The following is a 136521-nucleotide window of genomic DNA, read 5'->3' as shown; positions in this document are numbered from 1 at the left end:
TCTCTCTCTCTATTGTTAATTGCTACGCATCTCTTTCTACAAATTCCTAATATACTCTCTCTCTCTATAGTCACCATCTTCCTTAACTCTATCTACTATACTTCTCCAAATTTTCAATATAATAAATCACCATCTTCCTCAATCTCTCTACTGTACTTCTCCAATTTCCAAATATCCCAAAATCACCATCTTCCTCAATCTCCTCTTCACGACCGACAATTCTCCATGGCGCCAACACCGCCGCCTTCCCTCTCCCTTCTCCCTCGTCTCCCTCTCTCTGAATCGCTCTCTCTCTCTCTCCCAATATCCCTCTTTTTTCCGGCGATCTGCGCCGCTGCTGGAACACATCGCCGTAACACCTCGGTTCGCGCCGCTTACCATCTCGCTCAGAACCCATCGCCTCTGGCCATCGTCTCCGTCACAGTGCGGTCCCGTTGCTTCGCCGCACGCGTCGGAAGTCCGTCTCTCTCTATTTTGGCATCGATCTACTTCTCCCCCAATTCCAAAGTTTAGATTTTTAATCCTGCTCAGATAAATCTTGAAGAATAATTGCAAAAAATTTAACCTTTTGATTTAGAAAGAGTCGCCGGAAAAGATATATGAACGGAATCGTCGAATTTCGTTCAGATTGGAAGATTGAGAGAATGAAAGAAGAGAATAGAAATTTTGAGAAGAGGAAAAATATGGAGGCACGTTTATATTTTTTTAAGGTTAGAAAAATTGATGGGTAAAAATGTATTTTACTAAAATTAACTAGGCATCCTGGCATGTAACACAGCAAAGTTGTGGTTTACATATATGGTTGAAACATGTGGGCTTTGTGCGGTCCGGATACAAGACACGGGCTATTTAGATAGGTAACATAATTACCAAACGCACAAATAAACTCAGATTACTGTCTTATCTTGTCGAAACATAGCTACTAAACGGCTCCTAATTGGTAAGAGGAGGTATAGCATACTTTATATTGATCTCCTTTTATTTCACATTTTCGATGTAGGATAATTCAGGTGTGAATATTTCATTGAATATATCTCGTGTAGTAAAACGAACATTTCTACTATCCATTTATGACTTTTCCTTTTCCTTTCTCGAGAAATATTTTTCAAATCTCTTTTTCTCTAACCCAAGAATATAAACATAGATATAGCTAGTCCTTCAATCAGATTTTTCAAATCAAGAAGTAAAAGAATACAAAAGTCAATAATGTGTGTTTTAGACTATGCTGACATAATTAATTTATAAAAGTAAAAATATTAAAGTCACAGCTAAAAGAGCATCTCAAACGGCGGATATCGTGGTAGGACGTCGCGGAAGTCCGCCATTGTGGAGCAAAAGGTCGGACACACCCGTCCCATTAGCCCATCGGATGTCCTCGGATATCCTCGCGACGTCCTACCTGACGTCCGCCATTGTGGAGGAGGTCGGAGGATTTTAATTTTTTTTTTTTTAAATACTCTATAAATACGGCTCTATATATACGGCTCGTTAAATTTCGTAAATTTGAAACGTATAAATTGAATAATTGTGATTTTATTTTCTTGCGGGAAGTCCTACATTGTGCAGTGGGATGGGAAGTACTAGTGACGTGGCAGGAGGTTTTTGTGAGAAGTCCTAATGGAAATTCGAGTGGGAAGGGCGCCACCGGATATGATCTGACAATAATATTTTAGTAGAGACTTAAAAATAATAATTATAATGTTAATGTTCGTGCCAAAGCAATTAAGGCAAAGTCCCTACTGCTCAACTAGCTTCGAGAAGGACTTGAATGAAAGCTTTCAATCCCGCGTTTAAACGTCAGCTTCCAAGAAATTATCGCAATTAAGAGTTAGCTCATCCAACTTTCTTCTCTCTTAAGTAATCCTTTGAAATTTCCATCTACTTTCGGTTTTGATCCCACTCTTCACAGTTCCACTGCAAACTGAATTTGTTGTTGTTATTCCGATTAGATTTTGGTATTCATCTTACCTTTTAACTGACTATATATGGGGCAGAGGCAATCAAAAGATGAATTACTATACCAGCAAGCAAATTCTGGAAATATTGAAGGCGTCAAAGCGCTCCACAGAGATGGTGCCGGCCTTGAGGTGATTTATCAGTGATTTCCCCCAATTTTCTGGATGTTATATTAGGAGAATTAGGTTTTTTGTTGTTAAAGTTTCAATTTTAGGTCATTATCATCTGTTACGCTGTAGGCTTGTGTGAAAAATGTTATTTTGTTTTATGATTTTTCTTTGGTAAATAAAATTGCGTTCTTCACTGAGTGGATGATATTTTGTACTCCCTCCGTTTCGCCATAGTTGAGGCGAAACTTTTCGGCATGGAGTTTTAGAAATGAATATTGAGTGTGTTAAATAAATAGATAAAAAAGTAAGAGAGGGGAAAAGGTAGAGAGAATAAAGTATAAAGTGAATAAAGTAGAGAGAATAAAGTAAGAGAGAGTAAAGTAAGAAAGAGAAAAAAGTTACCATATATAGAAATGACTCAACTATGAAGAAACTTCACGAAATGGAAAAATGACTCAACTATGACGAAACAGAGGGAGTAAATTACAGAGGTTTTCATTTTTGTACTGTTTTATTCTATCATTTGTACCAGAAACATTTATGCTGAGAATGTATTTGTTTGTAGATATGATGGTAGTTACTAGTATTTATCTCGGAGTATACTGTAATATGTTTATCGATGCGAGCATTCGTTCTATAAGAGGAGCACTAGATTTCTTTATAACCGTGTGTTTGATATTGTAAGGCATGGTATTGTGGAAAACATGTAAAATGGCTTGGGCTGGTTTGTCCATTGATTAAATGGTGATTGTGGTGGCAGTGGGTTGATAAAGAGGGGAAGACTCCACTCATTGCAGCTTGTATGAATCCACAGCTTTTTAATGTAGCCAAAACATTAATTGAGTTGGGTGCTAATGTGAATGCCTACCATCCAGGTATATTCCATAGTCCACACACCTGCAAATATCTATCACTTCATCTCCAATGCTTAATGTTTGTCTTGATTTTCAGTCTCTGTGTTTTCTCATACTTCTCCAAATGTACTACTCCTAGTTCATTTTTCAGGGGCAAGGATCTAGGATTAAGTTGTAAATAAATGGCAGGGTAAAGAGAGAATAAAATATTTGGGGTTCAGTTTTGAGATTAAGTGATATACACTCTTCACAGCTAGTAACCTATGAGTAATGGTTATCTTATGCATGGTTTTGAATGAGAGAAGGAAGCAAAAATTTTGTGTTCGACTCTAACTCTCCCACCATGTAATCTGTGCTGATTAACTCAAGGGGAATGACTTTACATTTCACCCGCTGCATTTACCTTTTATTAGGATAATGGAAACTTTTTGATATTATGCTCATTTACCTAGTTCCCCCTCAAACATCTTGTAATCCCTGCTCTTCTCTCTGATCCAATGATGTGCATGTCTTGAGTGTATTTATTAGCGCTGCTTCATTTTCCTTTATTTATATGTATGTATGTATGTATGTATGTATGTATTTGTTTTTTCGTATCTGGCTGTATTGCTCTTCCTAAGTTGTTTTTCCACTCTTAAGGTCCACATAATGGAACACCCCTGCATCATGCTGCAAAAAGAGGCCTCGAGCAGACTGTGAAGTTACTTCTTTCACATGGAGGTGTGTACATTTTGTTGTCTTCAATATTATTTGAGTTGCTAAAATTCTTTTCTTTCTTCCTGTGTCCTTTTCTTTAATCAATCCATACTATTATTGCTAATTTCAGCTAATGCACTGCAAATGAATGATTATGGCCAAACCCCTCTTGATCTTGCTAGAGCCAAGGGGCATGCTAGTGTTGTCAGAGCAATAGAGGTACCTTCTACCTGCTTAATACCATTTCTGCAGAGCTATTCACTCAAACACACACTGATATCGCCTTCTTAAGCAGGATTCAAATAATCTTAATCTTCTTATAATGTACAGGGGCATGTGTGCTTATTCTCTGGTTTTCTGCGGGAACTTTATGGACCTGGCTTTCTGGAACATCTGGCTCCACAGTTGCTTTCAAGAAAAATGTAGGTGCATGCTCATATTACAATCTAATGTGATTCTTTTCAATGAAATCTACTGAAAGAAACTAGTTTGCGGATGGTCCTTTTTGCAGAATGTTGCCCAGTTTTATTCTAGCCATGCAGATCAGTTACTTATTATGGCAATCTCATTGTTTTTACATTGATATATATTATACATGCAGATGGGTGGTTATTTTGCCTATTGGTTCCCGCAAACTGTACAAACCTTTCAAGTTGGAGCTCGTGATATACTCTGGTGTACAGGTTTCACATTTACTAAAATTTACTGATGCTGTAATCTTTTTAACGTCCATTAAAATTCTCAAAAAACGTCCCTGATGCATTCATTCATCTGCTTTAGATACTTGTAAACTTGTAATTTCCTCTTGCACACACCCAATCCAGCGAAATAGACACATGTAAAGTACACTAATCTGTTGAAGCTAATAATGAAGAAGGGTTTCCGTACTTCATGTTGAGCAAGATTTTTTTATATTATGTCAATCACAAAATATCTACAAATCTTCTGTTCCTCACTTTCTTCTACCTGTTTCATCAGGAAGGCCAACCACGTACAATTATTCCACTCTGGAAGGCCAATTTAGAGGAACCTAATTTTAACCAGCCTGATCCTGTGGCTGTATTATCTAATATTTCAAGAAGTAAGTTTGTGACTATATTAAATGTCTTACTATCAATTGAGCTATACTAGACACGTAATCAGCTTTAATCTTAATACGTAGTCCGGAAACACTGGAGGAGAAAGCGATCTATTAAGGCCTGCCAAATGCCGATATGTAAGCACACTGAATTTTAATCATTGTAACTACTCTCTTGGATGGGTCTCAGTCTTGCTTCCTGGCTTTGCAGATTCTCGTTTCAAACTTGCACCTTTACATGATAGTGAGAAACAGCAGCTGCAGCGCTTTTGTAATGCTTGCAAAGGAATTCCTCAGGTATTATTTTTTTATGCATTTTTACTTGGATAGGGGTTGTATTTGAATTTTGAGAAAGTAGACCAACTGCTGCTATTTCAAATTCCTCTCTTAATAATTCAATTTATTGGGTTTCAAAGAAACAGGTGAGGCATCCGTTTGTTCCTTTCAACAACCAAGTCCCTTCTGCTCCTACTGTTTCGATACCAACTTTTGAAGACGAAGAATTAGCTAGGGCAATAAATGCCTCCCTTGAGTCTTCCCCACATAAAATCCCACCAAACATGGATATGTATGTTGGATCTGTTACACACCCGTCCGCAAGTCCAGCCAACATTGTAAACAATTCCAATCACGCAAAGAGTTATGCTAGTGAGGCTTCTGCTAGCCACACGGCATATAGAAACAAATTTGGAGTTCAGGAAGCTGATCCATCTGGCAATCCTGCAACTCTGAATACTTATCCTGTCACTAGTCCAACAGCTCCCGTTGCACATCCAGCAGCTACAGATGATGGTCCAATATGGTATCCATCAAATGACATGAGCCCTGTCCACGCATCTTCTCCCTCTGAGGCATCCACCTCCCCAAGCAGTCAAGAAAATGGCGAAGATGCTTCACATTCATCTTGTACAATATGCCTGGATGCTCCGGTAGAGGGAGCTTGCATTCCATGTGGACACATGGCAGGATGCATGATGTGTTTGAATGAGATTAAGGGCAAGAACTGGGGTTGCCCTGTTTGCCGCACCAATATTGAGCAGGTGGTACGAATATACGCTGTCTAGTGCTACTACTAAAGAAGCCCGTGCTGGTAAGTTTCACATCATTCTGTACTTAAATGTTCTGTGATTTTGCTTCTTTATAGTTTCAAGTTTCATTTCTATTGTTTGCTTGCTGTAATGTTCGATTCTTATTTTCTGTATTTTTTTTTTGCAGAAAATGTGGTTCCCTTTTCCTGCATAAAGAGATGGTTTTTCCATGAGGTGGATATTCAACCTCTTCATAAGCATATGGTTTGTAAAATATTCCTTTTCAAAGCTGTTTAATATTCATGTGATGATACTCACTTTAACCTTAAGTATGTATAATATTTTAATATTTTTGCCTACATTACCATCTCTCTTCATTTTTCTAGACTTCAGCTATACTTTTTCTAGATTTTGAGAATGGAGACAAGTAATGCTTGGTGCAGTAAACTAATTTATTGGCAACTCAAATGATGAGATTACAAAGTCAAATGATGAGATTACAAAGTCATGAAGCAAAAAAATAGAAAGATACATTTATGCTGATATTTCCCCATAGGAAAAGTGCTCAATTTACATTGTGAAATATGATTTGAACAGATGTGGATTCCTTCATTCACAATCTCTTTAATCCATGAATCTTTTCAGTAGCTGCTTTAACATCTCTTTCCCTCAAACATATATACTTTTCTTCAACTTCACCCATCAGAATCCATCCCAGAGAATGGCAGAGGAACTGTCTTCACTGCTCTATACTTCCCAACATTGTTCAGATGCTCATTTTCCAATCTATGTAAATCAATCACACAAACCAAGTCAATATTTACAACAACATCATTAATTTCATCAAACAAAAGTGCTTCAATATTCACCTGTAGTAGTTCCAGTGGCCGCGCCGGATGACCTCCAGCGAAGCAAGCAGAAAGGCGATGAGACGCGACTCCAACACCCCGGGATTGTATTTCATCACAGCCTCCACCCATGCCACTCTCAAGACACAGTTCAATCCCTTCAAAAGAAAGAAACAAACACATTTTTCATATGCTTAGCAAAAAACTATATCATCATCATATGATGAAATCAGGTTCAAAGAACTCACAATGGATGCATAGTAAATGCTTCTATTCTTGAGCAATAGGTCATCTCTGAGCCATGGGTTCTTGGATTTGGCATTGAGAAGCCCCCAATCCTTGACAAAGTCCCAATAGAGTTGGTACAACGTAGCCACGACAGACGTCACCAAAACCACCAGCATCCACGCCTGCGTGGGCTGCCTGGCGTAGGTCAACCTTGCTCCGGCCGCCACCATCGCCGAGACATACTTGCCAAGGTTAGCAAGCTGCTCCACGTTATTCTCATCGAACCATCTCCTCGCGCACTGCATAATATCATAGTTAATAATAGTCCTGTTTTTCACTCTCCTATTTATTCATCTTCAACTAATAATACTCTAATATCGATCGATATATAGATACCTGCATAGCTCTCCAGTAGTAGGGAGCGAAGGAGATGACATAGGCGAGTTCTCTATACATCTTCCCGGACTTGCAAGTCTCGTAGCGATGAGTCTTGAAGCTTCCGGCTAGAAAATAGCATGCTGCTGATTCCATATGCCTCAACAACGGAATCTGTTTCCAAGAATGCATACATGCGCCATATTATAGACCGAACAAGAGAACTCATTCCAAAATACCAGTCTAATTTATAAAACCGGCATGGAACACTAGAGTTCGTAAATGTACCTGACTAGTGAGTTGATCAGCCATGAAAAAATCTACCATCAAAACCTACAAATATACATTTCAAAGAAAATTGAGAAGGAAATTCCATGGTAGTATAAAATGAAATGAAACTATTTTTCGTAGGAAGCAACCTTGTAAAAGGGGGAGCAGACTATGTTGCGGATGACTCGGATGAAGCAGAATCTGGTTGGGCGATAGAAGATATTCAATGGGCAGATCAGAAGCAAAACACAACTCTGAAATCATAAATACTTCAAGGTGTTAGTATTTTTGTCAAATATATGTGCACTCGCGAAGCCAGACATTTTATATTGAGTTCAAATTTCATATGTTGATATCTAAGTTTTCATGTTTCGATGTGAAATTTGAATGTACTATTGAAATGCTCTCGATAGTACCTTTATAATGGTATGTTGTATAGGAATATAAACTTCGACTGAAAAAAGGGAAAAAAAAAAAAAAAAAAAAAAAAAAAAAAAAAAAAAAAAAAAAAAAAAAAAAAAGAGTTTCGTGGCAACAATTTTCAAGCCATAATAGGTAACCAAAACCCAACGGTACGCCAACTACCATCAAGAGCTTTTCAACGATACCTTTGGATTTACATCGAACTCCAAAGAACGAGTTGTTAGCCAGTGAAATTTGGACTATGCCAATTTATAAAGAAAAATATATATTTTTATTACACTTATTTTTATACAACTAGTTCATTACTAATATTTTTAAAATTTTGTAATTAAAATGTTAATTTATGAAAATACCCCTGATAATTTTTCAAATTTGTTGGGAGGCCCGTGGGCCTCCAGACCTTAATATGACTTCGCTCGTGTATATATGTGATGCATGATTAGGGAGATAGAGAGATATATACCAGCAAGAGGATGCCGGGGATGATATCAACTTGTTGGGGTGAGAAGCCGGCCGCGAGCAGGATGAGGTGGACGACCATGGCGCCGACAACGGCGGTCATGAGAGAGGTGCATATGAGGAATGCATCTCTATATTTGAGGGCAGTGGAAGGCAGGAATTCAAATATGAAGTTGTAGTTTATTCTTGTTTTCTTCCACATCAACAAGTTGCATCCATACATGAACAAATGCAGGCTCACCAATGCAAACATGCTGCATTTCCAAATATATTTAATATCATTATTTCATCACGAATTTTATTAAAAAGTAATCATAGGAAAAAGATATGACCTGACCTAAAAATAGGGTAGACAGTCTCGATATAAGTCGCTTCTGTTCCAGCCGAGTACATACCGCTCAAATGAACCAGTATCGCGTAAACACTAAATAATGTCACAAATGTGCCCGTGAACAACCCTACACACATAAAAATCAATTGAAAAATTAGTGATATTAATAAAAGCAAGTTGAGAATAATTAAATTAGTGATTGATTGATATTTAATTAATTAATCTCACCAACAAAAAAGGTAACCATGTGTGAATCTTTCTGCTGTTGGGGTCTCAAAAATTTCATTGCTTTTTTTCTGTCACTGTTGGCAAAGTGCTGCGTGAATAAGGACTCCACTTCATCCATATTTCTCACCACCTTTGCTTTCCACAATGTAACATTCCATTAATCACTATTTTAATTTATTTCTTACTCACCTCTCACTTATCCCACTAACATAAATTAATTTACATATTTATATAAGTTAGTGGGATTTAATTATTGACTCAATTATGTGACATTATAATGGTTATTGGTCAAAATTAGAATAATTTAACCTAATTTAGTGATCATACGTACCTTATCAGAGCTAATGAAATGAGATCTTTTTACTACTTTGAGGTAGCTGGCTGAAGCTTGCTGATTGGTCACCTGATCAATATATATAAACAAATTAGAATAAAGAGAATTGTGGTAATTTAATTAATTTAATTTAATTTAGGTAGATTTCGAATGTCTTAATTTGTGTCCCACAATTATCATAATAATTAACAATACAGTTAGCACTAATCACTGGGATCAAAAAAACTTCTACTTCACAGCTTCTTTAGCAATGCTTATTTTGAAATCAAATAAAAGTCAAACTCAATTAGCAGAAATTTAACAAATTTTCAGAAATCGTAATTTTAGTAGTATAAAACTTAATATTAATCTTAAAATAAAGAGTAGAGGGATAACAAAGATAGAGAAATGAATTAGTCATAGGAATAAAAATCACTAATTTCTCAAATTTAACTAATGAAATAATACTCCTAATAATCTTAACAAAATTATAATTTTTACTTTGAATTACTAAAATGTTGATAGAAAACATAAAAAGTTTGGTGCCCAAATTAATGCTGAAAAATAGTTATAATCAATCCTGATTAATTAACAATCACAAAGTTAAACGGTTAACTAACAAGATCTAGAAATTAAAATTGAAGAAGAAGAAAAATGAATACCTTATCAAATTTCTTGAGGATCTTTGTGAAGGCGACCATATTCAGCGAACTGCATGCCACAGAATACTGAATTCGTTACAATAATTTCATGTGGAAAAAATGAAAAAATTAATTAAGAGGGTATTCTAATTTATATGGGTGTCTACATATAATAATGACACACTAATTCTTGAAATCTTCACATCTATATATAGTGACATTAATTTTCACACTCAATCCTACTTACTTTTCTTCAAACATTTATTACACGACTTCATGTTTTCTTCGTTTTGTTGGCATGAAACAAAGCATGAAAAAGCACACATTTCTTTCATTTTGAAGATGCAGTTATATTGGGGTGTGAAATATCATGTGTTTCTATCAAACAAAATTGGTTATTCATTTGTGCAAATAAAGTAGGAGGAGTATGTTAGGTCATGTTGCATACACACCTAGGCACACAAATGTACTATATAAGTAATATACTACTCCTATAATATGATATTCCAAACCCTGTGAAGTAAATTCTCGAACTCCAATGCGAATCTGAACTGCTACATTCAAACCCGAGCACAACCCGCATACAACACAAATATATTAGCAACACAATATAATATGAATTGACACAACACGATAACAACATTATAACAGCCCAAACATGATTCACATGATTCACATGATTAAAACTTGATATTACATGATAAAATCTAATTTTTCTGATAAAAATCTAATTCATTCAATCATGAAATTACACAAATAAATTGAATTTTTAAACCTAAATTACACAAATAAAACCAGATATCGTACGATTAAACAAATTTTTAAACCTGATTTACACGATTTAAACCTGATTTACATGAACCTAGAGAATAAAACTAAAAAATATTTTTTGAAAAGAAAAATTAAAAAATAATGTTATTTTCGAATGGGTAACCCTAACTCAAACAAACCCAATCCAAAATTTATGGGGTTCTTAACGGGTCAACACGATAAGACACCAATTTAATAAGACTTGACATGAACTCATTAATTCCATACACATGTATATTGGGTTTTCTATAGTATCAAAAACTAAGCCATATATAGTATAACCTAATTTGACCTTAATTAATAACCCATCCATTGTGCATGCTTTTATACATATATTAAGTGTGTTATTAATGCTCCCAATTTTTCAATATGGGGAATTAGTTTAATGTCAAAAAATAAAAATAAAAATGTACATTATAAAATTTGACACCATAATTAATGACTCCTTCATTGTGCATGCTTTTATATATTGCGTGTGCTATTGATACTCCCGATTTATAAAGAGTAATCTAATAATTCTTGAATTAATGATTTATCAACTACCAATATAAATTAGCACAAATTAACATTTATAACCAACTATTTACTGTCTCAACCTTTTAGCGTTCACAGGACTATAACTTAATGGACGCAACGCAACCATCATTATTTTTCTATAAAAAATTTAATACTTTACAATCTACTACAATATTAGATATATATGCTCCACATATTTCATTTTACAAGTTTTTAAACATTTCATCCCTAGACTTCTCTATTACAAAACAGTCGATTGCACCATTTAGTGTCCCCTTAGTCGTTAAAAACGCTTTATATTATTATATTTGATCGAAATAAATATACTACGCGATCTTTATATTTAAATTCATTTATCCATTCAGAAAAAGAGAAAGACCAAACTCACCTGATGAGTCCGAGTTTCGGCCCAAGGATGAGCCGGACCGGGAGAGAAGCCCCGATCCACCGCCGTTTTGGCCGCCAAAATTTTTGCGACGGCGGTCGGCGACGAGCCGCTTGAGGTCAAGCAAAATCTGGAGCTGTTTATTCAATATTCCCCCTCTTTCAAGAAACTCAGTCTCTTTGCTTTTGTAGAAATGATTCACCTTGTTAAGTTCTTCATCTAACATTTCGAAAAACACTTTAACCTGAAATTAATTACACGAAAAATTAGTTTTATTATTAGTACTATACATTAGTCAAAACTATATAATACATATATACATTTACCTTTACAGAATACTACCCAAATTGATCGATACCTTTTTCATACAATTTTCTGTCTTCCACTTTGACCAGCTATTAAGTTTACAATTTTATACTAATATTTTTTATAAAATAAAAATATATATTACGTCATGAACCTTAATTGACAGTATACAAATATCATATATATTTTAAATAATTATTTTGTGATTATAGTACTCCATAATGAAACACCTAGTAAGATACCAAAATGGATAGAGAATCGAAGTGAAAATGAGTTTAGCTAACAAATTAAATAATAATATTGACTAAATATATATAATTATAAATACATACCTCATGTTCTTCGGAAAATAGTTGATCAAGCTCAGTTTCATAAACCTCGTCTTCTTCTTCTCCGTCTCCGGTCGCAACTCTACTTTTGACCTAATATTACCGATTTCCAATTAGTCCAAAATCGAGTGGATTGATCCGATCGACATCCCTAATATATTAATTTCGGCGGCTTGAATCCTTTTATGTGGTTGTTATAATTGTTTCACTTTTTTAACGTTTTCTATCAATACGCATAGCGACAATAATAAACAGGTTTCCTGCTTTAACGCACAAGCAAAACAAAAACCGAAATTCAAAAGGCAACATTTTGTGATATCATATTTAGAAATGTATATCTCTTCAACCTTTTTCAACACAAACATCAGAACGAAAAACATGCATCCCACTTAGTTAAAATTCAATGGAAATTTACTAAATTAATAAAGAAACTTTTTTGTGAAAAGCAAAAGGTTGAATTATATACCAAAGGATGCCTTGATTTTTACGCATTATCTATTTTAAATATGGCAATAAAGAAAATTTATATCTCCACGCAAATATATATAACGAACTCTCATTTTCTGCATTTTTGTCGAGAAGATAGCTTCAAACCGCTAAAAAAGTAAGATTTCAATAATGTGTACATAAACACGGTGGCGGAGGCAGAAAATAAAATTGGTAGGTGCTCGACTGCTTTAATAATTTCCACGTATTTTTAAATAGGTTAATAGTTATTTAAATCATGAAGTTTCGTCATGGTCAATCCCATAACTTTTGAAATCAGAATATTAAATCACGAAGTTCAATTCTCATACAATTGCTCCATCCATGCACAAAGCGAAGTCTTTTGATGATTTTCAAAATGACGGGTTTCACTAAAACAAATTTCTTTTTCTTTTCTTATCCTAATGAAACAATGTTGTTTTCACCAAAAGACGTTGATTTGTATACAAACGGAATAAATGAGAAAAATTAAAACTTCGTGATTTAATATGACTGACGAGAATTTGACCTGACTTCATGATTTAAATGGCTATTAACCATATTTTTATACAAAAAAAGTTAGGGGGGCTTAAGCCCCTCCTTCCTCTTTACTGCGTCCGTCAGTGCGTGTGTGTGCATATATATATACCTGAATAATTTCACGGGCTTCGCCATGGGCGGTGTCGCCAGCCAGTTTTCGGGCCAGGGCTCGAACGGGGTCGAAAATGGAGCAGCCGAAGTCGTAGTTAGTGGCAGTGTTGGGGAGATGCTTTGGTTTTCTTGATAGTTTGATCTTCTTGACATGCTTTTTGAGCTGCCAGTAGTTGACGAACGCATCCTTCCATTCGGGAATGAGCTGAGCCTCGAGCTCCTTCGAGAACTTCACCATGTCGTCGACACGGCCGGGAAGGAGAGGGGGAGAGATGAAGGGAGAGTGGCAAGCTTGAGAATTGAGTTGAGGAATTGTATAAATAGGAAAAAGGGGGTGGTGTGTGGAGTGTTCTATGCTCTAAATTCTAAGTGTAGTAATTTATTTGAGATATATGCAAAGTGTTAAGATTTTTTTACAGTTTGTGAAGAGAAGAGAAGGAATTATAGTAGTTAAAGAAAAGGGTGGTTTGAGATTATTGAGATTATACACTTTAAAGTTTAATGGCCATATCTCCGTTTTCTTTGAGTGTGGGGAAGTAGTTCTATGTAGCATTCCACGTAACTTTCTTTGTCGCATTCTTGTTTTGTGGGATTCTGTTACGGGAAAGTAATCTGATTTCTAGGTTTTAAATTTAGAATATTTTATATGTTTGTCGCACTGTCTTGCTTGATTTTGTAGTTGTTTTCCTACGTTATGCTTATTCTATTTGTTACTTGTTGGATGTGGTTTTAGATAAGTACGAGCTAGAATGCTGGTTTGTTATTGGGGTTGTGTGTTACTCTCTTCGTCCGCGAATAAGAGTCTCATTTTTCCATTTTAGTCCGTCTGTGAATAAGAGTCTCGGTTCACTTTTACCATATATGGCAATAGAGTCTCACATTCCACTAACTCATTCCACTCACATTTCATTTAAAACTAATACTCCATCCGTTCCATATTAGTAGAGTCATTTTGCCATTTTGGTACATTCCATAGTAGTAGAGTCATTTCTTTTTTTGGTAAAAGTCAACACATTTCTTCCCACCTACTTTACTCTCTCTTACTTTATTCTCTCTACATTTCTCTATCTTTTTCATTTCCTACTTTATCTTCATTTATTTAACTCACCTAACACAACTTTTTCTTAATCTCCATGTCAAAAAGAAATGCCTCCACTACTATGGAACGGAGGGAGTATATACAAGTGGGACCCGTATTCCACTAATTTTTTTCCACCCACTTTTCTTAATATTTCTTAAAATCCGTGCCGCCCATGAATGAGACTCCTAATGGCGGACGGAGGGAGTATCTTTTATTCTCGTTGGTTTGGACTTGTTCGCCGCTTTTTGTCAGCTTTGATTCATAGAAAAAAACTAACACGAAAAATAGTGCATTCTTAAAAACAAAGTACTCCCTTCGTCCTGGATAATTCAACTCACTTTGACCGGGCACGGGTTTTAAGAAATGTAATAAAAAGTAAGTTGAAAAAGTTAATGGAATGTGAGACCTGCTTTTATATATTAGTTTTATAATAAAATGTTACTAGGAATGTGTTAGTGGAATATGGGGTCTACTACCAAAAATGGTAAAAGTGAAATGGGTCAAATTATGTGGGTTGAATTATCTGGGACGAAGGGAATAATATAAATTATAATTAATATCATTGTTATGAAAATTTTAATGTGATTTTAAAATTATGAATTATATTTATAATTGTACTATTAGTAGTATTATTTTCTCAAAGTAACATGGAAATTCTCATGTGCTAATGTTTGAAATTATACTCCATAAATCATACTTTACGTTGCATTGTCTCATTGTTATTCTTATGAATCGAATTAAATTCTCTACTGGTCGTTTTATTTTGTCTCTATAAAGCTATAAAGTACTCCATAAAATAAGGTTAATTGGTTGTTAATCCAAAAATCGTACGCAAATTCCATTTTTCGCTAATTTATAAAGTTTGTATAAATATGCATTCCAAAAGAGAGTTTGTTATATGTTAAAGTATTATTATTAGGAATGTTTATTTTCGTGGTAAATTGTAGGAATGAAAATTTAATGCCTAACAAAGTAAATAATGGATTAGCTAGATTTTTTTATCGGTTCTTCTTACCGTTGAAGTAAACGCTTCTTTCGAAAGTTACTATTAACTTAGATTTTTTATCAATTCATCCTATCACTTAATTAACTTAGTAAATTAGCTTTGAATTATTTTATCACTTGTTCCTGTCACTTATAGTAAACGCTTCCATTAGAAAATTAAAGTTAAGTGACGTTGATATTAGGGAAGATATACGAATGAGCCAAAATCATACGAACATGTTCAAGAGGATTATAAAGTGAATGTGCAATTGTGCATAATCTAAATCTATATTTTTTTATGCAAAATAAAGCAACAAAGCACTATAAATCTATCTTTTCCATCACTTCAATTATTCTTTACAAATATAAATTTTTATTCCTTATATATGCTTATATTTATCTTATAATCACATTTCTATTTCTCTAATAGGCTAAAGTTACTCCTTCGTACCCCATAATATTGTCCATTTTAGCAAATTGTTATAATATAATCTATTCCATTTTTCAATCACTTAAAACATTATCTATTCCATTTTCAGTGACTACCTAACCTTATCTATCGTAACTATTTTTTATATTTCCTCCTCACTCTATCAACTTAAAATTTAAGTATGACTTACCACTCACTTAATATTTAGCTAGCATTTAATAAAATTTGTACAAAAAATAAATAAGCTCGTCTTAAGGGAATAATAAAATACTATACGATTTTATATGGGGAGTAGTTGTAGATCTTATATATAGTTGGAAATTTTGCCCGGAGGGGCTTAACGCAGTTGGTTCCGGGGGAGCAGATATTGCTACAAGGAAATTTCAATAATTCTACAATATTAATTGTTATTGTCGAACACATTGGTTCAGTGGTTCTCCACTGAAATTCATCGTAGCTAGCAAGTTATACTAGATTCTCGAATTAAGGAGTGAGCTACATAAATTAATTTGAAAGTGAAAAATGGATAACTAATTATGTTAATCAAGATTAATATAATTATATAAAGATAATGTATAATTGTGGGGATTCCGGTTGGCCATGCCATATCCACTGAAGTATCACAAATGGAATCATTCTATGGTTTTAAAGCTGTCTACAAAGGGAATATTCTTATTTAAAATATTGTGCACCTTTAAAATCTCGAGTGCATTTTAACCACTTTAGTGTAACTTAATTGGTTGTTTCTTTTTCAAAATGTATCACCGATTATTTTGTAACTATATTATTGGAAGCCACCGTGTACCTATGTTTCTTTTTTAATTCCCTTCCAATTGGATTGAGTTATATTGAGGTATACTATTGATTAATCATCCATCTATTTTTCTAGGATGTGAAGGATATAAGGCATCTATAATGCAAACACTATTTTTGTCTCATCATTTCATTTGTATTATTTAATTATGGAAGACATATCTTACTTTTCAAATTTGTTATAATATTTATTCAATACAATTTGTGTATAATTAGTTGTTCTTCGTCGAACTGGTTAGAGAAAACATTGCCTCATCGATGTGGAAATTACAAACATTATATTGTAGAAATTCTTACAAACATGACGCATTTAAAAGAAAGAATGATTTAAATATAGTTCTCAATTGGAAAAAATAATTATAAAATTAAAATTATGGTGTGAAAACGAGTTGAAATGAAGAAATTAGGAGTATATATGAAAATGAAAATGAAAAAAAAAATTAGAAAAGGGCTTTGGCTATGGCTAATTAAAAAATGGTAAAAATAAAATCAAAATCGGAAAATTTGAGCGTGTCCACCACATGCGCCACGTGATTGACTGCGAGGTGCTCGACTGCTTTTTTAGTTCATTAATTATTTATTTTAATTTGTATATAATTATTCCATTCTTAATCAGATTGATCAGCGATAATACCCGGTCATTGCAGAATTACTGGTGTCATATACATTCATATAAACGAGAATTTAAAAGAGAAAATAATATAAAAGGATGGAATATTAGAAATGGCAAGTTAAAAATGGTAAAAGTAAATCAATTCAAAATAAAATTCAAGATGTGATTTTGACGGCGTTTATGAATGCTCTAACATTATTTTTTCAAAATAGAGTAGTAATTATTTTCTTCTCGACATTTTAAGAGCTGTACTTAATAGTTAGTACAACTAGTTGAATGGGAAGCCAACTATATTGATGAAAGTTTACTTTCTGGTATTAATAAGATATTTTTTTGAATAACCGTGATTGGTCATTACCTAAATATTATATTCCATTCGTCTGTTAATAGAAGGCATACTTGGGAAATGACACGAGCTTTTAGTAGATTTTGTTTTATATGTTAGATAGAGAGAGAAAATAGTATATTTATATTACTGTGAGAGAGGGCTTTTTCCATAAAAAGAAATATGACATCTTTTATGAGACAAACTAAACAGAAAAGTGTGACATCTATTATGGGACAGATGGAGTATATCATATCGCTAATGATATTTTTTACTACTCCTTCTGTCCCAGTTAAGATGACACCTTTTTTTCGCACTTGTTTTGGAAAAATAACAATAAATAGTTAAAGTGGAGAGAAATTAAAATAAGAGGGAGAATAGAAGAGACTCTTCTCTATAATTTTCACTCTCTTACTTTGATTTCTCTCCACTTTAATTATTTATTATAATTTTTCAAAACACGTGAAAAAAAGAAAGGGTCATGTTAAGGGACGGAGGGAGTATTGTAATATTATTTATTTGAAATAAAACATACTACTCCCTCCGTCCCATAGTAGATGTCACACTTTCCTTTTTAGTTTGTCCCATAAAAGATGTCAGATTTCTTCTTTTAGAAAAAGTTCTCTCTCACATCAATTATAAAATTATATTTTTCACCACTTAACATACAAAATAACATCTCCTAAAAATTATGGGACGGAGGAGTATCATTTTGTAAAATTCAAAGTATCAACTCAAACTTTCTAAAAATTATTTTTTTTATAAATAAAACAACGCAGTAGTTTGATTATTTTTGTATAAGTAGTTGAATTGAATTTTTTAAAATTAATTCATGCTAGATATTTTTATCTATATCATGTAAAACGGTCCTATTGAACTAGATCTCCCACTGATTCACAGTCATCATTAAAATCACTAATCTTTCTTATGTGATTAATTGATCATTGATTAATGTTATTATCGCAATCAATTGATATATATGTGTGTGCGTTTGTGCATGTGATATCATGAAATTAGGCCGTGAGAGTGAACCACTTTTTGTGATAAAAGTATATATACACAATTATTGGTCAACTTAGCAATATGTATATCACCTATTTTTTTGGGAATAGACTAGTTCGACGATATTGAATTTTAACCTCTTTCATAAAGTTTAATTTAATTAAATACTGTATAAATTACACTTGCAAGTTAAACAAGGTTGTGACTGTGGCTCATACACAAAAAAAAAAGTAGTTGTCGATTTTCAGACATTTGATCTCAAGAACATATATTTTCTGAGCTCAACCATTTCTCCGAAAAATTTGACGTCTTATATTGCAATAAAAGTTTATCCAATCATATCATCTCATAATTTTCCAATCATTTACTCCCTTCCGTCCCCAAATTAAAGTTTAATTTATCTCATTTTATTATTTTCTTCGGTCTAACAAAGTTTGTCTCACTTAAAATTTATCTAAAAATAGATATTAAATACATCCTCAATTCCACTACACACCTCCATTTCATACAAAGTCAAACAATTTTTAAAAATTTGCGGTCAAACTGGGACAAACCTTGTGGGACAAACAACTGAATAAATATAATTTTTTCAGTAATATTTCGGGAACATTGAATTTTAACTCCTTATATTATTGAAAAATATCATACAATTAAAATAAATTATAGTATTTAAATGGATTATTGTGCTTTAAATCGAAGTCCCAATAACGTACGTTTATAGATCTCTTGGAAACTTTATTTTGTTACAAAAAATTCTTAGGGGTGTGAAAGTTAGTGGAAGACTACAATTTGATGTTTTCAGTCATATCATATCTTACTCCTAATTGGGAATATCATCTTTGAATATGGAGTATTTAATTTGGGTGTTGGCGATGATGAACATTTGACGTTTTTACCTTCTATATTAGTTAAAGGATATTGCTTAAATTTTGTATCCTAAATTTTAGATTTGCTTACAAAATACTAACAAAATATCTTAACTAGCTTTTGCGAATCGAATTACCAATCTAGTTTTTGTCGTTTTCAGAAAAAAAGAAAAAAACAATACTCTCAAACATATTATTCCTCGTCGATAATATGACTTGACTAGACAATTACATAAAAAAAAAGTGTCCTCATTAGTGATTTATCCTAAATTTTTATACTCTTTCAAAAAGTGTAATGAACTACAAAATATTGATTAAGTCCGAATTTTATCTTATATGATTTTAATCCATAACATTTATCTTTTATAGCTTCTAATCCTAAAATATTTATAATTTCATACTTGATGTGCTAACTACCAACAAGCCGCCCACATGCAAATTGAATTTCTTAATCAGATATTTAGATATGGTGGTGCACTATTTTTAATGTGTTGTATATAGTATACATGCACATTAATGAGTATTTACCAAATTTACGCTTGTGCAAAGATTCTTTCAAAAAATTATACTCCACTGACAAAATAATACTTCATTCGTAGTATAAAAATAGACACTTTTCTTTTCCGTTTGTTGATAAAAATAGTTCAATTTTATATATAGAAAGTTCTCCCCAACTCATTACGCATATAAATTAATTTGTTTACAACTTATAACATAATGTGGGTCTCACTATCCATTAACACTATTTTAATTACTCTTCCCCTCGTCTCTCTTACTTTACTAGTTATGCAATAATTCTCGTGCCGTCTCAAATGTCCTTATTTTTATATGAAGGATGAATAAATTAAGTATTCTCTCAGTCCAATAATATGAGTCTTATGTTGCCGTCTTGGTATGTCTATCAATAAAAATCTCATTTCACTTTTAATATAAATGATAAGTATGTACATCCAATATTTCATTAACTTATTTCGTTTATATTATATTATAAAAATAGAGTATATTAAAATGATATTTACATTCAATTAATTTTTTCAATTCAAATTTTTAGAAAAATAGGACTCTCTTATTGATGGAAGATAGAACCATTTGAATAAAGAACTAGGTCATTTTCTCTGAAATGAAAAGGAAAGACCAACACAGTGAAATACTACTATAATAGTAAAAGATTTTAGTATTAGTTTTGCACGCGATGAATGACAGATGAGTTACTTAAACGTTTCTCCTCAAGTATATAAGTCGGTATTCAAGTTACGACTTATAGTAAAAGATTGTAGTATTTGTTTTGCAGGCGATGAATGACAGATCAGTTACTTAGACGTTTCTCCTCAAGTATATAAGTCGGTATTCAAGTTACGACGAGAAGAGGAAATTGTCACAAACACATTAAATATGAAGAGAAGAATCATAATTTTAAAAAATCGAAAATATATGACAATTTAATTATTTATATGTGAAATTTCGACTATATGTGAGTGGCTTGGTCACGATACCCTTAATTTGTTTCGTGCCCTTTAAGAATCACAAGGGCCTAATTTTATTAAATTGACTTGTAATAGAGCCACCCAACATATTGGGTTATTTCAAATATTAGTAGATTAATTGGATTGGGACTCTCGTCATCCATTAATCTTTCTTATAATTGGTTTGTAATATCAAAATATTTGATATTAGTAAAAAGTCGCATTAGAATGTTATCTCAAAATAAAGAGAGTTGGCAATACATTAGTGGGACAAATGACAAATCTATGGTGCGATGTAAAACGTGTATGCATTCATTGCCACAAACATGTCATTTAAAACTAGGGGTAATTGTCCCCATAATATAAGAATTTAAAGCATTTTGATTTTGAACACGAACTTTCATGTTTGATTCAATTTAATATTGTTCCATATGAGGGGTAATGTCCCCTAATAATGCTAAGATTATGTTGTTTTGATGAAGTGGTGTCAATCAACTTTTAAATTTAGTTTTGACCAATATTAATTTGTGAAATTTCTATAGTACTAATGTTTAAGTTTGTATATTCATTCATAATTTTCAAAGTTCATGTACAAAACAAAAATCATAATTCATGCATTTAAAAATCGATACGATAGTACCCTTTAAAGCTAATACTGTAATTGTATAACTGAAATATAAAGTAAAATCGTAAATAGTTGAGTTACAAAAAGTCCTCTTCCCACAAGATGGGATATGCCTTAATAGTGTTCTCGGATTACCGTGTCGTCCTCAAAGGTAAACTGGCTTTGTCTCGAAGGTAACAACACCGCAAATTAAACCAAACGAGCTTTGACGAAATAGGTAAGGTGAGGACAAGGCTTCAATTGAGTGCAAAATCTTGTCTTTTCTAGTGTTTGTAAGAATGTTTTCAAGAGTGAAAACCTCATTCTTATTGAGTATGATGCAAGAATGTTTGTAAAAACTTGATCATTAGAGAGTCAAGTAGTAGTATACAAGGAATATCATTGAATTTAAATGTGCAGTACAACATCGTTGCTAATTGGTTTTTACTTTTTACTAAAGCTCAAGGCAAATCTCAAATGAAGACTTTTTAATATATTAATGTATGATATTGCTGAAATTGAAAAATATGTAACATAAACTACAAAAAGGAGACATACTTTTTCACATATTCAAGACACTGAAATTAAAAATTGACACTTATAAAATCATTAATTTAGAATAGGGGTGACGTAATTTGGTAACGTGACAGACGACGCTGTTGAAGGGTTGTTAGGCGCAGTGCTGAGTGGCAAAGTGATCGATAATGGTGGGAGTCTATTTTATAAGTATAAGTTATGTAATTGGCTACTTGGGAAATAGTTTGATTAATTTTTATTTATTTATTTTGGTTTTAACTACAGTTATATCGAACGAATCCGACTAATCCTGTTCGACCGGGCTTGCAGATTAAGGCCGAAAGTCTCCCAGCAGGTGGCGGAGTTTGAACCCGTGACCTCATGATCACTACAGCTCCGCGCTGTCAACTGCGCTGCGACCCAAAATGGGTTACGTTAGAATAATGTTCCCACTCACATTTCCTATGAAAAATAGTAACCATTCTGCCTCTTGGATTTGGATAATATGATATTGATTATACTCACTTCGTCTGCTATAAAAAAAAAATTGAATAGATAAAAGTAGTGAAATAGAGAAAATTTTTACACCAAACAAAATTCCCTAATAATCATTCATTAAATAGCTTTACAGCCATTAATTAGAATTCACTTGTAATGGAGTGAATTAACAAAATAAAAAATTTGATTGGCATCTTATAATATGTTGTTTTATTTGTGCTCAGTAGGTTATAAAATAAAAGTTCAAATAGAAATAACAATAATAAAACAATAAAATCGACGTATAGACAAAAGTAAACGCTATATCCAAAATCACTACGAGAAACAAACGGTTAAACACAATAACACAAACAAATGGATAGCATAGTGTCATACCTTATCCATTAGAAAGATCAAAAACCAAAAATGAAACACTTGAATCAAAACGATGAATAATTTTTTTTTATTAAGATAATAATACAAGAAGATAAAATCTTATTCAAGAGACTAAAATAGAAAACTACAACTATTGATTGGCAGCAAATAAGGCTTAGTTATTACAGACCTAGGACCTCTTTTGTTTTGTATAGTAGTTTTTTGTTTTTTTGGATTTTTATTTGAAAACCTCTTTTCCTTTTTAGGGGAAAAAGACCTTACTCTTATTTAAACCCATATTAAGCTTTGGTAGGTGAGATTCAAATAAAGAAATAAATATTCAAATAAATGTAGGGTAGGGAGGTCTAACATAGTCAATAAGCAATACTATTTGAAATATTGAGCTCTAATTAACGATTGTATTTTCATAGTCACAGATTCTAGACTTTTGCAATAACTTATATTTGACCTACCATATAAATCCGAAGGACAATATCAAGTGGGCATCACTATAATTTGTAGTATTAATATCCTAAAGTATGACGTCATATATATTGATCTTCATTAAATATATATAATTATCATTCTGGAACATTTTATAATTAGAAAAAAAAAATAGATGGAAAAAAGAAGAAAAAAGTTTTGGAAACAAAATATTAGATGTGGACCCTCAACTTTCAAGTGGGAAGCATTAATTGATTTTAACAGTTAAGGCTACCAATAACTAAGCAAATCATATTTAAAAGTTACATTCCTCTCTATTATTGTTCTAAAAATTAAAGTTTTAGTAGTGGACCTTTTTATTAAAATACTGATAGACAGACACAGGATTATAAATGGTGACATATTCAAAAGATAATAAAATAAATCTTTTTATGGGATTTTTTAATTTTTATATATTAAATCTAGTACTATATACATAAATCATTTTAAATATTCGAAATCCAAAACTTTGATATCATGAGTGTAGTACTCTCTTCGTCCCACCATAAATGTTTTGTATTCCTCCAATTTAAACTAGGTTATTTTCTTTTTTAGCAAAATATAACACAATTACACTTTACTTTATTCTCTTTTATTTTATACTCTTTTCACTTGTATCTAAATGTCATTTTCTTAAAGTGTCCAAAAGAGAAACTTCACTTATGACCGAACGGAGGGAGTATATCACAAGATACATAGAAGGTTGTGAATTTGTTTTTGCATTTATTGTTGCGTTCGTCTCCTTTTATTTTTTCTATAATTGTTTTAAATAGAACTTTCATTTTTTGTCTAGATTTCGTTATTTCTTATTATTATTTCGATTATAAATTGTTTATGTAATGCTAGATCGCCATATTTTTTAGGACATGTACTGCCCTTTTGTTTTTGTTTTTGTTTCTTGTGTATTCCATGTGATTTTGAATGTATAAAGTTGTTTATACATTGATTATATTACTTTGTGTGTGTTTCTATATTATTTTTTTTTGTTTGAATGTTGCATAACACATGAAAAAACAAGTTGAAACCTAACAACCCACAAATTATCAGATGTTGGACTACTTATTTATTTATATTTATATAGCTAAAGATTTTGAGTAGAATAAAATAAGATTACACTATGCAATGATTACCTAATTTGGCCAATTGCATTAGTAGATCGAATTTACTTGAACCATATATATACCAAAGCCACCCCCACAAAGTCATTATCATACAATATTATTCTCCAACACCACACCACCACGTAAATTTAGTGTGTAACAACATAGATTCAACCACTAAAAAGGAAAAATTAAATAAAGCAGTGTCACAGTGCAAAGCACTTAAATTAGTTGGATGATGCAAAAACAATGGAGATTGAAATTATTTATGGCCCAATCAAGTTATCAAGTGTCAAGTTATTTTCATTGAACAACTGTTTCAAGAACAAAGAGTCACCAAAACACTCTCAACTAATAGTACCCACATTTAATTTCTACAGTAATAGTCCTATTAAATTTTTGTTGGAACATAATGAAATATGTCATGACTCATGCATGTGTGATAAATTTCCTATTTTGTGAAGACCATGTGGATTGAAAGGATAATTTATATCTTAATTGCGTAGTATAGGCTTATAGTGTTTTTGTTTATATTTTCAATTAAATTTTCAAAAAATAGTTAATTAACAATAGGGTGGTATTCAAATATTCAAATGTATATATATAGGAGAAAGTAGCATAGAGAACTCAGAATCATTTTCACCAATGTAATACCCAAAATAACATTTGCATCACCAATATCTTTCATAGTACTATAAAAATTGGAACACACAACAATTTTTTTTTACCATAAGTCATAGTAACCTATCTACACACTTTTTTCTCATGCCATTTATAGGCCACCAACAAAAAACAATTTTATCTAGTCTGAAACAACTAGGAAGCCACCTATACAATGAGAGATTCTTCATTTACATAGAACTTTTGATGCAAAATTGCATGCCATCCTCAGTTGTGGGGCTTTTTGCTCTTTTTTGGTGCAGTTTTAGCTACGCTCTCGGGTATATCTCGCTTTCGTTTGTTATTGCAGTTCTGATTGTTGTCACCGTTGTTGTTCCCTCCAGTGCTCGTTGAACTCTTCATCTGCAACTGCAACGTGTCTTTGACGAAAAATCTCAATCTCCACAAGGTGGATTCACTCTGCAAAGAGCACATCCAAAGTCGGAAGTAGTCAGAGTTAGTTATGGGATTTTTTAAGTAAGGGTGTAAAGAAGAGGACTGTGACATGATCGGACAATGTTGAGAGACCTGTGCGTCAATGTCAACTTCCACAGTATCTCCTGATGCTTGAAACGTGGGGTCGTTCTGGGAAATTATTTCTAAAGCCTTATTGATGTCCTCGGGAGATAGACGAGTGATAGCAGTCCCAAGTCGTTTCTTCTCTTCAGTTGTCATCTTTCTGAAACAAAACATAAATTTAAGCATCACATATATGTTCAGACCATGACAATCGATGTATATTCAATAATAATATGATCTCAAATGATACAATTTTAATGATTTACAAATGATACTACCATATATCTGATTCCAAACTCATCCCAGCTGCCTAAAAATGGTGCAACCCGATATGATACTCATTATCTGAGTGTCACTACCCATACTATTAATGCAAAGTCTCTTTTCGTGCCTTTTTCTTCTTCATCCCTACCATCTGTTCATCTTGTCGATGGAACCTATTGTCCATCAACAGGGACTAGTGTTGTCAAACATACTACTCATATCACTCTTGATAATGCCCTATTTGCTCCTAAACTCCCTATAAGTTTTGTTATCTATTACTATTAGTCATCTCACCAAAACGTACAACTGTTGTAGCTTCTTATCCTTCCTATTGTGTCTTTCAGGATCTATGGACAAAGAGGACAATAGGTGGAGGACATGGACATGGCAGTTTGTACTACATGGCACCTGAAAAATGCATATGAGGCAGCACCTCACTTGCTGCGAACAAGGCATAGATGGATCATGGGTTTAGGGTCACCAAAACGAGTCTTCTCTGGGGAAATGGATTTCCATTCCAAAACTGGGAAAAGAAAATACTTACTAGACAATGCTATCCTGCCCTTTAGTTTATAATATGGGTAGTTTTCATATCTATTTGTTTTAGGATGAAAGTCACTGGGGCATTAATTCATAACTGCAACCATAATTGCTAGAAATTACAAAGAGTCAACAATTAATAGTGAAAGTGGCCCTAGGATAAGAGTATCATAAAATGATAAACCGCATTTAAAATTACTAAGTAAAAAAGCAAAAGATACCATAACAAATAAGGAAACTAAATAACCCAAATAAATGTCACTTTGGGGAAACATGCGCTTTGGGTTCAACCCCATTGCTTTCCTCTCCCATAACACCCAAAAAAAAAAATGAAATTCTTATTTTCATCGTCAAATTAGAATGTCATAACCACACCTTGCAGTGGATATATCACAAATTAATTATACACCAAAAATAGTCAAGATATCACTAAAATGTACACACTTTATGTAAGATGTCTCATGGACCACATTGTTATAATAGAAGATCCAAGAAATCTATAAAAAGTCATGGAAGGCAAATACGAAAGCGTAATCAAGATATTATCAAACAGAGCAAATACGTACTAAGTAAATCAATAAGTTATGTTGAGAGAGAACAAACCTGCATTTCTGAAGTACCAAATCTTTGAGTTCCTCAATATGTGTGTCAACCTCATCTAGCTGGAATGGTTAATAAATGCTTTCAGATCATTTCCATGAGGATATCTTAGGTAGAAAGAAAGATAAAGGTGGAGAACAAACTAACTAATAATTTCCCTTTCCTTTATGTTATCTATCAAAGTGCAAGAGTCTTTTTTCACTTACTTCAAAACATAATTCTCTAGCCATTTTGGCATGAGCAGCCTCTTGTGCAAGATGCACGTCTAGTTGCATCTCAGCTTCTTCTTCTTTCCGCCTTTCTTCCTGTAAACAAATCTAGATGTCAAACAGTGAATTTGAAGGGAAAAAAAAAAAAGAACTACTGAAATTGTTCTTTATTGTAAGCATAGAGGAAGTTATAAAGAAAGAAGTCAACATTGCAACTACAATGGTCTTTTCAAGGAACAGACAAAATAACCTCTTCATCAACTTTTGGCAGAAGTTGCAACCATTTTGTCTCAAACTTGTCCAACAAAGTTTTGGCCATAACATGAACATCATCTCTTTCTTCGTTATATTTCATTGCATTCTTGAATATCAGCCTCACGTCAGCGCATATTTCTCGGACATTTTTATATCCAGTACCATCTTTGGCCTCCATTCTGCATTTGATAGTGCTGAAATCCATGGGTTTCTCTATAACCTAGATTCATTTATAAGCAGTTATAGAAACATAGGAGGAAACCAGAAGATTGAACTCTGGTGACTTAAAGAGGCCGAAACAAGCGATGAGATGGAAATATACTGAAAAAATTCTCCCATGTGTTATTATTCAAAATTCTTACCAATTTATTCATGAACATATTGGTAAACAGATCTTCAAATTTCTCCATAAGCATTTCGTATTTTCAGCATGCATGAATTAAAGCATGACAAGTAGTAAGTAGTTTTTTGTTTGTTTGCATGTAATTTATTTATTTTTTTTGGCTTTTTATCATTATTAGTATTATCTTGTGTAGTTTACGTTTTAATTTTTATTAGAGGGGAGGGGGAGTTGTTATGAAAATAAAGAAAATCAGCTTAACCTCATAGTAGTCATGCAAACCAAGACCTACTACATCCACAGGCTGCAAAAATGGTCCCGCCCACTGGTGTTGAGTTAACTGAAATTGCAAAAACCAGCAACAATAATTAAGCAGCAAACTAAAATTAAGAACTACAATCTCATCACACTTGGAAGTTAGAATATAATACAGGGCTAACATTGCGATTCAGCTTGTACTATATACAACAGCACTCTTACAAAATTCATCAAAGACCAGCAAACCACAACCAAAAGATTTCATTCACCAACAACGTATTTTAATTTAATCCTACAGGGAAGTTCTTTCGTCAACATTATTTTCTGAGTTCATAAGCACATTCCCAAAACTTGTAGATCGTCAAGAGGAGGAAACGAGAGTCAAACATTAAATTTACAAAACCAACCAAGTCCGATGTCACGTCAATCTAAAGCTAGTGCGAATGAAAATTGTGGAGCGACAAATAAAGTATTCCCCTCGCTCCTTATTAATTGAGTCGTTTTCCATTTTTGGACATTCCAAGATAATTGAGTCATTTTTATTTTTGGCAAAAAGTAATACATCTTCTCTTTCCTACTTTATTATCTCTCTTAATCTCTCTAATTTTTTTCTCTTTCCTACTTTACTCTCCCTCCACTTAACGCACTAACCATCTCTTTCCTAATCTTCATGCCGAAAAGAAACAACTCAATTAATAAGGATCGGAAGGAGTAATAAATAGATTCACAAACTGGGCATCACATTTACCACAAAAGAAGATTAAGCTGGAAGAACCAATAGGGTTTACCTGACGCAACATCGTCCCAAACTGGCGCATAAGCTCCTGCATTCTCTGAGCAGCAGCTGCTTCCCTACTTGCTATATCTTGCTGCTTCTTCTTAAAACTGCCCGCAGAGAATTTCTCCCTTTCTTTGTCCTTCACTGAAGAACCACCTCTCGGAGTGTTCGGGAGCTTCGTATTTGAACTCGAGTAGAATCGCTCAATCTCATTGAGTTTATGGTCAAGCTGCAATTGCATAGATACAAACTTCATCACATATACAGTTGCCAAAACCTTCTTTTGTCTCATAATTCACTCCCTAATTCACTCCCATAGTAGAATGCTTCCTTCCACCACCCATTTTTGACACATTTCCTAAACCATTTTTTCTTCCCAATTAAACCTATTACTGATTCAGAAGTGTAAAATTCACTAGAAATTCCAACAAAACACAATGAAATATACTACTACAATTCAACCAAAATTGTTAAAAAAAAGCTCAGAAAAAATGCACCTGGTCAACTTTTATGAACAATTCATCCACGCCTTGGTTCAAGGTCTCCGCTTGAGACACATCCATCGCCGCCGTTTCTGGCGGCGCTTCAAGAACTGAATCAGTGTTTGCCTCCATCGCCTTTGAAGCCATAAGAAAAGGTCGTGAATCAGATTCTTAAAAAATCCTCCCTAGAAATAAAAAGAGAATGCAAAACATTAAAGAAATTTGAAGGATTAGCCCCAAAACTTACAATCAAAGGACCAAATTTTTCCAGGAAATTGCCTACACTTGACTAAATTGAAAGATGCAATATTCTATTTATTAGAATTATTCAATCGCAAAAAAACAAAACAACTTTTTTCCCAATTCACTGAATACGGATTTCTGTTTGCCTGGGTTTTAGGCTTTTAGCAGATTTAGAAACTAAAGCAATTAAAATTAATTGCTCTTTTCTTTCTTATGGCTTCAACTACCTAAATTATGTACACTCTCCGTTTTGCGAAATATTGTTCAAGTTTAACTCAGACAAGAATTTTAAGAAATGGCAGGAAGAAAATAAAGTTGAAAAAATTAATGGAATGATGCTCTACATTTATATATTCTAAGTGGACTTTTTTTCTTTTAGAAATGTTCTCATTCTAATTGACACATTTTTTAAAATAGATACATCATTTTCATTACTTTTCTCCTCTCTTACTTTATTTTCTCTATATTTTACTCATAAACCAACACTACACAAAATCTCGTATCGAAATATAAATACTCTACTTAGAGTGGGACGGAGGAATATTAGTTTTATAGTAATTGAATATGAGTATAAAGTTTTAGTGGAAAGTGAGATCTATTTAAAAAAATAGGGAAAAAAAAAAGTTGACAATTTTTCACGGACGGACAAAATGGCAAAATTGGACAACATTTCACCTACGGACCAAATTGGCAAAATTAGACAAAGTAAATAATTAATTTTGTCTCACTATTTTTGGACGAAATTATCCCCATAGTTACGTCACGATAGAAGAAATATGAATAAACTAAAAAAAAAGTGTCATGTTTTTATGGATCGGAGGAAGTATTAATTTTTTCTAATAATTTTATTTTTTAGGACTCGATAATTATTTTCTAATTTTATATTTTAGGACACGAAAAATATGAATCTGGTCGATCATAAAAAAGTTTCGACCATCTCCAATGATACAATAAAACCTAAAATGGAATAAAGATTTAGCTCTAACAGTACTCTAAAATCAATCTCATTTTTAGTTTTAGAGTAAAAAGATAGTACTACCTATTTTTAGGTTCACAATAAACTGAAACCAAATTTTTTTAATTTTGTGAGTAAAAAGACATAATATAGAGAATATTCTTTTAAGTTTGAATTTAATGTAAATGATTGGAGTAAAATTGTATTTGAAGTAATATTTACAGTAAAATAAATTTAAATTTAGCGTAAATAGTTAGAGACGTCGTAAATCAAAGAATGAAGATAAACAAATCTATTGAAAACAAACGGTTTTATTAACCTAGTGTTAAAATGTCTTACTACAATTTTTTTAGTAATATTTCAAAAATACCTAACTATAGGCAAAATTATTCAAAACAAACCGTTTTATTACCTTATCGTTAAAATATCTCATACTTTTAGTAATATTTTAAAATTACCAAAATTTAAAACTTTTTAACCAACATCAATCGACGTGGATAATAAACCGAAGCGGAGACCCGACATGGATCCGAGACCAAGATCCGCCATCGAGGATCGGGTGGCCCGACCCGGTTGTGCCACATGCTATCTTACGTGTCAAGTCAAAGGCTCGCGCGAGAAGTCACGTGCCGCCACCGCTGTGCATGCCCGCCACGCAGTCTCCTTCATTCTCTATATCTGACTCACTCTCTCTCCTTTCTCTCTCTCCATTCATACAGAAAATCAAAAGATTTAGCTCTGAATCAGCGTTTGCGATGGCAAAATCCTACGCTTTAGCCGCCGGTAGTACGGACAGAAATGCTGCATTGTCGCCGGAGGCTCCGCTCGCTCCGGTCACTCTGCAGCGCCCGGTGCGGTCCGACTTGGAAACCTCCATCCCGAAGCCATGTCAGTTGCTTATCTCTTCCGTTTTATCTAATTTTCTTTGTGAATTTAGAATATAATTTGTTCTTTTTGTCCGTCGTTAATTGTCACATGTTGATTCGGCTTGAATTTTAAGAAATGAGTGGAAAAATTAGTAGAATGCGGATCTTACCTTTATATAGTTACTCCTTCCGTCTCTTATAATTTGTCACCTTTTGACCCTGTACGGGTTTGAAGAAATGTAAATCGAAAGTAGGTTGAAAAAATTAGTGGCATATGGGTCCTATTTTTATATATATTATAAAATGTGAGTGAAAATGAGTCAGTAAAGTATGGGGTCGATTACCAAAAATAGTGAAAAGTGAAAGGTGATAAATTTTTAGGACGAACGAAAAAAGAAATAAGTGATAAATTTTCAGAGACGGATGGAGTAATAAAATGTGAGTTGAATGAATTAGTGAAATGTGCATTTCATTGTTAATTAGTGGTACCAATAAAAAGTTTAGTGTGACAAATGTGACAAATATTGGCAAATGAATCAAAATGAAACTAGTGACTCCGGATGGATGGAGTAATAATGTTCTTATTATTAAATTCTATAAGTTGTTAGAATTTGATTTCATTAGTTTATTTCGCTTTGATTTATTTCCCTTGTGGCGATAATTATTAATCCCTACTTATCAGTTACATAATACTTCAATTTGATAAGTAAAAACTTATTTGGAAATTTTTACTTTATTAGTGTGGATTTGGCCTGGGGAATTCTTTTAGGAAACTAAAACATGGAACATATGCAGATATGCTTATTTTGAGGTTTTACAATTGAAAATGTGAAAATCTATTTAGAAACTTAGTGAGTCGCTCTTTCAGATATGGCTAGGGGATTGGTAGCTCCGGATATGGACCACCCGAACGGGACGCCGGGTCTGGCACACCACAACTTGAGTGTGCTGCAGCAGCATTGCGCTTTCTTTGATCAAGATGATGATGGCATCATTTATCCATGGGAGACCTATTCCGGCTTTCGCCAGCTCGGCTTCAACATGATCGCCTCATTCGTAATGGCGATCTTCATCAATCTTTCAATGAGTTACGCAACACTTCCGGTAAGTTCTCGATCAACCCACTTATGCTATACATGCATGCATATATAGTACTCCCTCCATCTACCATTAGGAGTCCCATTTCTTGGCGGCACGGGTTTTAAGAAATGTTAAGAAAAGTAGGTGGACAAAAATTAGTGGAATAGAGGTTTCACTTGTATATAATAGTTTTAAATGAAATGTGAGTGGGATAAGTTAGTGGAAGGTGGGATCATATTACCTTTTATGGTAAAAGTGAACCGGGACTAAATGGTTTTGGATTTTGTCAGGGGTGGATTCCGTCTCCTTTCTTCCCGATTTACCTTTACAACATACACAAGGCCAAGCACGGGAGCAGTTCGCGAACATACGATAGAGAAGGAAGGTAGGTATCGATTTGATATTAAGAAACATAATTACCTGATTAATGAACTCTAATTGGAGATCAATAATCAGGTACTGCCCTTCGGAATTTGAGAACATGTTTAGCAAGCACGCCGAAACATTCCCGGATAAACTTTCGTATGGTGAGATGTGGAGCATGACCGAAGCAAACCGAGAAGCATTCGACCTTTTTGGGTGGTACGAATCATCATCTTCATCTAATCTTTACTTGAATTACTCATGTGACGATCCTCTTCCTCCCTAATTAAGTCTTATCATCCCCTTGCTTGAGCTCCGATCCAATGATTTTGAAATTTTTCTCAAAATATTATAGTAAATTTTTTAAATTATATTTTATAAATATGTTTCTCTTTGTTGAATGATATATTTTCTTTTTTGGGATGTCTACTCTGAGTAGCACATTTAACACATTTTGAAAATCGAATATCATTTAAATTTATATTTTATATTGATAGTTTTTGTAGTACTATAATTAATGTATTTCCTTTTTTTGTTATTCTTCTTTGTTGCAAGATTAATATAAAAATTGTAAGAATTTAATTTTTCGTAAGCTTAATTTAACTTGTTTTAAATTTTAATAAAATACATTGAATGTGCAGGGTGGGTAGCAAGGTGGAGTGGACAAGTCTGTATATTCTAGCGAGGGACGAGGAAGGCTACCTCTCGAAAGAGGCGATACGACGTTGTTTCGACGGGAGTCTGTTCGATTACTGCGCCAAAATGCAGATGGGTGCTGAGGGCAAGATCAAGTAAATTTGATAAGCTTATTTCAAGATGTTGTTGTAGTAGTAAAATATAAACATCTATCTTTGACTATTCGTGAATTAGCAATAAATTAAATCAAATATGGCTGAAGGTTGAACGTTTTTTATCTTTATTTTTTTCAAAAAAATTAACTAGGGCATCAATTTTTTTTTTCTTTTTGAAATAGGGCATTATTTTTTTCAAGGTGGTAGCATAGCTAGTTTTTAAGAAGGTATTAATTACTTCATCCATCATTTTTTTTTTCTTTTTAGTCTTTCTCCACAAAATATAAAGTTTTCTATTTAGAAAATTTTTATTCTCTATTGAGTTGTGGATAATAACTTGAAATTTACTGTGATTTATCTCTCACTTTCTATTGGACTTAGGGGGTAGGAAATTGTCTTTCTGAATTTGTATAAGAGAAGATTTGGAGTTTAGGAAAATCTTTTTTCAGTATAAGAATAGGTTTGGGTTTTAGGGAAAGAAAACATGAGAATTTTTATACCGTATAACTATGAGGTATTTTGTTTTTATGAAAGATAAATAAAATCATATTATAAAAATATATTATACAAACTATTGGACACTAATTTAATCTATATAGAATAATTTAATGAAACGGTCAAATGTAATTGACCTTTTGCTACATATTTTTACATTAAATATCACTTACTAACGTGTAATTTTACTAATAATTAATTACGTGTATATATATGCTACTATACAAGTACATTGCTAATATAACAACTTCATGGTGGTTGTTAAATATAAAGATAAAATAGGTCTTTAGATTTATCCAAATCATCACATATGCCAAATTAATTGCTCAAATTAATCAACTCCCTACTTAGATCCAAGATTGAATCGGATAGTTACACTTAAAAGAATTTACTCCACTTATATGTGCCAAAATATCCGAGGAGTCATCTTCTTCTTTCACAACCTAAAACACCACACATATACAAAATTAAATGCACATTATAAAAAAATAATAATAAAGTTTGGTCAAATTCAGATTCATTTGATAATTTCCAAAATTATCTGGAAAATCCATGAAGTTCGAAATTATTCTCAATGATTTCACCATAAATTTTTTAGTGAAATAGTATCTAATACTCCATGTCAACAAGAAAAATCAAACGCCGACATCATGCCTGTAGGTTAAATTAAATGATGTCGTCTATTTTTATAGAAACAATGTTGTTTTATTGAAAAATAGCAGCAACACCATCCAAAAAAATTCGGCCTACTATTCTCGGGATGTTTTTATAGAAATATCGTTTTTGTTGAAAGTTACAGGACAGACTCGAATTTGACCAAATCTGACGGTTTTTCAGGCAATTTGCCTAGAATAAAATATCGAAAACAAGACGTACCTTTCTTTGATGATCCGGTATGGAAGTCGAATATAGACCAACATCTTCATCCACGTCATCTTCATGGTTGTTTCCCATATGCCTCCCAACTTCTCCCAATTCATCATTCTTAGCAAACCTTCCTCTCACTCTAGGCCTGCTATCTGCTAGGGTTTTCCGACAAGCATACTGCATCCATGCATGCATTCATATACATATATGCACGTGATTATATATATTGCAGAAAATTTTATTAAATTTGGAAATATAAATATATACACGAAAATGATGACCTTGATTTTCTTGCTGAAGTTTCTTTCGTTCCTCTTCTTCAAATATCTGTGAATCTTTCTTTTCCTTTCTTCAACTGAGATCTTGCCCACTTTGTACGTGGGATCTTCCAAGCTTGAAATCTCTGATGCTAGAGATGAAGTGGTGGTTGTGGTTGCTCCTCCATATAGATGTTGGCTTTCATTACTTAGTGTCTTAGTTAAAGAGTCCCACAAAAATAAGTGATTAAATAAGAAATAATAGAAAATTATAGTTAAATAAACAAAAATGTGAAAATAGTAGCTGATGAAATAGAGAAATGTGAATATTACTAGTAGTCAAAATGAGTTTATTATTATTTCCCCATTTTTACCTACATCGATATAATTTGTTTTTGCTATATGGAAAATGTTAGCATGACTCTTTCGTTCGATTTCACAAGGGCTAGGCTCGATCCCATATATTGAAGCGTATTTGATATATGAAGGGGAGATAAATCAATCTAATGAGAGTAATATCAAATAGGCTGATCTTTAAATATCATATTCACTGTGAGACAATTCATATATGAATATTTAAGCACGCTTATGGAGAATTAAGCTAGAGGGGCAAATGTATCTCAAATCCTCCTATATACATAATTTATTTGTTTTAATCTTTCATTAAATGCCCCCTTTAAATTCTTAACATTTCTTGTATATTTTTGTCTTCCTCGGTATAAATTTCTAATTTCGTCTCTTTTTGTTAGATTCTGGGCCTGTTAGCTTCGATGACACGTTTGGTTCAAACATCGAGCCTGCTCTAATACTATATTAGTTTTGATATGTGAAGTTATCTTAATGAGATTCTATCTTAAATTCAATTAATTATAGATAAAGTGATGATCATTATGTATAACTAAGATTCTATCTTTAATTTTTTATTTTTTTGTATTAGTTCATTCAAATAAAAACCTTTCTTATTTTGTCAAGTGTGAATTACCTGGAGATCGGTAGAGCAGTTGAAAACTCTTTGCATATTATCAGGGATGAAAAATCCATTATTATCAACTTGAAATTCCAAATCTTGAGATGGCAACATCCCCATGAAAGCCCCTGAGCTCTGCGCCGATGGGAACGGAACCGTAGGCGGCGGCAGATACGGCACCATCATGGAGTCCATCAGAGAGCCCCCCGGCTGCGGCTGAGACGCCTTCAGCCGCATGAAAGACGGCATGCACTCCTCCTCGTACCCCGGCCACCGCTCGCCGTACGAAGACCCGTTTGGCGCCATGTCGAGCTGGCTGCTCAAGGAGGATATGTCGAACGCGTCCTGATCAGCATCGTCGTCGTTGATGTTGATGTTGATGTCGATGTCGTTGTTGTTGTTGTTGTTGTTGCTGCTGCTGCTGATGTATTGGTGGTGGGAAAAGGATGGGGACGTGGTGAAATCTATAGCGGCCGAGATGTCGCTGTCGTCGTCGAATAGGATCGGCGGGGGCATGGTGTAGTCCTTGGGCGGGGCGGATGGTGGCGGCGGGATTTCATTGTCGTCAAGGATGTTCATTCCGGCGGTAATGTTGGAGAGGTGTATTTGATAAGAAGGGTGTTTTTCAAAATTGGTTGACCCAACTTCTGAATTTGGGAATAATTCAGACTCGCTGAATTCCAATAAATGGTTTCCAATGGGGCTGCTGATTGCCTCCTGCTAACAAAATAAACAAATTAGTCATGATTGAACTATTATATATGTACTCACTCCAAACATATTGCTTGAATGTGACTTAAGTCATCTTAACAAAATCATTATATTATGTACATGTAGTGATGGATTTGGGGGGAGCGCGAGAGGTTGACCGATGCCTAGACTGCTACGTGGGCCAAATTTTATTGTACGATCGGCCAAAAATGACACGGTCATCCTCAATCTGTGGATTTTTTTGAAGAAAAATGTCGTTTTGAGATTTTAGTGAGCGGGAGGGGATGACTGACCCTCGTACTATTGGAGGACCTAATTTTACCCTATGATCGGCCGAAAATGTCATAATCGTTCTCTCGATCCACATAATTATTATTGACAGTATCATTTTGGGATTTTTTTTTAATTTGCATTGAAAATTATGATTCTACGCAATGGATATGCACAGAGGCGTAGCCACCAAATTATTTATTTTAATCTATGCACTAAATGTCTCTCCCAATTCTAACAATTTCTCCAAATGTACTTTGTCATAAATAATAGGCTCTGTTTCTGGTTTCTGGATCTGTCGATGTGTACATATCTGTATAAATATGCGATCATCCATATTCCAAGCCACAATCATGCTCCGGCCATACCACACTCTATCACGTTATCATTCCGATCAATTTATGCGCCAGACCACAATTTCAACAATCCATGTTCCAAATCAAATCTCGATCATACCATAGACTCATCTCACATTTCATTTTTCCATTATTTTGCAATTTTATGCATTCATTTTATTTTCGTTATTGTAAATATAAAATAAATATTCAAAGATAACACATTTACCTCATTAAATAAGGAGAAACCAATCTATATTATTGCAATATAAACAAATTATACCAGAAAAGTATAAGCAAAACATGCATGTGTTCCTTCAATAGAAATGGCTTAAGAAAAAATTGCATGAATATATGATGAGGATAATGAAAAATAAAAGAATATTAATCAAAAGCCAAAGGCAATTACAATGGAGAGTTGCTGATCTTGTGGATGAACCATCTCCTGCAACATTATTCTCTCCCACAATTAAATTTAGAATAATAACAAACTAAAACACAAAAAAAGAATGAGAGATATATATAGATCGGATCGGCTTTCCTAGGAATACATGCTTACAACATTTTTCTCATCGCCACTTTCGATTTATTCAGAGGTTGAAATTAAACTCCAAAAAGAAATGGTAGCTAAAACTTCAAAACTATATATGTATTGGACAATAAAGTAAGATCTTTTGTTATTTTGGGGGGTTTGGTTTTATGAGAGAGATTATGAAATGATGAGAGAGAATGAAAGAAGAGTACTAACTCTCGAATTCAATATTACTAATGTGTGGAGGCAATATCCTTATATATAGTTTGGTGGGACATCTAGTCAAACCGATCTTATTGCTTGTCCATACGCGTTTCTTACAACCAAATCTCCGGGAGAGGGTGAGAATGAAAACGATTAAAATTAAATGTAATGCTCTGATATAGTATATGTTTTTTTGTAATAAGAGAGTAAATGATATACTATAACACAATTCAAGTAGTAATTCCGTTTTGTTAACCGTAATAATTGACTTTTGCGGGATATTCGTATCTTGAAAACGTTTCAATATTCTTTCATCAGAAATTAACATGGATGAATAGAGAGTCCTTTTATTGTGTGTCACCAAGTTTCCATTCAACCAAGCGATGAACTAATGGAATATTTTATCTATTTTAATTAGTTTCAACAATCTTCTAAGAAATAAATATCTGCTATTTGGTTTTGTTAGGGATGAGTAAAGTTGCAAACAATATATAAATGTTACCCAAATTCAATTAGTACGAGGCATTTCAGAGAGCAACCGAAAAGCAAAACCGTGAAAATTAGTTCAAAGCGGACAATATCATACTAATTTGAAGTTTGAGTGTGCATCGATGAAAAAATTATTTTCGATCATTCAATACATTGAACCACAACTGATTGGAAATTTGAGAAAAAACTTAAATATTATAAATTTATTTTGGCATTATATACATTGCACGTTTATTTTCCTCCCCACATGGATACAAGTAGATAAACGGGAATTAATTCTAACTCCCACATGAGAAAAAAAAAAGATCTCGAGAAGAAAATAATCCTATTTGTCCACTGTACATGGCTAAAAGTCATTATACAATGACCTAGAGCATTATAATAATTAAATGAACAACATTATAACGTAGGTCGTTATAAATATATGTACAAATTACATTTTTATGCAAATTTCTTCGTCCGAATGTTTGCGATTGAGAATTCATTAGAATTCTCTTAAAATTACCTTCAATTTGATTGGTATGCAAAAACATACCTTGAGTATAGAGCGTGACATAAATTTAAGTTTTTTGGGATCTTTGTAATTTTTAAAGGATTGTTAACTAATGACCCGTTCAGGTTCCTAGATATAACCAGATAAGGGCCCATTTCTTGTGCAATTGTGGTGTTGAAGTACCCATTTAAATTTCTAAGCGGCCCTAGAAATGGAATATGTTCCATTTCTCAATTTAAGTGCGTGTGTGGTTTGTCTCGGATATTTGTACAGTGGGTAAAAATTATGGTTTCTGATAGGGAGATTCAATGAGAACAGAAAAACGGATATCTGAAAGTCGTGAAAAACACTTTTAGATCAAATCAATTACGGTGGTTCTACCAAAGTTATTTGATCGGATAAAATTCAGAGAATGCAGAACATTCATATGTATATTCGAGATAATGAACCAGAAGAATTGATCAGATTTTGAAGAAGACGAACCGGTGCAGCTGTTGACGAAACAGTGCATCCGTTGGGAATCTTAACTGAAAATAACTGATTTTCAAAAGGTTTCCGAAATTCCAAATTAGTCCTTCGATTTTCAGAAATTATTTTTTCGGATGCATTTCTGATACAGCAACTTCGTTGGAAATAAAAAATTTCCAAGCTCGACCCCAGCCAGGGGCTCTGCCCCTTGGACCCCGCTACCCAGGGGCGCTGCCCCCGGACCCGCGTTCATCTGTTTAATGAATTCAAATAAGTGTGCACTCCGCACCTCCATACTTAAATGATGTATCATTATAACAATACTGATCAATCAAGTTAATCCAATTACACTAAAATATCCAACAATTTCATCACTTAAGTTCCTTGAACCAGTTATGAATCCGCGTCGCCTCTTTCTCGGCAATGGACGAATTCAAGATTCTGGCCTCCCCCTCTTTGTAGGTGGAACAACGGTGAAAATTTCAAATGATGCGTCCAATTTTTCGTTTGCGCGTCAGTCTTTTTTTTTTTTAGGAAGAGGGTATTTGAGCACACTGAAAACTTTCCTAAAAAATAAAAAAGAAAAAGCATTCGTAAATGCAAAACTGAAGTCATAACAACGTGGCAAAACAATTCAGCATCATATATTTAGGCCCTACGCGTCAGATTTACACCAAGATTATAATCTTTGCATTTCCTGTGAAGGAAATGAACAAGCCCTAGGGATTCTATGTGATATTAAAGATTTGAAAAATCGACAAAATTTTAATAACGCATCGAGTTCATTGTGCACATTTACAATTACAACATTGAAGAAGAATACTTATTTTTATCAAGTGAAGTTTATATGCAAGTATGTGTTCGGTTACTCATATTTGATTAGGCCAAGAAATAAAACTGGTCAAGAATTGGGTCAAGAGGGCCCACCATCCTTGTTTTATTTCTTCCGTTCAGTGTAGCTGATTTGGAGAAGAGGTGGAAATATGGCCATGTACAGTATTGTCTAAAAAGACCAAAAACACCTCAAATGTTTCCTCTTTGCAAAATAATGGCAGCCATTAGAAGAGGTGAAGATGCTACCCAAATTTGCTGCAACACGAAACACTTTGCTGCTACACGAAGCCGATCTCTTCATCGACGAACTCGTCCGGATCCCCACATCTCCAGCTTTCGCTTTTGCCAGCTGATCGCCGGAATTCTTATCACTCTGTTGCGGAAAAGCGTTTGCCACGGTAGCTTTGATCATCAACACCGACATAGAGTCCATCAGTCACCCCCATCGCCTTCAATTTCATCCACGCCCGTCTCCTCAGAGCTGCCCCTGCTCACCGTCGTCCTCAGTTCTGTTCGACTCATCTCCTCTCCCTCTTCTATTTGGTCTCTCTCTCATCTCCTGCATCATCGCTCGCCGCAACTGGTCTCGCCTCCGCTCCATCGTCAGTCTCCCACTCCCTTCCATCTCGATCTCACTCTCCGCAAATTGGATGAAACTTGTTGTTGCTTCAAGTAATATGCTCCGCCGGCGGAAATTGGAAAGTGAAGACTGAACTTTCTGGTCTTCGATTTTGGTGGCTTAAATTGAATGTGATGACTGAAATTGGGGGAAATAAAAACGATGGGGGTAAAATTGTAATCTTGTCTTCAATTCTTGGTGTCAGCCGCACTCCCAGATTCATAAACCACCTATTGCGCAAGAAATGAATTGTGCACTTTTCTGATGAACAGTGGCGGGCCCTTGCTAATTTCAAGGGCTCGCATGAATTATACATTGTAAACCGAACGTTGTAAATGGACAGAATTGGAGTCATATGAATATACAACTTGATCATCGGAAGGGATCACCTCATTCATTTAATCATTTATATAATAGTACATTTCTTAATACACCATTAAAGAGTTTACAAGTGGATCTCACTCTATAGAAAGAAAAGTTACTTTCAACATATTTACTTCACTAATTTTCTTTCCTTTTAAAATTTATCTCCTCAATGCTACTATATCAATTTAAAAGTATAATATTTTGTGTATTGTATCTTGAAAAACACCACAAAGTCACAAATCTCTTTTTTAAAATTCATGAACTAAACGCTAAGGGTTTTTTTTCTCTTTATTTGCATCTTATTAAATCCATATTCTTTTAAATTCTAAAAGACATTATTAAAGAAATTTGTGCAATTGGATTTTTTATATACACTATCTCCAATAATCGATTTCTTATTAATATGATTAATGATTTCAGACGACCTAGCTAGATTCAGTGTTATAATTTAATTATAATTATTTTTACTTAATTCTTTTTTTTTATGAAGAATGTCCATAATTAATTATTATAAATAATTTCACTCATATATAGAATTTTTATATTTATAATTGGATTTTATACTGGTACTATACTACTATGAGTATCTAGAAGGATATAAAGGTGTGCGAAATACTCAACAATGCTATATAATTCAATTATAAAAATAGGAACTCCATTTATAAGTCAAGGATTACGTAAAATAATGAAAAGTAAATTATAGTACGTACTATATAAAATACTTTAATATGCAAATATATATTTTACAATTGTATAGAATGAAGAGTGTTTAAAAAACATGAATAAATAAATAAGCAAGTTAATCATAAGTCTTGCATTTAGATCATGAATATATGCATTTTCGGGTGAATTTATAAACTTTCCCCGTTTTTTTTATATTAAAACTGAGCATAATTAACTGAAATAGTATTAGGAAAAAAATATAAAATCAAGATAGTAAATTTTACATTATTTATTTCATTCTATTAAATTTGAACATAATTATCTGAAATTGATTTAAATAAATGATTTTGATGTTTGGTATAAAGTTTTAATTTCTTTACATGGCTCGGGGAGATTTTGGAAATAAATTTTCTTTCTATAGAATGAGATTCACTTCAACTATTTAATAGTGTATTAAGAAATGTATTATATAATGGATAAGGTGATCCCTACTGATTGACGATCACGATGTTGTACATAAAATACTCTAACACATATTAAAATTGTGTAGAAGATATAAACAATGACAGTATTAGTGTTGTACATAAAATGTTCTACAATATATAAATAATAATAGTAAAACTAATGTTGTAGATAAAATATTAATAGTATAAAATACATTCAATCTCGTGCTGCCACGTGGCACGAAACATGCAAGATTGTAAACACAAAAATGCAATATTTTGTGAAGTTGTAGATGGATTTCTGCAAATTACATTTTATATTGTTAAGTTTTGCATTTTAACATAAAATGTCTACAATGCAAAATAAACTATATATAAATGCAATCCGTCTATATTTAAAATGCAAATTAAACCGTCTATATTTAAAATGCAAAACTCAACAATAAAAAATGCAATCTGCCAAAATCTATTTATAACTTCTATAAATGTATATTGCATTTTAATGTTTACAATATTGCATGTTTCGTGCCACGTGATAGCACGAGATTGGATGTACATTGTAACTTTAGAATTAGTTAGCATATTAGTATATCTCACATTTAATATTTTTATCTATTTACTGAAAAATAAGGGTAAATAAGGGAAGCTAAAGAGTATCCACAATAATGGACTAGCCGGCGCCCTGGTGTGTGGCTAGGCGCTCGACTACTACGATATTGTGATAGGCTAGCCGAGAGGACGAAAAAAAAGCCCTAGAGCTAGGGCATGGAGTAATAAGCGAGCCGATCCAATTTTTCATTTTTTTTTAGTTTTTTCATTTTTACTACTTTATATACAACTTATTGCATTTCATTTTTTTAATATTTGATAAATACGAAGTAATTTCGTATTTGTTATTAATTTGATAAAAAAGAATGAAATGAGAGGGCTAGTCTGTGTTATTACTAGGTGTGACTACACTTTTAGAAGGGCATGATAGGCAGGAGGTATTTTAGTTTGGACTATTACTAGACTTTTGCTAGTCCACTCCTGTTGTAGATGCTCTAACGGGCTTGACATTAGCATAAACCGCATTGGCATTAGCAATTTCGCCCCTCCAAATTTATAACTTTGAAAGGCGATTTACGTTTCCCCTCTTTCTCTCTTTCTCTGTTGCAGGACCATTAACCCTAGCGCATCCAGAGCAAATTAACATACGCCATGAATTGTTCAAGTAAATCCACCATTTTTATTCTCGCAACCATCGCCTTCCTCTATTTTGCATGTATTTTGTAATTTCACACATACATTTTGTTCGCAGTTTCTGGCGAGGTGCCGGAGGAACCTGTTATCTCAAAAAGTTCTGGTCTCCTCTTCGAGAAGCGCTTAATCGAGCGCTATGTCTCGGTTCGTTTTCTTCTTTATTATTATTATTATTATTATTTTAATAATTGTGGCATTTCTATGTTACGGTAGCTCGATATACCTGTTGATAGGATTTATCTTTCCTTTAGATTGTTACATTTTGTTGAATTGTCTCGTGTTTGATTACAGAGAAAATTTAGGTCGGAATGATTTTAAATCCTGGGGAATTTTAGCTTGTTTAATTTCTATACTATTTCATTGTAGTGAGTAATTGAGTAATGAAATGCATATTGTGTAATAAGTCGACTTTAGGACGCTCCATATCTCGGTTCATTCCGTTTTTTGTTTTTTTAATAATCTGTAGCATTTTTATGTTAAGGTAGCTCGATTTTACCTATTGATTGGATTTATATTTCCTTTAGCTTTTTAAATTGTTGTTGAATTATCTCGCATTTGATTACAGAGAAAATTTAGGTAGGAAGGATTTTGAAATTCCGGAGGGAATTTTAGCATGTTTGATTTCTTTACCATTTCATTGTAGTGAGTAAGTCGACTTTAGGAAGTTTGTATAAGTAAGATATTCGATTCTTCAATATTCATTGTAGTATCCAAGCTGTTGAAGTTCTATATGAGTCATTTAGCTCCTTATGGAATACTTGGATAATCATTGAATTTAGCCTGCATTGGCTTTTTTTCAATCTTTCACAGTGCTGGAGAAATGTCTAGATCTGTGAAATATGCAGTGGAGACATGTTTTAAAAGTTTTAGACTAGAATGATTTGCCTAATTCAGTCCAAAAGAGCTGTAGGATGATGTTTATCCAGGTGATCTTTTGGTATTCTTTGTCCCCCGGAAGTCCTTAAATCTTCCATTGGTGTAATATGTTAGCAAATCTGTTAGTGGCGGAATACACTATTTTTTACTCTCTTCTGTCTTATTGTCCTTTATAAAATTTCCTTCTTTTTGAATTTTTTCAGGACTTTGGTAAATGTCCCGTTACTGGAGAGCCTATGACAATTGATGATATTTTACCTGTCAATTCTGGGAAGGTATGATTGCTGAATATCTAATAGGTTGGGATGGATATTAGCTTCCTTTGTTTTTTATTTCTTAGGGTAGGTATCACTTTCTCATCGAAACTGTGTTTATACTTTGGGCTTGGTTACTTTGATCCAGATAGTGAAGCCCCGACCAATGCAGACTGCTAGTATCCCTGGGATGCTGGGAATGTTTCAGATAGTATGTCTTTCTTTTTCTCTTCTTGTTTAACACTGTTTTTTTTACATTAGGAATGGGATGGCTTGATGCTATCAAATTTTGCATTGGAGCAACAATTACATACTGCCAGGCAAGAGCTGAGCCATGCCTTGTATCAGGTGTGGATTTGTCAACCTGTAGCAGTGTACCTTCATGAAGTTGGCATGGTACATAAATTTTACTAACATTTACTTTGATCCTTGCAGCATGATGCGGCATGTCGTGTTATTTCAAGGCTGAAGAAAGAAAGAGACGAGGCTAGAGAGTTATTGGCACAAGCTGAAAGACAAATACCCATGTCAGTGGCTGCACAAGATGCAGTGAATGCTGCTGCTTTAAGCAATGGGAAAAGAGGTTCTTGTTTTTTGAGGTTGAAGTCCATTCTATTTTTGAGCTTGTGTGGGGTTGTCTTGTTCATTTTTCAATTATGCTTGTAGCAATCGAGGATGGTGAGATGGGTCCTGATGGGAAAAGGGTTCGTCAAGGAATCTCGAATAGTATCATTTCTGAGCTTACAGATTGTAATGCTGCCCTTTCACAACAAAGGAAAAAGCGACAGGTAAGTCCTGGATTAATCTAGTATTCTGCGGCTCCGACTCTTGTCATGTGGAGTGGCTTGAATCTAAATTTTCACAGAAACTTCTGTTTTGATGTTCTTGAGTTATCCCTAGATATTTATGTGATATTCCTTCATAGATATGTATGTGAGTGTGTGTTTGTGTGGTCTACCAGATACCATCAGCATTGGCTTCTATTGATGCTGTGGAGAGGTACACTCAACTCACTGTAAATCCTCTTCATAAAACCAACAAACCTGGGATTTTGTCGATGGACATCTTGTACTCCAAGGTATGGGAAGTTCACTTTTTATCTATATCTTTCTGTGATGGATTTCCTCGAGTATTCAACACTCAACAGTTTGCTTCCTTCCGATTGTGATCTTTTTTGGACCAATACCCCAAAGTCCCAAGTAAACGCTGTGGTGATTATTCTAGAGCTGTTGGCTTTTTATGTTATTGCCAAATTTAGCTATATCCATAGCATATGTTGTTGATAAGTACTCTGCAATTTTCTCTTCTGATATTAGTAGGTATATATTGTTCATTAACTGTTTTCTTATTTATTCAAATTCTTGATATGAAGACATTTTGCAACTTCTTCTGGATGTTTCTCTTAGGATCTCATTGCCACTGCTGGGGCTGACTCGAATGCTGTAGTTTTTGATAGATCGTCAGGCCAAGTAGTATCTACTCTCAGTGGCCACTCAAAGAAGGTTGGCACTGAACATTGTCTTGTTCTTCATGTTTTATTTTTTATCTCCCTCTGTTTTAAACTTTTTTGGACTCTTTCATGAAGATGTATAAAAATATTCTTTGGGACTTCTCTAGGTTACAAGCGTCAAATTTGCTGCGGAAGGTGAAATAGTAGTTACTGGCTCTGCTGATAAGGTAATACCAACCATGATTTTAGCCCATTTTAATCTCTTTTAATAAAGCTTAATATTGGTATAGTTAAGCTTATTATTTGCTCTCTTGTTTCCCTCCTATTTAATTATTCTATTACTCCGTGTTTGTTAGTTGCTAACTTTCTCTAAGCATTTACTCTCCTTTTGGGTGACTGAAATTACTCAACTCTGGTTATGCAATTTGCTCCTATAAATATTGTTATCCTAATAATGATTTGAAAGTATGTCAAATACATGGGAGAGAGCACTAATAATCAGTTAATCACTTCTTCTGTGGGAACCTTTTTCTTGGTAGGAATGAACTCTGTTATCCATTATTGTAACTGTCAGAATGTTTGTAACAGCTTTTTGTCGAATTAGGTTCTTTTATGTAAAACTGACACGTGAAAATTGAGTGTTTTGTGATCGTTTGGAACAATGGAGTGCTTTGTGAACAATATTGCTTTACTTACCCTTGTTAGCATTCTGCGAGTTATATTTCCTACAAGTTGTTTATTCTGCAACATCATATCATTCTACTCATTGCAGACGGTTCGTGTATGGAGAGGTTCTGAAGGTGGAGATTTTGATTGTAGGCACATTTTGAAGGATCATACTGCTGAGGTAATTTACTTGCATGCTGGTTAGTGAATTCTAAATCTGATGCAATTTGATTGATGGCTTCTCATGTGTTTTGATACTTTGAGACAGCACCGTGATATTCTCTATTACTTGTTCACTCTAATTGAAATATAGGAATTTTAGAACTACAAAAGTGGTATTGCAATAGCGAAAGATGTATAGAAAATAAAGTTGAAAAATTATAGTACTTAGTAGCTACTGGATTAAGATTTGTCTTGAAGCTGGTGAATTGTTCATGTGTATTTGTACCTTTTTTTATTGATTCTTTCTTCTTGACTAATTGTATAATGCATAGTAATGATCTGATTAATCTCCATGCTATTTATTAGATGCATTTATTGCTTTTTGATTGATATTTACTGTTTAGTTTTGTTGATGTGGGTACCGTTGCCTTCTTTACTAACTCAAAAGTGGGCTTGTTTTTGCTTAAGCACCTTTTGTAATGATGTATTTAATAGCTCTTCCAATTAAAATTTGATCTTTCTTTTCATGTACTCTGTTTTTTGGTTCTTATCTATGCTAAAAGCTAGCTGACACTTTTAGTTAAGGTTAATAAACCGAAGTGCCCACATATTTTTGCTACATGTCTGCTGCTTGAATTAGCATTAGTGCGGTATGCTTTTTCTTATTTATTCATGTGAGCTGTAAGTGGTTGTAGGATCTAAGAAAGTAATCTCTTACATGCTAAATTCATGTTAATTCTTGTCTTTTATACTTGTTTGTCAAGCTTTTTCCTACACAAGACTTTTAAAGGAAGGTAATGGCTGACAGTTCTACTTTTCATGCACCTGAATTGGCAGAAAATTTACACTTCTGCAGAAAATGAGAGTGCTTTTATTTTGTATGATCTTTCCTTTACAGTTTTTTATATCTTCACACTCTTGATTGCTTGCCACCTGATTTAGCTTTGCTCAATACATTTGTGTGACAGGTGCAAGCTGTTACAGTCCATGCAACCAATAACTACTTTGTCACTGCTTCTCTTGATAGCACTTGGTGCTTCTATGAACTTTCTTCAGGTTTATGTCTCACTCAGGTACAGACCTTGTCTCTGACCTTAACACATAAAGGAGCCAAATATGTTTATTTCTCTGCCTTTTTGATTTTATATCTGTTCTGGCTAGAATTTTACTTCTGGCTTGTGCTGTATCGTCTTTGCAGGTAGAAGATACATCAGGATCTGCTGAGGGATACACATCTGCAGCCTTTCATCCTGACGGTCTCATCCTTGGAACGGGTACCTCTAGAGGGCTTAGTAAGATTTGGGATGTAAAAAGTCAGGTGCGGATTCATTTATATAAATTTCCGATCAATCTGGATATTTCCTTTTTTGATTAATCTAATTGTCATTGGCAATGTGCAGTCAAATGTTGCAAGCTTTGAGGGGCATATGGGGGCTGTAACAGCCATTTCATTTTCAGAGAATGGCTACTTCCTGGCGGTAGGTTTTCCTTTCAAAGAAAGTGAACAATGTGACATCCAAGTTTTCTATGCCATCAATATCATGTTTGAACTTTCAGACTGCAGCACATGATGGAGTTAAGCTTTGGGATCTGCGTAGGCTCAAGAACTTTAGGACTTTATCCCCTTATGATGAGAATACGCCTACACATTCAGGTTAATTTTGTATCCTGACTCAATATCCCTATATATATATATTTATATGAATAGGGAGAGATGCAAACAAGGATGCATCTAAATCTAGAACTGCATATATATATTGATGGTTCTGCATATGGATCAACATATGCATATTTCAGAGGTTTATTAGTATTATCTCTGAGGACTGTATATATGATAGGGGACAGGAAACCTGCAAGATTGATTATCGATTAGTTTTGTCATTCCTCACCTGAGACCTTCTGATTTTGCAGTGGAGTTCGACCATAGTGGAAGTTACCTTGCTCTAGGAGGATCAGACATCAGGTACTGAACCACCACTATTTGGCTCCACTTAACATGTTGAATTCCCCACCCCATCAACCACCACCAATTAAAGAATAAAGTAAAAAATTACACAACTGCCACTTGTAAAGTACTCCTTCTCTACACACCTAGAAATTTATACTGGGATATTCCGTTTTTTTCCATTTTTTCTGAAGTTTTTCAATCTAGTTGCTGTTGGCATACATATACTTGAAGATCTTTAAGTGATAACAATAATTAGTTTTTTCTCGTGTGGTGATTGTGAATGATTATTCATTTCATCCATGGTAATATTACAGAGTCTATCAAGTTGCGAACGTCAAATCTGAATGGAATTGCATAAAAACATTCCCTGACTTGTCCGGCACAGGTATATTCATCATCCTCTGCACCATACATGTTCACAATCCTTGATGATAATGATGCTTTGCCAGTAACTTTACAGTTTGCACAACAAATATTAGTTGTATCTTAGCTTTACAAGCAAATGTATTTACTTGCTCAAACTGCACGGGTGCAGGCAAAATATTAAGTGTCAAGTTTGGCCCCGATGCAAAATACGTGGCTGTTGGGTCAATGGATAGAAACCTTAGAGTATTTGGGCTGCCCGAGGAAAATGATGATCAGTCCGAGACATGAAGAGTTTACTGCATCCTACATGGAACGGTACATGTTCTTAATCCCACATAGCTGTGGATTTTTTGGGCTGGAGAGCCGAGATAGAACCCGACTTCACTAGGCTTTTGTTTGGAACACAACCAAGAGGGATAAGAAATTGTATCATCTATTAAGTTCATCGATTGGTTGTTGTGTAATAATAGATTCTCCCATTTCGAAGAGCTTTCTTTGTTTCTATTTCAATTGTTACCTATTGTTTCACCAGTGTATTGATGTCACTTTTACTTGTCAAATTTATGCAGTATGGTACTTTAATATTAGAAGTTCCTGCCAGTTTTTGGTAACTTGGTATTTGAATGACACAGACAAATAACCTAGAGATAATCACGCATAAGAGTGGTTATGCAATCTGTATATACTTTTAACTTTTAAATAATTTTGAAGCCTAGTGTATTATTTAAAATTCGCATGATGTATCTTTTTAATTCATCAATTAGTTCATAACATTATTATTTGACTATCAGTTTATAATTATTTATTCATAAAAATAAATTTGTTTATCCATTTTAGTAGGTCTATACAAAATAAGTCCATATCTATCTATAGTAATTATTTTTATTGCATATTTTTCTCTTAATTTATTATTTTTGCATTAAAATTTATGTTATTACTTCTCCGTCCTTTAAATTTTGTCACACTTTTCTATTTTCGTCCGTCTCATAAAATTTGTCATATTTCATTTTTTATAGTGAAATTCATATTCCACCGACTCATTTAGCTCACATTTTATTATAAAACTAATATGTAAAAATAGCATTCACTCTTCACTAATTTTTTGAATTCATTTTTTTATTACATATCTTAATATCCGTGTCTAGTCAAAGTGTGACATAAATTTAAAGGACGGAGGGATTACTTACATATTCTGGTAGTTGATGAAGTAGTATAAATTTTATATTTACTACCGTCATTATTTTTAAGAGTAAAGGTCAAAACTAGTCCTGAACATATGCCCATTTTACGATTTTGGTCCCATAATTTATCTTTTGAGTTTTGGCATTCTTAACATTTCAACTCGGATCACAATTGGTCCTACACTAACATTTTCGTCAATTTTTAAACGATTTTAACCCGAATGAGAATGTTAAAACCGTCAAAATAGGTAAAAATCAAGTTAAAACAGTTAAAAAATTGACCCCGTCCGAGTTGAAAGGTTCAAGATGCAAAAATTCAAAAAATATAGTATAAGGTCAAAATCGTAAGATGGACATATATTCAAGACCAGTTTTAACCGCTACTCTAGTAACAACAAATAACAAAAACACTAGTACAGAGTTTTGTAGGAGTAGTATTGAGAAGAAATAAGGAAGTTGCCGGCGAAGTAGTCAGTTTTCCATTAGTCAACTTGTTCCCCTCATACAAAATACAGACACACAGCCAAATCATGATTCTCCCAAATTTGTTCAAGATTCCGATTACACTCTGACGATCATCACTCTTTTGGGAAGGGAAATGTCATCAACATCCTTGGCAACCCATCTCACGGCCTCCCTCCTCCTCTGCCCTCTCGGCCTCCGCCGCCTCCTCTTCTCCTCCTCTCTCTACCTCAGCAATCCCTCCCTCTTCCGATCAAGAACATGGTATCTCTCCGAATCCGAATCCAAGTGGAAAAACCTCGACATCTACTCCCTCTTAATACTCCTCCCCATCGCCTCATTCTCCAACCTCGTCTTCTTCCTCGCATTTTCAGAAACCCCAGCCCACAAATTCTCATTCTTGCAGCAGTCCGTCGTCGTTTCCCTCTTCTGGGCCATCTTGATTCTGATCTATGTCAAAGAAAGTTTCGATCTTTTCTCTGTACCCGACAATCTTGTATTCACATTCGCTGCAATTGCGTTTCTGATTGATTTTTACATGACTGGGACTGGGCTTGTTGGGGTTGCCGGTTGGGTGTATCGAATTCTAGGCTATTTGACTGTACTTTGCGCTGTGTGTTGTGTGCATTTGTCGGTTAGGCCGGGGGCGTTTTTCGCGGAGTTTTTGCTGTCGTGTGGGCTTGTTTTGAAGGGGAGTTGGGTGATGCAAGTAGGCCTTTCGTTGTATACTGATGCGTTTGGTTTGAAGGGGTGTGGTAAGATTGGGAGAGGGGAGGCTGATGTCAAGTGTGAGCTTGATGATGATGTTTGGAGGGGTGTGGCATTGATTAATTTGGTGTTTGTTGGGCATGTGGTTGTGGTTATGGCGATCAGCTTCGTGTCGTTTGGATTGTTGCATAGGAGGAAACGTGGCGAGGGGAGCGTTCAAGGGTCTGAGAGCATGCTTATGCATCAGCTTCCTGAAATTGAGATTGAATGAGAGGTTTTGGTTCTTTTGCTGTTTTGGTTACATTGAGCCGTTGTAAGTATAGAGCTATTAACGGAATATATACACGTTCTTACTACATTTAGTTTTTGCAATGCTGCCATCTTTTGTTTTACATGTTAAAGATTACAGTTCCATTCTTGGTTGAATATGTAACTTCTGTCTCATTTTGGGTAGTACTTGAAAACATTTTAGGTTTGATTACATATGTGAAGTATCAACTTAGGACATTTTATGTAAAGGTTGATTCATATGCTTTTAGGTCTGTTCTTCAAAAATTTGAGATCGAAATCTACAAAAATATCAGGGATGAAGTCTAGTTATATACTCTTTTGTTTTACCAGTATTAATCAGTTACCTATTCAAAAGCTGGATTTCTTTCTCAGTGTTGTTTCTTTCATTCTGCTACTGTTCATAGTTTTCACTTTCTAGTTATGCCAGACACATAATCACATTGAATCAACACAGTTCGAGCAGACTTTACATTTAATTTTGAACATCAACCTGCAATGACATTAACTGTTCGCATTACTTATTTATTTCGCTGGTGTTCTTAGTTTTCAAAGCTACTGATTCCAGACTTAATGTCATTGAATCTCAGTTCATATGAAGTTTGAGCAGACTTAACGTTTAATTATGAACATGAACCTATAAAGAACATTTATTATCAGTGTTGCTTCTCTTTATCTTACAACTGTTCATAGTTATGAACATTAATCTCTTTATAAGTTTCTACTGATGCCAGATACATAATCTCATCGAATCTCTAGTTCAAAATGTTTGAGCAGTCTTTACATTTAATTATGAACTGAACATTAACCTATTAAGAACATTAATTATCAGAGTCGCTTCTTTTTATCTGCTACTGTACACAGTTTTTTAAGTTTCTACTGTTGCTAGTTACATAATCTCATTGAATCGGTTAAAAAGAAAAGTTCGAGCAGACTTAACATGGGATTTTGATTCGCTTGTCGCAAGGCCTAATGTAATCCCATCAGCTTACAGGAAATGGCTATCCCATAGTAAACATCTCAAAATTTTAAGTATATAATCCAATCAGCTTACAGAAAATGGCTATCCATAATAAACATCTCAAAATTCGAAATATTAGTCAATTTGTCTACTGTAGAAAGCAGAGAATGTGAGAAGAGGTCTCTTTGCTCAAGCTGGTACACCATTTTACATCAAGTACCTGTGAAATATGGACATTCTTTTGTGTAGTAAAGTTTCTTCGTTATTGGTAGTTGCATTTTATTGATGTCGAAAGAGATTCTGGGCATCAGATCTTGCAGGTGGGAGATGAAGTTAGGGCTGCCTTAACAGGTGCTCTCACAGTTTTTACTTTTCATAAACTCATATTTTGACTACTTACAGAAAATTGAAAGAATGCTGTAACAATTCTCCAAACTTGAAATTTGATGCTATCCAGTAACAACAGCATATGCCTTATCTAACTTGGAAACAACAAACTGTTTATGACTGTTCTCTTTTCATGCCTTATGAAACTCACCAACAAATGACCAGAAAAATATGTGCCCAAACCAATGAAAAACTGCTGCCACAACTCAAATCAAACAAAGCAGCAAGGTAGAATTCTCAAAATCCCTTGAAAAATAGTATATTCTTATATACCTCTCCTGCAACACTGACATGAAATGTTCGATATGCATCTTCTTACAGGCCTAATCTCTGACCTGAACCGCTGCTCTTTACGAGAGGACTCATTTCCAGCGAACTCAGCCAGTTTGATAGACTTGCATCAACTGCAACATCACTTCTCCTTTTTGAGTCAGAGTGAGGAGCCGCGGATGAAGGAATTAAATTCTCCTTCTGCAGCTTCGGCTGCACTATTGCGGCCTTGGCTTTCACTGCTCTCCATTGAGATAAATTCTCAACCGGAGAAAGCACAGAAGAAACATATCGTCCAACATCTGATCTTGATTCAGTCGCCCGCTGCTCTACACTTGTTTGATCCTGATTCTTAACATCATTATCTGATCCAACATCATCACTCTGAATGCTACTAAAGTCATCTTCTTCATCTTCATCTTCATCATCGTCTATGTCCCCGTCTTCTTCACTGTCGCTGTACCTGCAGTTGTGATATCTGTAGCTTGCAGGGTAGGACGACGCGATCACATCCTCTTCGTAGCGCAAGCCCGTTTCTTCTTCACTCTCGACTTCATCGTCATCAGGGATCGGTTCGTAAGCCTTGACATTCAGATTGAACCTCACTTTCTTTTTAAGCTTGAGTGCTAATGGCTTCTCCTCCCTACAAAAATGTGAACCATAAATTGACAGCTTGTAAATTTTTAGCTTAGATTTGGGACTTACTTGAGCTGAGATGTATCAGAAGTGAGGCTTTCTTTGAGATCAGAATCAAGAGGCACATAGCTTCTTCTGCTGTCCTAACAGATTTTTTGAATAAATTCAAAGCCATAAATTTCACATTTAAAAATGGAGTTTGGTGTTTGGATGTGAATGTGAAAGGGAGTTTGGTTCTTACTTGTTCAAGCCAAGAAGGTTTTCTGGTCTTCTTCTTCTTCTTTTTGTGTTTGAGTCCAAAGCATGAAACAAAGCATCCCATTTGATGTAATGGAAATCAATGAATCCAAATTCAGCAGACTAAAGAGAGAGAATTTGACATATATAGTCATTGTCCCTCCATAGAATTTTGAAAATAATAACGTTGAGAAAGAGGAGAAAATGTAATAATGATAGGTTGGTACACATGAGCTAAGCATCCTAACATAAAGACACTGGAATACAACTGTTTTCTCTCTCTCCATTATTTAACTTTTATGGAATGAATAAAAATAGGAAGGGAAACCAGGTGTGAAATAATAAAGTCATTTTAACCATTTAAAAATGTGGAGTCTTGAATGAGGATTCAATTAGTCTTGTAACTTATTATAAAGGTTGCTTTTTTGTGCTATCTACATTTGAATTTTAATGAACCTTAAAAAACATCTACATCTTAATTTTGAAAAATTGATTTAATTAGAGCAAAAAACTGTTGTTCATATTATGGTGCGAATAGGATTTTGGAGTTTTTAAGCATACACTTTTACATTTAGTAATAGGAAATCTAATAAAGGAAATAAGTGCAAAATATAAAACAAAATTAGTAGCAAGTTCAAATAAAGGAAATTAAAGAAAATAAGTATAAAAAAGTTTGAAAAAATAAATCAGAATGAAATTAGTAGCAAGTTCAAATAAAGGAATTTAAAGACAATAAATACCAAAAAAATGTTATAAAAATAGTATTTAGAATTAAATCAGTAGGAAGCTGGAAAAAGGTCATAAAATAAAATAAAACATTTAGAATTAAATCAGTAGGAAGCTGGAAAAAGGTCATAAAATAATATAAAAAAATAATGCGGTGAACGTGGATCGAACACGTGACCTTCAGATCTTCAGTCTGACGCTCTCCCAACTGAGCTATCCCCGCATTTGAGTTTTAATGACGAAATATAAATATTTACTAACTCCTCTCCTCAGTTACTCCTTATTTACTTCCGTAAACTCGAGCGTTTAACATTTTAGAAAAATAAAAAAAACCCCCCAAAATTCGTATATTTGAGGCACATTAAGTCCAATATTATTATATTTCTATTTGTTGCATCATGTGGTAAACATTATATTTTTTATTTGTATGACAAAAAAAAGAAGAGAACAGATATAATCATAAGATATGATATGAGGAGTATCAAATATCTATAAGGTGTAGACATTAATTTAGGGGCATGTTAGGGTGCCACCACCCCTTAAAATAACACCATACCACCATTTCTAGCCAATCATTTGTACACGTGGACGAATAATAAGCTGCCACGTGGCAAAAAAAAAAAAAAAAACCAAAAAAAGACGGGCAGCAATTTTGTAGCCTTTAAACAGCAATTTTTGCTGTCTAACGTGTTGGATATTACTGTGTAGCGTTTATAATATTGCTGTATAAGCGTTGTCACGTTGTCATTTTAAAAGGGGTTGTCATTTTAACACAAACCCATTAATTAATCTATATATATCTTTTTTTATCTTGTTGTAATTTGAGTATATCTTCCATTTGCCAATATTTTGGTTTACCATCTTCCTGTTTTTTGTTTTTTCAGCCTTGACACCATCTTCTTGTAATTTTCATTAAAACAAAGAAAACCATAATGAATTGAAAAAAAAAAAAGTGGAGAATAACGAAGCACAAACCAAAACCAAGTTCATTACCATTGAGTTGGACAAGTACAACATAGATGTAAGAATACATATTGACAAAGAGTAATCAAGAACGCTTGGGATGATAAAACAATTACGATAACTTTGGCTTGCCATCTAGCTGTTCTTGCCTTTTCAGTCTTGATACCATATTCTCGGTAATCTGCAAACGATAGAGATGTATCGCAAACTTATTTGAATTGTGATAAATTGTGGCATGGTTATTTCAAGTTATGTTGCTTGTGCGGTGTATCTACATGTATTTGAGAATCGGGGAGATGGATTACTGACCTGCTCACTGTGTGGAAGATACTTCCCATCAAAGGTCACAACAACACGATCCTTTCCATCCACACCTTTCACTTTGTCAACTGAGCAGTAGAAGTCGATGGCAGACATTCTAACCAGCACGAGAGGGAGAGAGATGAATAAGGGTTCAGTCTAATTAAGAATGTAATTTCAGATGAAATCACATGGTATGACAGGGGCTGGCTATTATCATGTGTACATAACCTCCTCTCGTGAACCAAAATCAACCCGGGCTCGTATAATTAAACATATCGTCCGTGGACACAGCAAAACGAGATTAAACTAAGCAATATGGCGTAAAGTATAATAAAATTTGATTGCTGGAGTGCAACAAAGAGGCATACTACTTATTCCATTAAAGTTCTCTAATTTTATGTTAATTATCTTCTATGGTCTAATCCACACGAGCTTCAAAACTTCATGAAGATGTGATATCAGATATTCTACATTAACCAACCACGCTATATAGATCACACGACTTGAGAAGCATTCTTGTACAAGAAAGGATGGCAATCTACTTGATGTGTATATATCAGAGAATCAGAAGGTTATTTAGGTTCATTCTGAGTTCTGAGTTGCTTCACGTTGACGGGGTCTTTCTTCTACAAGTCGTTCTTTTTTCCTGATAAAATTATTGCAACATCTTTCTTCTAAAGTCAAACTAATTCATCTGTTCACTGCCGTTGCAAATATTTCCTTTGTTAAGTGTTTATCAAACAAAGAAAAGGTATAATCTGCATAATTTGATCGATTATGTAAATCATGATTTGCTTGATTGTTGCACTTGCAACACCACAATCCCTAACTAGCTCAATTAGATTCTAACCTGATGCCTAATTTAGAGCTTAGAATAACATCTCAACCTAACCAAGTCAATCATCTTGTGAATTCCATAAATAACGTCAATGAGTACAAAAATTGGGGAGCAATATCTTACATGCCATCGCCAAAATCTTCATTGATGATCTCTTTAATGCTCTCCCCGAAATGCATCACTGCTTCATTCAATCTGGAAACAATAAATAAAAATCATGATCATGAATTCATAATTGCAGCCATCACACATACGACCACATCAATCAGATTTCTAAAGCAAAATCGATATTCCAGCGGAACTAGAAAATCCAAGCTGAATCGAGCTAAGGATTCACAAATTAACGAGTTGAAATGCAAAAAAAAAGAGGAGGATCGAGATCGATCGTTGATTGCAGTCATCATAAATTCATAAATGCAGTCATCACACATACGAGCAAATCAATGAGATTTCTAAAGCAACCTCGATATTCCAGCGGAACTAGAATCGAATTACCAACTACTATATTGTAAATCCAAGCTGAATCGAGCTAAGGATTCACGAATTAACGACTTGAAGTGCAAAATAGAGGAGGATCGAGACCGATCGTTGATTAAATGCTCAAAATTGAAGCAAAAAACTTGCCAAAACCGAAAAAAGGAGTGCGAACCTATAAATGGTAGGATCCTGAATTAAGTTGGGATCGTAGGAGCGAAGGGGAGGTTGGAACATTTCGAGGAGGAGGTCGTCGGTGAGGGCGGGGAGGGCGGCGCGGAGGAGCGGGGCGGTGGAGGGCTTGAGCTGAGCTTGGCGGCGGAGGAGCTGAGCCACGTAGACGTTGGTCAAGCCGGTCTCTTCCGCAATCTGAGCGTAGGTCTTGCCCGATCGCCGCTTCACGGCTTGGAGGTCAGAGACTATCCTCGCTTTCAAGCTCGCGGCTTCCATTGTTAGCTGATTTGCGATGATGGTGGTGGTGTGTGGCGTGGATAATGACGACGCTTTATTATTGCATTTATTATGCTTTTTTTTTAAATAATTAAATTTTATCTCATCCGTGATTAGGAAAATGCCGCCAAAAAACGACAAACACCATTAATAATGGAGGAAGTTATTGAAAGTTAGTTGGCTTCTTAACCTTTGATTACAAGTGGAACAAGAGAGAGATAATATTATTTGGGAGTGTTAAATTGTTAACTTATAACTTAATTACTAATTATAATTAAATAATAATTATTAGTATAATTACGTCAATAAGGCTATAGGATTAATTCCAAAAAATATCAATAGGGGTATTAATGTCAATTAACTACATTTTTAGTTATAATTAACTTTTAAAAAAATCCCAAAACTTTAAATTCATATAACACATCAAATTAAAGATAATTTCATAAGGATTCCAACGATATCCTACATGCATATGTTCCGACGTCAAAAATTTGAAAAAAAATTTGAAATTTTTTAATTTTTTCATACAAACAGAAATGTCAACATACTATATAAAATACGTCAATATAATACATGTAGAATGTTAAGATAAGCAATGGGTTAACATTCTTAAAACATCGTGTTGACATTCTCAAAGCATTGTGTTGATATTTTCGAAACACGATATTGACATTTTCATCCAAAACCCTAATTTGGAGTTTTTTTTTATTTATTTTTATTTTATTAATAAAAACGAAAATTACACATGGCAAATTGTAGACCACACGTTTTCTAAAATCCTATGGCCTTAAATTAATTGTAGTTAGCAATTAAATAATGAGTTAGCAATTGATCACTCCCCTAATATTATTACTATTAAATATTTATTGATAGTTATAAAAAAAAAAAATTCTATATGAAATAAATTTTAATTCACTATTTTTCTATATTATATCATTTCAAATATTTCACACAAACAAAAATATAAAATTTAGTTATAAGTAAATAATCTGTGCAAATTCTATCACACCATGTAAAAATTTTTATACTATAAGAGAAATTGATATTATATTAAAAGTTGAATTAATTGGGTTGGATGAGGCTAATGATGGAGATAGTTTTATTTTCATGACTATGATGAATCTCAACCTATTAATTGCACAATAAATGTCTATTATCAGTTTAATTATTCTTCATCCTAGTATAATCATCATCCTTGCATCTATAGACTCTAATGATGCACTTTTTTGTGCTATTTTACAAAATAAAATTCTTTCTAAAGATGGTGCCTTTAGTTTTGAACTTTTGATTAAGGTGAATTTCATCACCATCACTTCTGAAAACTAAAAAAAATTCTATGTAAAACAGCTCATTACGATACTTGAAAGGGGAAGAAACAACCTTAATTTGACAATAAATGAACTATTGAGAAGCTTCAAACAACACCAGAACTTTATATTCCTCAAATCAAATTTAATTTATATTTTTCTTTACTCTGTTGAAATTTTGTCCCTATTCAGTTGATCAGAACACCTTTGGCATTCCTGAGTATTGCATCTGAAGTCATCTGAAGTTTGCACGTAGCATGATCTGCTCGTGCGATCTTCACGACTTCTGCCAATCCCTTGGTACAAGTAATGGAGAAAAACTTTGGAAAAGTCCGTAGTATGATTTCCCTGTCAGTGAAAGAAAAATGTCAGGATGGTTGAAGTGAAGAATGTTCATAAATTCTGCACAGGATATAATACCTGAGAGTTGAGTCTCGAGTTTTTTCATGTAAGTTCTGTTTGTATCAGCAATGGTGATCGATGGAATGTGCCCGACTATATGAGTGTCCTCTCCCCCTTGCTCCTGCACCTTTTGAACCCGGCTCTTAAAGGAGTCGGGCATGTTAACAATCACCAATTCCCTAAGTGAAGCAATGAATCTGACTCCTTCCGGAACCATCCTCAACTTTATACATTCATCAATCTTTAAACAGTAGAGGTTAGGCATAGCTCCTTCATCTATTCTCCAGTTCTCTAAGTCAGTAAGCCCCTGGAGCTCCAGAACAGAGAGACTAGGGAAACCCTCAGAAGAGCAGCAAATCGCATTCCCTGCAAAAGCGTTCTTGCGTAGTATCAATGTATGCAGATTAGGGAGTTTCTCTAGAGTAGTCATAGGATCTTCCTTTAGTTTGCTACTCCTCAGAGTTAACTTCATGATGTTTCGACCAAAATGGCGTTGCTCTGGTAGCTTGTTTATAATGCCAATCAGATCTAATTTCTGAAGATGGGCTGATCCTACTATCTCTCTCAAAACAGTCAGCTCTTTTTCAGACTGAAAGTCATAGCGGATGCGGAAAGAGGAGTCTTTGATATGCAAAGTATCCATCTTGAGGTGATTAAATAGTGCTGCTAAATGATCTATCTCCAAAGATAAGATTGCAGCAAGTTTCTGAAGCTTAGTTAACTTGGTGAGATCTCTATAATCTGAGACTCTGGAATCAAAGTTTTTCAAGATTTCCAACTTGCTCAAGCTGTTTAGCTGCAGTTTGCTGCTACACTCGTGGGATGGGGGGAGATACAGATGCTTCAAATGATTCAGCTTCCATATGACATTGGGGATGGTCATGCATACAAGGAAAGGTACCCTCAGATCAAGTGTTTGCAAGTACTTCAAATTGCCGATGGACGACGACAATTTGTTTAGTTGACAGCCTCTTAAACTTAGGTATCTGAGATGAATCAGATCTCCAATACCCTTATATAGCTTATCTCCAAAGTCAAACCTTTCAAGGTCTAACACTCTGATCAGTTTGAGCTCACTGCAAACGAAGTCCAGTGCAAGATGAAGATTTCTCCGGTTGCTGAGCCTAGAAAAGAACAAGGCTGATCTAATATGTTCAAGATTCTCCTTTCTGTACATCTCCCTTCTAGGAGGAAAGTAAGTATCAAAATCACAATCAACGGCAATGGAAAGCCTGCGTGTTTTACTGATTGATGGTGCTATAGATGACGGAGAGGGTGTACTTAGTAGTTCAGGTTCATACCGTATAGGAATCCTTTTCAAAAAGTTTTCCTCCTTACCCTTGACAAGACATAGTTCTCGGGTAAGGTCATGAAGTTGACAAGACTTGAACTTACCAGTCACTTCATCTTCTCTTACTTGAACCATGCACCTTTGCACAAGTTCTCCTAGATATCTTTCAGCCACGTCCATGATCGATTCCTCTTCCTCAAATTCTTGTGATATGAAGCCTTCAGCCAACCACAACTGGTACAACTTCCGAGTGGGAATTTTGTAATCCTCAGGGAAGTTGCCTAAATGCAGAAAACATGGTTTGAGCTGATAAGGCAGATCGTGGTAACTTAGAGCTAACACTTCATGAACTCTTCCATTTTCTCGAGAAGTTCTTCCCCTCCGTAAATAGGAATTGAAATTTTGGTGCACTGTTCTCCACTCGCTTATGGTAGACTTTGTCATCAGGAGTCCTCCAAGCACAACTATTGCTAGTGGCAATCCTCCACACTGTGCAACCATCTCCTTTCCTAGTCTTTCCATGTCCATCTGATTTCTGAGATCTTGATACAGTGATAGGCAAAGTTAAGACGTATAATTAACGAGTGGAGAAATAGAAATGGATCTGTCAGGCTGACAGCTTAATCTTATTTTCCTTTCACAGTACTGTGCAACTTAAACATGAAAACTGAGAGATCTTCAGCAAGATAGCATCTTCTTCATGAATCCGACAACGAGATCAATAAACATCAAAAGCAAGCAAAAATGCTTTCCGATTAACAAGCATAGTATCATGTAACAACATAATCAATGATGGGGCTCTCGTTTGGTAGACTATCCATGTTATGGCTAGTTAGGATAATGATCATGATACGTATTATGGTTGGTACTAGTTATATTTCTAATCGATATGTTTTTTTGCAAAATATTGAATTTCATGCTAAATTTTACGTAAACTAAAATAACCTCGATAATATATATCTACAAATCGAGAATTGGAAAAATAGAGGACACGTTAGTAATTTTGTTCCACTATCATTGTTCAATTCTAGAACTGTTAGCTAACCCACCAAAATTGTGGGTTAATAATCTAGGTGAAACATATACTTTAAGGCGGGCTTCCTCAAGCCATAAAAATAACATGGACTATTTACTAAGATTAAAATAAGCACCAAACGCACAATTAAAGCTAGAAAAGAACTAGCAACTTATTGTAACATAGCTACCAAACCCCCCCTTAGATGTAACATTCTTACCTTGAATCGTATCATCAGAACTTGAACTATGAATCCGAGTCATCCGACTCACGAGTTCATCATCCTCGTCACTGTAGCACGATTTAAAGCTTTCGACTCGTGATAATGCATCCTCGTCCTCAAAGCCGGAGGAATACTCCGGCTCTTCTACAGACCTGCTGCTGGGCAGACTTCTGTCAAGTGAAATACCTGAACAAAATTGATGCATCATTGCAAAAACTACTAACTCAATTTAAATCTGCGGTTCCAATCAATGTTAATAGCAGAAGAAAATATACCTGCCAAACTGAGATTGTGAGAAACTTTCCTCTTCAGCAGTTCCCAGCTTTCCTCTTGATCCAAATGCCTCTGCTCATAGAGATAGCAAGGAGCATCCAAATCTATGTAACGCGCGATTTCCTTATTCCGCGTCGTGAGCAGCACTTTAATGTTCACAAATCTGCTGGCTTGCCTATTGACGAAGACAGGTTTAAACACTAGATCCCAGGCGTCCATATCCCAAACATCATCAAGCACGATGAGGCATCGTTTCCTCCTCTGCACTTGAATGAGCTCATCCACAAGATCATCAGTCTTCATAATACTGATTGCCTTCTTCTTCTCAGGTTCCAGCTTGTTGAGGATCCTCTGCAGCACATCATCCGGCTGCCCCTGCTGCGACACGCACGCCCACGCTAGGGCGTGGAAATGGCCGCGGACGTCGTGGTGGTGGTAAATCCTCTTCGCTAGGGTTGTTTTGCCTATACCTCCCATTCCCGTGATCGACACCACCTGATCCGCGTCCTCGCTCACCAATCTGGCAACCAGCTGCTCGACGTGGTCGTCTAGCCCTACCAAATCATCCTCCACGAAGTGAGAATAGGTTCTCCTCTGCTGCAGCCGCCGCCGCGCGATCGGGTTAGGGCTTCCTCTCTGGCGCGGCCTAATGTTCCTGACGCGGAGATCGGATTCGAGAGCGGAAACCTTAGCTTCGATGAGCTGGATTTTAGGCTCCAGGCTTTGGAGGCTGGTGGCTTCTCTGAAGAAACCGGTGTACCTTCTGCGGGTGGCGGAGGAGGAAGAGGAAGAGGAGGAGAGGACTACGAGGAGGAGATCTTCGATGTCGTAGGCGACTTCTCTGGTCTCGGCGATCCAGTTGCGGATTCCTTCGTCGATTTCCTGCCTGGCGTCGGCGATCTCGAGGATGGATTGCAGCTGGCGGAGCTTCATTTGGATCACCTCGATTCGGCCGCGGAGCTCGGGGATGTGGCGTGCTTCGTAGAGTAGGAGCTCGCCGAGGCTGCGGATTACGCAGAATACGACGTATTCCGCCATTGTTGATTGGGGATTGATTCAATTCAACTGCGGATTTTTGAGAAAATGGTTCAAGTTGACTTTGAGTTGATGCTCAACCGTGTTGAATTTTGGACTATGTTATTATACTATTGCAACTTCATATATTCAAGTTTCTGGAATTTGGGTTTGGTGCTTACTGCTTCCTACTTGAGATTGCATGCGTAAGGTTAATTGAATCTCTCTGTCCCCGATTAAGAGTCGCACTTTTCAATTTCGGTTCCTACTTGAGATTGCATGCGTAACGTTAATTGAATCCTTCTCCCCGATTAAGAGTCACACTTTTTTATTTCGATTCGTCCCCAATCAAGAGTCACACTTCATTTTTACCACAAATAGTAAGTAGATCCCACGTTCCACTAACTCAATTCACTCACATATGGGTCTCACATTCCACTATTTTTTCAACCAACTTTCCTTTACCTTTCTTAAAACTCGTGTTAGGTCAAAATGTGATTCTTAATCGGAGACTGAGGGGGTTCGTATCTGCGTTTGTGTGCAGTGTGTGCGCATAATATGTACATTAAGTGTATGTACAATTGTTGGGAGGAGATTTAAAATTAGTACAATTTTTTTTTTAAGTATATATGAATAATACAAAAAGTTTATTGATTTTAACTTAATGCATTCCGTTAAATTTCTTTTAACATCGTTTATTATTTTAATTTTTTTCATTATTAGGAGAATAATGGAAAGAAGATATGTCACTTACCAATAGTACTTTCCAACAATTAGTAAAACTTTGAATTTTGTCTTAAAATTTTTTTGTGGACTTTGAAAAAAAGGGTCTAGAACCTCTCTATTGAAGCTGAGGATTTTTTGGTGTCAAATTCTCATCTTTTACACTTTTGCAAGTCTTTTACATTTTTGCAAGTATATCAATCAAATTATTTTAGTTATTGAATGGAAATTTATAAAGATGAACTGTCACTTGGGTATTTTATAGTTCTTGGATGGAAATTTAGAAAGATGAACTTTACTGTCTGTAATAGTGTTTAAAAGAAGAGGCATCAACTGTCATTTGGGGAATTTTAAACAGAGTATTCATTAATACTTATGCTATGGAGAATTTTTAAACAGTCTGTGCTATAGCAAAACTAATTAAACAACGCTATTAAATTGTTTGTTTTTAAAGAAAGGATATCAAACTTAGTTTTAAATAAAAAAAATTAACCTAATAGCAATGTCTTTATTGGTGTTAAAGAAATTTAAAATGATTGTTTTGTCCATGTAAACTTAAAATTTTTTGTACTAACAAAGATTTTGTATGTCTGCTATAATTTCCCTTTCTTTGGAGGGAGGGTTAATTTTACAACTATTTGGAAATCCAAATATTTACTTTATTAATATACACACACGTAACCTCGGAGACATTCTAAACAAAAAAAATACTCCTCACACATAAATTTGTCCTGCAAAAGTTATGGGCGAAATTGGTTTTGTTAGATTTTCAGCTTCACTAATTATCTCATTGTTGTTTTCTCTTCCTTGTCGCGTCCATGTTTTCATCATTCAGTAATCCCAACGTCTTTCAAATTTTAAGAATTCAATATTCAGGCATACACTCCACGAAGATTGCCTATCGCTCACCTCCACTTCCTTTGCATCACTATGGATTTCCATAATTATCGTCTTCTCAACCACAATCTTCCTTGCTGCCTACGACACCACACCCGTCCGAGGATGCTAGTGTCTCCGCTAGATCAAAATCAATGTAAGCAGACTTAGGACAACAAAGTTGGATCTCCATTGGCAATATTGCTAGTTGGACTAGGCGTACTACGTGCAAGTGTGCATCTCGTCGTAGTCATTCATGTCGTAAACACGTAATCTGTTACACTATAGACGTATTTTGGTTTAGAGTCAGTTATTTAGTTTCATAACTAGTGGATAAGAGTTGGTTATTTAGTTTCCATAGTTAGTGGATTAGTGGTATAGTTAGTGGCATAATGTTGTACGATTTTTCATCAATTAGTTATTGCATATTGTTCTCTATAAATATTTGTAATCCTTTGGCATTAAGCATAGAAGAATAGAAAAGTATATTTCAATTTCTATTAGTTTACCGATATCCTTTTTCTTTAGTTTATCAAGTTTTCTATATTTCTATAATATAGTTATTTTGTTGGAGTTAGAATCCACGAGGATTCCTTCCAGTAAGTAACGTAATCTCATCACCCAATTGTGGAATTATAGCAATGTACGAGTTAAATACTTAAGTAATATTTTCAATTATTTTAAAGTTAGTAGTCATATGTATTATTGTTGAAATGTAAAAATAAAATCACAAATCGAATAAATTTACCTGTAAAAATAAGAACTTTAGCTAGTTGAAATTTGGAAGGTGGTTGCAATTAGCATGGCCTAAATTGGTTTATGGAATGGTGCCTCTGCAGCCCTAATTTTAGTTTCTGGTCTTCTTCTTCTTCTTCTTCAATCTTCATTCCATAAATTGCGTTGAACAACCGGCACCTCCTACTAAATTGAGGTACATTTCCGCCCTAACTTGTACACTGCCTTTACATTTCTTATTAGCTATATGTATTAATTTCTGGAAGCATGCTTATTTTCATGGAAGAATGTGTAATGCTAGTAGATAAGCAAGGGCCTTTCAATCATTACCTCAATTTCTTCCATTTTGTTGGAAAAGTCATGGTGGTGGTTTTCGAATCTGCGTGTGTGAGGTAGTTCCTTTTTTTGTTATCCGTCTTGAATATGTTGCTATTGTAACAGTCTGGATGTGTACAAGCATGATGGCTGGCTCTGATTCACGAAAGGAGATACGCCGAAATACTAATGAAATGCCACCGGAGGATTCATTGGATGGCACTTCAGCGAGGACGAGAGCGATGAGTTATGATGAGATAATGCTTAGAAGAAAAAAGAAGGGAGATACTGCTCAACAAGTTTCCAGTAGCTCTGGAGCAGCTGGTAGCGAATTAGCACACGGCAACATGGAAAGGGCATCTAATATTGCATAAGGTCATTCCCGAATATTTGATGATTCAAAACCATTGGTTGAAAGCAGAAACATAAATGATACTGTGAAGGCAAGGTCTGGGAGAAAAGCGGATACTAATGCTTCTAGAAAGAATGATAAATTGGTTGAGGATAGTGATACCGATCTCTATATCCTGATGCTAAGTCAAAGGAGAAAGGAGACAGGATTCCGAGGCGGAATACAGTGTCGGATGAAAATTTTGAGGGAAGAAGTCATGGCAGCAGAAAAAAAGATGACCTTTAAAGTGTTAATTCTGATAAGGGACTTGAACAGAGGAACGATAGTGAATCGTATAAACAGGAGAAGCAGAGTCAAATCTGAAATAGTAAAAGCACAACCACGCAATGAGGAGAGACAGGTTGACAGAATGAGGAAACCAGATGACCGGATAGGCAGTGATTCTGATAATGAGCATAAGAAAAGACACATGAGAGATGTTAGGCAAATAGATAACTTACCTGCTAGAGGTAGAGATAAATCTGTCAAGGAAAAGAAACACAAACACCATTCCGAGGAAGATAAATCTAGGGGCAGGGATAATGTTAAAACGGATGATTCTATAAAAAAGGATCAGAAAAAACACGGAGCTATCTTGAAGAATCCAGGTCGAAAAGAAGACGGTCATGGAGCAAAGATCGCGAGAAAGACAGAGGTAGAAGATCTCTTTCACAATCACCAAAGGCTTGCAAGCACACATCGAAAGATAAAAGGGAGCTTGCAGAACCATCATCCCATTCTACAAAAGACAAATCAGGAAGAGAGCACTCTAATGCTGATAACAAGAGGATATCCAGTAATGGATCTAATAGCCACTACAGGCGTAATACTAACAATTCGAGTGGTCTTGGAGGCTATTCACCTAGAAAGAGGAAAACAGAGGCTGCTGCTAAAACACCTTCCCCAACCCGTCGTTCTCCAGAGAAAAGAGCTGCTGGATGGGATTTACAGCCTGTTGAAAAGGGGAGTGTAATGGCTACATCAACTCTTTTCAATTTGAATGCTATGAGCCAAAAATCATTATTGTATAATATGGAGTACCCCACTATAACTCCTGTGGCTCCTACTGTGGTGAAGCCGATTGGAATTTCACTCCATACCATATCTTCACAGCTGCATGCTGTTGAGTCGATTCAGCTAACTCAAGCGACAAGACCAAAGAGGAGGCTTTACATAGAAAACTTGCCTCTTTCAGCATTTGAGAAAGATTTAATAGAATGCATTAACAAGCTCTTGCTATCAGCTGGTGTTAACCAAATGTTCCGGGAACCCAGCCCTGTATTGGCTGTATAGTATGTGTCCGTTCGTTTTCTTGATATATTCATCTATTAAGCATGTTTTAGTTAAATATTCAGCAAGCTTTTGCCCCTTTTGTATTGCAGATACATAAGGAGAAGAGCCAAGCTCTTTTGGAGTTTCTGACCCCTGAGGATGCTTCTGCTGCTCTTTCTTTAGATGGAATATCCTTTTCTGGTTCCAACCTTAAACTCAGGAGCCCATAGGACTATGCTAATGTAACTGTAAGAATCATTGCCATGTTGTTCTTTATTCTTTTATAAGGCTTGCTAATGTATGGTAGATGCTCATTTTCAATGACTAATGTTTAATAAGTAGATCACAAACTCAGTATTATTACTTGATAGTAATTATTATGGTGGAAAGTAATTTTACTTCATTTTTATGTACTTGGCTTTACTTGCATCTCATTCCTATCCTCTCATAGGCATGCATCATTTCCCTTTCTTGTTTGCCCCCTTTAAGTCTATGTCAATTTTGCTTTGCACAAGAAGTTGCCCCATTATTTTAATTTATTGATTTATTGGCTTAGATGGTGCAGAATAACTGAAATGGGAATTGTGCTACCCAAAACAGTAGTTTATGTTACTAAGATTATTTGGAACTGATAAATAGATGAATAAAAAATGCAGTTATTGACTTCTCCGAAATTTAATACTTCAAATCTTTCCTATAGTCATGTGTCGTGTCCCCAATTTTGGCATTTTCCATTCAAGAACTCTCAAAATTAGGCAAAGTTTGATTCCTGTCCTCTTTATACTTTTTAGTAATATTATCAGGGACATTATAGAGTTATTTTCTGAAAATTGTTGAAAGTCTAGAAAGTTGGGGATACAAACAGATTAACCCCAAAAACCATCCACCTTAATTAAAGTATAATCCATGTAAGAATCCGGCCATCTGACTATCAGTGTGTTGACGAATTATGTCAAGTAGGCCATTGGTCGAACTTTTCACGGAGTAGGGGCTTTTTGTTGAGAAACCACAAATCGGGGATATTTTCTAAAAAACAGTGAAAGATGGGGACACAAAACATATTTATACTCTTTAATAATTTGGATAACAATATTACGTTGGCATGATGTTTGTTGCAGCATGCTCTTTGTCTGATATGTGAAGGTGTGCAATCTACATTTGGTGTGAATTGGGGGGTGGGGTGTCTGTGTGTGCGAACTTTATAAACGATATGCATGACTGCATGAGTTAGTTGCTTAGTGCTATGTTCTGTTGCAGAACTTGATATGATTATGGATGCAAAATGATGAGTGATATTTGCTTTCTAATTTGAGTAGATATCACTTCAAACCACAAACTGTTTCTGCACTATCAGTTCACAATATAATTGATTGAGTGGAAATAGTTTGGGGTTTAAAGTGATATTTAACTTACCCTTCTAATTTACTAGTAACTTATTTCTTGTATTTGCTTTGTCATCTACTTTTTAGACATATATAATATGTTTCACAGGAAATGCACCACTTTTTATTCAAGAACGTAAGGATCAGTTACTGATAACGTTTTCCCATCACCCATACATTTAAACCTTATGGGATATGCCTATTTTTCTTTTCTGACGCATCTGTAGATGAATTATCAGATCAGGAAATATGCTTTGTATCATACATCTCTCAGCGTATAATTTTTGTTCTAAAACCATGAATCTTATTTTCCTCCTTTTGTGCTGCTTTCTTGCTTGCTTGTTGAGCTTTGTTGGGCGATATTGTACTGAGAAAACTACTTACCCATTCAGACAATATTTTTCCTATGTATTCTTTTAGTTTCTGAGGTACATTGTCGTTATTATTCCATGTAGCAAGTTTTCAGACAGTTCCTATTTTCATGCAGACTGGGTCTTCTAACAAATCTGTGCCTGATGTTGTTTCAATCAGTGGCATTGTAGAAGATTCACCCCACAAGGTATGCTCTGAAACATCATACCATCACAGGAGGCGTTTCAAAATGTTTCTTCATGCACCAGCAAATATTATTCATAAATTTTCATATTGGTCAAGTATTTATTATTGCATCAAATGCTAGTGTTCTACACTAATACTATAACCGCTGCTTGGGCTTCTGATACCGTTGCTTGACGATAAAATTAATGGGGAATCATTTGAAGCTAATGGGGAAGTAGTTTTATTTCAGTTATTGTAATTCTTATCTTTATTTCCTTAGTTTATATATATGTCCCTTGAGATATGAAAGGGTTGTGAGGTCTAGAGTTTAGTTTAAAGATGGTAATTTTCCCTAGGGCCTTGTTAGAGTATTGGCCTTATAAGAGTATTCTCAGTTCATATTTCTATTTCCTATCACATTCTGTTCGTTGTGTTTCCCTTTTTTGTGGCTGCTGTATGTTATGACTTATGCTTCTTATGTGGACATATTAGCAAATAGCAAGTGCATTTGGTGGATCCGCCTTTCACTCCTTGTCAGCTGAAAATGAAAGATCTATAACAGAGACTAGAAAAACATTACTATGCGTCTGAACTCTGAAGCAAGTGTTTAAGCGAGAAAACGAAGTCAGGGCGAAGCTCCAAACTGTAAATATGAGCTGCTAAGTTGGTGGCGCCAGAAACCCTGCTCCTGTCATATTCATTTATTTTGTGTTGGAATTTACTCATGCTTTGATCTTGACAAAGAAGACTAACTTATGAACTTTAATGTAACTAGTTACTGACAAGAATAAGTTGGAACCTTTAGCGATGACATTAGATTTGAACTATATAATCACAAACCTTCGGAGTTTACTTTCAGCTATGACACTCTTATTTGGATGCTAAGACTTTTGAATCCACTCCCTCTCTAGAGATTAGCTGGATAAGGTTTTTTTCCTGATATGCTCATTATTTGTTATGCAGTATCAGTCTACTATTTGTAAAAGTCAATAGGGAGTGTTTGTTATTGTATATAAATTTATAACAATGGTTTTCTGTACAACCCTACAGCCTTACTTTCAGTTCTTTTCCTACTAGTACTAGTGATTAATTTCCCTTTTCTTGACAAGCTTTTATTTCACTTTTCAGATCTTTGTTGGCGGCATATCGAAACTATTGTCTCCTAGAATGGTAAACTAACATTTAATCTTGTTTTCTATCGAACTTATTTTTGTTTTATTATGTCGTATCTCACTAATTTTTTAATGCTCTTTTCAGCTTTTGGAGATTGCCAGAGCCTTTGGACTCGTGAAAGCATTCCACTTTGAGCGTATCGCTGAGACAAATGAACCGTGTGCATTTCTCGAGGTACAATTTTTTAGGGTTGAAGAGACTTTTGCAATGCATAGAGAAAAACTAAGCAGGCAATATTTGCGCGTCTTATGTCTTTACTATGTGAACCTCTTCCAGTTTTCTGGGGAGTGCTGCATCTTAAGCTTGATTTCGGTCTTTTACATCCTTTTGGATCTCTCTCTCTTTCTTTCTCTCTCTCTTGTGTGTGTGTGGTGAGAAACTAATTATTTATCACCTCAGTATGATGATCATTTAGTGACTTCAAAGGCATGTGCTGGTCTTAATGGCATGATGGTGGGTGTATATTATCTCTTGACTTGTACTCAATTAAATGAACTTTTGATTGTTGCCTAGAAGTTTCTCACAAACAATCAATGGCCATTGTTTTGTTAGAAAAATGCTGGACAACTGCCAACTTATGTGATCCCTGAGCATGCAAAGCCCCTTATCAAGAAGCCTACAACCGTTTTACAGCTGAAGAATGTGGTATTGCATCTTATTATGTTTCAGTTTTCCTTCTCTTCCTTCAAATCTAATCCATGTTCTAATGCTTTGAAGTAACATCATATTACCAGTACCCTTACAACTTGCAGTTCAATCCTAATGATTCATTGTCTGAATCTGAGCTACAAGAATTATTGGAAGATATAAGGCTGGAGTGTTCGAGGTTGACATATCTAAAGTTTTAGTGAGTTAAGTGTACTTTTTATTGTTGCTCAAATACTTTTCTTAAATTTCTTTATACTGTAGGTTTGGTATGGTGAGATCTATAGATGTTGCCAAGAAAACAAATGTTGTTGGCACCATGGAATGTAACGAGGTAAGTAACACAAGTGCTGCTACTGATGCATATGGTTTTCAGTTTGCAAATAGGAGACATAGGGACAAACAACCTAGTGAGGAGTACTTCTGGGCTTAGAGATTCTGAGAAATCGGAACCTCTGGATGCCCCAGATGAACTGGAGAATAATAGTCAAACTTCGGAAGAAAAAAATGGTTGTGATAATATTGCTGTCTCATCTGATGTGTCAAGTGAACCACTTGATCCCGAGAATATAACTAGGTTCAGTGTGGCTGATGAAAGCTTGCCTAATGAGATAACTGTTGGAAATAATACAAGAGATGAAGTATGTGAACTGCCTTTGAATGGTGAAGATGCTTCTTTCAAAGAACCCCCAAGCCAATCAATCCCTGAAGAAGTTGGGAACCAACAAAATACAAAATACTGAGCTGATAAGCAATAATTCAAGTTCGACTTCTGTGATGAACTATGAACTTGAAACCAAACCTTCTACCGAAGACTTGAGATCAGAAGACCATTGTACAAAACTACAGAGTCCTTTGGAAGCGTTGGAAATAGAAGAGAGAAACAGATCGGTAAATGTTGAGTTGGACATGATTGACAGAATTCAATTGGATGCTCCGGGAGAAGGTGACAGAAATGATGCTTTTGTGGATCCTGGGCATATCTTTGAGCCTGGCTCTGTTATTGTAGAATATCGAAGACTAGAAGCTGCTTGTATGGCCGCACATTGTCTACACGGACGTACCTTCGATGGCCGTGTTGTGACTGCAGAATACGTTGGTCATGACTTGCACCAGATGAGATTCTGCAGGTCAGAATGATATGGGCATTGCTAGTTGATGGTGCGGAACTGATGGCGAGAAGCAAGCTTTCGCGCCGTTAATATGTTATGTTGTTCTTCCTAGTATGAGTGCCATTTGAACATTACGCAGTATAGCCATTTGCATCACTAAGTAGAGGATGGTTGGGACCTGAAAGTGGGACATGTTTGGTTAGACTGTTATGTAAAACACTACACATTTTCTTCATTAATAGTTTTTCCTAGAAGAAGATGATGGCCTTATTGTTCTCTCTGTAATCTCATGCCAAATCATTTAAATACTCCCTCCGTCCGCGAATAGGAGTCTATTTTTTCCATTTTAGTCCATTTGCGAATAGGAGTCCCGGGTCACTTTTACCATAAGTGATAATAGGGTCCCACATCCCACTAACTTATTCCACTCAGTTTCATTTAAAACTAATATATATAAGTGAAATTCATATTCTATTAACTTTTTTTTCACTTACTTTTCTTAACATTTCTTAAAACCCGTGCTACTAAGAAATGGGGCTCCTAATGGCAGACGAACGGAGTAATAAACTTAGAAATTTTACTGTACTACTATTACTCAACATTTGAATACGGCATTGTGGGCCGTTGAACTCGTCGTACTCGCACGTTGATCTGTATAAGAACACGCATTTCCGTTGAACACGTTGTACTCGCACAATGGTGAAATTTAGTTTGTTAATGCATAAATTTACTTTAATTGAAAATCATAAATGTAAATAATTAGAAAAACTAAGAAACAAGAAAAAAAAAGGTGAATAGTGAATAGTGTGTATGTGGTCAAACTTCTTATTGGCCTATATTTATAAGTTCTACTCCATTAGGCAATGCTCAAAAAGTCAATGACACAAGAATTTAACTCTTAGTGCTCTTAGTTGAAAAATAACAACTAATAAATGCTAGCAAAAATCAATAAAATAAGTATAGAATAGTATTTATATCTCTTTTTAATTCTAGCTAGAAAATATATTAAAGTTTCGAGGAAAATGCAAAAAACAAAAGAGAAAAAATTAAACAGGAAAAGATAATTTTGTTTGTTTATTGGGGTCAAAAAAGCAAATAAACAAAGATAAAAGGGAAAGGGTAAAAAGAGAGAATACATCTCTCTTCACTTTCTCTCTCTAGAACTTTTAATGGCGAATGATGCCACCACCACAGCTTAAAGTTTCCATCACAGTCTTATGCTTCTTCTTCAACCAACTAGAAAGTTAGGGTTTCAACTTCACTTTTCTGCTGGTGCTGTTTTTTGCCAGTTTTTCAAGCAATTTATGGTCCGCACGGAGCCAATTTTCGCTTGCTTGTTTTGATGCGGTTGACGACGGAGTCACGATTTTCTGGATTGAATTTTCAGGTAAAGAGTCCTTGATTCTGTTGCTGGGGAATCGCGATTTTAGGGGAAAATCGTGGTGTAGGATCGGTTGATGCGTTTGATTATGATGCTCGTGGTTGAACTTCTATACATTTTGAATACTGAGTTCAGAGTATATAACTATTTTTATTTTTGAAAATTTAGTTATTTTGTGCGATTGTTGAAGATCCTTTTCCATATTGGTAGTCTGTACAGTAGTGGGGGCAGTTGCTGCGTTTGGTCATTTGGTTATTTTCAGTTTTATGTGATACGCAATAAATTTTTTGACTTCTCACTCCTCTTCCTATTTGATGCCAGTAAAATTAATCAGTTTGCAACTCTTTTGAGTTATTTCTCTTTTTTCTTTTTACTCCCGAGTTCGATCAAATTTTGCTTTTCATAGGTGTATTTGGCTCATTTACCAGTTGGATTTTACTTTAATTGTGGAGATTTTTGCTCGAAGTTAAATAGGCAAGTTTTCCAAAAATATGGATTTGTTTTTAAACGAGTGATTTATAATCAACTGAATTTTTCATGCCTTTTATTCATTATTTTGATGACTGACCGGAAAGTATTTTTTTTACTTATAGAGAATAGGGTTTACCTTTTTGATTGATTATGTGTAATTTGTTTCTCTATCCAGCGCGCCAATGGTTATGGTTTCTGTCTGTGATCTGAGGATTCGATTCCGTAACTGACGATTTGGAAGCTTACTGTCAAGTAAATAGAAATATATAACTCATTAGGTTTGTAGCTGGTGCACGATTCTGATAAAGAGGCCTATACTCTTGAGAATTCGAATCTGTAACTGATGATTTGGAAGCTTGCTGTCGAGTAAATAGAACTATATAGCGCATTAGATTTGTAGCTATTACACGACTCTGACAGAGAGGGTTAAGATCGATGGAATCCGCTAAGCGTTGGTTTGGGAAATTCCGACCAAAAGAGAAACATAAGACTTCAAACAAGAAGACGGAACCCACACCATACGGGAAAGAAGGTTCAAAAACACCATTGAATGATGAAACTCCTTCAAATGCTACTCAGCAGAAAGTAGCTGCTGCGAAGCAATATATCGAAAAACACTACAAGGAGCAGATGAAGAGTCTGGAGGAACGGAGAGAGCGGTATGATTTCTTTTCTCTCAGTTGATTGGCCGTGAAGATTTTTGTTACAGAAAGTCACTTTTTTATGATCTTCACTGAACTAACTGGTCAACGTGCTCCATTTCTTATTTAGTATTTTCAGGATTAGTGTTTCATGATTGAATTTTATCGAGATTTTCCATGCTGATAGTCTTACAAAGTATTAACCTTTTCTCTTTTTATCCTTGTTCCCCTTTAGGGACGAGTATAATATATAAAGTTGTTTTGGTATGAATGCCCTTTAGCCAATAAAAACATATATTTTCATTAAAAGATGAAGAAATTGGTTAGGTTAAAATCTGCTCATGTAGTCCATTTTATCATTTAAACTATGTTTCATGCTGCAGTATCTTCTACTGTCACCTTTAACTATTAAAATATTTCACAATCCTTAGTTTTCTTATGTTGTTGCAAATCTATTAGTATTTCTTACCGAATAGAATAAATAGTTGTGATGGATCTTTATTTTTCTGTATTACAACCTTTAACTAATAATTTTGTGTTTTGCAGGCGTAATGTACTGGAGAGAAAGCTGGCTGATGCTGAAGTAACTGAAGAAGAACAAAACAACCTTTTGAAACATCTTGAGAAAAAGGAAACAGAATACATGCGCCTTCAAAGGCATAAAATGGGTGCGGATGATTTTGAGCCATTAACAATGATAGGAAAGGGTGCTTTTGGGGAGGTTATCTCTCTCTCTGAGCTTCTATTTGTATAACTGTTCATGAAAAATGGTTTATTGCATCATATGTTTGTTGTTTGGTTCATATAGAAGGATGACATAGGCCACTTAAAATAGACTGTCAGGTTTTAGAGGCCCATTGAACAATATTTGCTTGATTACTCCATAAATGAACAGCAAAAGAAGTATGAGTACATACAGTATTTGCCATTAGAAGTTGCTACTTCTGTGTTTGTGTGTGTTGGCCTAGCGGTTGAGCAGTTAATTCCTGGGTCCAAAGGTTTTAGTTCAAGTCCACCGTCTTAAAATAGTGTCGTAATTACCAAAATTATTTTGCTCCTGCTTCAGTGGAAATTCTCCCCCCATCTTTGGCATGTCAAACTAGATCAGTTATGTAGTATTCTTCAATAGGCAGAAATAGGGTGTTGTTTCTGTCCAGCTAAGATGCTAATATTGATAGCAATAGATTTAATATTTCTTTTGCATGATATCTAACTTGAAATGTGTCCTGATGCAGGTTAGATTATGCCGGGAGAAATCAACTGGCCATGTATATGCCATGAAAAAGCTTAAGAAATCAGAAATGCTTCGTAGGGGTCAGGTAGTAATCAGTATTTACCATAAAAAAAGTTGGCAATTTTCTCAGATGATTTGTGGACTAACTGCTATTGCTTATTCTTGTTCTGTTTGTTTAGGTGGAACATGTTAAAGCAGAAAGGAACCTACTTGCAGAAGTTGACAGCAATTGCATTGTCAAGCTTTATTGTTCTTTCCAAGATGAAGAGTATCTATACCTAATAATGGAATACCTGCCTGGTGGTGACATGATGACTCTGCTGATGCGTAAAGACATATTAACAGAAGATGAAGCCAGATTTTATGTTGGGGAAACAGTACTCGCAATTGAGTCTATTCACAAGCATAATTATGTTCATAGGTTTGTGATAATTTTTGTATGGTTCTATGGCTACTTATTATGATATTTAATGTTATTTATACTTGCAGAGATATCAAGCCTGATAACTTACTTCTTGACCGACATGGGCACATGAAGCTGTCAGATTTTGGATTATGTAAACCTCTAGATTGCAGTAATATACAAGAAAAGGATTTTACTGTAGGAAATAACTACAGTGGATCTCTTCAAAGTGATGGCCGCCCTGCAGCACCAAAGCGCACTCAACAAGAGCAACTACAACACTGGCAGAGGAATAGGAGGATGCTGGTAAGAATCTTATCACAATATGGCTCCATTCCATCTTTATTTCCCAGTTGAGGGCATCTATAGTCTTGTACCGATGAAAGCAAAATATTCTCGCCATGCTATAAAGCATCTCTTTGTCCACAATAATTGAGTGTAAAATGCTGGAATTGTTTATCAATCTTTCTTCATTCTAATTTATTTCATACTCCATTTAAAAGATTATAAATTACCTTTCCCAAATAATTTGCATAAATAACACATGTGTGAACCTAGCTGGAATTACGGAAGTCATGTAATAAAGTTTATATGTGGTATATGGTAGATGTAGTGATGGATCTTCCTCCCACTTTTCTGAATATTGAAATGTTACTGATTGCATCTCTCAGTCCATGTCTCAGTCCTTTCGCTAAATAGTTGAGACCCTTTTATTCAATTCAGCCTGGGTGCATAATGCCCAAGGCCTGAATCCTAATCCTAATCAAACTTAAGGAGTAAAGAAGTAAACTAGTAAAATCTGTGTGCGCCCTAATGTGAGACTCCTTCCGCTCATAAACTAAATCTCTGACAACAGTTGCTTACTCTGTGGCTTGAATTCAGTTGTACTTGAATCTCCTTATGTATTTTTCTGTAGGCTTATTCAACTGTTGGCACGCCTGATTATATTGCTCCAGAAGTTCTGCTTAAGAAAGGATATGGAATGGAATGTGATTGGTATGTTTGCTTATCTATATTGTTCCTTTTCTTCTTGCAACATTTGTTTTTCAAGTTGATTCTATCTGGAAAATTTGTTTGTGGTAGGTGGTCCCTTGGTGCTATCATGTATGAGATGCTGGTAGGATATCCACCATTTTATTCAGATGAGCCAATGTCAACATGCAGAAAGGTAAATATTGTCTGAGCACTTGCCATTCTGTATTTTAATTACTTTGTGGAATCAAAATATCACATCCGAAACCAACGACTGCCATTTCTAGCTGCATAAGTTCATAGAGCATCATCATTCTTGTATATTACTTTATCTGCTTGATCAGTGTCTTGATCTCGATGGTTTCTCTTTTATTTCCGGTGTAGATTGTGAACTGGAGAACTCATCTTAAGTTCCCTGAAGAGGCAAAGATATCACCAGAAGCAAAGGATCTTATATGTAAACTGTTATGTAATGTAGAGAAAAGGCTTGGGACAAGGGGAGCTGATGAAATAAAGGTGCTTATGATGTGTCTAAGTTCATATAATATTTAATTGTAATATCACAAACTATCAAGTTAACTTCTTCATGGCCTTCCCAGGCTCACCGATGGTTCAAGGGCATTGAGTGGGACAAGTTATATGAAATGAAAGCTGCATTCATTCCAGAAGTTAATGGTGAACTGGACACTCAAAACTTTGAGAAGTTTGACGAGGTTTTATTATTCACTCATGTAGTAGTTAAGCTTTTGTTATTTTCCTGTGTTGTAATACTACTGTCTTTTGCAGTCTGATAATCAAGTCACATCAAGCACAAAATCAGGTCCCTGGAGGAAGGTTAGTGAATCCCGCTATGAACAACTGTTTCTAGTAGTTTAATTTAAATTTCTGTAATGTTGATTTTCTCCACCGACTCTTTGGACTCCCCTTTTTGCTAGAGTTGCTACTAAAATCAAGAACTCAATTTGGCATGCTCTAGTTAGTGATAGTATGAATTTATCTTTCATGATGCAGATGCTGCCTTCCAAGGATGTAAACTTCATGGGCTATACTTACAAAAACTTCGAAATTGTGAATGAACACGAGGTTCCTGGCGTAGGTATGCTGTTTCTCTTCTATTTTTGACCAATATTTCTATTTATGTCTGAAATTGATGGTGGTGAGTCTTTTCTGCTTTTATTCATCAAAAATAAGATAGGAGCAGTGTTTATGAGATCATCAATAGGCAATTTACACAACACAGAAATATCAAGGTTCAGGGTCTTGGCCAAAATATTCTAGCCTGATCGGCACGAACGAATAGCCCACTAGGATTGTTTCAGACCAAGTGGGTTGGTCCCATTAACATCCCTTCTTATTGTCATCCATCAACCCTTACTCTTAAAACTCTTAAACCAATTATAAATGCATATGCCATTTCACTCTTGTTATCATGTTGAATTATCATTACACATGTATTACCTTGTGTTGTTTCTTTCCTTGAATATGGAATTAACAATTGTAGACTATAATGCATTACTTCCGTTCTTTCTATTGCCAGCCGAACTGAGGAAGAAGAGCACCAAACCCAAAAGACCTACCGTCAAATCCCTATTCAGTACAATTCTTTTCATCTTCTCTCCGTTACTGTTCGAACAATCATTCTCTCCATTGTTATAATCCTATTACCACCTTTGACAGATGAGGAGTCATATTCGGAATCCAATCAATCTGCACTGGGAAGCTTTCTAAATTTGTTACCTGAGAATGCAGAGGTCTCAAAACCAGGCGAATCCTAATATTCGACAAATGTTGATACATCTGACGACTACTCTAGCAAAGCTTTAAAAACGAGGTTTACAATTCGTTTCAAATGTTAGAATTTGTTGTGGGGCTGTTTTCATCTGGTTGTGGTGTGAAGGCAGGTTTCCCCATGTATATGTGAGGCTGTGTAAATTATGCCCTTGGTTGTATATAGCCTTTTTTTCATAGATGATATGTGTAATTTATATTTTCACTGTCGTTGGTCAGTGTAATTGTTGGATTCGTTGTCGATTTAGTTGAACAAATGAAAATGAGAACATTGGTGTTGAATTATCAGTTTGAATTTTCCACAACGAAATACAGATTTGGGCTATAAATTAAGTTTCATGATTCTTGACCAAATGAAGTACTAGTACACATAATTTCTCGTATCATCATCGGTTTTGAAGTTTTGGGACAAATTAGAACTTCATTTTTTTATGATTTCATATCCCAACAAGTGTTATACTAGAACTCAATAATGTCCAATTTAAGTTTGAATGGATTTCAATATTTTTAGAATATGAATGTTTGTCCTACATTGGCTTATTCAATGTTCTTGAAATAGCACTAAAATGTTGTTTGGAGTTACATAATATAAAATAGACGTTGGTGTTAGAGTTTGTATATTAAAAATCACTTTTCGAGTGATTGAATACGGTAAAAATATTTTACTTTATTTTTCAAGGAATAAAATATATTATTTTTGTTTAATATTGTTATGTTTTATATTTAATGGATGTTTATTGCATATTTAAATGTATAAGAAACTTAACAAAGTCTAAGTCTTTGTTTTAGTCAGTTGGGACGTCGTTCACTTTAAGGTAATACGCTCAGTTCTGAACAAAGAAAAAGAAGAATTTTACAACCCAGATGTGCCTAGACTACCTATCGTGAAAGGTTGCAATGTCAATCCACATATTTCTAAGCCTTATTGAAATAGGATGACATTGGTGTGGTATAGCACCGTACGGATCTAACTGAAAGACCATGAACATTTACTATTTCTTAATCAATATCCGTTAGCATTGAGCATACGGTATTGATTATGCATTACTTTAACTTATCAAATGGTGCGGATTTTTCGCAACTTAATAAGCTTGATATATTGGGTAGTGGTGATTAATATCTAGCGGTACTAGGATTGCTATTATATTGAAACATGCGCGAGGTGAGTTTCGTTTGATAATATCCTCATGAGGAGCTCGAAACAAAGTTTTATTATTCGGAACCCAGCTAGTTGAAATTTAATTATTCTATGAATAATAAATAAGTGTTTCTTGCTAAGTCTATTATTGGAATTAAGAGATATTAATTAATTGCGTCTATATCAGACAATAATTAATTAATGGACATTTCTATCTTAAGCGCGAAAATGAACGACAAACAACGGAAACCTGGATTACTTGTAATTTCGGATTTGGATGGGCAATGCAATATTATTTTTTGTAGTGGCTGCTAATAATATTCCAATATAAGTTTATATTAAATTGTGGGTTCAATTTAATTAATAAAAAACTAATTGGGAGAGGCCATATCCAAAACCTGATCCTGACTGGGCCCAATATGAACTTAATATAAATAGAAGAATAAATGAGATATAAAATACACCTATTTTTTGATAAAATTTTCGTCCACTTATCTGAACAGAAGAGGACGATTATTTTTCTCAGATTTCTTCCGTGAAATTTTTCGTCCATTGGTGTGAAAATTTTTTTGTGGTCGAGTAAGTTCGGGAATCAGTCAGAAGATTCGTGATCGAGTACTCAAGATCTTCACATCCACGATTCTTTGGAGAATCAAGAAGGTATAATTTTATTCCATAGGAAAACATATTTTAGGTTTCAATTAATTGTAAAACATGTTTTAATTCAAGTTATTAGCATGATACACGTGATAATTGCGCGAATAGAATTTATCTAAATAATCTGATAGTTTTCTCTGATTTGTTCATGCTTCCGCTATCAATCCTTTCGATTGTTTCAATGTATTACTTCTATTGGTAAACTGTAACAGCTTTTTAAACATGGCTATAAATTTTTGTTATCAGTGATCAACGCCATTATTCATTGTTTTTTTTTTTTGAATGTATATAAAATCGTAACCTTGGATATATAGCACGTTTGCATGGGTGAGAATGTGAGACATCAGAAATTTAGGTTACATACCGTCGATACCCATTAAAAGTTAAAACACAAGGTTATACAGAGAAAATCAAGCCGTTTAAATTAATAATACATGCTGAATTACTTTTTTTATATTTATATTAATTTTAAAAGGAAAATCGGTTCCTAATATGATGAACTTTGCCCAGATTTTGGTTTTTTCCGTGAACTTTCAAATTAGTACTCCTTCCGTCCCATAAAAGATGTCACACTTGTGTGATGGCACGGGATTTTAGGAGGTTTGGTTTTCTGTGTTAAATGGAGAGAGAAAATATAATTTTTATATTCACGTGAGAGAGAACTTTTTCCAAAAAGAGAAATGTGACATCTTTTGTGCGACAAACTAAAAAGGAAAGTGTGACATCTTTTGTGGGACGGAGGGAGTACCATAAATCATGAACTTTTAGATTAGTTTGGTATTTCTCCAATAATTCAAGATTTTTTTTTAAGAAATTCACTAAAATGTCTTCCTAGCGTTTGTGAAAGAGAGAAACAAGGTTTTGTGTTTTAATTTTTGTGGCGTAGCATCACAAGTGTGTGTTTCAAATTGAATTCTTTATGTATTTATTAAATTTATTTTGTTTTCTTTATTTTTAGAGTTTTATTTTGTTAAATAAAAATAGTATTGTATTTAATATTCAATATAGATATACCAACATGAAAGTTCATGATTTATAGTACTAATTTAAAAGTTCATGAAAAAAATCAAAATCTGGACAAAGTTTATGATATTAGGGACCAATTTTCCAATTTAAAAATATGGTTTGATTTACAATAGCATGACAGATGTATATTTGCATAGAAATTAGATGAATAAAACATTGAAAATTCACACAAAATGAAGAACCTTGAACACGTTATTTCCAAACATATGAAGTGTTGCCTTTTTATTCTGATTATACAATTTCCAAATTAAATTATTCGAGAACTATTGAAATGAGAAATTAAATCAATTTACTTTATAAAAAAACACCAAATATTTGAATAGTATTATTATATTCCCAGAGATTTTGTTCTCCTTCATCACCTCTGTCATTGCTCTGTAGTTCCCCTCTTCACCTTCTCTCATTCCCCACCTTCCATTTCCAATTCCCCTTTTAATAGTGCATTTCCCCTAAATTCACACACGCCACATCCCATTTCCACCCAACATTCATTGCTTCCTCCAAACTAAATCAATTTTCCGTCATCAATTTTTTCCGCCCCACCATGCAAAACGAAATTCATAGTCCCTGATGTTGACTTTCTTTATCTGATTATGTAGAAAACACTCTCTCTTTTCATGGCTTTTCTGATCCTTTTTTAACCCCTTAATTTTTTGATTTTGATTCTCATCTCACATTTTTGGAAAAGAGAATCATCTAGTGGGTGCATTTTTTGAATGAATTCCGTTGGGTTTCCTTTATCATCTAGTTTAATGGGTTTGAAATGGATCTGAACGGAATTGCACTGAAATTTGAGATTTTCTTCGTTTTGATTGTAAAGGCCTGAGATTTCTTGATTGCCTCTGTTTTTAGTTTCGTTTTTCAATTGATCATTTGGAAAATCAAGAATGGATCATGTCATTGGAGGAAAGTTTAAGCTGGGGAGGAAGATTGGTGGGGGATCTTTTGGGGAGCTTTATTTAGGTAATTTCTTAATATTTTCTTTAATAAAAATTCATTCTTTGATTGGCATTGTAAGTTTTTAACATTAACATTGTTATGTTTTGCATTTTTCTTTCAGGAACACATACACAAACTGGCGAAGAAGTTGCCGTGAAGCTGGTGAGTAATTTTTCCTTTTAAAGGAGAATTCTTTTAAATTTAGAATATGATCAATGATTTGTATTTTTAAATGTGCTTCTATTCTATAAATTTGTGAAATTTGATGTATCTTTGATCTATTTCATGTATGTTTCAGGAATCTGTTAAGACGAAACACCCGCAGCTTTATTATGAATCGAAGTTGTATATGCTTCTTCGTGGCGGAAGTGAGTTTTTCCCATGGTTAGTTCTTGGTGGTGTGATAGCTTAAAAGCAAGTTCATTAATCTGTAATTTGTTTTATGAAGCTGGTGTTCCGGAGCTTAAATGGTTTGGAGTTGAAGGAGAGTACAATGCCATGGTTATTGATCTTCTTGGGCCAAGCTTGGAAGATTTGTTTAACTATTGCAATAGGAAATTGTCACTGAAAACAGTTCTCATGCTTGCTGATCAATTGGTAAGTTTGAATCATTGCAGAAGTGTTTTTATCAGGTGTTCTTATGGTCATCACCTCGTTTTAATCGTAGATTAATAGAGTGGAGTTCATGCACTCGAGAGGTTTTCTTCACCGTGATATAAAGCCAGATAACTTTTTAATGGGCTTAGGACGCAAAGCGAATCAGGTAGTGATGGTTTTATTTTTGGTTGAATATGCATAGCTGTTTAGCTATTACTCTGTTCAAGTTAGACTGCCCATTTGAGTAAAAAAAGCTGAAGAAGCAAAGATATAATCTTGCATACCTTGAGCCTGCTGTAACTCGACGTATTGCAATACCTTTGTAACAGGTATACATTATTGACTATGGACTTGCAAAGAAATACAGAGATCTTCACACTCACCGGCACATACCATACAGGTGTTTACTACTTGATCAACATTTCTCGTTTGTCTAATTTAACTTTCCTCTCACTTGCATACAAAGCACCCCTATATGCTCATGTTGAAGAAAGAGAAATGTCAATTACTTGGTTGTACGAGTAGGATTGTTTAGAGCTTTGTAGTTGATGCTCAATTCTGCTTGTGGCGTACTTCTTAAGTAAACATCTGTCTGTTAATTTATTTTATCTTCATTATTGGCCTTCAAACAATGTCTGAAGGTTCTCCATGAATAAGGATTTTTTCGTATGGCTCTCAAGGCACTGTATTTGTAAGATAGCATAAAGAAAATAAATTTGTATTTCTTCGCCTTCTGGCTTGTAAAGTTTGGCATGTAGTGGTTGGTTCTGTAAAGATCAATGAATGGTTCCTCTCTCTCTGTTGTACAGGGAAAACAAAAATCTTACCGGTACAGCTCGTTATGCTAGTGTTAACACTCATCTTGGAATTGGTGAGTGGAGTCCACAATTACATACCATCCTGCTTTTCACTTATTTTTATTTTTGGAAGAGTACAGGAAGAAAGTTTGAGGACATCTTCGTTTTACTTAAATTCCGTCTGATTTCTTGCTACAGAGCAAAGTAGAAGGGATGATTTAGAGTCTGTTGGCTATGTCCTCATGTATTTTCTCCGGGGAAGGTTGAGAAGAACAGCTTTTGGATTTTCGATCATTCTTCTTTAGCCAGCCACCAAACACAATCCTAACTTTTTTTTGTTGAAATTTATTTTTGTAGTCTTCCCTGGCAAGGACTGAAAGCTGGCACAAAGAAGCAGAAATACGATAGAATCAGTGAGAAGAAGTTGCATACACCGATGGAAGTATGGCACCTTGTTAAACCTGGTTAACTCTATCGCTTTTGTCCTAAAAGTGAATTTATCTGATTATGTGTATTTTTTTGGCAGGTGCTTTGTAAATCTTACCCATCTGAGTTTCTCTCATATTTTCATTATTGTCGATCATTGAGATTTGAAGACAAGCCTGATTATGCATACCTAAAAAAAAATTTCCGAGACCTATTTCTTCGAGAAGGTAATATGACCTTTATGCTCTGGGGATTGAATATTATCTGCTGTTAAGATTCTCTGTTGATGACTATACTAATGGAGCAGGTTATCAGTTTGATTATGTGTTTGACTGGACCATATTGAAATACCCACAAATCGGATCCAGCTCTCGATCACGAGTAAGTATTCTCTACGACATTTTTTCCTGCAAGAAGCTAATTTACAGCGATAGTAGCTCGAATTCTTAAATGATGTCTTTCTGTCTGCAGCCAACCGGAAGACCACCTACAAATGCTGGACCATCTTCAGAAAGAGTGGAAAGGACACCAGGTCTGTAAGGGCTTTCGATCACCTCATGTTTCGTGACGTGCCTTAATTAAAACTATTGGCCTAATACAAATACTCAATTAGTTGAAAAAAGAAAATCGAGTCTTGTGCTCATAGACCCTGAAATTGCTTAGTCCATAGGCCTAACACATGGACAGATCCTTCCCATGCCCATGACAATTAAACGAAACCCGTCTTATTGAAGCGTCTCAGAAGTCGTGTCTAAATTACAGTTGGCCGAAAGGCTGTGCATTGTTTGGCAATCAATCCTAAAATAGTTGCTGATTATAGCCCAACACACATCACGAACATAGCTAGATGTTTGAATTGAAATCAACGTGATCATGCTCCTTGGCTGATGAATAGCTTCCTAAAATTGATGATAGTGAAACAAGAAGTTCGAGAGAGACTTTCTGGTGCTGTTGAGGCATTCTCCAGAAGAAACGGCGCTAGTCATGGAGATCACGCAAGGCACAAATCTTCAGACGATGTTCCATCATCTAAAGAAGTGGTAGGCACAAATAATCCATGAAAATTATCCAGCTCATTTATCTCTTTCCATCTGTTTTCGTTTTATTTAACGATCTATTGTTGATCCCTCACTCAGCAAGCTGATACTGAAAAAGGGCGAATATCCCGGCCTAGCACCTCAAAGAGGGCAGTGGCATCAAGCGGCCGACCCAGCACTTCTGGCGGCCGCCTGACCACCACTCAAAGACAACAGCCTGGATTAGAGTCCAAAACGTCCTCCTTCACCCGACCTGGTGCTACAAGAGGAGGCGGTCGAGATGAAACTCTCAGAAGCTTCGAGCTGTTGACAATTGGCACAGGGAAAAGGAAATAGTGGAAACGTCGTAGCTCTACACAGTTTTGTTCGGAGACCAAGAACGCGGGATGGAGGCTATCGGCCGTCTTAGCCTATCACACATGTTCATGGCTTGGGATCCCAAATCCCATTTGCAGTGCATTGCTGGGCAGAACAGTAAAAGTCATCGATATATTCCATGTCCATCTCTCTCTCTCTCTCTCTCTCTCTCTCTCTCTCTCATACCTTTATTTCTTTATTTGTTTAGTCATATACATATTGCTATGTAACACATCTAGATGACTATATATTTTGACATGGGAATTATTTATATATGTAACATTCACTTCATTCATTTTAGTGGCTAAGAAAAAAAATTGCAACAAATGTGTAAAGACCAGTCTGTTATTTTGCATTAATGTTACACTGCTTCAGTGAAGGATTGTAATTTTTGTGAATGGAGATGTGTTTGCCGGTTTCATTTTATTTTTTAAAAAATTTGAAATTTTAAAAGATGACGTTTGAATTATTGCTCGAATTCAAATGCTATGTCAATTTTGGATTGCAAATATATTTACAGAATATACAAGTTGACTCACTGTAAATTTGAAAAACAAATTCAAGTTGTTTTAATTATTGCTATACATGTCAAAATCAAAGACATGATTTAATTACTATAGAACAAGTCATTCCTATCAAATTTTTATCTTTACTGGCCTTTATTTTGATACGGCAGACAAATATTTTGTATCTAATCATCCTTAAAATTCTGTTAAATTTTATTTATTTTATACTTTATCTGCCTCATTCAAGATGTCAATTTTTTTAAAAAAATTGTTCCTAATATGATGTCTTATTTTAAATTTAATAAAAAAATTATATGTGAAGAAAATGGACTATATATATGGTAAATGTGATAAATAAATTAATATAAAAAATAATATATCATGAGATATTGTTTATTAACGAAAATATATTAATTTTTGTGAACCTATCAAATGACAAGCAAATTATGTTTTTAGGAGCTGAAGGAATAGTAGTAGTACTTAGTTAATTATTAATGAATTTTAGTTGAAATAAAGAAATCATATCCATCCACGCCTGAAATTCATGTCCTTCGTCTTCACTAGTTGAAGCACGAAATACTAAATAAAATAATCTTTAGGAATTAAATGCTCCACTGCCCTGAAAGGGAAGATTCAGTTTGTTCTGATATTATATTTAATGTTCTTAGGTACTCCCACCTATAACATTTCCTCCTCTGACTTTTGAACCACTTTTCTTGGACATTTGACACACTTCAAAACAAGCCTCCAATTAAAAAATAAAATAAAACAACAAAAAAGTAGCTCAGCTTTGGATTCTTGGTTAATTTTATCCTGTAAAACCAAGAAAGCTCTTTTATTGCTGGAGAGGAAAAAAAAAATGAGTGCAATGGATTTTACATGTTGTGGGCTCTGCCTCTGCCCATGCCTTTCACCAAGCCAAAGGTCCTTCCTTTTTTAGTGATTTCTGCTTTCATTTAAATAATGTTTGTGTGTTTGTCTGCATTTTCACAAAGGGTTTAAACTGCTTCTTGTGTTCACACTGGAGGATATGATATGATGGGTGTTTCCTATTTCTTCACCCCTTTTTATCTGTCAAAAGTTGCATTTTTTGACTTTATTTTTGTGGGTTTTTGTCTGGTGCTAAATCTACCTGGATGTTTGGTGAATTTTGCCCGTGTAAAATCCTTTCACCTCCCCTTTCTTCTTGGATGCTTTTGCTGTCTATTTTGGAGTGAATTTGTGGCTTTATTAGCTGGATTCTGGAAAATTATGTTTCAGTAGTCAACCATCAAAAAGCTTGCTTGATTATGCAAACATGTTTAGTGATGCATTTCTTGTTTTGGGCATTCTTGGTTAGAGTGTTTGGTAAAGTTTATGTGTGAGAAAGGATAACTTTTTTATTGGCTGTTTTCATGAGAAATTTGGATGAATGCTTGGCAATGGCATGTTTGAAGTGACTCATTTATTGTTGGTGTTATTAACATGCTTTTTGATTAGGAATGATTTAATTTTGGTGAGAAGGGATGAGCATTAAGTACTGGCTTTACAAGCAAAAGAATCAGTTGCGTTTGAAATTGGGGAAGATGATGAAATGCATTTGCTCCAGCGAGCAAGTACAAGCGGATGAAGGCATCCCTGCTTCATCGGAGTCACTGGCAACTCGGGACTATTCAGCCAGTGGATTCTCTTCGCGAGCTGGGGATGCTGACACGAGAGCTGACACTAGTAACATAGAAGAGGCGGAGTCATCTCTCCGTGAGAGTGGCTTCTTGAATTATGAGGTTCGTGACTGTAGCTTTGCTGCTTATACATAAGATGTCTTGATTTCGAGAAGAATAATTGTTGGAGTGTGCGTTTACATATCCGAACTGAATGTTTATGTTCCTAACTTGTAGGAAGCGAGAGCTTTGTTGGGACGGCTTGAGTATCAAAAGGGAAATGTTGAAGCTGCACTTACTGTTTTTGAAGGGATTGATGTTGCTGCTGTAATTCCTAGAATAAAGGCCACTATAGTTAGAAGATGTGAGCTTCCGAGACGCCATTCTCAAAGCAACGGTACTCCACCGATGTCTATGCACGCTGTAAGTTTGCTTGTCGAAGCAATTTTCCTCAAAGCCAAATCACTCCAGGTTCTTGGAAGGTACAAAGGTAGTATTTGTTTGAGATTTTTCACTCATCTTTTTATCGTGTTTATGTTTGTGCGCGTATATATGAACGCAATTTGTGAACGGAGCAAACGTTGATGTGTCTGTTTCGTAAGTTGAAGTGTGCATTTTCTGTTTCGTTTGCTTCTGCAGAAGCCGCTCAAACGTGCAGTGCAATATTAGACACTTTCGAATCTGCAATACCGGAAGGCTTGCCAGAAAAGTTTGCTTCCGACTGCAAATTGCTGGAAACGTTAAACAAGGCTGTGGAGTTACTTCCTGAGCTGTGGAAGCTCGCGTTCGGCCCCCAAGAAGCAATATTATCCTACAGAAGAGCCCTACTCTATCAGTGGGATCTCGATGTGGAAACCAGAACGAGGATAGAAAAGGATTTTGCCGTGTTTCTTCTTTACAGTGGTCACGATGCAAGTGCTCCAAATCTTCGTTCACAGATGGATGACTCTTACATACCGAGAAACAATGTTGAAGAAGCTGTTCTCTTGCTACTATTGATCCTCAAAAAGATTTTTCTGAAGAGAGTCGGATGGGACCCTTCGATCATATATCACCTTGGTTTCGCCTTGTCAATAGCAGGCGAATGCAGGTCGCTCGCCTGCCAAATCGAAGATTTGCATCCAGGGTTCATCGAAAGAAGAGAAAAGTACACTTCTCTAGCCCTTTGCTACCATGCAGAAGGCGATGATTCAATCGCCCTAAATTTGTTACGAAACCTTTTGAATAACAGAGAGAATCGTTTTAGTTGTGAATTCGAACTGCTGTTGGCTTCGAAGATTTGCACAGAGAACTCCAGTTTCCTCGAAGAAGGTATGCAGTATATCCGTAAACTGCTCGTTGCATCTGAAAAGTGTCACGAGAGAGCTAGTGTTGCAAATCACTTGTTAGGCCTCTCTCTTTCCGCCCAATCTAGAGGCTCGGGGTCGGATTCCCAGAGGATCTCGCTGCAATCAGAGGCGCTGGAGGCGCTTGAAACGGCTCAAAAGATGACGAGAGGGACGAACCCCAACGTCCTTCTCTCTCTCAGTCTCGAAAATGCTGAGCAGAGAAAACTGGATGCTGCTCTCTATTACACGAAGCAGTTGCTGGCACTCGAAGGTGGCTCGAATATCAAGTGCTGGATTCTCCTTGTTCGGATTTTGTCTGCTCAGAAACGATACGTAGATGCAGAGATCATGCTCGATGCTGCTCTGGACGAAGCAGGAAAGTGGGACCACGCAGGACTGCTGCGAACCAAGGCTAAACTGCAAATCGTGCAAGGCCATTTGACTGATGCGGTTGAAACGTATACGAAACTCCTTGCTGTTCTTCAAGTGCAGAGAAAGAGCTTCCAAGTCCACAAGCTGCTCTTACAAGTACGTGTTTCGTTTCGTTTTGATGCTATACATAAACGCAGGGGAAGAACGTCTAGATTGTAATCCACTTCTGTTCACAGGACAGGCAGAGCATCGCGAGCTTAGAACTGGAGACGTGGCACGACCTTGCAAATGTCTACGCCAGTTTATCTCAGTGGCGAGACGCTGAGATATGTCTCTCGAAATCTGAAGCCATCAATCCTCATTCGGCCTCAAGATTACATTCTGCAGGTAGGTAGATCACGGCTTATTCTCGAGTTTACACAACGAGAGACGCTGATGTTGTGATTGGTTTACAGGTTTACTCTACGAGGCGAAAGGCATGCAGAAGGAGGCTCTGAAGTCGTTCGAGAAGGCACTAGACATCGACCCTAATCACATCCCGAGCTTGATATCCACCGCGGTTATCGTGAGACAGCTCAGCGAGCAGTCCGTGGCTGTGGCAAAAAGCTTCCTCACTGATGCTTTGCAGCTCGACAGAAGCAACCATACAGCATGGTACAATCTCGGCCTCATCTACAAGAGCGAAAGCAGCGCCACGGCTCTGGAGTGCTTCGAGGCTGCAGCCATGCTCCAGGAATCCGAACCGATCGAACCTTTCAGATGATGGTAGGAGGGCAAAGAGAGCAATGGATATGTATGTTGATGTATAGATAGATGAGGTAAACTTTTGTTGATTATGTATGAACAAGTCCTTTGAAGAGAAAACACTGGTTGTATGATGTTAGATTGTGTTGTAGCTTGAGAAAAAAATCATCCAAAGTTATCATTAATTAGATTTCATGAACTTTCACTCCAATTCAATCTTCAGCAAGATTGTGTTTTTCATTAGAGTTTTCTAGCTGTGCCCATTTACAAGATTGAGCCTAGTTTTTTTTATAGCTATATTCTTTCGGTTCCCACTTAAATTGGAGTACATTATTGTTTTATGAGTTAGTGAAAAAATAATTAAATAAGATAAAGAATAAATTAGTAAAATCATGTCAGGAAATGTGTCAATCAATATATTTGAGATATTTCAGAAAAATAGAATCACTTTAATTGAGATGAACGGAATACATTGTAAAAAATGAGCTGCAAAAAAATTACTGAATAAAGTAATTATAATATGTGTACTTATTTTGAGTTGATAAATAGGACCTATTTTTGAGCTTACTGAATAAAGTAATTATAATATGTGTACTTTTAAAAAGTTAATGCATATTTTAGGATAAATAAATGCACAGCTCGCATAAAATATTTCTCCTTTATTTTATAGGGATATTGACACCTAATATCATGAAACTTTCAAAAAGTTCAAATTTTACCAACAAACTTTGAAATTGACAAATAATATCACGAACTTTACCCGAGTTTGTTATTTCTCACTAATAAAAAAAGTTCCGGCAAATAATATCATGATACAAATTTTTTCGTGATTTCATGACAACAATTTTGAGAGTTTTAAGATTTTCAATCTTTGAGAATATGTTTTCTTGAAGCAGATCCTTCGAATTTGTTCTTCAATCTATTAATATAGTCAGAATTTTTTTATTGGTGGAAAAACCCAACTTTTTGAAAATTTCATGACCATTATATTACGCGTCAATATCCCTATTTTATGTTAATATAAAAAGTTTCATTCTAAATAGTCCCGCTACTTTTGCTTGGATGCAATTAACTTATACTACTAGCAGTTTATGTGAAAGTACAAAATATTTCTATCATTACTATTTCATTTTTTATCATTACTTTATAATATTAGTAAAAAAAATCATTATTATTTCATGTTATTAGTAAAAAAAATCATTAATATTTCATGTTTCTAAAACAGAGATGAAATATTTATATTATTTATGCAAATTTTATGAAATAAAAGTTAAACATTTTGTATTAATAGTTTAATTACCCCCATATTTTAAGAGAAAATATTTTTTATTATCAAATTATATCAGTTTTTTTTATCTTCTTGTCTGTTATTCTCTTCCTCAGTCGATTCTTCTTCTTCGAATTAGTTTGGAATTTGGCAAAGTCTCGCCGCCAAAATGCTACTGCAACTACGGCACCGTTTGCTGAGCCCCAATTTCCCATCCCCCCGCACCTTCCCATCTCCCAAAACCCTTCCAATTTCCCTCTCCCTCCGCGCCTCCATTTCCCAGAACACAAACCCCCAATCCTCCCAATCCGCCGCCTTCGCGCGCACCGTCCTATTCATACCCCCCGGAGTGGAGCCGGACGAAATCACAGAGGAAAAAGTCCTCCCTGGCTCCAACATCGTGCTGGGGCCCTACGCCGGCGACGCCAAAATCAAGCAGGTCGATTTCGTCAAGAGCAGCAATCGCCCCAAGGATTGCCCTAGAGATGAGCGGCCTGAGTTCGCAATGCTCGGCCGCTCCAACGTCGGAAAGTCTTCGCTTATTAACTCGCTGGTTCGGAAGAAGGAAGTCGCGCTCACTTCTAAGAAGCCAGGTTTGTGAATTTTTATTTTTATTTTTATTTTTATTTTTTTTTGTGTTATTGGGGGTAAATTGTTGATTTTGGTGTGGGTGGATTTTGCAGGGAAGACTCAGTTGATTAATCATTTCTTGGTGAATAAGAGCTGGTACATTGTGGATTTGCCTGGATACGGGTGAGCTCTTCGTTGAATTTCGATGTCGGGGAATGTAGGGTTAGCTGGGAGTTTGTTTGTTCTATTGTTCAATGTTTGCAGTGAATATTTCTGTGAGTAGTTGAAAAGTTAGTGGGAATTAAGTTAGATCCTCTTGCTCACAATCCGAGTTTTAATGGTGTATTGGAGATCAGAGTTATAAGCAGGGTTGTTGGATGAGAAGGTCATCTTGAGGAACATATTAGTTTTCGGGATTCTATGTAGATGAAAGTATGAAATGAATTCTCTTGCTCGCAATCCGAGTTTCAATAGTGTATTTGACATTAGAGTTTTAAGCAAGTGATTTTGAAGAACATATTGGTTTTAGGGATTCTATATAGATGAATGAATTCCCTTGCTTGCAATCTGAGTTTTAATATCTTATTAGTTTTAGGGATTCTATATAGATGAAGTTGTTGACTTGTTGCCTGTTGGGTACAAGGGATTGCTCTATGTTGCGGCAAGCAGCACGGTTTCCCTGTGATATATTTGTATCTTAATGGTAGAGCAGTTTAGCTGATTAAGTTTTCGGAGTTGTGAATGCAACTTTTTCTGAAAGTAAGATGCCTGGGCCAAGATTTTGCTAATGATCCTTGATGCCAATATGGAGTACTTGTTTTGAGGTTGTTGTGTTTGGTACTGAATGTTGTACGCTTTACCATGATATGGATTGTTTCCTAGAAACTTACATATGCATGTAAATTTGTCTGGTATATACATCATTCGGTTTTCATTGATGTGTATGATGATTTAGCTAGAATAACAGTGTTACAATTCAAGCACATCGTGTGATGACTATTGTTTAGAGTTTAGGCCTTCAACCTAAGTGTCATCTTATTTCACCTGCAGATTTGCTAATGCCCCGGAGTCTGCTAGAATGGATTGGTCATCTTTTACCAAAGGTTACTTTTTGAATCGTGATACCCTGGTCTCCGTTCTCCTTCTGGTTGATGCTAGCGTTCCGCCTCAGAAAATTGATCTTGATTGTGCAAACTGGCTCGGACGAAACAATGTATGTAGTTTTGACAGTGAATTATGCTCTCCTATAATTTCAAAGAGCTAAAACTGTCTGTTGGTGTGTCGTTTATAGATACCTATGACTTTCGTTTTCACAAAGTGTGACAAAGCAAAAGGAGGCAAAGCTAAAAGGCCTGATGAGAATATTAGAGATTTTCAACAGCTGATCAGAGAAAGCTATCGGCAACACCCTCCATGGATTATGACGAGCAGCGTGACAGGGTTAGGCAGAGACGAGCTTCTTCTGCACATGTCACAGCTCAGAAACTATTGGGATCAGGAGTAGTGTGTATGTACAACTGCAGAAACATCACCAAAGTTAAGAAAAAAGGTATTGCGACCTGCCAATTTTGGTCTCTACTCAAATCTTATGTCGTTGTAAATTGTTATGCCCCTCTTTTGAACTTCCCAAAGCTGGTAAACTAGTTCACTGTAGCTCAGTAGAATATGTTGTGCTTTTGATCTCAGCAGTTTTTCTATCCTGTACATGTTCTAGAGGCTTTGTCTTTGGGTTTGGGCAGTTAGCTGCTTCATAATAGAATAGATGTTTCTTACCACCGGTATAGCCTGCTTTTCATTACCAAAAAAAATGGAAGCTTGCTTTGTTTTACTTATTTATTTGAAGTTATTGAGAATATGAACAAATTGAGCTTTATTTTTTATGCAATTTGTGAAATAAAGAAAATTAATACTAATACTTTTAAGGTATTACAATAATAGTAATGGAGCAATAAAAATGAAGTGGATTGAATGGAGCAACATAACATTTACATTTCTCTTAATTTAAACTCAATCTTAAAATAAGTAATAAAAACTTCAATTAAGTATTGTGAGAGGGTATTTTGACGAGGTAATAAAACTTCAATGTTCCACATTCTTGGTTTAAAGAGGGTATTTTTGACGATAAGAAATGATATAAAGTTAATAGAAAGGCTTCTGCAAAGAGTCTCATTTACTTCTACTGCAAAATATAAAGCCAATCACCGAAGTGAAAGCAGTTGAGGAGTTATTAATCGTTGACATAGAGACAAAGGAAACAAGGAAAATATAAAGCAACAATTCAAAACTGGAAAACATAATCCTTAGGAGGTCTGGGTCTGTCCCTCCTCCGCAGCAGCTTCAAACGTCTCACCAGCTACGAGTTCTGGTACATCGTCATCATCATCTTCTGCTGCACCAGAACCAGAACCCGGTGCCTGCTTCTGGAATTGTTCTGCTAACTTTTTCAAATTCTCCAAGTTATCCGGACCTGAGAATTATGTAAATTAAGTTGTTTTCAGTAGAGTTTTTGGAAAAAAAACGGATATCATAAGGTGGCAAAAGAAAGGAAAAACTACACTTACCCAACTGGTTGATAATTTGAGGAAGAATGTCTTGCAATTCTGAAAGAACCATAAAAGAATTACAATGAGTCCAGCTCCTTATATACTTCAGATTAGTAGACAAATGTTGAACGAAGCAAGCTTTCGTCGAGATAACAAATATTTTGAGTTGAATTATAAGCATCACGAAAGAAAATGAGATGATCAACAGAAAGAGGTCCGTGATCAAGTGATGTTTAAACCTTAATTTCAATTTTCAGTTCAACCTTATCAGCTATAAAAAGTAGGTTTCGAGTAAACAGAGATAAACATACTCTTGTTCTGAGGAGTGCCGCTAACAACCCAGGTGTTGGCTGCAACAGATGCTTGCACTGAAAAAAACCAAAAAAAAATACAACAAAAGTTATAAAGATGAGAACTTAGAAGGCGGGAGGATTGGACAAAAACTTAAATGCCAGTAGCTCTCACCCTTTGGGTTAACAAACTGTATAACCACATCTTCCTTGAAAATATTAACTTCCTCGATTGCAGGTATGGCATTCACTCCAATTCTCTTTAACGTACTTTGAAGTCTCTTGTCATCGGTGGTGGTCGTCTTGTGTACAGCCTTCTTCTTTCTGCAACCCAACAAAAGCACTTCCATTAGAAACACAAACAGAAACAAAGCAAAGTTGGAAAGATAACAGATGTTACTCTTCTGCAACCCATAGTTCTGTCTCGACAACATACATTAGTCTAAACTGTAAACAAAACTTTCAAGAACAAACCTTCTCATTGTACCCTTCCCACCAGTTCTGACCGAACCGGCCATCTTCATTAATTTTTCGACATTCATCTGCAGCATAGAGAGTCGACGAAAACGATTACTACAACATACCAACACAAAATCGCCAAAGCAAATTCATCCAAAGGCCTCTAATTTCGACAGCAATTCAGCATAAACCAAAAACTATGTGCAAAACTAACCATTAGAACAATAAATTCCAAATCTTTCAGCTAAACAATAGCATCTCTATCACAATTAAAAAAATTTCAAAAGAAGATACAAATCATGCCAAAAAATTTCTAATTCAGCTGGAAATGAAATAAATCGCTCAGCACCAACAGTGAGGATAACGAATATGAGGATTTCCGATTAAGAAGGCATAAGCAGGGTTCAAAAGTAGAAAACCCACAACAGATTTACAAAAAAAAAAGCTAAATCAAAAGCATAAACTGAAATCCAGATGCCAGAAATGGGTAAGAATCCGAAGAATGAAGAGAAATTACCTCTGTGAAAATGTGAAGAAGCAGAGAGAGGAGTGAGGGACGGAGAGGATAACAAAATGAAACCCTAGCGCCAACTTCAATTAGGGGCTGCTTTCCACAACCCGCTTTCTATATGTATACAAAATTATGCAAGTACTGTGTCGCGCTTCATTTCTCTAAATTAATTTGCGTCAATATAATTGAGACAGTTAATTAATTACACAATTTATACGAAATGTTTTATTTTTATTTTTATTTTTATTTTATATTGTTATAAATTGTAAGTTTATATACATTCTATAAAAAATATATCCGCATTTCAATTTAATATACTCTGTTTTATATTTTTAAATGTTGTTAATTCTTTGTTCGTTACGTATAAAATATTAAATAATGATCAAATTTTTTGTACCACATGAAATAATGATGAATCATTTCGTACTCCATATATAAAAAGAGCTAACAATATCTAGACACAGTGACCTAAAATAAAACACAAATAAATCCTTTTGTATAAATTTCAAATTTTTATTATCAACATGAAACTATTGGATATCTAGTGCGAATCTATTAATTGAAAATCATTTACAAAATCCAATTACTATTATTTGCTTTGACACCGAGTAATAGCATGCACATTGACTGTCACACAATATCATCGGTTAACTAGATGAATTGATAGTTTAACTATTGGTTCCACATTCTCCCAACTTGTAACTAAACCGCCAAAACCAATAGCACGGTTCAGTTGAACCATTGTACGTTGTTTCCAGTTCTAAATTGGTCGTCCGGTTAAAACGAGCACCTCTACCTCCACCTCGACCGGTTAAAATGAGCACCTCTAATTCCATCTCCTCCCACCACTACTTACTCGTTGAGGTTAAATAAAATACGAGCCGTGTTTTAGTTACTCCAAGATTATATTGTTGCGCCAAAATTAAATTGGTATTGTTGGCCCAACGCAATGCCATATTCATCTTGCACAAGTTTAGGAAATGAAAGCCCCTTGGAACTTGGAGGCAAACCACGAGACCGAATGCAACACTGTGATTCGAATCCTACTAGACACCAAATTTTCATTGTTTTCATAGTTAATTTCATTGCAAGTAACTTTACACATTCATTACATAAGTACTTGTATTCCAAAGAAAAATATACTCCAGTGTTTACTATCATAACTCATTCCTATACATCAATACATGTAAAGTATATGATCAATATATATGTGCTTTCATAATGAATCTAGATGTGGTTGAATGGTGGTGTTGATGAAGAAGCAATCAAGTCTCACATCTTGAATCTCTCAGCAATCCCATTAGAGATGCAATATGCAGTTGATTGAATTGTGATCATAGGATTCACACCAACTGCCCCAGGTAGCACACTTGCATCACACACAAACAACCCCTCTGCTTCCCAACTCTCCCCATTTCCATCAACCGCACCCTCCCTCTCATCCACCCCCATCCTACAGCTCCCCATCTGATGCGCCGAGCAATACGTCGTCCAGTTCTTCACCATCGACTTCGGCCCCTCCCCTGCCACCACCGTCTCCAGAAACCCCTCCACCTCCCCCTCGCTCACCCCTCCGCACCTCATCCTCTGCCCGTCGCTCTGATGCGTCCCCACCTCTGTAGCCCCGGCCGCCACCAGTATCCTCAGCGCCCGCCTCAGCCCTGCCCTCATGTTCTCCTTGTCCTCACTGTTATCCATCTTGTAGCTTATCCGCCCCGGCCTTGTCACCTCCCCGGCCCCCTTGTCTCGTATCATCGAGAAAAGGTGGGCCGTGCGCGAGTACTTTAGTAGATCCTCCTTCGCCTCGGCCCCTGACTTCCAAGGCCGTAGGGCCGCGAATGTCCCTGGGCCGAGGATTGGGGACTCTATTATAGCTCTCACTTTCGGTGCATTGTTGTCGTCGATTACTTTGTGTAGCGATGTGATTATGCCTCCTTCGTTGATTTTTCCTTCGATGTCGGATTCCGTCTCCGGGAAGTATCCCCACGCCATCAGCACCGGGTGGAGGTGGAGATTCCGGCCGATGTTAGGGTTTCTCAAACCACTCGCGATTAACAGAGGAGGCGTTAAAAGAGCGCCGCAAGCGGAGATTGTAACCCTAGCTTCGATCTGGATCTTCCTCCTCATCTCTTCGTTAGTAGATCTGGCGATAACTCCGATGCAGCGTTTCCGCCTCGATCCGTCGCGATCCTCCATCAGAAACCGCTCCGCTTCACAGCCGGAGACGATGACCGCGCCGGCGTTCACGGCGTCGACGAGCCAGGTGGTGTCGGTGCCTCTCTTCTCCCCTCTGATGCAGCCGTAGCAGCAGGATCCGCAGTAGTGGCCGCTCGGCGAATTCCGCGGAACTCGATCGGCTTTCAATCCGAGCTTCTCGCATCCGCGGCGGAGGATCTGATTCTGGAAACTCTCCCGATCGCAATCCTCCGTCACGCCGATCCTCTCGCACACTCTCTCCATCGCATCGGTGTAGCCGGAGCTCGCGAACAGCGGCAGATCTGACCACTCGTCGAGCACGGATTTAGGCGTTTTGATGCTGGCGGACCAGTTCACGGCGGAGCCGCCTCCGACGGTGGATCCGGCGAGAAGCATCACGTTTCCGTCCAAACTCGCCAGTACCCCGCCGGATTCGTAGAGCTCCTTCATTGAGGGGCCTTCGAGGGCGGAATAGTCTCTGCTGGTGTAGTAGTTCCCCTTTTCGAGGACGACCACTTTAAAACCCTTGCTGGCGAGATTCGCCGCCGCGACGCCGCCGCCGCAGCCGGAGCCGACGATTACGACGTCGCATTCGATTTTGCACACATTGCCAGCGGTCACTTTCAGGCCTTTCTCGGCCACAGAGGTGGGGAAGGAGAAATCGGCCTCGTCTCTTGTTTCGATTATTCCCTTCTCCAGAGGCCTCTCTTCCGGGAAGAAGCTCGGAGATTTCTCATCTTCGTCAACCTCATACCCTATCGCTTTCCACGCCGGATTTCTAGAATCTTCTCCGACCTGTCACAGTCACAGTCACAGAATGATATCAATGACCCGAATTATCCGAAAGGATGGAGTATAATTTGCATGGTATTGAATCTGTCGATTTTTTTATGATTAGTAGTACTAATAATTAAGTCCAATAATAATTAATATAGTGCTGGTAAATGCATTACCCTAAGATGGTGTTCGATTTTCAAGATAAAATCTACCAAGATATAATTTAGGATTGAGTTATGAGATTATTTTAGTCATAGGGGGTTAGCTATGACTAATTATCCTATGATTATTCATTTAGGATTGAGTTATAAAGTTGAATCTCATAAACCAAACACACTACAAATTTAATCTCGGATACAGTCTTGCAAACCGAACACCCCGCCTAATCAAGGATTAGTCTACAAAATGCAATTTATTATTTTCATTTTATGGGAATTAGGTGCATTTTTCCATCGGAGGAAATTGATAAAACAAGAAGATATTACCTTAATACGCCGGCGCCTACTAAAATAATGTTGAATTATTATTTCTTTTTACTTAATCAGGCTAATGAGAGGCTAATGGCAAAGTCAACAATAATTAAAGGATGCTATCATGGAAACTTAATTGATGTGATCATAGATAAATTAATATATCTGTGTATAGATAGTATTAATTAATACTATAATTAGGGACCATTGAGATGCTGACAATCACATTCAAAGGTTAAAAGTTTTGTAAGGAGAAGAACAATGCTACGTTGGTTGCTTTAAGTTCATCAATTTCAATTATAATTTATAATCTCAATAGTTTACATTAACCGTCAAACTACTCCTCTTTATTATAATAGGCTAATAGCCACTTAAAGTTTTGCTAATTATTGTTGGATCAAAATTACTAAAACTACATGAAATTCTTTTTAAGAAGTGATCAATAAATGTAAGTAGAAATTACCTGAGAGTAGAAAACAAGCAAAACCATGAACTTGAGGAACACAAAGGCAAGCCTGAGAGGTGTGATGAAGCAATGCTGCAGCCATTTCTGCACAACTTTCTCCCTTTTCTCCAAAGACATCTCCGAGAATTTCTTCAAATATGGCCACTCACTCCCAACGCTAAGGCTCCCACACATCAACAACGTCCCAATTCTCGTCGATAGGATTTTCAACAAACCTCGCACCAATATTCTCGTTTCGAAGAATCCCCTCTTCGCCACCACCTCAGCCACCTACAAGAAAACGAGGGTTAATAGCCACTTAAATCACGAATTTTCGTTAAATTAATTCTAGTCAAATGAAATAATTATTTTCTTTTTTTTTCTTATTTTAATAAAACAACGTTGTTTTGAGCATCAGCAACCAAAAAAAAAAACTATCAGTTCCTACCTCATCGGGCACTGGATACCGAGAGGCGGAGGATTGGTAGAAGGAGGCGACGGCCTTGCTTGGGGCATCGCCCTTCGTGTAATCTTGATACGAAATCGCGGGTATGAAAGCCTCGGAGATGCTAGCTAGTGCTTCTAGCTCGGAAGGAGGGTATCCATGGCTGTATTTTGTTTCTCTTCTTCCACCTCTAAGTGTTGGATGACCCTTTCTATCCATTCTCTCTATTTCTCTCTCTCTATGTATATGTATTGTTAATTTTGCTTTTGGTTTGAAATTATTTTTGAATATGGATGGGTATTTATAAAGAGATGATTGCAAATATATCTAGATTTGATGAGTGTGAAATGTGAATATATGCAAGTTGCATAATTATACTGATTAGTTTAATACTAGTGCAAGTATACATATTAGTTATAGTATTATACTACTACTTCTAGATGACTCATCTTTGAAAAAAGGCAACTCTATTGCACTTAAATTAACAGATCACAATCACAAAAGAGTTCTGATTTGGTGGACTTTTTACCAGCCTTCTTTGAATGGGATGTTTTCTAATTTATTGCAAGTAATGGTGTGTGTCCAATTGCTGATCATGTGTCAAAAAACTATTTTGTCGTGTATAACTATATTGAAGGGATAAGATAAAGACAAATCATACTTTAAATTCCAAATTGTTTCATGTTTGATAGGTGAAATTGTTCTCAATTATTAATGATCTATTACCCTTTTCATGCATGATTAAAAGAGAGAATTATAATTTTAATCCGGGTTGGGCATTGTAGTAATATCATTCCTTATAGTTTAAAAATATCATCAGATGTTCCTAGACATTGATATCATATCGATAGAAGGACTTTGCATTTTTCTAGACCAAAATACTCTATAGTTCTTTTTCATGAGAGAAAAAACTGTCACTTTGACTCATTCATTTCCCTTTAAGTATGTGTCGTGATGAGCAATTATTTGTCACATACTTAGACGACTTCTCTTGGGGTATACAACAAAAATGAATTAATCAAATGCAGACGAAGTTACAGTTCTCTCTCACTTGAAAAACACATATTTATGCAACTCTGTAGCCTGGAGGAAATTTTGCTCCAAAAAAGTCTTTAAAAGTGTAAAAATTCTTCCAGCAATACTACACTATCAATGTTCGGGAATGTCCGGTTGCATTTTAAAGAATAGAAAGCACGATGATATTAGTGATGTTGAGGCTAAAAATGCAGTAATTCCACATATAGAGTTAACAAACTCAGAATTACAATTTACAAACATCAACTTCACCGTGGGGAATATAAAAGGGGTGTCTATGAACCTAGCTAATATATAATCACATGAGTGGTAAAAACTCTCTCCGGAAAATTTTGAAGAAAAAGAGAACTACGATAATGCAACGTAGGTCGAGGTTGCAAGTTGAACATTAGAAGGCAATTAAGTAGATTTTAAGATAAATGTCTGATATTATATTTCTAACGCTGTTTTATAGTTTGGTTAAGTTAGAGATGGACTTAAATATTTCCAGTCAAGATGGAGTTTCTTAATTTGAAATCCTTATTATGTTCCCTTTTTCTACTTTTTGCTATGTTTTCAATCATCATCTCTATAGTATTTTTCTTTTCAAATTTTTATTATGTTCATAAGAAATACTCCCTCCATCCACGAACAGGAGTCCTGTTTTTCCATTTTAGTCTGTCCACGAATAGGAGTCTCGGTTGACTTTTACCATAAATGGTAATAGAGTCTCACCATCTACTAACTCATTCTACTCACATTTCATTTAAAACTAATATATACAAGTGGGACCCCTATTCCATTAACTTTTTTCCACCCACTTTTCTTAACATTTCTTAAAACTCGTGTTGCCCATGAATGAGACTCGTAATGGCGGACGGAGGGAGTAGTCTTGAAAGTGACAATACATACAAAATTGATAAAATATAAGAAAAATAGACAGATAAAACTGTTAAAATATTGATGATAAAAAAAAATAGGCTTGCTTGAAAAAAAAGCATTACATGAAAAAAAAAAAAAAAATTTGATGGACGAATTAAAATGAAAAATGAGAAAATAAGATTATTTTTATAAACAAAAATAGTATATAATCTGTCCATGATTAAATGACTCACTTTAATAATTCACAAGTTTAGAAATTATTTAACATTGTAAAAAAAATAGATTAGATAAAGTAGTGGAATGTAAGATCTATATTTATATAGTATAATTTTTAAAAATAGAGTGCGAGAGTAAGTGACATAATAATAGGCTATTGACCATCTTTAACTAAAGATATCAGAAGCTAAATGACAAAATAAAATTTTCAAAATAGATGGATGACTATATCAAAAATTGGGTTTTTTAGTAGTATTATTGTAGAGTATACACATAATATATAAATTAATAAAAATATAAAAATACTAAAAATGGCGATACAATTGTATATTTGTGACATTATCCTCCACTGAATTTAGAGTCAGAGACAAACTAACAGGCAATCAAATCGAAGAGACATTGTGTGAATTAAAAAAAAATTGTATTATAATTCGTATTTCTCCAATAAACTATTTTTAGTATTTTTTTTTAGTATTTACGTTATTGACATCTAGATTTTAGGTTCACTATTTGGGGTTTGCAATTACGAATTCACAATTGCGGTTTGCAAATTTGGCATTCACGATTATTTAAGAATTAATAGTAACAAAAATTATGTAGTTATTTAATTTGTAGTAAAATTTAAAAGTTGCGAAGTCAATTAAAAGTTACATAATGTAAATGATAATTTAATTATTGTTTCAGTGTTTGCCATGTAAGTAGATATCGGTTTCCTTCAGAGATATGGACAGTTTTCTGAAAGTAGAAATACATGCATTTCAGGCTATTTACACATTAGTTACGTGCATAGGTTTTATATATAAAAAAAAAACTTTCATTTCCGAAGTTTAAATGTAGATAATAATAAAAGAATCCAAATTATGTACAAACATATGATCTGATTGCAATAAATGTAACAAAATTCTAATTATACACGCAGCTATGATCTGAATGCACTAATTAATATGGGATTTGGCAGTGCCATTTATTAATTCGTGTGAGATTTGATTTTGTAGTTAGGACTTAAAGAGAGAATAACTAGTTACAAATTGAAACTTAACATAGAGAGCTACTACATACAATAATTATAATTTAGAAAAAATGCATTTTGTAGTATTATACTTTAGTATGATTTAGAAACGTAAATTTTAAATATTCTATTTCATGTTAATTACTTTTTGCAAATCATAAAATTTTATTTCATTATTTCTCTCACATAAGAGTATAGCTTACGCTTTTGTGATATGATATGCTATTGGTGATCGAGATCGTTTTTTTAAAAAAATCAACTATGTAACATAATACTCCCTCCATCCTGGATAATTCGTCTCATTTTGACTGAGCACAGATTTTAAGATATATAATGAAAAGTGAGTTGAAAAAGTTAGTGGAGCATGGATCCTACTTTTATATATTAGTTTTATAATAAAATGTTGGTAAGAATGAGTTAGTGAAATATATGATCCACTACCAACAATTGTAAAAAGTGAAATGAGATAAATTATGTGGGACGGATCAAAATTGCTATCATTTCGTTCTTTTTTTTAGAAAAAATTAACTGATGTTTAGTTAAACTTTGGACTATCGGCAAATTATTTTTGGGTCTGGTTAGCACTTACGTACTCTTTTATTTTACTTCCTCCGTCCCAAGGTATTAGACCAACTTTCCTTTTTGGGATGTCCCAACATATTAGACTCATTTCCTTTTTTAGCAAAAAGCATCTATCTTATTTTATTCTCCACCTACTTTTTTCTCTCTTCTCTCCCCTACTTTTTCCCTCTCTCATACTTTACTCTCTCCACTTTAACTATTTAAATATCACTTCCTTAAATCATGTGCCCAAAAGAAGTGAGTCTAATACTGCGGGACGGAGGGAGTATTTTATTCCAAGAAGAATTATAAATGTTTGACTTACATGTGATATAAGATAAGAAACATAAAATATTAATATAATAAAAAATGTTGTGCATGAGTAGTTAGCAACTTCGAGCCATTTCTATAGACTTTTTATATGCAAGTTGAATAAGCATGCAATCCAAGTTTACTTATTCCACAACTTGAAAGACTAAAGATCCTAATTTAATATATATTAGGTGATTAATGTGTTTGAATAATTGAATTAGTTTATGTGACACTGATAGTCTCTATCATAAGCTGTAAACATTGTCAATGTTAGCTTTCATGCAAACTTAATGCATTTTTTATTTGGTTAGAATTTCAAATTACCTAAGTCAAAGGTGCATGCATCATTTTTGTTGTTTGGTGTGCTCAAGGGCCAGCCAAATATCCTCTAAATCATTAGAAAGTTTTGTTTCATTTTTTTATGAAAAAGAAATACTCGAACTTACAGAAGCGAAACAGCTCGAAATAGAATCTAAAAATTTCATGCGTAGTAAGTTTATAGGGCTCTATAGAACTGTGCCCTTCCTTATATCGATGCAGTTAGTACTCCCTCCGTCCCATAAAAGATGTCACGCTTTCCTTTTTAGTCTGTACCACAAAAGATGTTACATTTTTCTTTTTTAAGTTCTCTCTCACATGAATATAAAAATTATATTTTCTCTCTTCATTTAACACACAAAACAAAACTTCCTAAAATCTCGTGTCGTCCCACAAGTGTGACATCTTTTGTGGGACGAGGGGAGTACTATTTTTTCACTCCCTTCGTCATATAAAATATAAACAATGAGTATAGCACGTGAATTGAGATAGAATTGGTAAAATAAAAAAGAGGAGAAAAATGATAGTTAAAAGTAGTATTAGTGCATTGTGAAACATAGAAAATTGATATGCTACCAAGTCAGCAATCTTTATTATTTTATTTTCACAAAATTCTCTCTCCTCTGATTTAACGCAATTTACTTATTAGATTCACAATTTCTTTATATGTACCTATTCAATGAGAATTGTGCTCTCTACTCCGCTTTCATAAAAAGAATTGAGATTACATCGTTGATCGCTTCTTTCAAATTTTCCACGCCCACCCCAAAAATTCTGCTTTCTACGCCGTTTGTCATAATTATTTACATACAAAAGTGCCCAACTTCTAATCACTATAGGCTATTCAATCCATCATCCTCCATTGCATCTCCATTCCAAACCATTCGCATAACAACAGATTTCATCCAACAATTCGTAAAGCTACGCATGAATTTTGTAAGGGATAACACATATCATATTGATTGTCAAAAAAAGAAAATATTTATGGAGAATTTGTGCAGTACCAAATTCGAATTCAACCTATTATTCTTCTTGTTTGCATTCTTCATCTAGGGAATTTGGCGGGAGAAGGAACGCAGAGATGGAGAGCAGGGTGAATTTTGTGAATCTTAGAAGTAATTGCGTTAAAGGAGAGGAGAGAGAATTTTGTGAAAAAAAAAAATTGCTTATCTGGCAGAAAAGAAAGAGGCAATCATGGTCCCTCATAAATAATCCCTCAGCATATCAATTCTCGTGAAACATATATTATTAAATTGATATAACTTTTCAAAAATAAAATATAGATATTTTTGTAGAGCGAACAAAAATATATAGTGCACATATTTTTATGGAACGGGGAAATATTTGAAGCTAGAGATTAATGATTATTTATAAGGAAAACAAAGAGATAACTACCATATCTGAGAAAAATTATCACATAAATTTTATATGAAGTGGTCATCAGTCATAAGTATTTTGCAAATAGTTGATTATGCTTAATTAACAATTATTATACTTTCATTTCTAATAAAGTAAAGTAACCTTTATATCCTCTTTCCTTTGCTCAAAATAAAGCATTATTACATGCTTTCTCCATCAACAAAGCTGTTGACGAAGATGAATGTGATCAGCTCCCAAAAATTTGCAGCGAAACATAAACAATAAACATGAGTAGCGATAAAAACACAAGAGGATTGAACACTAAAAAAAAAAAGGCAGTATGAGTTTTCTCCATCGCAAAACATGATAGGCTCTCCTGAATTCTTACAGCCCAACAAAAATGAGGCTGAAGTCCATAGTTCAAGTACTTCTTCTCCATCTCCATCTCCATTTTCATCAGTAGCAATCTGGGAGGCATGATGGCGGGCTCGGTTTGGGTGACAACCCCCATTCTGTTTTTGACTCTGTTACTGAAGGCGAAGGAGGGCCCAGCGGAAGAAAGCCTCTCCTTGTCGCACGCATAGGTGGCGGAGGAGGAGGGGCCAGCTGATGAGCCATATTAAGAGGCTGAAGTGACGGTGGCGAGACTACACCAGTTGAATTGTGAGTGTCCACTGCGGAAACCATTGCAAGAGAAAAAAGCAACACCAGCACGAAGGCATTCTTCGAGAAGATCCTAAAGGGCTGTGACATTAGACAAAAAAAAATGACATGAAAAAAAACTATACTTCGATATATATCTGACATGTCATTGAACCGAATTTCGCGGCCAGCAACAATGATATAATCTCTGTAATATAACATGGATAGCAATGTTACCAGGCTACTCCTTCTTTGATGCGGCAAAAAAATTTGGTTGATACTGAGAGGAGTTCAGTTAGCTGTAGGTGTGAACACAGATGTCAGAAACAGATACTATTGGTCAGTTTTATGAAACATGAAAGGAAAACTAACGATTAGCAGAACTAATAAGAACGAAGCATAAAAATTGTGCAAAACAAACTTGTAACTCTGCTACCAGAAACCTTCCAAACGACCATAATAAACACATACAGTACTCATAGAGTTAAAAAGTCTGAGATCATATGCTATACCTGCAGCAACATTATGCATCTGAAGTAGAAATAATATTTTCAAAAACACAAAGCTGATTTGAAAAAACAGAAAGTCAGATAGTCAAAGACAGGAGCAATATTTTGTAAGGTAAGAGAGGTCTGTTTGATACTTGAGCTAAAGAATGATAAGACACTGAAGTGAAAATAAAATTAAGGCTTTTCTTATGTATCAAACATGGGATAAACCAAAAAAACAAGGCTTTTCTTATGTATCAATAATTCTTGGACTATGTATTCAAGGAAAAGTGGTCAGCTAAGAACTCAATAGAGGAGTGTTTTAATACAGATGGTAGGAGGGATCATGTCTGAAAGTGTCTTAATTGAGGTGTAAAGACTTGATATGCAAAGCCAGAAAAGTGGTCAGCTAGGAACTCTATATATTTTTTTCATGGTTTATCTTATCTGTAATATCATTTTTACAACACCCTCATCATCCCTAGAAGAAATACACCAAGTTAACATTGATGACTTTCACAAAGGTGTTTACGATAATGAAAATGATAGATGTAGCATCTAGTCAGAAACTTTTTCACATATACCGCTAGGCACTCATTCTAGACCGGTGAGGGAGGACATAGACTGTTTTATCTCGAATAAAGAACAACAAACAAGTCTTAAATCATCGATGTATTCAATATCATAAAACTTTCAAACATCAAATTCAAACCAATAAAAAACCTAAGTTTTAAAAGGAGAGGTTTATTTGCAGATTGCTCACGGCCAAGATGAAAATGAAGAATGATACTACAATATAGATAAATGTGTAAAACATGAATAAAGAGTCTAATCATAAGTCTCAAAACAAAAACACCACGAGAATGTTAACAGTCACTTGGTGGAAAATTAGTATGAGTCTCCTAGTTTTCTTCCAGCAGTACCCTCTAAATCCATAAGACATAACGGCAATACAAGGTTTTACGCTATCCATATAACTTTTGTGGTATAGAGAAGAAATAAAAGAATACATGTAGCAAGAAACTGAAATTAAAAACACCAAGTGAACATTCACAAAGGTGTCTAAAATAAAGAAAATGCTCTAGCAGAACCTTATTTTATCATGAACTACAAACAACAAAGTTGTCTTAGCATTCAGTACTCATATTAAAGAATTAAACCATCAGACTCAGACCCAATATCTAACCTGAATCACAGCTTGTGAGAGATCATTTGTATCTAGCTCAGGACACAGACGATGTAACCACCTGAGTATTACAGTATTCCTTGAGAGAGTGATTTAGTAATCCTAAAAGCAGTATAATCAATTAAATGGTATAAAAGCTAGCCACTTTATCAGCACTATTTCTTACCCAGCAAGGGAAAAAGAACAAGTCTGTTTATCAGATGCAGTATTACCCTGTGAAAGAGCAAAACAACTGATTCATTCCAGTGGGAAGAAAAGAGAAATTTCCAATCATAACTCACTTGTTAGAAAATCAGTTAGACCCTATACAGTAAAGAAAAGGCAAAATGCATGCTTGTCAGATGATTTTAACACGAATTACGACGAACAACAAATGTCACTAATCCAAGTTTTAATAAATGTATTCATTATAAATATTGAAGACTTTTCAAACATTAGATTCGGAACCAATAACTTACCCGAAACAGAGCTTTCAGAGCTATACGGAAATGTTCATATGCAGCTTGCAAACGACCAGAAAGACACCTGAATATTATAATATAACTTGAGAGTGATCAAGTTATCCTAAAAGCAACATGATCACTAACATGGAACAAAAGCTAGTTCCCATTTGATACAGTTTATTTATCTTACTTGTTTAACTTCCTCACACGTGTTGCATCAAGTTCATAATCAGAAATCCATTCCTTGAAGCGAGTCAAATACTGTAGAGAAGCAAAATAACAACAGATTGGTTTCAGGGAATAGAAGAGGGAAAACAAAAACAATGCATGCATATTGTAATGAGATGTAAAATGCCAACTATTTTTCGTTGTACCAATTAAACCATAATTCACTTATTAAAAAATAAGTTAGACCTCAGTGCATAAAAGGTCTTATGAGACGTAGAATGCCAACAATTTTCCAAGGATACAAATTATTAGATAAATGGGTAATGAAACATGATAGAGTATCCAATCATAAGTCTGAGTATCCAATCATAAGTCTCAAAGCACAAGATGAAAAAAAAATGAAGGCCATAAACCATGACATGTACAAAACATCAAAAATAATGTTAAAATCACTTGGTAGAAACTAATTTCTTCACAGTTTTCTTTTGCTTTGCTATTTCTAATCCATCTACCTGTAACACTGAAGTTTAACACACACGAATATATCCAACAGCATTAAGGCCAGCACCTAGAAGACAACACAATACTCCCTCCATTCCTTCATAGCTATGAACATTGAACAACCCAGTCTCTCCTTCCTCCTTATCTCCTCTACCTTATGTAATACTTGTTTTGTCGATCTGGGAGTAGCTTAACTAGGACTTGGGCGACAAAAACAGAATGCTTTTTTTTTTATAAATTTACAAATCCACCTACTCCTCAATGCTTTAATGGACCTAGTTAATAAAGCCCAAATATAAATGGCCAAAAAGTAAAGCCCCTTTTACCATTCAGAAAATTTGCAGTTTCACACAGGCCTTAATTAGCATTTATGTTGACTCCCTTACATAAAAAAACTCCAACCGGAGCATAATATAAATCTAGGAAAAGATGTAACAACTAACAAGACTATCTCTCACCTCATTTTCGCTTGTAAGCTCTAAATACTTGGCTATACAATCCTGGGATATCTTTCTCACCTCAGAAAGGCCCCCGTTTTCCTGCCCTATATGACCGCCTGCAAACGACAAAATCACATGATAAAAATCTCATGATCGCCAGAAAGAAGGTTACTGCAAACTTGTAGCTCATTCAGGGCAAAGTTAATAAAAAAGTTTGATGATAGTACCATTTAATGATGTTTAATGGTTATCTAATTCGATATAATTCCACAAGTGAAATCTTGATAACCATACCTTCAGCATTTTTATGCACAATCACTGCAGTGTCAGCCATAATCTATAACCAAACAAGCAAACCTTTAAAACGTGTAAATTATCAGAGGCTTGTTCTGGTCCTAAATGATACTATATGGATCGTTTCGTACCTTACGATCTAAAGCTGATAACCTGCCAAGTGCGGTGGATAGGAGAGATCGTTTAGTAGCATCCTGTAAACGAGGAAAACAACAACTGATTCATTCCAGAGGAAATAAAAAGGACATTGGCAATGATAGATGGAGTAAGAGCGTTCACTATGGAATTTTTATTATTTCCACATCAACATTTTATCCCATTTTAAGGGTCTATCAAGGGCCTATCTCACTTTCCATTTCATTTCCACATCATCAATATTTGTATATTTCAATTTTAATTGTTTCACTCAACTAAATTGTGATAAAATAGTGAATAAGAATATATTCAAGACAAGTAACTTATAGAAAACATACTTAATTAAAAAAATTCCAAAAAATAACCAACAAAAGAAACACAGATAAAAACGTAGAAAATAATGGGGTATGGAAGTATATATAGAGGAGTTAAAAAATCGATGATCGGCCCTATCTACACAATGGGGGCCGATCAAAGGCTCTATGGGATCGGCCAAAGCTCTTTGGGGTGATGCTGGAAAGGCCGATGATCGGCCCCTCTTCCACAATGAGGGAGCCTATCATAGGCTCAATTGATCAGCCCCCCATAGTAATGCTCTAATAAAGTAATCCACTGTACTATATCCAATCAGAAGTTAGTCAATTTCTAGAATATTAAGTAGACTTGTACAATAAAGAAAATGCCAAGTGAGGTACCCTGTTTTATCAACCCAAAAAAAACAACAGATATCAACCATCTTAACAATATTTCCTGCCACTACAAGAAACTTCAGATTTGGCCACGAAAATGGAAAAACCAAAGCGAAGATACTACTTACAGCCATGGTGTTGCCGAAAAAAACGAAGATCCTGCGCGGGGCCGAGACTCTGGGCCCACGCACCGCCGATAGCCCATCACGATTAAAATTCTGCTCAGAAGCGGCGGTCGGGTTAATCCCCTGCGTCGAGCGATCATCATAATATGAGGAGGAGGCGGGCGGTGGCCCGACCTCGATGCGCTTGATCTCCTCCATCACGCCGGCGCACCACCCGAACTTGTCCGCGATCGGCCGAATTCGACGATCGCCTGTGCCCTATGGAAATGTGTTACTGTTTTCAAGCCTCTGCCTTATCAGTCGTAGAGAGCAATGGCGTGTTCAAGAGAAACTCTTCATGTTTTTAGGTCATTTCTGAGCAAAATCATTTGTTCAGTAAGCATGAGTTATAACTGTGAGGCCCAATATATGGGCTCCGGCCCGCACTGTTCATTCAACAATTTGCATGATTTAAAACGCTCCAAAATCGTGATATTCAAATCTGGATTGGACTAATGATCAAGAATTGGTGATTCAAATGACTAATTTAACCTCCAGAAACTGAATCACCCCCATTCTCCACAGCATCTCTTCAATCTGTTGTGCTATCTCCATTCTAATGAATCCTTCTCCCAACGCTTGCATTGTTTCCCCCACCGATGCCTTACTACTCGAATTGGGGATTTATTCTAGCGCAAGGTTTGGAGCATCTTGATCCGGAGCCTTGGCGTGGCGGTTGTTGAGATCGTTGATGAGGCGTTTGACACTGTTGCTCTTGGTGATCTGCTCTTCTTCTCCGATGAGGAGGACGGAGGGGGCGGTGATGTCGGTTCCCTTCTCCATGGAGTGCATTTGATGGAAGTGGGGCCACGGGCGGCGGATCTCTGGTTGTCGTCGGCGGCACTGGACGGAGGTTGAGGAGAGTTGAGGTTGAGGGCATTTTAAATTTCAAAAGTTAAAACTTGACTTAAATATTGAACGGAGGATTTCAAATTTAAATCTGTGGGCCCAATACACATTAATACTGTTCATTTTTATTTCATGCATTCCTTGATTAGCGAAATAAACAATGAGCATAAATAAATTAATTACTGTATTAATTAATCCTGTAAAAAATACATACGGAGAGAAAATTAATCCCTATAGAGAGTTAAATATACTTATATACTGAGTCATATTTTTGAAGAACAGAGGTATGAGTTTGTGTTAAAATGACAATTCCTCTTAAAATGACAACGTGACAATGCTTATATAGCAATATTATAAACGCTACACAGCAATATTACAAACACTACACAGCAATTTATAGATTGCTGTATAGTGGTCGGATATTACTGTTCAAGAAAAATTGTTGTACAAAGACCAGCATATTGCTGCCCGTCTTTTTCTAGATTTTTTTTTTTTGCCACGTGGCAGCTTAGTATCCGTCTACATGTACAAATGATTGGCTAAGAATGGTGGTATGGTATTATTTTAAGGGGTGGTGGCACTCTAATATGCCCCTAGAGGTATGTTCATAAAGTTGAAAGTACTTTTATACGGAGTACTTCGTTCTTTTTAATAATTGAAATTCAGTACGTACATTCTAATTATTACTAATAATTAATAAACTCTAACTAATCACCGGTTGACTCTAATTAATGCTGAAATCATCTTACATAAATAACAATGTAAGATGATATTGAAATGTTAATCACTCAATTTTGCAAATGAACAATTCACATAATTAGATAAAAATGTTATTATGTGATTATATATATATATATATATATATATATATATATATATATATATATTAGTTATTGACTTCAAGCATGAAAAGATTTGCAAATAAAAGTTTTTTATGTTTAACTGGGTTGTCATAATCAATTCCAATTAGCGGGTATTGGTTACCCGCACACCCGACCCGATATCCAATGAAAACGGGTAACAAGTCGGGATCGGGTAATCATATTTTTGGATTACCCGATATCCGTTCAGGACATCCGATAATCCCGAAAATTACCCGATTTTAGTTTAGTACTCTATTTTATAATTTTTAATATTAATATCATTTTTGAATTATGCAGGCCAATGACTTGGATTTCAACATATAATTTTTTTTTTCTTTTTTCATCTATTAAGAGTAAAGCGTATATTTTTCAGCATACAAATATCAACATTATATGTACATTAGCATATACACATGCTTATTAAATTGTGGATGTATAGTGTCTAAAGATTTGTGAATTTTTATTTTATATTTTTTTAGCATGCATCAAAAAACTAATATTATTACAGACTACGAGCAACAAGTTAAGGATAATGTAAGTAATAATAATATTTTTTTAGCATGCATCAAAAAACTAATATTATTACGAATTACGAGCAACAAATTAAGGATAATGTAAATAATAATAGTAATAAAAAAGATTTTAAAAAAAAAAATTGGGTCGGGTACCCGCTATGTCAGGTGCGGGATACCCGACTCGGGTATCAGGTAATACCCAACACAGTGCGGGGCAGGTATCGGGATAACAATTTTGCCGAAATCGGATGCGGGTACTCGTTGCGACACCCTTATTGATTCCAATATTTAAAGGCAACAAATAATGTTCTTGGTATCTTTAATCAATTATTTTTTGGTGACATGTGTAGAAGGCTTGGACGACTTTGAAGTGGTAGCTAGTTTTAGGGGTGTCGAAACGGATAGCGGGTATTGGGTACCCGCACACCCGACCCGATACTCGTCGGGTATTGGGTACCCGCTACCCGATGGAAACGGGTAACGGGTCGGGATCGAGTAATCATATTTTGGATTTTGCGGGTATCGGACCGATACCCGCTCGGGATACCCGATAATCCCGAAAATTACCCGATTAGTTTGATATTTTGTAATTTTTAATATTAATAGTATAATTTTTAAATTATCTCGGTCACTGACTCACATCCAACATATAACTTTTTTTTGTCTTTTTTCCTCTATTAAGAATAAATCGTGTTTTTCAACATACAATTACCAATATTATATACTACTATACATTAGCATAAGTATTTTATTAATGTGTACAGTAGCATATGCTACACACACATATTCAATATATATACAGTAGCCTATATAGATACTTATTAAATTATAAATTTTCAAATCATTGTGGATTTATTTTATTTGTTTTTAGGATGCATAAAAATACTTACATTATCATGGATGGCGATCAACAAGTTTGGAATATACAAATAAAAAAAAATGATTTACAAAAAAAAATCGGGTCGGGTCGGGTACCCGCCGTGTCGGGTGCGGGATACCCGAGTCGGGTATCGGGTATACCCGACACAGTGCGGGGCGGGTATCGGGACAACAATTTCGGCTGAAATCGGGTGCGGGTACCCGACTCGTCGGGTGCGGGTACCCGCGGGTACCTGTTTCGACACCCCTAGCTAGTTTAAAAAGGAATAAAATTCCCCTAGTGGAAACAAATCCCAAAATATCCTTTAATTTTCACACACTTTTCACTTTCCCATTGATTAAACCATAAATCAATGTAAAGCTAACTAGTTCTAGTATCAACTAAAACTCTAAAAGTATCTTTCATGATTAGTATGGATTAATTATGATTAATGAAAGCAGAGAAGTGAACTTTGAATTAATAGTATTGAATATTTAAAAAAAAATTTATTAAAAAAACAAAAAACAAAAACTTAGTCCGCCCACCTATAAATAAATTAGTTAATAGTAGTTTCGAAGATTGAACATTGATTATCTTGTTGCACTTCCCCAAGGCTAAGACCATGATTTTTCGTTAAAACTCAAACAATAGGATACGATCGAAAATGTGGTCTAGGCAGGTTGGAGAGTGATGTTGTAGACCATGATTAGGGTGGCATGCTCTTTCTTGCTCCCTCGACGCCCTCATCGTGCAGACGATTGTTTGAACCAGTAAAATCCAGGTAGTTTGAGATCAATTTTTCGCGGCTGTTTGGTTTATTTGGGCAGATTCTCGGCTGTATATTTGGGAGGTCTTTTTTTTTTTTTTTGCTATAGAGACAGATCGATCCATGCGAGGGATCGAACTGCTCTGATACCATATTGAAAAGTAAAATATGGAAAATAAACACACTCCTAGCCAAACACACTCCTAGCCTTATCGACTACATTGCATGACTTGAATTGTTGTTGATGATATATAGTATATAGTTATTTATAGGACTTTAGATATAAATATATCTAGGAACTCTACATTATACTAATGTTATTCTTTTCCTAACAGATTGTAATTCCACACTTTTTCTTCATAACATACTTGGACACCTCAAGTTATCTTTCCAACAATTATAACTAGTTATTTTTAAATGACAAAAAAATAGTGTAATTAAATTTAATTGACACGTGACATTAATACTAATTGTGTGATATTTAATCCTAAAGAATTACTTTCCAAACGAATTAAACTATGTGACACAATATATACATAGAAAAGTTGTGATTACCAAGAGACAAGTATTTGTTCGTTCATTGATATGCATCACAAAGATAACAACAAATTTACAGGAACTACAATTAGAAACCATCATAAAGCTTTCATACTGTCCAATCCACAACTTGCCTGCACAAACATAATTCTTATCAACCATAAAAATAGTTAACAATCAACTATTTAATCAGATTTGTACAATTCTATTATTATTAATATCATTATTTTTTTGGTTTTGTTATTGTTGAATACTACATTCGTCCGTCGTTAAGTGTTTCATATGAAATCGCCACAATTTTAAGACATGTAAATAAATATGGATGAAAAAAGTGAAACATGACATGTTATGATAGACATGCTAAAATGACAAAATGAGATATTTAATGACGGGTGAAGGAAGTAATACTTACGAGAAACCTATGGATCTTTTGTAGGATCGGTGAGAACTCTGTACAGAACTTTTGCATATCAGTGTTTATGTCACCTCCGTGTTTGCCTAAAACCTCCATGAACTTCTTCCTCTCCGGTGCAAGCGTCAGACCAACCTATTTTCTCACATTATTTCACTAAATTAGAGGCAAGTTCGTTGTTACCTGTAAATATTCGACTGTGTTCAATTGTTTTAGCATTTTTACGAATACGTCTCAATCGTAGGGTAATTGTAAAAAGGTACTATCATCCAATTTTTCAAATTTAGCTTTAAAATTGTTGAATATATTGTGATGGACTTTCATTTGGGCTGTTTATTTGTTTAGCCCATGTGATATTAATTTGGGCTAAAAGTTCAGACAAAATTGCTCCTTCCGAGGGCATGTCAACATTGTTTCGAATCGTGACATAGTCTTTGAATTTAATGTTGCATAGTTTGATTATGTGGGTAATTAAATAATTACCGTGAAACTTGAAGCAGCAATCCAACCATGCCATTTCTTCAAGGTTTTGGTGTATGCTTCGTTATAAATTTGTGACATTGACCAATCTTGATGCTCACCTAGATTCTTGAATAGCTCTACTATGAAATCCATTGCTCTGAAAATACAATACCAATAACAACAAAACTAATTATAATATTAACTACAAAATTAATCTCAAAGCTAGCAAAAGTAACTAGTTAGAGCCATATGTTATAAAGTTTGAGTTTGAGATTTCGAAAAATAATTTTCTTATGAATTAATTTGGCCATGGGAGTCGTTATAAGGAAGGATTCGCACAAAATACGCCATTAATCTGACGACTTTAAAAGAATTTTTGTATTTTCTTTTTAAAAATCACTCTTTTGGCTCGCTCTTGTGGTGCCTCATATACACCCGATCGGTCATTGTTGAGATAGTTCATTAAGATCCTCGAATAAAACAAAAAATGAACCGCACTACCACAAATAAAGAAGTAACTAAAAAATAAATAAAAGGAAAACAAAGCATGCCCCAACTCAGCAACGTCGTCACCAGAAGCAGCAAGTACAAAGACAACATACTTTAAACTAAGATAACAACCAAAAAATCACCACCCGGTCGCAATCAAGACAGTCGGGTAGTCGTTCCGACCAACACGAAAAGGTACCTGATTAACCAGAGGAGGCCACTGGTGCAACTAGAGGATGATTTGGCAGTTGATGTTTCAACTTCAGCTTGAACCAATGTGAAAAGGTAATTAAATCTGGAAGGATTTGAATCGTACTTATATTTCAAAAAAACTGGCGGTCTACTAATATTAAGATTATTGTTTATTGATAGAGATAAATAGGTCTTATATTTCACGAAAAAAAAATTCAATACTTAGATTAGTGGCATGAAAGTGATTAGGCCTGATTATTTTAAAAAAAAAATTTATACTACTATAATCCATACACATTTTCTTTATAAAAAAGATAAACGAACCTAAAATCGGCAAAATAAGTTTGCAGACATCCAAAAAAGGCTTGGTCATCATATCTCCATCTTCAGATTTCACATTTTTTATTCCTTCCAAGCAACGAGTAAAAACACTTTCTTCCATTTATTTCAATTTTTCTGCAAAATAAATCACCAAATATACATCACATATATAGCTTTTCAACAAATCCAGATAAAAATTTGTAAAGGATAAATAGTAAGGTGTGGCTGTGAAACAATGCAGAAAATGAAATGTGACATCATTTACAAGAGGATTGGATCAAGAACCTGCAATGGGTTGTTGACAGAACTTAAATAAATTATGTCAAATGATTCTGATATTAATTGTTCTTGCATTTTGCATTATTTAAAAAATTATTTCTTGTAGTTATATTTATTATTTTTAAATGGAATCCAGGGTGCGTGGTCGGAGTGCCAGGAGGATCGGATTTTCATCCAATATTTCACACCAAATCCTTTATTTTTATTTTAAGTTTCTATATAATTTATTAAAATTAACATATCAAAACATTATACTATTGAGTATCGAAAATCAGAGCTAGGTTCTTAATTTACCAAACCAACCAACATTTTACTAAGAATTATTTCACACTAAAATAACTAGACTCATAATTATTATATAATTTATACTACTACTATAAGAAAGGGATATGAAAGTGCACAAGAAGCCTTAATATCACAGTTTCTGCTCAAATTAACAATACAGCATCACAATGAAATTTAGCATGAAAAGTAGATTAATTTAAATGACTCATTACAATAATGACCTATGGTGTGTTCAAACTAGAGGATTACACATTAGGATGTAGAATAGCACAAGAATGAAGACACAAATTCAACTAAAAGCACATATGAATTGAGAAAACCAGGGTGGATTCAATTCATTGATGGAGGATAAAGTAATGTATTCAAAACATAGAAAATATAAGCAATGTCCAAAACTGATGATAGAAGATCCTTAAGAGGTAGTATGGGTGTGTCCCTCCTCTGCAGCAGCTTCAAATGTCTCACCAGCTACAAGTTCTGGTACATCGTCATCGTCATCTTCTGCAGCACCAGAAGTCGCACCAGCCGGCATCTGCTTCTGGAATTGTTCTGCTAACTTTTTCAAGTTCTCCAAGTTATCCGGGCCTGGGAAATTGAACAAAAGTTATTTTCAGTACAGATTACTGCAGAAAAATGGATATCAAAAGATACAAAATGAAAGAAAAAAGACTACACTCACCCAACTGGTTGATAATTTGGGGAAGGATGTCCTGCAATTCTGAAAGGCCACAAAAAAAATATAGATTAATTCAACTTCCGATAAACTTTAGATTTAGAAGACAAATGAGATAAAAAGGTTTTGAACTTAACCGAACAGGGATAAAGAAATAACGAGCATCGGAAAAACAGGGCATACTATCATGTTATATGGATTTGTGGTTCGACCATATTAGTAATGCAATGTCGATTTCAAGTCAAGAGAACGAAACATACTCTTGTTCTGAGGAGTGCCGCTAACAACCCAGGTGTTGGCTGAAATAGATGCTTGCACTGAAAATAACAAAAGGTTAGACAAAAAGTTAAACGAGATAAAAAGAATGAATGCAACAAAACTAGACAAAATTAAAACTTAAATCCAGCAGTTCACACCTTTAGGATTGACAAACTGTATAACTACATCTTCCTTGAAAATATTAACTTCCTCAATCGCAGGTATGGCATTCACTCCTATTCTCTTTAAGGTACTTTGAAGCCTCTTGTCATCTGTTGTGGTCGTCTTGTGAACCGCCTTCTTCTTTCTGCAAACCAACAAATACACATTTATTAGAAACACAAACAGAGAAAAAGTTTAAAAGACAACAAATTGATACTACTGCTGCATAATATCAAGAACGAACCTTCTCATTGTACCCTTCCCCCCGGTCCGGACCGAACCGGCCATCTTCATTAATTTCTCAACATTCATCTGTGACGAACAACACAGTGAGTTGGGGAAAAAAGTAAAGTCTTGTATTAAAATTTATATTTTTATAGCAATTAACATGCCAAAAATCACAATAGCCAATGAGAAACGATCAAACGAGCTCTTGTTCTAAAAGGCCAAAACCAAATTTTTCAGGGACCTTATTGATAAGAAGCACAACTTACATATTCTACTTCCTGTGTTATAAAACCAACCACATTTGGCGTAAATATAACTCCAATAGACAATCGTATACGCGCAAAACCACATTTTCAGCTAAACCAATATCATATCTATCATTCCAAGCGTGCAAAATCACATCTTCAGCTAAACCAATAGCATAACTACTGTCCCTAGCGTGCAAGACCAATAATAATTGAATATAAAAGATACAGCAAATCAGAAGCACAATAAAATCAATCATCAAGCAATTAGAATACAATGAATGCTGGAAGCCCATCGCCTGACTGTAAATAAACCAATCAATTGATAAATCAGTCAACAACAACAGCCATAAAAAATACACCAATTTCAATTGAAGAAAACACGAGCATTCAATTGCAACGGATATATCAAATAAAGTAAAATCGGAAGCATAAAAGAGAAGGTGTAAGTGCAGAAATGGGGAAGAAGGAAGAGCAATTACCTCTGCGAAAATGTGAAGTGGTGGGAGAGAGCGACCGCAACAGGGAAACAAAGGATAACAATAAAACCCTAGCGGCTACCGCCTACTGCAGTTACCAAAAACCACAGATCTTTATCTATATCTATCTCTATCTCTATATATATGTGCCACCTCAGCTAATCTTTATACAGCATCACTTTAACTATTTTATCACTATTTATTTTATTCTTTTAAATAAATCTTTGAAATAATTAATAGAAAATGATTTTATTTTTCCATTAGAATTAATCCACTAAAATTAGTCCATACATATTTCCAAAAAAGTTATATCACTCTCTTCTTTTCAACTCTATTTATTAATTTTGTAATTTAATTGTGTTTAGATTATTTTTTATTTGAAATTATATACTCCATCCGTCCCACATAATTTGGGACACTTTGACCCGGCACGGATTTTAAGAAATCTAATGAAAAATGAGTTTAAAAAGTTGGTTGGATGTGGATCCTACTTTTAAAGTACTAGTTTTATAATAAAATGTGAGTAGTAATGAGTTAATGAAAATATGGGGTCCACTACCAAAAATGGTAAAAGTAAAGTGTGTCAAATTACGTGTGAAGTGTGTCAAATTATGTGGAACAGTCCAAAATGAAATATTGGGTCAAATTATGTGGGACGGAGAGAGTACTTTAAAAGGTACACTCGACCACATCCCATGGATTATAAAATTCCTTTTCTTTAATTTTGTCAAATTTGAAAAACTAATGACATTAGGTATTAGAATTAAATTAAATAGATAAACTGAATGTTGCCCAAAATATGAAGCCTATCAGGTGACCCACGCTGTGCTCCAAACTAAACTGCTCAACACACATCATTTTATACTTGAAAAGTTGATTAAACTGCTTTATAATGGAAGGCTCACTCACTCAAAACAAGCTGATATATGAATCAGTAAAGCATTGTTAAAGTAAGGGGACAAAGTAATGTTAGAGATCTTCCTGAAACATGGTAAATATAAGCAATGGTCTCCAAAATTGAAAATAGGAGGCCTTAAGAGGTCTGGGTGTTTCCCTCCTCTGCAGCAGCTTCAAACGTCTCGCCCGCTACAAGTTCTGGTACATCGTCGTCATCTTCTGCAGCGCCAGAAGCCCCAGCAGGTGCCTGCTTCTGGAATTGCTCTGCTAACTTTTTCAAATTCTCCAAGTTATCCGGGCCTGGGAGTTACGTACAATAAGTTATGTTTAGTAAAGATTTTTGCAAAAACTGGTCATTACGTTACAGTTACAAGATGAGAAAAGAAGGAAAAACTACACTTACCCAACTGGTTGATAATTTGAGGGAGAATGTCCGTCAACTCTGAAAGAACCACAAAAGAATGACAATGAATTCAACTTCCATATATTTAAGATTAGAAGACAAATGATGACCAAAACAAGCTTTCGTTATAGTTAAAAAATGTTCTGAATTGAACATGATCAGACCAAAAATAACGAATTATAAGCATCAAGAAACAAAATCAAATGATTAAGAGAAAAGACTCCCTTGTTCGATGTGTAATGTTACTTATAAACAAGTAATGTTTTTAAACCTTCATTTTCTTGAGAGAGTGTTCATGTTTAAACCGTGAATTGAAATTTTAGATCAAGCATATCGACAATATAAAGTAGGTTGCAAAGTCGGGAGAACTAAACATACTCTTGTTCTGAGGAGTTCCACTAACAACCCAGGTGTTGGCTGAAATAGATGCTTGCACTGAAAATTAAAAAAAAAATTAAAAATTAGACAAAAATGTTGAAAGAGCAAATGAAGATGACAATGCAAGAGAACTGGATAGAGACCTTTGGGGTTGACGAACTGAATAACTACATCTTCCTTGAAAATATTAACTTCCTCGATTGCAGGTATGGCATTCACTCCTATTCTCTTCAAGGTGCTTTGAAGCCTTTTGTCATCTGTTGTGTTCGTCTTGTGTACAGCCTTCTTCTTTCTGCAAACCACACAAGTGCTTTCATTAGAAACACAAACAGAGTATAATTGAAACGATGGCAGATGTTGCTCTTCTGCTGCCCAAGTTCAGTCTTGACAACATAAATCAGTCAAAACTATAAATAAAAGTTTTCTGCATAATATCAAGAACAAACCTTCTCATTGTACCCTTCCCACCAGTGCGGACCGAACCGGCCATCTTCATGAGTTTTTCGACATTCATCTGTAATGGAAACCATAGATAGTCTGAGAAAATGCCATGATCTGCAGTGTATTCCCTCATATATATACACCTAATAATTACAACATGCCAACAAACACAATATGCAAAGTGATGTCTTCCAAAGGCCTCTTATTCTAACAGCAATTCATCATAATTATAGCAGCAACCAATCACTAGAACAATAAATTCCACGCATTCAGCTAAACAAATAGCATCTCTATCATTCCAATCGTGCAATAGCAAGAAAATGCACAATTTTTAAAAAGCTACAATAAACCAGAAGGACAACAAAATCATAGGATGAGAAAATCATTCAATCAGAAGGAAATGAATACAATAAATTAACGAATCGAGCAAAAAATTCTTATTCAGCAGGAAAATTAGGTAATCACTCAACACCAACAGCGAGCACAACAAATTCACTGATTTCGAATCGAGAACGCATAAGCATGGTTTGAAAATGAAAAACCTCCCCTTGTCCAGCAGATTTACAAAATAAAGCAAAAATCGGAAGCATAAAGAGAAAGGCAAACTGAAATCTAGAGAGAATGAACAGTAATTACCTCTGCGGAATTGCGAAGAAGGAGAGTGGAGTGAGAGAGTGAGCGCAAGAGGCGGAGTGAGGAAGAGGAGGATAACAAGATGAAACCCTAGCGCCAAACTTTCAATCTTAGTAATTAATTTTAGAATAAAGGCTGGTTCCTACCATTTTATCAATTTGGTCATAATATTATCTTTTTTATTATTTGTCACAAATTAACTCGGACCCGAATCGATCCTCACTTAATAAAACCGTCAAAAAATAGACAGACTCAAATTTATTTTAGAATAAAGGCCAAATTTGATTCACGTCTGACCTTTACTCTTAATTTTATAAAGTTTAAAATAAAGTCTACTCTATGAAAAAAAAAAAACATCGTGATTCATGCCACATAAACCTAAATAAACTACTCCATCATTTAATTTATAATTTATCATGACTATAGATATTTTTATTTTATAGAATTAAAATAGTTAAAAAAATATTAAGTGAACAATCGGAATATTTTAAGGGACGATTGACCACCACGCCATTCATATTGGCTTGGACTTTGGAATATAAACATCACTATAAAATATAAACAGTTTACAATTAATTGAGCTAACTATTATGGTGCCCAAATTTGATTTGTATACTAGTATGATTTAATCATATCCTAAACTTTATCATCTCTAATTCTTATCATTAATTATATTAAAGCTTATAAAATTTAAGCCATTTTCACAAGTTTTTATTCAAAAAAAATTTCAAATTTTACCCAGATCAAATTTATTCATTACTAATATAATGTTTATTATTTTAATATATTTAAACAATTGGTACACTCTAAGCTGATAAAATAAATTATTCATCGACCTATGAAAAATAAGTAACATAATCAGTCGTATTCATTTCGAACATCGATTATGTATTTTCACGTATTGATTTATTTGACTATTTTTCCAATTTAAATTCATTTTTATAATATTAATTTTTATATAAAATTCATGCACAAAACATTATGTAATTATTAACCATTATTCTCTTGTAACAGTGAAATTATTAGAGATTTAATACAATTGTTAGATTTAAGTTGTTCATATATACCGGAGATAATTATGCAATGTTTTCAACTAAATTAATCTATCCAATTAATGAGCCAAATACCGCAAAAATGAAGCTCGGCATATTTAGTTAGCGATATTTTATTTTATATTTTTTAATCAAAAAGAAAAAAGAAAAAGAAAAGAAAATATTTAGTTATTTAGTTAGCGAGATTTACCGAACAAGGTTGTGCACATATATTCATTGATTAAGATTTAAATAATTTACGAATAAATTTAAGCTCTACACAATTAACTAATAAGATTAACAAGGTTATGGTCATTTTATGCAACAAGGTCGAACTCATTTTTTTATCGGTCCGACAGTCAAATAAATGGTGAATAGGCACAAAATTATTAATCCTTTCAATCTTTTATAAGCAACATATTTATTTTGGATACGAATTTTAAAAAATTATATTTAAAAGATCAAATTTGAAAGGAATGCCCTTGAAATATTCCCTTCATACATCTTACTCTGACTCGACATAATTTTAGAAAATATAAAAAATCTAGTAAAATATAAATTCTTCGTTTATATATTTATATTAATTTTATATTATAAGGTTTACTATAAAAAAGAAAATGAAATTTTAATTTATAAATAAATTTTTTATTATAAAAAAGAGAGTGAAATTTTAAATTGTGAATATCCCAAATAGCAAATTGAAATATTACTACTCCCTCTGTCCCACTGTAGATGTCACATTTTCCTTTTTAGTTTGTCACAAAAGATAGTCACATTTTTTTTTAAAAAGTTTTTTCAGCTGACAGTAATTATAAAATTATATTTCTTCTCACCCCTTAACATAATTTTTTTTTTCTACAATCTCATGCCATCCCTCAAGTGTGTCATCTTCTCCGGGAACGACGGACCCGGAGAAGGTCGAACTCAATAAATTGCGACTAAATTGATTTAATAATGTTAGATATGGCAGGTGGGCAGATATTTTCCCTGACAAAATGAAAATAGAAAAAGGCGAAGGTCCAGAATTGGAAATGCTTCGTTGGAAAACAGAGATTTGATTTCTCTCGAAATCACTCACTTTTTAGGTGAAGAATTGCGTACAAAATCAATCACATCACTTGCTAATAGTCAAAGTAATAGTTGGTGAGCTGAAAAAGGGCAGAGTCGAGTCGGCGAGGGGTCAAGGCGGGGCCGCCGCAGCTGAATTTCTCCGGTCAAAGGTCAAAATTCGCTCTCCAATATAACACCTGCGCTTTTCTTCTCCGATCGTCGGTGATGGCCGACGATTACGACGAGTACGGTAAGAAGCCGATCGAGGTGCGCGCGGCGGAGGCGCTGGGGCTCGGCTTCGACCTCGCTAGCGATTTCAGGCTCAAGTTCGTCAAACGATGCCCCGCCGGAGGCAGGCTGGTTATTCTGGACGAGCGGCGCAAGCGCGACGTCGTTGTTCCGGGCGGCGCGACGATACGAGATGTGCCGGAGAGTATACACATCGACAAGGGGGATCACGTGCGGTTCAAGTCGGATGTGCTCCAATTCAATCAGGTTTAGTGTTTGATTCTGTTTGATTTGATCTCTTTGTTTCTGAGTTAATTAATGCATTGGATTACATGTTCGTTTGGATAATTTGGACTCCGAATTGCTCCACCGTAGTAAGTGTTAGAGAAGATAGAGCAAATCTGAGCTCAAGTAACCTTACCGTGAAAACAGTGATGAAGAAGCGAAGTTATTTGATAATTGGTACTTACTCTCTACTTTTGAAACGAACTGAAGCTGCTTGCAAGCATAGCCGCATAGGCTTCCAGAGAAACAAAAGCAAACTAAATCTAATAATTCGGTGAAAGAATGAAACGTTCGATAACGTTTTACTCAGAACTACTTCCTTCTTTTACCTAATTGATTTGCTGAAGATCATTCGCACTTGTAGCACCTGAAGGAAACATGGAAGATACATCAATAAGAACATAAGAACTATACAACTTATTTTATGCTTAGAGATTTTGTTAAGTTTTTCTTGTTGATGTAATTCTTGCAGATGTCAGAGCTACTTAATCAGAAATCATCGTTACAAGGAAAAGTCCCCTCTGGATATCTTAATGCCATTTTCGACCTGAGTGGAGCTTGGTTAAATGATGCTGCGGATGCCAAGTATTTAGCGTTTGATGGCTATTTCATCTCAATTTATCATCTTCATCTTACTGCATCACCACTAGAACTACATGACCATGTCAAGAAGTCTGTTCCATCTCGTTGGGATCCAGCATCGTTGTCCAGGTAATTTTAAGTTAATATGTCTGACTATCTTTATAATCAAGAATAAAGTAGTAGTCCTATAGGAAGCCTAACTGCAGTGCCATGTTGCAAATTTTGGTAGATCATCCTCGACTATGAAATGTCGTAGGCCCATCTTTGCTCCCAATGTTAAGTAATCCACTTTCCAGCACTCAAGCATGCCACTTAAGTAACCTTCCCTTGTGTCAGTACATAAGTGGTGAACATTCTTAATGCATCATGTTACCAATGTGTTTCATGCATGCATTTATGAATTGCAGTGGCCTCTATGTCCATAGAAATGTCTATCAAGAGTTTATCTAGATGAATGAAACCATTTTTTCTTGGAAAATAGGGCATAGGCTACACTTACAGTGAAAATCACTGGCCTGCGTGTAAACGAGGTTGATGTAACCTCTATTTCATTGTGAAGCTAACATGTGTACTTTAATTTCTTAATAATTTTAAATTGGTTTCAATTGCCAGATTTATCCAGACATATGGAACACATATAGTTGTTGGAATGGCTGTTGGAGGCCAGGATGTGCTTTGTGTGAAACAGAAGGCATCTTCTCCGATTCCACCAGCTGAGCTCAAGGGATATTTAGAGGAACTTGGAGATTGTCTATTCTCTGATACTACTAATAGCCCTATCCTGGAGAGAACAGCAAAAGATAACCGAAGAAAGGTATATATCGACTTGTGGAATTCATGTTAGGACTCTGTGCATGCTTCTCGCTTATAACATTGTAATTCTATATACTGTTTCAGTAATATCGGTACATCTGCAGGTCCCTGAAGTATTTAGTCGCATGCTACAGACACATACAATGCAGTTTACTAGCATCACAGAAACATCAAGCAAGGATGTAAGTTGCCTATGCTCAATCTTTATTTGCTCTTCAAAAATTTGAGGGAGGTGATTCATTTTGTTATATGTATAGGGGCTCACCCTTATTTGGTCAAAAAGAGGTGGTGACGTGTTTGCACAAAGTCACTCTAGATGGCTCCAGACAATGGCAGCGAATCCAGAAGCAGTACTTTTCAAATTTGTACCTATTACTTCTCTGCTGAATGGAATCCCTGGAAGTGGCTATCTTAGTCATGCAATCAACTTGTACTTGAGATGTATGTTCTTACAGTTTTATGATCTCAGATTTATCCTTTTCGTATTTGACTATCCTCCCCAGTCTGTATTCTGAAACCAGCATTATTTTTAGCTTGTTTTTGTAGAGTTCTTCTCCTCCTTCATTAATTACCTGACTTATAGATTAATACTTCTTTCTTCAGACAAACCATCATTAGAGGATTTACCATATTTTTTGGAGTTTCAAGTTCCTACACAATGGGCTCCTTTGTTCTGTGAGTTGCCCCTTAGACACCAAAGGAAGAAGACATCTTTCCCCTCCTTGCAGTTTAGCTTGTTGGGCCCCAAGATATTTGTAAGCTTTTCTCAGGTACGAACATCTTCGTGCAGCTAAAAACGTATAAAGTTCATCTGCACGTGCTGCATGCATCATGTTCGTTTATCATATTAGCCTCTTGTGCAAAAATTCCATGATTTTCAGGAGAGATGATTTCAGCTTAAATTACAATTTGCTTTTGTGGGCTGAAACTGTGTATGCACGGCAACTTTATGAGATTCATCTTCTTTCGTGTGCTCAGTTGAACTATCAGTTTGATTTTAATGAAAGTCTTATGAAAATGAGGCTAGTTTTAGGTTGGGTTATTCGGGTAGGGACCAGAATACAGACGAGGTTGCACGCTCTTCACACTTTGTTTCTAGAATTGATTATTACTATGTGATTGATTTCTGAAGTATCATCTTCCACTGCTGATTTACATATTTATTAGGCTGCTATGTTGATTTAAAATATCCCATCTGTAGGTTACAAGTGATCAAAAACCAGTCATTGGCCTACGCCTGTATTTGGAAGGCAAGAAAAGCAATCGACTGGCACTTCATGTACAACATTTGTCGAGCCTTCCAAATATAATGACGATGCACTCGGCAACACACTGGCGAGGTTCAGATGAGTATGAATCGAGTAATCAGTTCTTAGAACCAGTCAGATGGAAGAGATACTCAAATATATGCTCCTCAGTAGTTAAGCACGATCCTAGCTGGATACAAGGAGAACCGCATGGTGTATTCGTTGTGACCGGCGCACAGCTTGTGATGAAGGGAAAATGGCCCAAGAAAGTTCTCCACCTCCGCCTGCAATATTCCCACATTCCTAACTGCACTATCAGGAAAACAGAATGGGCAGCTGCACCCGAAGCATCCCGCAAGTCCAGTTTCCTCACGAATCTGAGCACAACTTTCACCTTTACCCAGCGGGCAGTGGCTGATGCCAAGCAGCCCCCAGCAGCTTTGAATTCCGGTGTATACCCAGATGGCCCTCCGGTTCCAGTTCGCTCGACAAAGCTGCTTAAATACATTGATGCCGCCGAGGTTGCCCGTGGTCCATACGACAGTCCTGGACATTGGTTGGTAACAGCGGCTAAGTTGGTTACCGATGGTGGCAAAATTGGTTTGCAAGTGAAATTTTCTTTGTTGGATTATTCCCAAGAAGCATAGTTAGTTTTTTTTTTTTTTTTTCCCCCACACGAGAACATTTTTTTCTGCCTTGTTTGGTTTGTTATAAATTATTCTTTGTTCATAAATTGTGATGAAATGATAAAAAAAAAAAAAAAAGAAACTCAGGCCTTTTTACAACTACCGTAGCTTAACAGGCTGTGGTGGTGTTTTGTTACTATAGAAAGTAAAAGGTGAAGAAAAAAGGCAAAAATAAAACAAGGATGGTTAGGGCATTTCTCGCCAACTCTAAGGGAAGATTATGACCTCTTAGCGGTCTCGGCCCCCTCCCTAAATCTGCTAAAAGTTCATTCGGTTCGGAGCTGAGTGGTCATCGACAAACCACAGCAAATATACGAAGAAATCAGACTGCAATAACACATGAATTGACCATAACACGGACAGAGTAGACTATAGTATGAATATACATAAAAAAGAATCATGAAGTGACATTTTTTAAAGCCTGGCCATAATCACATTGCAACATCTCAGCAAACTGTTGGAGCCAATAAGACTTGTGTGGGCACTTAACATCGCATGCAGAGCCTTACCGGAACACGATTACTCGGGTTTGAGAGTTGTAGCGGGTGGAGCATGTTGAGCCACAAAAGATGTGATGAGTGGGTTCACCAGATGGGGCGCTTCATCCTTCATATGAACAATTCCAGTAAGAGAAGATATCAGAAAGATGCCAGTTGCAGAAATCCAAAAGTTCTTTTTTTTATTTGTTGCGGAGCGGTTTTAAGAAAATCAAAATCATCTTGCAAAGAAATTCTATACACAAGAGGTAGATACGTACCTGAGGGCAGTGGCCAACATTAGGAAGCACAACAAAATCTTTAACAGAATCAAACTGCGCATAGGCTCTCCCTAGATCAATTGGCTCCCAAGGATCCTTGTCACCCCAACCCACCAGCACAGGACACTACAAGCAAAATGCAAACACAATAACTTATTTCTATCTGCTTAAGAAACATATATTTAAAAGAGCATAGAAACATCAAGAAAACAGTATTCCAACAGATTCACCTCGGCTAAAGTTGTAAAAATGTTAGCTTGAATACCGTTTACAGATAATCCAATGAAGGAAGGTACAATAGCTAAATAATTGGGTGAGCAATCGAAGGCATACAATTCCTTTGCTTTGACATAGTATACAAAGTTCACAAAGGGAGTAATAGCATTTAGAATATAATTAGAGTATATCTATGTGAAATGTGACCTTCACTAAAGGCAGTAATTCCTCAGGAAGCGGCCCACCAGAGTAGCATATAAATTCAAGAAACACTTCTGCAGCACCAGGCTGGAGTCCAGGCTCAAGAATTATCTTGACTAATTCATCTGTTACCTGCGATGTGTCATAGTAACACTAAAATGGAACCCATAATTAGTTATATAATAGAAGAATGTCAAGATGCAGCGAAACAAATTGAGTACATTTGTGAAGGTCTATATCATACAGATGCTTCAATATCTTGAGTACCCAGCATACAGGGGTAGAGCTAGGATTTAAGAATGAAGATTACATGTATGTTTTTAAAAGTAGAAGGAAAATTACAAAATGCAAGTTTAATATAGTGAAAAGAACAAAATTGCTCAGATGGTTGCCTAGATGCCAGACCCTTCCCTCCACCTCTGAACACATCACATTACTAGAAGAATGTAAAAAATAATGAAGAACAGAAACAGGAAAAAAATGTTCCAATTCTATTTAAAGAAACTGAAAGTAAGGTAGGTTCATCGCTCGAGGAGGAAAAAAGAACTAGAATCTCCAGCAAGAAAATACTATTAAATATTCGAAAGATCTCAAAGCCTAATGAATGAGTTAATTTCAATTACATTTAGTTGGTATACATTCTGATATTATCTTGAGGAACCAAAATAGACTTGAGAAAGCAAGCTATTTCTAGTTTAGCCTCAACTCTGAATATTTTAGAACATCCCTAGTTTTTTTTTTGACATAGATATGCAATGTCTTTAGGTGAATGAACATATTGGACAGCCATTATTAGAGTTGCATACCTGACAAAGAATGTTCCTCACCGACTGTGATGTAGCAACAGCACTGAAAAAGGATTTCCCAAGAGTAGTGTTTCTGAAGTAGAGGGTAAAAAATACAGAAGTTAAACAGAATAAATTGGAGAAGTTATATAAGCTAAATCAGTGACTAGAAACGAAATTCACCTTAGCAAATTCTGGAATGATTTTATTAGGGGCCTCCCGTACCATGGTTGTTTCTTTACATGCAGCATGCGAAGGGATATATTAAAAAGAATAATGCCTTTGCAAATTTCAGGATCCATGACTGCTGCCTGGAGTCCAACAAGTCCTGCATTCAAACCAACATGGCTCTGTTAGATTGAAGTTAGCAATGTCTTTTTCTTCACAGAGTAATAACAGGAATTCTAAAAACAATGCAAGAAAGCAGGCACATAACCTCCATCACTTGCGTATCTAGAAGAAGATATTAAAGAAAATTCACTTTCCCTAAAACAAAAGAATAATCTCAACTCGATAGAAAATTTTTCCTCGCTAAGGAAATAAGAAAAGGAGGAGTTACCTCCTATAGAGTTACAGACAAAGAAGACTTCATCCTTCACAATTTCCCTACAGAAGTCATTTATCTGACTACCCCATGTCTCAAAAGTATAAAAGTGGTCAACTTGAAGCTTTCTTGGATCTGGTTTGTCTGAATAACCATACCCAATCAGATCGATTGCATATACCCTGTGTAAATCTGCAAGAACTGGCAAATTCTTCCTCCAGTGGTCACTGACAAAAAACAGAAAAATGGAATTTCATACAAATAATATAGATTGAGATATTAGTACTATAACAATCAATCGAGGGATAATATCAACTGAAATATATATGAACTCTTTTCTATGTTTTCTGCAATCCAGTCTTTAAAGGCACATTACATTCTTTCAAAATGATAAACCAGTAGATATAGAAGATCATTTTCGAGAAAAAACTTCAAGCTAAAAATAGTTCTATCACGCACCACATACATAAATAAAATTATCCTGTCAACAAGATGTTAAAAGCCCAGCAACTTAATCAGGTAAAGAAGGTAGTATCACTGGGCAAGTGAGAAAGGAAAAGGCATATGTAAATGATATGCAAGTGTGACATTTTGTGATAAGTACCTATATTATATAGTTGAGGAGAAGTGAAATTGAAGCAGTGTAGACCTGTTTGCTCCAAAACCGTGAATCAAAACCAGCGCAGGCCCAGTGGTCCCTGAGTACTGGTAACGAATCGAATAACCTCTCCAGTTCCATGTACTACAAACCAACAAATTGAACAGATGAATGTTTTAGCTGACAAGAATGCAGTAATCATAAGTTAGAAAGTCAACAAAATAAGTAGAGAACATACTAAAAGGTCTCTAATCATATGTCAGCTACACATTGTCCTAAAATGTAATCAGTGTAGCAGGCAGAGACGATAATCTCTAATGCAGGAGTAGGAGTGGATACCTAAGAACCGAAAGATTCACATCAAATACCTCTTTCTACATTTTAAACAAATCAATTGTGTGTATATGTGTGCGTGTAAGGGAGGTTTCCAAATGTTTGTTTTCTCGGAACTTCTATTAATTTCATGAATTTGATAGCTCACAAAAAATTCTCTCAGTGAGAATCCTCTACAAGCATTCCTACATTAAGCAGAGATACAGATAACAAATGATTCATCCATTAACATCACATTGAAACCAAAACATACTCCAAATCCCCGTTCAAAGCTAACAGCACTAACTAAAGCCAAAACCATCCGCAATCTCATCATGATAATCGTGAATCTCAAACTTCTCATCCGATCATAAACAAGCGATGCCATTAATTAATCGACACATTGAGCAATTATAATCGCCCAACCTAAAAAACCCCCAAAACAAAAAAAAAAACGGATAAAATTCAATTACCTAGTTTTAACTTCGTTTGGCGGAGATGCATCGGTCGTAAGCTCTAAATTATCTACCAACGAAGTGACACGAAAAGCATTACGCCCGGTGATTCTTCGATGGGGAGGAATCAAGTACCGTCTGCTGTTGAAGGATAACGATTGCTGCCAATTGTGTTTGTGGTGAGTGATTCCGACCGGCAGATCCAGCTTGGAGATGGCTGCTGTTGAAGCACCACAAACCGCCATGGCCGCTCTCCACTCTGAGTTGAAGATGCAAATTGCAACTGAATTTGATTTTACTGAGAGAAACGGTTGAGGTGGAGTTGGCGCCACATCGATGATACCGCCGCTTCTCTTTTTATTCTCATCTTATTTTATTTTACATATTTTATTGTCTTTTCGTTTTTTATTTCCATTTTCCATATTTCTTAAATAGTAAGTAGTATTCTATTTTTTTCCTCAAATTTTTAGATTCTTACACATTATATATTTAGAGTTGATTTTATTTTATTATAAATACAAACTACGATAATAATAATAATAATTGTAGTATTTATTATTATAAATAATATTTTTATTATGTTATTAATTGATAACTTAATAAAAAAATATGTAATTTATAAAATTATTATATTATAGAGTATTTCAATAATTTTATGCTGTAGTATCTTATTATTATCTCGATCAAACAATTTAACTAAAAAACTTTTACTTTAATTATTATGTTATTAACTAACTGAATTATATTACTCCTAATCAATAAATATTAACAATTTTTCTTGATATTTTTCAAATACTAGTAGGAGTACATGATAGTAGTAAGTCATATTTCTGGATCGCATTAAATTCTCTCACAAATTAACAAATAGACCCTAATCTATTTCATTTTAAAAATTGAACTTTTAAAAGTTCAATCAACAAATTTCATAATTTACTAGCTTGTGCAGTATTTTCTAATAATTAACCAAACTTTATATTATGTAAAATAGCGCCATCAAAAGGATGTGTATCGACTCAATGAAAATATCAAATGGGAAAAGTATCACTTTATACTTGGATGTTTGAAAAAAAATTATTAATTAATATCAGCCCTATCTACATTAAACAACAATATCATCGTAAAAATGAAAATCACGTGAATTTATTTATTTGCCTTTAATTTGTTCTCCACATAATACACGTTTATGTTTGACAATATACGTGTTTTGTTTAACATGATTAACATAAAAATATGAATATCTCTATATTAGAAAACTCAAAAATATGAATATCTCTATATTAGAAAACTCATTCAAATTGAAAGAGACAAAAAATTACTAGTAGTATTTTTTGAATTTACAAGTTACAACATACATGTTTCTATTTTTTACAATCTTACTATGTCATTTATACATTAGCATCAACTATCAATGTCGTTATTACACAACTGCTCGTTATTTTCTTGTAGGGTGCTCATAAATCCATGAGCACATATTGTGTTCATAAATTGATGCTCGGCAATCAGCTTTTTTAGTGCAGTTTCGTGAACACGTGAGGTTTTTTTGTAAATTGATGCTCGATAATCAGCCTTTTCGGTGCTAACATATTTTCAAATACAATGTTATTCTCAAAGATTCCTAATATACTAGTACTAGTTTTTTTAGATATTTGCATAAGTTTTTTTTTTTCCATAAGATCAACTTATATCATAAAGTTATAAAATTATTCATCATTAAAGTATAAAAATACAAATAAATACATATGGCAACAATTTTTTAATTATCTAATTAAAACACTTCCCATATCCCATCAATCTCTGCAATAACAATATTGCTATTTTGGTATATTAACTCAATACTATATGTACATACATCAATTATCATATCATAATAAATGTGGTTTTATACAAGGAAAAAAAGAGTGTATCCACTAGAAAACAGCAATGACGTATTTGTAGTTGTAACCAACCTAATTTTTATAGTGGATACAAACAAAATTAAGGTTGAATTGCAAGATGCCTCTTAATACATTTTCCTAGCTGTAAAACATTTCTTCACGTCATACACACCACCCTTCCCAATATAAGACCTCAAATAGTGAAAGAAGTGTGCACCTTCTTCTATTTTACATCGACATCAGATGGGTCAGTAGAGAATACCTAGAAGCGCGAGACAACTCTCTTTAAGGAATTCTCCAAAGGTTTTGCCGATTCTGCTGAATATTTATTTTGGAAGAACTTATTCTTCGATTGCGGAATCTTTTGAAAAGTGCTTCGGAGTGCATTATTTCTTCATCTCACTCCAAGATAGAGTTCTAGATTTGCAACAAAGGTAAGATCTACTATCTTTTTAACTCTAATTTAATCTAGCACTGTAGTTTTATTTCATTTGCTTGATTTTGCAAATTGCTCCATGGATTTTAATTTTGTATTTGTGTTGTCACAACACTTGTACTTCATTTCTTGTAGATTTTTAGTGCATGCGTAGAAGCATGACAATCAAGGGATTTTTCTTTATTTTGTGAGGGGTGATATCTTGATTCTTGAATAGGAAAAGGATGAAATTATTTAAAAATTAATCTGCGGATATTGTTAATCGGGCTAACATGTGTCTTAATTTTGAATTAGTAGGGTTAATTTTGAATTAGTTAGTCCTAGCTGTAAATCCTAGCATCCACACAAGTTGCCAATTTTTTTTT

The 136521-nt window shown here is 35.1% G+C and overlaps 22 protein-coding genes, 1 non-coding gene and 1 pseudogene across 32 annotated transcripts; 10 read left to right on the top strand and 14 right to left on the bottom strand.

Moving 5' to 3' along the window:
* Window positions 1–1715: 1715 nt before the first annotated feature.
* LOC125219502 (putative E3 ubiquitin-protein ligase XBAT35) lies at window positions 1716–6083 on the top strand. 4 transcript variants are annotated; one of them, XM_048121515.1, is made up of 12 exons: window positions 1716–1827; window positions 1995–2087; window positions 2827–2941; window positions 3560–3640; window positions 3747–3835; window positions 3947–4038; window positions 4218–4299; window positions 4595–4697; window positions 4779–4832; window positions 4906–4991; window positions 5111–5784; window positions 5910–6083. In XM_048121515.1, the coding sequence occupies exons 3-11, from the start codon at window positions 2869–2871 to the stop codon at window positions 5756–5758; spliced, it is 1308 nt and encodes a 435-aa protein (XP_047977472.1). In that variant the 5' UTR covers window positions 1716–1827; window positions 1995–2087; window positions 2827–2868; the 3' UTR covers window positions 5759–5784; window positions 5910–6083. The 4 variants fall into 4 exon arrangements, with proteins under 4 accessions (XP_047977472.1, XP_047977456.1, XP_047977449.1 ...); XM_048121507.1 differs by lacking the exon at window positions 1716–1827 and adding an exon at window positions 1839–1857; XM_048121499.1 differs by having other exon boundaries at window positions 1763–2087; window positions 5117–5784.
* Window positions 6084–6156: 73 nt separating this feature from the next.
* LOC125185231 (phosphate transporter PHO1-like) lies at window positions 6157–13717 on the bottom strand. Its single transcript, XM_048081736.1, has 15 exons — window positions 13299–13717; window positions 12188–12277; window positions 11553–11793; window positions 10666–10685; window positions 9860–9925; window positions 9216–9287; window positions 8885–9014; window positions 8663–8783; window positions 8330–8579; window positions 7593–7697; window positions 7462–7506; window positions 7195–7347; window positions 6819–7097; window positions 6592–6728; window positions 6157–6508 (listed from the first exon to the last, which is right to left on the bottom strand). Exons 1-15 carry the CDS (start codon window positions 13536–13538, stop codon window positions 6418–6420), a joined length of 2040 nt encoding a protein of 679 aa, XP_047937693.1. The 5' UTR covers window positions 13539–13717; the 3' UTR covers window positions 6157–6417.
* Window positions 13718–25051: 11334 nt separating this feature from the next.
* On the bottom strand, window positions 25052–29803 carry LOC125194959 (transcription factor GTE6). Its single transcript, XM_048093194.1, has 9 exons — window positions 29585–29803; window positions 29353–29472; window positions 28866–29084; window positions 28082–28159; window positions 27475–27699; window positions 27222–27320; window positions 27019–27077; window positions 25621–25771; window positions 25052–25512 (listed from the first exon to the last, which is right to left on the bottom strand). Exons 2-9 carry the CDS (start codon window positions 29467–29469, stop codon window positions 25321–25323), a joined length of 1140 nt encoding a protein of 379 aa, XP_047949151.1. The 5' UTR covers window positions 29470–29472; window positions 29585–29803; the 3' UTR covers window positions 25052–25320.
* A 1453-nt stretch (window positions 29804–31256) lies between these two features.
* Window positions 31257–33759, top strand: LOC125211782 (peroxygenase-like). Its single transcript, XM_048111718.1, has 5 exons — window positions 31257–31423; window positions 32270–32505; window positions 32772–32866; window positions 32938–33063; window positions 33486–33759. The coding sequence occupies exons 1-5, from the start codon at window positions 31291–31293 to the stop codon at window positions 33637–33639; spliced, it is 744 nt and encodes a 247-aa protein (XP_047967675.1). The 5' UTR covers window positions 31257–31290; the 3' UTR covers window positions 33640–33759.
* Window positions 33760–34283: 524 nt separating this feature from the next.
* Window positions 34284–38279, bottom strand: LOC125211773 (zinc finger protein CO3-like). 2 transcript variants are annotated; one of them, XM_048111706.1, is made up of 6 exons: window positions 38097–38279; window positions 37947–37982; window positions 36237–36938; window positions 35279–35470; window positions 35007–35174; window positions 34284–34573 (listed from the first exon to the last, which is right to left on the bottom strand). In XM_048111706.1, exons 2-6 carry the CDS (start codon window positions 37977–37979, stop codon window positions 34478–34480), a joined length of 1191 nt encoding a protein of 396 aa, XP_047967663.1. In that variant the 5' UTR covers window positions 37980–37982; window positions 38097–38279; the 3' UTR covers window positions 34284–34477. The 2 variants fall into 2 exon arrangements, with proteins under 2 accessions (XP_047967663.1, XP_047967652.1); XM_048111695.1 differs by having other exon boundaries at window positions 37947–38279.
* A 5442-nt stretch (window positions 38280–43721) lies between these two features.
* Window positions 43722–50140, top strand: LOC125202036 (pre-mRNA-processing factor 19-like). Its single transcript, XM_048100345.1, has 18 exons — window positions 43722–43861; window positions 43949–44034; window positions 44970–45041; window positions 45169–45231; window positions 45282–45368; window positions 45456–45603; window positions 45687–45808; window positions 45982–46098; window positions 46427–46522; window positions 46638–46697; window positions 47243–47317; window positions 48267–48371; window positions 48497–48616; window positions 48699–48776; window positions 48856–48952; window positions 49210–49261; window positions 49561–49631; window positions 49782–50140. The coding sequence occupies exons 1-18, from the start codon at window positions 43849–43851 to the stop codon at window positions 49898–49900; spliced, it is 1581 nt and encodes a 526-aa protein (XP_047956302.1). The 5' UTR covers window positions 43722–43848; the 3' UTR covers window positions 49901–50140.
* Window positions 50141–51391: 1251 nt separating this feature from the next.
* Window positions 51392–52234, top strand: LOC125185222. Its single transcript, XM_048081724.1, has one exon. The coding sequence runs from the start codon at window positions 51392–51394 to the stop codon at window positions 52232–52234; it is 843 nt and encodes a 280-aa protein (XP_047937681.1).
* A 1318-nt stretch (window positions 52235–53552) lies between these two features.
* On the bottom strand, window positions 53553–54885 carry LOC125189032 (nucleolar transcription factor 1). The gene is made up of 3 exons (XM_048086234.1): window positions 54747–54885; window positions 54575–54648; window positions 53553–54512 (listed from the first exon to the last, which is right to left on the bottom strand). Exons 1-3 carry the CDS (start codon window positions 54825–54827, stop codon window positions 53915–53917), a joined length of 753 nt encoding a protein of 250 aa, XP_047942191.1. The 5' UTR covers window positions 54828–54885; the 3' UTR covers window positions 53553–53914.
* Window positions 54886–55618: 733 nt separating this feature from the next.
* TRNAF-GAA lies at window positions 55619–55691 on the bottom strand. The gene has a single exon. It is a non-coding gene; the product is annotated as a tRNA-Phe (tRNA).
* Window positions 55692–56428: 737 nt separating this feature from the next.
* On the bottom strand, window positions 56429–58545 carry LOC125209077 (cyanate hydratase). The gene is made up of 4 exons (XM_048108678.1): window positions 58222–58545; window positions 57696–57767; window positions 56741–56849; window positions 56429–56612 (listed from the first exon to the last, which is right to left on the bottom strand). Exons 1-4 carry the CDS (start codon window positions 58494–58496, stop codon window positions 56544–56546), a joined length of 525 nt encoding a protein of 174 aa, XP_047964635.1. The 5' UTR covers window positions 58497–58545; the 3' UTR covers window positions 56429–56543.
* Window positions 58546–59853: 1308 nt separating this feature from the next.
* On the bottom strand, window positions 59854–64155 carry LOC125201122 (probable disease resistance RPP8-like protein 2). The gene is made up of 4 exons (XM_048099059.1): window positions 63010–64155; window positions 62732–62920; window positions 60224–62038; window positions 59854–60151 (listed from the first exon to the last, which is right to left on the bottom strand). Exons 1-4 carry the CDS (start codon window positions 64043–64045, stop codon window positions 60081–60083), a joined length of 3111 nt encoding a protein of 1036 aa, XP_047955016.1. The 5' UTR covers window positions 64046–64155; the 3' UTR covers window positions 59854–60080.
* A 2661-nt stretch (window positions 64156–66816) lies between these two features.
* On the top strand, window positions 66817–73458 carry LOC125185211 (annotated as a pseudogene).
* An 861-nt stretch (window positions 73459–74319) lies between these two features.
* Window positions 74320–80354, top strand: LOC125201047 (serine/threonine-protein kinase tricornered-like). Its single transcript, XM_048098930.1, has 14 exons — window positions 74320–74569; window positions 75210–75693; window positions 76222–76396; window positions 76911–76994; window positions 77089–77330; window positions 77399–77618; window positions 78229–78308; window positions 78396–78480; window positions 78669–78800; window positions 78884–78997; window positions 79071–79118; window positions 79296–79380; window positions 79822–79878; window positions 79962–80354. The coding sequence occupies exons 2-14, from the start codon at window positions 75470–75472 to the stop codon at window positions 80057–80059; spliced, it is 1644 nt and encodes a 547-aa protein (XP_047954887.1). The 5' UTR covers window positions 74320–74569; window positions 75210–75469; the 3' UTR covers window positions 80060–80354.
* A 2892-nt stretch (window positions 80355–83246) lies between these two features.
* LOC125202530 (casein kinase 1-like protein 10) lies at window positions 83247–87450 on the top strand. The gene is made up of 14 exons (XM_048100939.1): window positions 83247–83856; window positions 83954–83994; window positions 84131–84200; window positions 84281–84429; window positions 84500–84595; window positions 84759–84829; window positions 85239–85300; window positions 85425–85488; window positions 85584–85668; window positions 85753–85879; window positions 85960–86033; window positions 86124–86184; window positions 86568–86692; window positions 86789–87450. Exons 1-14 carry the CDS (start codon window positions 83781–83783, stop codon window positions 87023–87025), a joined length of 1338 nt encoding a protein of 445 aa, XP_047956896.1. The 5' UTR covers window positions 83247–83780; the 3' UTR covers window positions 87026–87450.
* An 830-nt stretch (window positions 87451–88280) lies between these two features.
* On the top strand, window positions 88281–91879 carry LOC125201336 (protein NPGR2-like). 4 transcript variants are annotated; one of them, XM_048099403.1, is made up of 6 exons: window positions 88281–88476; window positions 89032–89315; window positions 89430–89682; window positions 89832–91048; window positions 91129–91279; window positions 91348–91879. In XM_048099403.1, exons 2-6 carry the CDS (start codon window positions 89058–89060, stop codon window positions 91653–91655), a joined length of 2187 nt encoding a protein of 728 aa, XP_047955360.1. In that variant the 5' UTR covers window positions 88281–88476; window positions 89032–89057; the 3' UTR covers window positions 91656–91879. The 4 variants fall into 4 exon arrangements, 3 of the variants coding, with proteins under 3 accessions (XP_047955360.1, XP_047955376.1, XP_047955368.1); XM_048099419.1 differs by lacking the exon at window positions 88281–88476 and adding an exon at window positions 88695–88710; XM_048099411.1 differs by lacking the exon at window positions 88281–88476 and adding an exon at window positions 88726–88828 and having other exon boundaries at window positions 89030–89315.
* A 1120-nt stretch (window positions 91880–92999) lies between these two features.
* Window positions 93000–95248, top strand: LOC125209850 (GTP-binding protein At2g22870). The gene is made up of 4 exons (XM_048109430.1): window positions 93000–93496; window positions 93587–93656; window positions 94524–94686; window positions 94765–95248. Exons 1-4 carry the CDS (start codon window positions 93073–93075, stop codon window positions 94975–94977), a joined length of 870 nt encoding a protein of 289 aa, XP_047965387.1. The 5' UTR covers window positions 93000–93072; the 3' UTR covers window positions 94978–95248.
* Window positions 95249–95625: 377 nt separating this feature from the next.
* Window positions 95626–97436, bottom strand: LOC125206428 (nascent polypeptide-associated complex subunit beta-like). The gene is made up of 6 exons (XM_048105686.1): window positions 97283–97436; window positions 96781–96848; window positions 96482–96630; window positions 96328–96384; window positions 96035–96073; window positions 95626–95940 (listed from the first exon to the last, which is right to left on the bottom strand). The coding sequence occupies exons 2-6, from the start codon at window positions 96846–96848 to the stop codon at window positions 95774–95776; spliced, it is 480 nt and encodes a 159-aa protein (XP_047961643.1). The 5' UTR covers window positions 97283–97436; the 3' UTR covers window positions 95626–95773.
* Window positions 97437–98384: 948 nt separating this feature from the next.
* On the bottom strand, window positions 98385–101891 carry LOC125201841 (long-chain-alcohol oxidase FAO1). Its single transcript, XM_048100104.1, has 3 exons — window positions 101613–101891; window positions 101183–101455; window positions 98385–100267 (listed from the first exon to the last, which is right to left on the bottom strand). The coding sequence occupies exons 1-3, from the start codon at window positions 101826–101828 to the stop codon at window positions 98549–98551; spliced, it is 2208 nt and encodes a 735-aa protein (XP_047956061.1). The 5' UTR covers window positions 101829–101891; the 3' UTR covers window positions 98385–98548.
* A 5547-nt stretch (window positions 101892–107438) lies between these two features.
* Window positions 107439–113284, bottom strand: LOC125217824. 3 transcript variants are annotated; one of them, XM_048119373.1, is made up of 10 exons: window positions 112395–113284; window positions 111574–111636; window positions 111443–111485; window positions 111167–111264; window positions 110230–110300; window positions 110055–110121; window positions 109763–109809; window positions 109597–109675; window positions 108160–108221; window positions 107439–108024 (listed from the first exon to the last, which is right to left on the bottom strand). In XM_048119373.1, the coding sequence occupies exons 1-10, from the start codon at window positions 112587–112589 to the stop codon at window positions 107928–107930; spliced, it is 822 nt and encodes a 273-aa protein (XP_047975330.1). In that variant the 5' UTR covers window positions 112590–113284; the 3' UTR covers window positions 107439–107927. The 3 variants fall into 3 exon arrangements, with proteins under 3 accessions (XP_047975330.1, XP_047975343.1, XP_047975338.1); XM_048119386.1 differs by having other exon boundaries at window positions 111227–111264; XM_048119381.1 differs by having other exon boundaries at window positions 109597–109657; window positions 112395–113282.
* A 3497-nt stretch (window positions 113285–116781) lies between these two features.
* Window positions 116782–119423, bottom strand: LOC125221814 (glycolipid transfer protein 1-like). The gene is made up of 5 exons (XM_048124082.1): window positions 118699–119423; window positions 118382–118448; window positions 117715–117850; window positions 117232–117366; window positions 116782–116953 (listed from the first exon to the last, which is right to left on the bottom strand). The coding sequence occupies exons 1-5, from the start codon at window positions 118814–118816 to the stop codon at window positions 116918–116920; spliced, it is 492 nt and encodes a 163-aa protein (XP_047980039.1). The 5' UTR covers window positions 118817–119423; the 3' UTR covers window positions 116782–116917.
* Window positions 119424–119569: 146 nt separating this feature from the next.
* Window positions 119570–121442, bottom strand: LOC125221820 (nascent polypeptide-associated complex subunit beta-like). Its single transcript, XM_048124095.1, has 6 exons — window positions 121308–121442; window positions 120597–120664; window positions 120349–120497; window positions 120193–120249; window positions 119939–119977; window positions 119570–119844 (listed from the first exon to the last, which is right to left on the bottom strand). The coding sequence occupies exons 2-6, from the start codon at window positions 120662–120664 to the stop codon at window positions 119672–119674; spliced, it is 486 nt and encodes a 161-aa protein (XP_047980052.1). The 5' UTR covers window positions 121308–121442; the 3' UTR covers window positions 119570–119671.
* A 767-nt stretch (window positions 121443–122209) lies between these two features.
* LOC125221827 (basic transcription factor 3-like) lies at window positions 122210–124190 on the bottom strand. The gene is made up of 6 exons (XM_048124108.1): window positions 124060–124190; window positions 123429–123496; window positions 123126–123274; window positions 122983–123039; window positions 122605–122643; window positions 122210–122501 (listed from the first exon to the last, which is right to left on the bottom strand). Exons 2-6 carry the CDS (start codon window positions 123494–123496, stop codon window positions 122338–122340), a joined length of 477 nt encoding a protein of 158 aa, XP_047980065.1. The 5' UTR covers window positions 124060–124190; the 3' UTR covers window positions 122210–122337.
* A 1884-nt stretch (window positions 124191–126074) lies between these two features.
* On the top strand, window positions 126075–130025 carry LOC125222405 (MACPF domain-containing protein At4g24290-like). Its single transcript, XM_048124989.1, has 7 exons — window positions 126075–126632; window positions 127123–127361; window positions 127845–128046; window positions 128150–128227; window positions 128303–128486; window positions 128649–128815; window positions 129247–130025. Exons 1-7 carry the CDS (start codon window positions 126363–126365, stop codon window positions 129937–129939), a joined length of 1833 nt encoding a protein of 610 aa, XP_047980946.1. The 5' UTR covers window positions 126075–126362; the 3' UTR covers window positions 129940–130025.
* Window positions 130026–130290: 265 nt separating this feature from the next.
* LOC125222412 (uncharacterized hydrolase YugF) lies at window positions 130291–134179 on the bottom strand. Its single transcript, XM_048125001.1, has 8 exons — window positions 133865–134179; window positions 133131–133223; window positions 132497–132708; window positions 132121–132265; window positions 131959–132031; window positions 131159–131305; window positions 130736–130861; window positions 130291–130584 (listed from the first exon to the last, which is right to left on the bottom strand). The coding sequence occupies exons 1-8, from the start codon at window positions 134089–134091 to the stop codon at window positions 130498–130500; spliced, it is 1110 nt and encodes a 369-aa protein (XP_047980958.1). The 5' UTR covers window positions 134092–134179; the 3' UTR covers window positions 130291–130497.
* Window positions 134180–136521: the final 2342 nt, after the last annotated feature.

The sequence above is a fragment of the Salvia hispanica genome, chromosome 1 (assembly GCF_023119035.1).
Source record: "Salvia hispanica cultivar TCC Black 2014 chromosome 1, UniMelb_Shisp_WGS_1.0, whole genome shotgun sequence".
Taxonomy (NCBI): Eukaryota; Viridiplantae; Streptophyta; class Magnoliopsida; order Lamiales; family Lamiaceae; genus Salvia; species Salvia hispanica.
Note: the sequence above shows the minus strand (reverse complement) of the source record. Positions and strands in the feature narration are given on the sequence as shown.

Excerpts from the sequence above, each read along its gene's own strand:
- LOC125219502 (XM_048121492.1), top strand. The coding sequence starts at position 1,986 with ATGGGGCAGAGGCAATCAAAAGATGAATTACTATACCAGCAAGCAAAT. Across the intron at positions 4,039-4,217 it reads CAGTTGCTTTCAAGAAAAAT|ATGGGTGGTTATTTTGCCTA; the intron begins GTAGGTGCATGC and ends TTATACATGCAG. Across the intron at positions 4,833-4,905 it reads GGCCTGCCAAATGCCGATAT|ATTCTCGTTTCAAACTTGCA; the intron begins GTAAGCACACTG and ends CTGGCTTTGCAG.
- LOC125185231 (XM_048081736.1), bottom strand. The coding sequence starts at position 13,538 with ATGGTGAAGTTCTCGAAGGAGCTCGAGGCTCAGCTCATTCCCGAATGG. Across the intron at positions 12,278-13,298 it reads AAGCCCGTGAAATTATTCAG|GTCAAAAGTAGAGTTGCGAC; the intron begins GTATATATATAT and ends CGGTAATATTAG. Across the intron at positions 9,288-9,859 it reads TCCTCAAGAAATTTGATAAG|GTGACCAATCAGCAAGCTTC; the intron begins GTATTCATTTTT and ends TATATTGATCAG.
- LOC125194959 (XM_048093194.1), bottom strand. The coding sequence starts at position 29,469 with ATGGAGGCAAACACTGATTCAGTTCTTGAAGCGCCGCCAGAAACGGCG. Across the intron at positions 28,160-28,865 it reads TTGGGACGATGTTGCGTCAG|TTAACTCAACACCAGTGGGC; the intron begins GTAAACCCTATT and ends TTGCAATTTCAG. Across the intron at positions 25,513-25,620 it reads AAGTTGACATTGACGCACAG|AGTGAATCCACCTTGTGGAG; the intron begins GTCTCTCAACAT and ends TGCTCTTTGCAG.
- LOC125211782 (XM_048111718.1), top strand. The coding sequence starts at position 31,291 with ATGGCAAAATCCTACGCTTTAGCCGCCGGTAGTACGGACAGAAATGCT. Across the intron at positions 31,424-32,269 it reads AACCTCCATCCCGAAGCCAT|ATATGGCTAGGGGATTGGTA; the intron begins GTCAGTTGCTTA and ends TCGCTCTTTCAG. Across the intron at positions 32,506-32,771 it reads TGAGTTACGCAACACTTCCG|GGGTGGATTCCGTCTCCTTT; the intron begins GTAAGTTCTCGA and ends GGATTTTGTCAG.
- LOC125211773 (XM_048111695.1), bottom strand. The coding sequence starts at position 37,991 with ATGTTGCAGGAGATGGTTCATCCACAAGATCAGCAACTCTCCATT. Across the intron at positions 36,939-37,946 it reads AAGATCAGCAACTCTCCATT|GAGGCAATCAGCAGCCCCAT; the intron begins GTAATTGCCTTT and ends TTTTGTTAGCAG. Across the intron at positions 34,574-35,006 it reads TACCGGATCATCAAAGAAAG|GTTGTGAAAGAAGAAGATGA; the intron begins GTACGTCTTGTT and ends GTGGTGTTTTAG.
- LOC125202036 (XM_048100345.1), top strand. Across the intron at positions 45,042-45,168 it reads TACCTGTCAATTCTGGGAAG|ATAGTGAAGCCCCGACCAAT; the intron begins GTATGATTGCTG and ends ACTTTGATCCAG. Across the intron at positions 49,632-49,781 it reads CCCTGACTTGTCCGGCACAG|GCAAAATATTAAGTGTCAAG; the intron begins GTATATTCATCA and ends GCACGGGTGCAG.
- LOC125185222 (XM_048081724.1), top strand. The coding sequence starts at position 51,392 with ATGTCATCAACATCCTTGGCAACCCATCTCACGGCCTCCCTCCTCCTC.
- LOC125189032 (XM_048086234.1), bottom strand. The coding sequence starts at position 54,827 with ATGGGATGCTTTGTTTCATGCTTTGGACTCAAACACAAAAAGAAGAAG. Across the intron at positions 54,649-54,746 it reads AACCTTCTTGGCTTGAACAA|GACAGCAGAAGAAGCTATGT; the intron begins GTAAGAACCAAA and ends AAAATCTGTTAG. Across the intron at positions 54,513-54,574 it reads TCTGATACATCTCAGCTCAA|GGAGGAGAAGCCATTAGCAC; the intron begins GTAAGTCCCAAA and ends ACATTTTTGTAG.
- LOC125209077 (XM_048108678.1), bottom strand. The coding sequence starts at position 58,496 with ATGGAAGCCGCGAGCTTGAAAGCGAGGATAGTCTCTGACCTCCAAGCC. Across the intron at positions 57,768-58,221 it reads CAGGATCCTACCATTTATAG|ATTGAATGAAGCAGTGATGC; the intron begins GTTCGCACTCCT and ends TATTGTTTCCAG. Across the intron at positions 56,850-57,695 it reads GAAGATTTTGGCGATGGCAT|AATGTCTGCCATCGACTTCT; the intron begins GTAAGATATTGC and ends CGTGCTGGTTAG.
- LOC125201122 (XM_048099059.1), bottom strand. The coding sequence starts at position 64,045 with ATGGCGGAATACGTCGTATTCTGCGTAATCCGCAGCCTCGGCGAGCTC. Across the intron at positions 62,039-62,731 it reads TTCTGATGATACGATTCAAG|ATCTCAGAAATCAGATGGAC; the intron begins GTAAGAATGTTA and ends CACTGTATCAAG. Across the intron at positions 60,152-60,223 it reads ACTCGAGACTCAACTCTCAG|GGAAATCATACTACGGACTT; the intron begins GTATTATATCCT and ends TTTCACTGACAG.
- LOC125201047 (XM_048098930.1), top strand. The coding sequence starts at position 75,470 with ATGGAATCCGCTAAGCGTTGGTTTGGGAAATTCCGACCAAAAGAGAAA. Across the intron at positions 78,801-78,883 it reads GGGGAGCTGATGAAATAAAG|GCTCACCGATGGTTCAAGGG; the intron begins GTGCTTATGATG and ends TGGCCTTCCCAG. Across the intron at positions 79,119-79,295 it reads AATCAGGTCCCTGGAGGAAG|ATGCTGCCTTCCAAGGATGT; the intron begins GTTAGTGAATCC and ends TTCATGATGCAG.
- LOC125202530 (XM_048100939.1), top strand. The coding sequence starts at position 83,781 with ATGGATCATGTCATTGGAGGAAAGTTTAAGCTGGGGAGGAAGATTGGT. Across the intron at positions 84,830-85,238 it reads CACCGGCACATACCATACAG|GGAAAACAAAAATCTTACCG; the intron begins GTGTTTACTACT and ends TCTGTTGTACAG. Across the intron at positions 85,301-85,424 it reads TAACACTCATCTTGGAATTG|AGCAAAGTAGAAGGGATGAT; the intron begins GTGAGTGGAGTC and ends TTCTTGCTACAG.
- LOC125201336 (XM_048099403.1), top strand. The coding sequence starts at position 89,058 with ATGAGCATTAAGTACTGGCTTTACAAGCAAAAGAATCAGTTGCGTTTG. Across the intron at positions 91,049-91,128 it reads TCCACAAGCTGCTCTTACAA|GACAGGCAGAGCATCGCGAG; the intron begins GTACGTGTTTCG and ends TTCTGTTCACAG. Across the intron at positions 91,280-91,347 it reads CTCAAGATTACATTCTGCAG|GTTTACTCTACGAGGCGAAA; the intron begins GTAGGTAGATCA and ends ATTGGTTTACAG.
- LOC125209850 (XM_048109430.1), top strand. The coding sequence starts at position 93,073 with ATGCTACTGCAACTACGGCACCGTTTGCTGAGCCCCAATTTCCCATCC. Across the intron at positions 93,657-94,523 it reads GTGGATTTGCCTGGATACGG|ATTTGCTAATGCCCCGGAGT; the intron begins GTGAGCTCTTCG and ends TTTCACCTGCAG. Across the intron at positions 94,687-94,764 it reads ACTGGCTCGGACGAAACAAT|ATACCTATGACTTTCGTTTT; the intron begins GTATGTAGTTTT and ends TGTCGTTTATAG.
- LOC125206428 (XM_048105686.1), bottom strand. The coding sequence starts at position 96,848 with ATGAATGTCGAAAAATTAATGAAGATGGCCGGTTCGGTCAGAACTGGT. Across the intron at positions 96,631-96,780 it reads GGGAAGGGTACAATGAGAAG|AAAGAAGAAGGCTGTACACA; the intron begins GTTTGTTCTTGA and ends GTTGGGTTGCAG. Across the intron at positions 95,941-96,034 it reads TCAAATTATCAACCAGTTGG|GTCCGGATAACTTGGAGAAT; the intron begins GTAAGTGTAGTT and ends CATAATTCTCAG.
- LOC125201841 (XM_048100104.1), bottom strand. The coding sequence starts at position 101,828 with ATGGATAGAAAGGGTCATCCAACACTTAGAGGTGGAAGAAGAGAAACA. Across the intron at positions 101,456-101,612 it reads GGTATCCAGTGCCCGATGAG|GTGGCTGAGGTGGTGGCGAA; the intron begins GTAGGAACTGAT and ends GTTTTCTTGTAG. Across the intron at positions 100,268-101,182 it reads TGCTTGTTTTCTACTCTCAG|GTCGGAGAAGATTCTAGAAA; the intron begins GTAATTTCTACT and ends TGACTGTGACAG.
- LOC125217824 (XM_048119373.1), bottom strand. The coding sequence starts at position 112,589 with ATGGAGGAGATCAAGCGCATCGAGGTCGGGCCACCGCCCGCCTCCTCC. Across the intron at positions 111,637-112,394 it reads TTTTCGGCAACACCATGGCT|GATGCTACTAAACGATCTCT; the intron begins GTAAGTAGTATC and ends CCTCGTTTACAG. Across the intron at positions 109,676-109,762 it reads TGTTCTTTTTCCCTTGCTGG|GAATACTGTAATACTCAGGT; the intron begins GTAAGAAATAGT and ends CACTCTCTCAAG.
- LOC125221814 (XM_048124082.1), bottom strand. The coding sequence starts at position 118,816 with ATGGAAGAAAGTGTTTTTACTCGTTGCTTGGAAGGAATAAAAAATGTG. Across the intron at positions 118,449-118,698 it reads ACTTATTTTGCCGATTTTAG|CTGAAGTTGAAACATCAACT; the intron begins GTTCGTTTATCT and ends CATTGGTTCAAG. Across the intron at positions 117,851-118,381 it reads GGCCTCCTCTGGTTAATCAG|AGCAATGGATTTCATAGTAG; the intron begins GTACCTTTTCGT and ends TTGTATTTTCAG.
- LOC125221820 (XM_048124095.1), bottom strand. The coding sequence starts at position 120,664 with ATGAATGTTGAGAAATTAATGAAGATGGCCGGTTCGGTCCGGACCGGG. Across the intron at positions 119,978-120,192 it reads CGGCACTCCTCAGAACAAGA|AATTGCAGGACATCCTTCCC; the intron begins GTATGTTTCGTT and ends GTGGCCTTTCAG. Across the intron at positions 119,845-119,938 it reads CCAAATTATCAACCAGTTGG|GCCCGGATAACTTGGAGAAC; the intron begins GTGAGTGTAGTC and ends TCAATTTCCCAG.
- LOC125221827 (XM_048124108.1), bottom strand. The coding sequence starts at position 123,496 with ATGAATGTCGAAAAACTCATGAAGATGGCCGGTTCGGTCCGCACTGGT. Across the intron at positions 123,040-123,125 it reads TCAGTTCGTCAACCCCAAAG|TGCAAGCATCTATTTCAGCC; the intron begins GTCTCTATCCAG and ends TTTAATTTTCAG. Across the intron at positions 122,502-122,604 it reads TCAAATTATCAACCAGTTGG|GCCCGGATAACTTGGAGAAT; the intron begins GTAAGTGTAGTT and ends CGTAACTCCCAG.
- LOC125222405 (XM_048124989.1), top strand. The coding sequence starts at position 126,363 with ATGGCCGACGATTACGACGAGTACGGTAAGAAGCCGATCGAGGTGCGC. Across the intron at positions 127,362-127,844 it reads GATCCAGCATCGTTGTCCAG|ATTTATCCAGACATATGGAA; the intron begins GTAATTTTAAGT and ends TTCAATTGCCAG. Across the intron at positions 128,047-128,149 it reads CAAAAGATAACCGAAGAAAG|GTCCCTGAAGTATTTAGTCG; the intron begins GTATATATCGAC and ends GTACATCTGCAG.
- LOC125222412 (XM_048125001.1), bottom strand. The coding sequence starts at position 134,091 with ATGGCGGTTTGTGGTGCTTCAACAGCAGCCATCTCCAAGCTGGATCTG. Across the intron at positions 133,224-133,864 it reads CCAAACGAAGTTAAAACTAG|TACATGGAACTGGAGAGGTT; the intron begins GTAATTGAATTT and ends GTTGGTTTGTAG. Across the intron at positions 132,032-132,120 it reads TCATTCCAGAATTTGCTAAG|AAACACTACTCTTGGGAAAT; the intron begins GTGAATTTCGTT and ends CCTCTACTTCAG.